This window comes from Larus michahellis, chromosome 1 (genome assembly GCF_964199755.1).
Source record: "Larus michahellis chromosome 1, bLarMic1.1, whole genome shotgun sequence".
NCBI lineage: Eukaryota > Metazoa > Chordata > Aves > Charadriiformes > Laridae > Larus > Larus michahellis.
In genome coordinates this window covers 41,710,526-41,834,137 of record NC_133896.1, presented here as the reverse complement: position 1 = coordinate 41,834,137, position 123,612 = coordinate 41,710,526, and the positions used below count along the sequence as shown (strand labels likewise).

The 123,612-nt window shown below is 40.3% G+C and overlaps 1 protein-coding gene across 10 annotated transcripts; it reads left to right on the top strand.

Moving 5' to 3' along the window:
* Window positions 1-13,265: 13,265 nt before the first annotated feature.
* On the top strand, window positions 13,266-121,060 carry KCNC2 (potassium voltage-gated channel subfamily C member 2). Of its 10 annotated transcripts, XM_074573382.1 has the most exons (6): window positions 16,912-17,002; window positions 17,276-18,024; window positions 110,478-111,408; window positions 113,819-113,986; window positions 118,777-118,871; window positions 119,917-121,060. In XM_074573382.1, exons 2-5 carry the CDS (start codon window positions 17,392-17,394, stop codon window positions 118,836-118,838), a joined length of 1,794 nt encoding a protein of 597 aa, XP_074429483.1. In that variant the 5' UTR covers window positions 16,912-17,002; window positions 17,276-17,391; the 3' UTR covers window positions 118,839-118,871; window positions 119,917-121,060. The 10 variants fall into 10 exon arrangements, with proteins under 10 accessions (XP_074429492.1, XP_074429490.1, XP_074429484.1 ...); XM_074573391.1 differs by lacking the exon at window positions 16,912-17,002 and adding an exon at window positions 13,266-16,535 and having other exon boundaries at window positions 117,937-121,060; XM_074573389.1 differs by lacking the exon at window positions 16,912-17,002 and adding an exon at window positions 13,267-16,535 and having other exon boundaries at window positions 17,272-18,024; window positions 117,937-121,060.
* Window positions 121,061-123,612: the final 2,552 nt, after the last annotated feature.

Sequence of the window (123,612 nt, the reverse complement as noted above, 5' to 3'; positions counted from 1 at the left end):
GCTTTGAAACTTTCTGGAGGTATCTACTGGGGTTTTGTGCCCTTTAAAACAAACAACGCTTTTCCTACATTTGCTACCTTTCTCAGAATTTCTCATGTTTTCTGAATTAGGATGTGTTCTTAGAAGGGTTGTTCTCAGAGAAGCTGGCTGGCTTCTTTCCTGAAACTCACTGCTTAATAAAACTAATTGTCTTCATGCCACCCTGATTTACACTTCTGCAAAAAAGTCCTAGCAGCCTGCCGTAATTGACACTATCAGGAGCGTGTTATGCTACAAACATATCTGTCCTATTAGATGCGCACGCTCCCAGAAGACAAGTGGAGATTAACGAAGTGATGTAACTCCTCCTTCCTGATGTCTCTGACCACTTCATCAAATGAGTATGCGCTGCCAATGTTAGCTGGGATGTTTAAAGGCATTTTTAAAAAGCAAAGCACAGGCACATGGGTGAACCTTCAGTAGCTTCGCTTTGTCAGATAATGGAAATACGGCATCCTCGCCTGGGAGAGCTTTGCTGCTGAGAGGAGGTGTTCTTACTGATTCATGCCGACAAACTCATTTCTCTTTCCTAAGTCACTGCCAGCTGATCAAATTTGGTGGGTCTTTGGGGCCAGAAAACCCCAAAAGATTAAAAATGTATCTACCACTGCGTGTTTGTATGGAGGTGCTGTTTGGTTTGGGGGAGTTTGTTTGGGGTTTTTTGGTCTTGTGTGTTTTTTTGGGGTTTGGTTATTTGGTTTGTTAGTTCATTTCTTTTTTTGAGCATTCTGTCTCTAGATAGTGAAAGTGTAGGACTGATTTCTTATGTGTTGGTCTGTTAAGTCCATAGAAAAACAAAGCAGGTAAATTTCTGTGTCAGAAGAAGGGAGACAATCATATGCTTTTTTCTGGATATTACTCTAATAATTGACCCTTCCTCTCCTTCGTACTTAGCAATTTAGAGACTGAGAGAATTCTGTACTTGCTTTTCATGTTGTTAACTATCTCATCTTTGGGAAGCGGAGTCAGAAGGACGCTGCTGTAATTGTGAGGCATCTCCAGTGATGAAAGAGGCAAACAGTATTTCCTTCCTGACCTATTCAGGCTATATTTTCCACAGAGAACGTTTCAAAATATTAACCGAACTGGAAGGTACTTGGGGAAGAAATGTGCTAAGACAGTATCTATATGATGACCCCATGAAATATTTTGTTTCGTGGCTCCCATACTTTTGTTGCACCCCTTTTGGATTGTGGGGAACTAGAGGCTTAAAGATGATAGAAAGTACCCTTCAGGAAAAAATAAAAAGTATTTATCATAGGTTTCTTAATTTTTATTAAAGCATCTGTTGTGTTTCCCTGGAATTTATAGTATCTGGGTACCTGTTTTCTGCCTTTTTTCTTTTTCTCCTCACTCATGTGTTATAGTTCGGATGGAATTAGTTGGATTTGTGCGTGGCAACTTCTGTGTTTGTTGCTACTGGCAGAATTTTGTGTCCAAGATCACCAGAGAAGCAACTTCAAAATAAGAAAAATAATTGCTATTTCTTTGTGGTTTGATTTTTTTTTTTAATTATTTTTTTTTTTTAGTACAGGCTGCATTCTCATGAAAGATGTTTAATATTTTAGGATCTTTTGCTGGCTTGTGTATTTTTTTAGCTCGTGTCTTCTAACCTTTTGCTGTCATTTCCCCTCCCAGTTTTAGGAGAAAAGAGGAACCTGAGAGACTCTGAAAAAGGTAGGAAAAATGGTATTTAGGTGTGCTGTCTAGGTATCTAATTAATGAGGATTCTCCCTGCAGAAACTTGACACTGCTTTAGAACTGCGCTTTTGAGTAGTCTCAAAGAACCTTCTTGGTGGACTCCTTCCAAGTTGACAAAGAACTGATGGGTTTCTCCTCTCAGCCAGCCAAGGTCAGCAGGCAGCCCCTCACAAGCACGGGTGAGAAGGGCTTGACCTCGTGGCTGGGAGCAGTGAAGGTGACTGCTTTGGTCCCAGAGATGACGTCTGCCTGCCTCGCTGCTGGGCTCCAACCATGGGCTCCTTTCATAAGCCTGGTTGGGAGAGGCTTGTGGGAAAGAGGGTTCTTGCAGGCGTTTAGCTACTTACTGATGTGCCAAGCTAGAACACAGAAAAGGGACAGTCCCTGTGTTCTAGCTTGGCAGGGACTTCTGAAAACATCAGCCCTTAGTACCGTCTAGCTGCAGCCAAGCGTCATGGAGAGGGAGGAGGCTGGGCAGAGATGAACTAGAGAGAAGATATGGAGAAAGGACAGGCAGAAGACATAAAATGGTAGCACTTAGGGACAGTGGGGGAGATGAAAAAGCATTGGATGGCAAAGAACTCCTTTGCAGCAGGGATGTGAGGAGCTTCTTCCCTATCTTTCCCCTGTATTTGTATTTCATGCCGCATCTCACATTTGGTTGTGAGTTGGGAATGAAACTCAGCAGGAACTGATTAATTCAGGTTCAAAAGGGCTCTGTTCCAAGGATACCTCCTTGTGTTCTGGTGTCCTGTTTTTATCCTGTGGCAATTTTGAGAATTTTGGCTAAGGCTTTCACAAAACTCGCTTTGGGAGGAGCATGCCAGGGGTGATACCTCCTGCTTTACGCTTCATGTGGGGAAACCCCAGGCTGTTAGAGGGAAGCACAGGTTAAAATCAGTGGAAGCTAAAATCGCAGCTTCGGGGATGGATCGTAAAGCGATATTCCCTTTTCTTACAACCTCTGTCAAGTAACTGAACACTTACTTGTGAGTGAACACAACTGAACACACTCCTGTGACTAATTCTGGGATCCTGTGATTTGGCATGAATTAAATCCTGCACTCACACTGGTAAAATTATTCCCCTGAAGTAATTTCTTTTGACAATAGTATTTGCCTTGCAGATGCTAGTGATTAACTACAGGTTTCAGTTGTGAACACTGGAGTTGTTTGCATCTATTAGGCATTCTTGAATTCTCCTTTCCCAGTGTTTCATGACCAAAGGGAACAGCAACAGAGGTCAAACCAATGCTACAATTTAACTTTTTTTTTTTTTTTCTTCTTTAAAAACAGTGTTTTGGAAGTGCCCAATATAGCAACACAGTTTAAACCAAGTTATAATACTCTGCTTTTTATGGGTTTAATATGCTTTTGAGAAATATCTGTTCTAGATATTATTGTTGCATAGATCCAAGTAACCATAGGGAAATAAGCAGTCAGAAGTTAGTTAGTTATTTAGTTTGTTTATTTATTAAAACCAAGACAGAAGGGAATTGGTTGTCAGTGCCAGATAATTGACTTTTCATATTCTTTGTGTTTCTTTTCTGACACTTTACCCCTTCTTTCAGACTATGTGATTTCTAAGTTCTCTTTCCAATTTTATGTTCCTGTACTTCCAAACCCTCTTCTTCTGGGAGCATCCTTCTTGGAAATTAGCTTCTTCAGTAACAGCCATAACGCTAAAGACTTCTCTGAAATAAATCAAAATGTGAAGTAACATCCAGCAACAAAAATCCCTGGGGGAGAGGATAGGAGACGGGGCAGCTAAAAGCAAGCAGTAGCTGTGATGACATCACTACTCATGAATATTTTTTGTTGATTCATAACTTTTGCCTCTTCCCTCTGGAACGCCAGCCGTGGAGAAAAGCCTGCCCAGTAGTACAGGTCAGTGTAAATGCTCTTCCTTTACACCCAGCCAGAAGAAATCAGTCTGAAAGAGATTTCATGAGGTTGCCTACTCCATTATCCTCTATTATCTGGAAAAAATAGCGCATGTGGCTTCTCGTCTGTGATGGACGCCCCACCATATTCCCAGGTAATCTGCTCTATTGCTTCACTGCGCTTCATGTCAGAAGAAGTTTCCTACTGATTAACCTGACTCTTTCTTGCTACAGTTTAAGCTGATCACTGTTTCCACTATCCCATCCTTTCCTTATGCGACGGCTTTGAAAACTGTTACTGCACCCCCTTTGATCTGAAGTCTGCTAAATATGACTGTGTAGGAAAATTACATTAACTGGACATGTTTAGTCCATTCTCATTATTCTCCCTTAAGTGCTACTTGGCGCCTTTATTGTGCTGAGTGTGATGCCATGTACTAGCCACAATGCTCTGGTTAAGGTTTTGCCAGCGAGGTACTTGTCTTACAGATTGCATTTGTCAGTGTGTTTCTCTCTTCCTCTTTTTTTTTTTTTTTTTTTTTTTTTCCCCAGTTTGGCAACAACCTGATGTTGTTAAGTATTGCTGAGATTATGATGAGATTTAACCCACAAATTTTCTTATTGAGAGCTGCTTTTTCTTGCATCGTTTAGCTTGTGGAGCGGTGAAGTTCTGCCATGCTGTGGGATACGGGGAGATGTTCCTGATGGAAAACCCGGCCTCGAGTGTCTCAGTTGCCTGGGAGCTTGTGCTTACGCTTCTTTTCAGATAGCTAACGTGCTCTCATCAGCTTTACCTGGGACTAGAAGTATTATTTCTCACTTGTAGTTTTGCTTTGTAGGATATATGTCAGTGAAATCCATTGCATCAACATGGAATCGTATAATGGAAAATAAAGAAGAACCAAACAATGATTATTATTTTTTATTATTTTTTTTTAAGAGCAGTCGGGAGGGTAAAGGGAAGCTGAACCAAAATGAAAGGTGTTTAACAGCAGCTCTTTTCAGACTCTGTATGTAAATGGTCTCTTATGCAATTAATGAATGTAATGTACTATATTAATGTGTGCAGGTATTTACTAGAATAGGTTTCATCAGTGTGTATTTTTGATGTCATATGGAAAATCTTTTGTTTCAGCTGAAACATATCTTTATTAGATTTTGATATGCGTACTAATCCCTGCTACCGTCTGATGCGTAGAAGTGCAGGTAGCCCACCTTCAGTCTGCATCTATTTTACTATAATTCCCAAACCAAACCCTGCTTCTCTTCAGCAGTGTTCAAGATGTAGGACTTCTATTATTTCCTGCTCCTCTGTTTTTTCTTCTTTTACTGAAATTAGGCTGTCTCTAACCTGGTGAACTGAAAGGTTTTGTTCAGTAAACATAGTGAAAGAGCACTGGTACCAGGTAAGATTTTTTTTCAGCCTCCTTTTTAACTTACTGCAGTGCCTTCCCCCTCCTCCCCTGTGAATTAACGACCATGAATAATACATAAAATTATGAACTGCCTCTCACCCTGAAGGAGCAGACCGCAAGGTTGCTTTAAACACTAGTCAGGATTACATCAAGAGTACTAATTTGTTAGTATTACCTTTCTGGCTTAACTGCAATTTTCTCTCACTAAAATAAAATAAGCAGTAAGAATAGTAGCTGTAGTAGTTCCAAATAATCACAGATTTCTAACTGTTCCTTCCCACTTTTACTTCAAAGACAGTCTTTTTGATAACTTGTTAGACTTGTGCGCTTGGGCTTTAGAGAATATTTGATGGCAGCAGTAAACGTTGACTGTGCATTCATCACTCATATCGATGGGCAGTTTAAAGGTGGAAAAAGATGGTTCTCACACTTAAAGCAAACCGGAATGATAACAACATAGCAATGCTCAGTCTAGACGGAGGTTTTTATTGCCGGTTGCTAATATCTATCCCCATAGAAAATGGTCCGAAGCATCGAACAAAAATTGCCATGGTAGATATCACTTTAGTAACACAACAAAATGTAAGTGGAGGCTGGTGACATGTCTGTGTGCTGCTGGAAGTGCATCATGTCAACTCTATACTGTGAAGCTGAATGTTCTGTTGCCAAAACAGGATGCGGCAAAACTCTTCCTTTGGGAGATGCGATTGACCAGAGGCCTTTTTGCCCATCTATATTCTCGAGTGCGCGTTGCCCCAGGGAAGGGCTGGGTGGCTGTAGGGTGTGAGCTGACACATGGAACCTCCTAAGCAATTTTCAGAATTAATATTGAAAGCCTCAGCCAAGGAGTTATTAAAAAATGTAAATTAACCTGATAAGTAGTGGCATTTTTTTTCCCCAAGATTAGCCTAATATTCACATTAATTATGATACGGCTTGATTTTAAACTAGAGTTTCCTTTTCTGGAGGAGGGGTAGCAATCTTTCAGTCACAGCAATGGGAGAAGCTTAAAGGTACATTTAAGATGGCAGCTCTGTCCTCAGACCATCTCTTTTTGCATTTTGATTTCTACCGTGCTTCTCCTTTTGATGCTGAAACTTTTTGAACTGGCACATACGTCAGTTACTGTTTCATTAATGTGTTTTCTCGCTTTGAAGCTGCTAAAAACTGAGCCGTGGGCTGAGCTGGGCACTGTGCAAATGATTACTTTGGGATACAGTCCGTGCCTCAGAAAATGTAAAATACGAGTTGAAAAAGGTACATGAGAAGAGATGAGGATAGGAGACAATATTATGTTAATGATACAAGCAGCTAATACTTAATGTAATACAAACACCTCGGGTTGCCTCTTGCTTAACAAATATCAATGATAACGATTTGTAGAATGAAAAGATGATTGAAAAGTCAGAGCAAATCTTCATCTCTGTGTTGGATAGCGGGAACGCTAAAGTAGAGCTCTAGATAGGTAGGGCTTTAAAATATTAGACGGATTTTCTTTGTTTAGGCAGCTCCCAAATAGAAGATCTTTCAAATCCATTCTTTTTTAGAAATGTCCTTTGAATCTCCCAAGTGATACTTCTTGACTACAGAAGGTTTTTTAAAAAAATAATTACTACATGATATGGGAGTGCCGCTTCCATTTTGACAGTCAACATTTACTAAAAAATAGAATAGGAAAGATTTTGTTGTTGTCGTTGTTTTTGTGTGTGTGGTGGTGGTGGTGTTGTTAACCTCCATCTTGGGAAAAAGCAGATGGGAACCTGAGTGGAACAAAGTGGCAGTAAGGGACATCCTCGTGCATGCCTCGCCACTAGCTGTCTTGCATACTGAAGCAGCTTTCCTCGCCACGGCACTGGCAGACTGACTTCTGTCTCTCTGCCAGTCCTGCTCTCTGCCGAATTGCAAGCTAAGTAGAAGGGTGAAGGTTACAAACCCAACACCTTGGATTCCCACCGGCAACTGGCAGTCAGCTTGTACTCGCCCTGCGGCACGCACGCCCTCGTCTTGAAGTGAAATTATCTTCCTAAGAGAGGTATAAAACTCTCAGCTCGTTTTATCCTGCCTGCTTTTAAGGTGTAGGGGGGTGAAGAAGGTGTTAAAGCAGCCCAGTCTCAAGAAACAGAGACACAGGTGGTTGTGGCAAGGTCTCGGTTAGTCGCTGGCAGGATTGTGCTACTTAAATTGAGGTATCTGCTTTAGGCACCTCTGTTCCTTAGGCTGGCTGCTTATTCTGCAAAAAACCCCAGGGTCTTCCAGACCTTTAAAGACATCTGTCTTTCTCTTGTTGAATATGTAAAAGCTGAGGGAAATTACCATAGCTAAACTGACCAGAGGAAGTTAGTTGGGTCTTCGCTCTTCCCAGGGGACATGTGTTAAATTTCCTCCGTGCTGTAGTTTCTGTGGCTTGGCAGATGGGATCAGTCCAGCACCTAACAACTGTCTCCATTCTGGGTTCCTACTGCAGGAGACACGCAAGGCCTTAGATAAGACTGCTGATGCCCCAATAGCCCTGGTTCCTCCAGGGCAGCTACACCTCTCCAGGGCAGCTACACCTCTCCACGGCTCCGTCTGTACCTCGCGTGCACAGGATGGGTACGTGGTGGCCGGGGGCTGATGTCTTGGCCGCTGTGTTGTACCTGCTTTCCCCAGCCCGGGGGGTGTGCTCAGCAAAGGTGTCCCTCTGCAGCATCCGCAGCAACTGCAGTCCCTCCGCCCACACTTTCCACCGGCCGCTCTAAACCATCCTTTTTTTTTTTTCTCCCCTCTAAGGAGGGCATAGAGCAACCAGAGCACTGCAGATCAAAACAAACTGGGAAAAGCTCTAAAGAGTATCAAACGCTGCTGAAATGTTTACACGATTAGCGTGGCCGTGGCGTCTTCTTTGACACCCAAGTACGACCAATGTGGCTTTACTCTGCGCTTAAGTGTGTGAGCTGACTTGTTCAAAGACACGTGGAGACACAAAAAATCAATTTGCAATTTTACAACCTTATTTTATTTCCCTTCTACTGAGATGGGCTGCTAACTGAGAGTTAGCTGGGCTGTTCCTGCCAAGGCTTCTCTACCTAAGCATGACCTTGCATGGCTCTTCAAGGCTCGCTGGCACCTCGCCTCTGAGGAGGAAATGCTGACGGTGCCACCCACGATGGAGCTGGTATTTCCCAGCTGGCTCTCCCCTGCCAGGTAGGGTAATGGGCCGGTTTACAGGTTGTAGCAGGAATCCATGCCAGCGCCTCTAACTTTTTTGCAAGCAAGACCTGAGCACAGGCAGAGGAGATGCAGTGTTTATCTCTTGAGAATACCGTTCTGTTTCCATGGCAGTAGACAGCTCAGTCCAGATTTGGGCAATCTTGTCTGCAAAGTAGCACGAAAAAAAAAAAATTAGGAGAGAAAAACTTGACTGCAGCTGAATGGAGGCAGTCAAAATTAATCAAGCTTGCATAGACTGAGATTGGGTCTGCTGTATGAGACTGCAGACGCTATGAAGAAACCTCTTTGCTTCCTGCATAGCTGAGGCATCTGATTTAAAAGCTGCCCACCCCAGTCAGTGGGACTCTGTGGGAGACTTCTGCTGCTTTGCTCTCTAGGAGTTTCCCTTCTGGCAGGTAGCCTATAACTACTCACAGCGGGAAGGCAAAACCATGGCAAAATGTAATTATTAAACTTTGAATCAATGGCAGAGAATGAATTATTGTTACAAAACCTCTTCTATGCACTGATAGATTGATCAATTAAACAGCTGTTATTTCAGGGATGCACTGAAGATCGTCAGTGCAAACATCTTCAGAAGATAACGTATTAAAGCAGATCCCTTGCCTTTTTGGGGTAGATACATTATGGTCTTTTACTAAAAATTACTGAAAATAATGGAGGTTGTTAGTCACGGAAGAGAGGAAAATGGTAGATGAGGCAGGTTTCCACGTAAACTTTGGTGGAGTGCAGAAACTAGGTAGAGCAATGCCAGTCATCTGAAAACGCTTGTAGTCATCTTAGTGTGTTTTCATTGGTTTTGATGGCATGTGAGGGAGAGTTTGCTGACTTCCTCAGGTAAATCACTGTCATATGTGGGTTATACATCAGATTTGAAGTGATTTTTAGAAGATCAGTAAAAGCTAGCATTAAGTGAAACATAAAACTACTCCCAGAAAACTTTAGTAAATGGACCTTTTATTTTGAAAATGTAGACTAGCTGTTCAATAACAATTTGAATATCAATTGAAGTAGTAGGTAGTTTGTGCTGGATGATAAATAATATAATTTACCAAAACAAAAATGCAAAGGTCTCTCTTTTTTTTTTTCCCCTAGGCATCAAATTATGTCCAGCTCATTTAATCACTTCAGAGACTGAGAAACTAAAGATTGCTTAAAGTTTCTTTGTAAGGTTGTTTAGTGGTACTTGTACAGTGCCCCTGTAAATGATCTCTTTCTTACACAGTCTTTATTGAAAATGACAGATTTTTCAGAGCAAACTATGTTATAGATCTGGGGGGTTTTGGTGTGGTGGGTTTTTTTTTCTTTTCTTTTCTGAAGAGACTGCTAAAATAGATAAGGTGGGCCTTCTGTTTAGACCGATTGAGTTCTTTCAGGGCATGTAATTTTGTAGCTGAAGAAAACTCTTTGTCCTGTACCTTGTGGGTGATTGTTGATTATTTATGTTATGGGAGCGCTTAAGACTTGCAACAAGATGAGGCCCTCATTACGCTGGCAGAAAGTTTTATTATTGATGTGTTGCCCAAAAACTTCAGGCAAAATGAATGAGATGGATAAGAAAACTGCAGAAATGTTGGGAATAGCATTTCTCAAAATTTTCACGAGGCTTGCGCTCCTGTGCCAGGAAGCAGAAGCAAGGTCAGCGGAGCCTAGCTCATCTCTGCTGGCTCAGATAGCCGTGCTGTAAGAGAAGATACGTGGCTTGGGCATGTCCCCATTTTTCCATCTCTCTGTGATTTCTGAGTACAAATGGAAAGATTTACCCCTTTTGAATGATAGATGCTTGTACCCAAGAGCTGAAACTAGTTTGGAGGTAATGCATTCATTTCCCTGTCCATAGGGACTCTGTAGGACTCTGTATGTTTGACTAGGTCATTCTGCTGTTCCAAGACTTTTTTTTTTTTCTTTTTTTTCAGTCTCTGTAAATATATGGAGCACCTGGAAGAGGCTCAGTCCATGTATTTACATTCTACTTGAACTAAAGAGTAAACACCTGTTGAGGAGCTCGGTACTGTTCTCACTGTTTAATTAGTCTTCTTTACAAAGGCACTCTCTTGCGGCAGGCGACAGTCCCTCAGAAGCGGCATCGTGTGCTGGCAAGTTATGGATGCGAAAGACACATCACTGACCTTTAACTGGAATTGAAACAAATTTTCAGGGTAGATAAAAAATTCATTCCCACTATTTCAGCATTGGGCACTGAAAAAGAAAAAAAGTAAGTATGGACGGAACCCGAGGCAATGCCTCCTTTCATAAGCAGAATGTAATATTCTGTATCTCTTGAGAAAACGTGCATCCCACAAATGTGAATCAGCACCGACAAAGCTACTTGAATTACAGCAGAAGCAGGTGAGTAATCTTTCTTTCCACCATCTTGCATTGCTAATACCTCTGGCATTAGTAATCAGGGGAGGCAAAGAGCACCCCAGGGTCATGAATGAAAAAGGCGGTTGGCTAGAAGACTGTGGGATGGATGATGTTTGGGCAAAGGGCGTGTGGGGTCCACTCCTGTTTTAAAGGAACAGTGCCCACTCTGGAATCGAAAGTGGACGGTGACGGTTTCTAAGGGATTGCCCCCTGTCAGAGCGGGTGCTTCTGGGATTTTATGAGGCTGGTTGGAGGAGCTGATTGATTGGAGCAGCTCTGCTCACATTATACATGTAGCGTCATGGGCAAAGCATTCTTGAGTTGGGGAATTTTCCCTTGATTTATTGTCAACACAAATTTCTAAGCACGGATTGGTGTCTTAAGAAAAAGAAAGCACAGACAATTTAAAAAAAACACTTACCGGAACACCTTTCCTCCCACTCCCTAGCCTTGGCTTCCCTTGTTTCTACCACCCTTTACACTCAGACCCTCCAAGCTTCTCTCCTGAGGCAATGGAGGAAGTTGGGGTCCGTTCATGAGGGCGTCTCTGCTGCTCTTCACTTCTGAGTGGGCTCTCCTCTCCTCCTTTGAGCTGCTCTGTGTTACTGCTCCAGCATTGTTCCTCCACAGGCTGCATTCCCTCTGGGATGTCCCTGCCCCACTGTGGGTCACCCATGGCCATGGTTCTTCAGGAATGTCCCTGCTCCAGCATGGGTTGCCCACAACCACAGTCCTTCAGAGGTACCTCCTCTGGCATGGAGCCCCTCCTCCCAAGAATGCGTCTCCAGCCGTGTCTCCTCCACTTTTCTAAACACGGCTTTTAACATGTCTTCTCGTTCCTCTGTTTCTCTTCCCATATCTCCTGTCCCTTGCAGCCACTGCCCCTTCCTTAACCACGCTGGAGGCATGCATCGGGGCTCCCGGCTGGCTGAGGCTTTGGAGGGCAAGAGGCTGCTCATGGCAGGTCGGAGCTGGCTGGAAATGGATGGGACTGGCATGAGGCAGCTCACGGATGCCTCCCCACAGGTCCTGTTGCCCAAACCCTGCTGTTTGCACCCAATACTCTTAGTGAATATGATTGCATTTGAAGGAATATGGTTTGCCACAGAGGCAATGCTAAGCAGGTTGCTGAACTTGCACATCCCAGCACTAAGGAGAGCTTTGGAGAACGGGGAAACGTGGAAAGAATTTGGGAGAGGAGGAGAAAAGACATGCGGAAAGATGTCTTCAGTGGAGCCTGGGATGTGGAACAGGACAGGCATGAGTTGCTCTCGGGGCAGGAATCTGAAGGGCTATCCTGTGGAAGGAGCACAGCTCCACCTCAGCCCCCAAAAAGAGTTGGCAGATTTTGCACTAGAACTGCCTGAATTTGGAAAAGACAAAGAAATGGTGTAGCTTGTGATACCGCATGCTTGTGAAGACGGACATTGCTTTGCAATCTTTTGAGCACCTGTGGGAGGACTGGAGAACCAAGAGGAGGACAAGAACATACAGGTTGGTGTGCTCCAAGAGTCTCAACCTACAGCAGAGGGAAACACAAGGATTTCTGAAGGAAAATGCAACCGCGTGACTCAGCTGAGACAGGAGCTGTGTGTGACACAGGGCTGCAGCTGGAGTTAACACACGGTAAAATGGTCCAGCCCCAGCTCTACAGTGATGTCGCTTCACATTCCCCTTCTCAATGCCCCTTTCTTTTGAAAAGAGAAACTTGAAGCCTAATTTAACGTAGATGAAACTGTACGCTTTACCCCCCTCTCCCCACCCTCATGGAAGGCCATAACTTAACCATGTAGCATGGGTTGTGCTGTGGATTACTAATTAGGCAATGCAATTAGCCCTCACCTGCTTTTTCTACTGTGTCATGTGTCTTCTCAGGAGATCCCAATCTTGGGTTCCCTAGTTTTTCTTTCCTTGGTAAATATACCGTACAAGGAACTTTTCCAGTTTTTCATTTTTTTTCGATGGGAGATACCACATTCCCCAGAATTTCACAAAGAACTGAAGATGTGGGGTGGGGGAAGGCAGATGAAGCACGCGTGGGGATGCAGCGCCTCATGCAGGACGCTCCTGCCTGCTACTTTGTGAGTGTAACAGTAGGCTGATTTCATGAGAACTTTCACATTTTGTCTATCTGTCTTGTCCAATCTTAGTTTTATTTATATTTTTCTACAGTAAGACCTTTCCTTAACAATTCTGTGTTATTGATCAAACGAAGCTTATATTTCAACTGCGCTAACGAAAACTGCAATCCTGCTTTGGAATTTAAAAATAATTACAACTTTCTGCTGGCTTTGTTTCCAGCCTTGTCCAATTTAACTACATCATGGCTCCTTACAGTCATATTTCACAGGCATTTACTTAATCTATTAATTTTTTTTTTTCAATTTCAGAGTAAGATTCTGACTTATCATCAGTGTACTTCAGTATAATGTGGCTGTCGTGTTCTGCAAGATCTATAGTGAATTAGTACATGTAACTGTAAATAGTAGAGATGATTATAAATAATAAGGGAGAACAGAAAAAATACGTGAAAGAAACAAGTAGAAGCTTAATAAAGTGTTAATGACAGTGGATTTTTAAAATAATTAGTTCATTTACTTAATCATCAACTAAGCTGATATAAATTGATGACATTTTGGCTGTGTTGCACTATCTTCAATTATAATTCTCCATTATAAAAATGATTTTTTAAATTTTTTTTTTGTTTTCCCAATAACAACATCATATGAAAAATATGAAATGGTGACCTGCACTAGAAAAACTTGGTGGCTTCTGAAGCCTCTCACGTCCTCCTCGGGAAGACAGATGGTGGCTGATCAGGTTAACCTTCCCAGGGACCCCTCAGTCAACAGGGACCGAGTTCCTCCAGAAGGTGATTAGAGCATGACTGTAACTGGGGGACACTACTTTTGTCCTCAGATTTGTTTTTCTTTTCCACAAGTCCTTCCTTTCATTTAGTCTTTTACTGTTAGGCAGCTGGTAACCCAATGACTTTGCATGGCAGTCCTCAAGCTTGCAAGAAGAATGATTGCTGCTGGTAAGTAAAATGTTCCTTTGGCTTGAGTTTCTGGTAGCGGTCTTCACGTCTAATTTTATTGCTTTGTTGGTTAAAACAATAACGTAGGACCTTTCCTTTTGTAATACCTATCCAGCAGGGAAAATTGGTCGTGCATTGCTCAGTGTCACTCAGTTCCACAAAGAAACTTCCAAATCCTGAGCTACAGAAATGTTTCCACTTAACTTTTACATGAATGTGTTTGAGAGTATGTGTAAATAATTTTGGGTGGTTTTTTTTTCCATTTGCAGATGTATTTCATGGTAAGACTCACTGAGGAAGGGCATTTCTCTCTCTTATATATGTCTCATGCTTCCACTTTTATTGGAGGCACTGAGGAGTGAAAAAATTCAGGTCAGTCTCTTGTAGGGGGGAAATTAATTCATAAATGTTGCTACAGTTGCCTACGTAGAATATTGTCATTCAAGAAAATGTTGTCTCTGGAAAGTCAATGTCTAATATAATTTCATCCTTTATTGAGACGTCTGCCACATGCTGAAAATACAAGGAAGAGCGACACACAGAGAAATTAATACCATTATATTTAGTAACAGACATGTTGTAGAGTATGGACATTTTGATGTGACTGAAGGACTGTTATATTCTGGAAGAGACCATTCCTTTTCTTACTAATTGGAAAAATTATTTCTGTGGCTTGTTTTTTCCATGCAATAAAAAACCCTGCGTGCTTAAGGAGTCTGAAGCGTAAACAGATTTCTCATGCCTTTTTCATGGTGCTGGCATTATGGGGTATGACTGTAAAGTTTTTTTGTTTATGAGATGCCATCCTTGTTACTCTTAGGCTTCTTAGGTTGGTGCGTGGGCTGCGTTTTTTTTTTTCTGGGGGGGGGTGGATTTTAGGGGGGGTTGTGTTTGTTTTTGTTGATGCTTTGGTTTGGGTTTTTTTGTTTATGATGGTTTGTTTTGTTTTGGTTTGGTTTGGTTTTTTTTCTGTGGAGGAGAGTGCTTGTCCTGTGACTTGGGCACAGATGTGTGACTTGAGCAGACGGTGACAGTTCAGAGGGAAGTCCTGGTATTCTGTGATGATACCGTTTGTCTAGTGTTTTGGCAGCTACTGCCACCCCATGGTTTTCCATAATGGATGAATGCTGCAGAGCTTTAATACGTTGCATTTCTCCAGCAACCTCTCATAGGTCAGACAGAAGACAATGAATATTAATTTTGTCTTACTCCCTCCTTCTCTATGTCCCCTTTTTCAGAAAAATACCCTCTGCAAAGAAAAGCAAGTATGGCATGAGCAGCGTTGCTTTGGTTTAGGGTGGGTGAGTGCTTTCCACTGGATTTACAACTATGTAACTGAATATTAATTTTGGCTCCAGGGAGTTTTCACTAACTAACTATATCTGCTTTAGCAGGATAAATTTTGCCTTTCTTTCTTTTCTCTCTCTCTCTCTTTTTTTTTTTTTTTTAAGGAACTTCAAAACGTACATCTGGAGAAAGCTTTTGAAACCCATTTCTTAAAGTTGCTGCTGCTTTGGGAGCCTGTGTTTACATCATGGATGCCACATACAGACAGATCTGGGTTAAAGCAATCTGGTCAAAGCACAGTGTCCTCTGAGCATCGCTTCCAGCAGAGCTTTGCCCTCCCGATGCCAGCAAGTGCCCAGTCGAAGGCTCTGAGGGGACACTTCAGATACCATTATTCTACTCATTACCCTACTTCATGCCAGGGACTACCCTTGGTGTGGAGGAAGACTTGTCCTTTGAGGAAGTGGCAAGAGGGATCACCTCTCATTTTGTGTATCTTCTCCTTAGGGCTGGAAGATTCTTTCCCTTTGACCAACCCAGCTGAAACCAGGCATCAGTAAAAGAGGCTCTAGAAAATAACTCAGCTGGCTTGGAGACAGAGACTCCGGCGCAAGCTTTGGGTTCCCTTATATATTACTGGGGTCTCTCAACTTCCATCCTCCCCTGCCGTCCCCAACCTCCAACGCATGAAGTGGACCAAGTATGACACCTACGGCACCATATCTATTTTTTCCAGCTGACACCAAAGTTGGACCCCCTCTCCTTGAACCCTCCAGCACCGCGCAAGCTGATGCTGCGGACCCTGTACGACCCAGGTGCTGCAGTCACCGACCTGCCCGGTGAAGGACCCTCTCCGGGAGGCGGGGGGGTGGCTGAGCAGCTCCTCTCCGCAGTCACCTGTAGCTCGGGGCTGATTTCCCTGCGTTCCTCCGCAGAAAAAATAGCTATTCTCAGCCCCGATCCCTTCCCGCGTCTTTTCCTTAAGTGAACCAAATTTACACGCAGCGGGAGCGGAGGTGGCGTTGCCTTTTTGAGATGGAGATGTGCTATTTGTTTTTGCTATCGCCTCCCTCCGCCCCACAGGGCTGGGAGCTGGGGGTCTGGGGGGGTGGGTGGGTGTCCGAAGGGAGGGCTCCCCTGCCCCCGCCCCGGGGAGGAGCTTCAGCCCCAAATGAGGTGCGTTTTCACCTTTGGGTTCGTCTTCCCGGCGAGGCGCTGGGATTCCGGCAGCACCGCTCCCCGAGGTGCCCCGACCCGCCGCCCATGGCTCTGCCCTCCGCCTGCCATGCTGGCTGGCAGCCCCCCTGTGGAAAAGCGGCGTCTCCCTCCTAAAATGAAGGGAGCGGGGTCTCCGAGCGGGCGGCGGGAGCCGCTTTTACGCCTTTCGGGGAGTTGAGCACGGCAGGAGGTAAAACCTGAAGGCGAAAAAAAACCCACCCAAAACCCAACCAAACCAACAACCAAAAATCCCCCCCAACAACAAGTAGTTCTCGCCCGGCAGAGAGGCACCGAGAGCGGCCGGGAACCGGCGCCCGCCGCCGCGCACAACCGGAGCCCGCCGGGGAAGAGCGGAGCCGCTTTCTCTCCTCCGGCAAAGGTAGCGGAGGGGCGGCGGGGAGGAAGCGGGGGCTGCCGGGGTTGGAGCGGGGGTTGCGGGGGGAGCGTGGAGGAACCCACGGCATCCCGGCGCTGGGACCGCCGGCTCTTCCCCGAGATGCTCGCTGGGCTTCGCGATCTGCCTGAGAAAGTAGCGAGGCGAGCTCCGCACAGGCAGCTTTTCCAAGGGTGTGCCTGGGCTGCCGGGGGGCTTGGTATTTCTTCCCCAAAAAGCAATCCCTCCCTCCCAAAATAGAGGCGGGGGGAGGCGAAGGGGGAGGCAAGCCTCTGATCCTTCTGTTTCTTCCCCTCTCGTTAAGACGTTAGGATAATAAAAGATAGATGCCCATTAAATAATTAACCGCACACTTTCTATGCTATCAGCTCGGTTCAGGCAGCCCCGCAAGGGAGGAGGGGGGTGGGGACGGCGGCGGATCCGTACGCGGGAGAAGCAGCAGTGCCATTTCGGTAGCCTGCTTTCGGGGGCAGCGGGGAGAGAGCCCGGGGCTTTGCCCGGAGGGGAGGGAGGGGCAGGCGGGAGACCCCTCCACGGAGGGGCGCGGAGCCGGGGCGGGGGGCGAGGCGGGCCGGGAGGGCTCTCCCGGTGGTGCGGGGTGTCGGGAGGTAGGGGGGGATGGAGGGGGCTGGGGTAGGCGGGGAATAGCCCCCCCCACCTCCCCCCGGTGATGCTTGTGGGGGGGCTTCTCCTCGAGGTCTTCTTTCTGTTTGCGTTTAAGGCAGAAGCTCGTCCCCCACGGACCTGCCCGCGACCGGCTGTCCCCCCACCCCTCCGCCCAACCATCCCCATCCCCGCTGCCGCCTCCCGCGCCCTCCCCAGTCATGTCCCACCCGGAGCGATGGGGAAGCTCGAGGACAACGAGAGGGTGATCCTCAACGTGGGGGGGACGCGGCACGAGACCTACCGCAGCACCCTGAAGACCCTGCCGGGGACCCGCCTGGCCCTGCTCGCCTGCGAGTCCCAGAGCGAGTCCCCGGGCGGCGAGGAGCCGCCGCCGCCGCCCCCCAACCCGCCGCCGCCGGCGGGCGGCTGCCCGGAGCCCGGCAGCGGCTGCAGCCCCCGGGGCAACGGCGGCGCCAGCGAATTTTTCTTCGACCGGCACCCGGGGGTCTTCGCCTATGTGCTCAACTACTACCGTACCGGCAAGCTGCACTGCCCCGCCGACGTCTGCGGGCCGCTCTTCGAGGAGGAGCTGGCCTTCTGGGGCATCGACGAGACCGACGTGGAGCCCTGCTGCTGGATGACCTACCGCCAGCACCGCGACGCCGAGGAGGCCCTCGACATCTTCGAGGCGCCCGACCTGCTGACGGGCGAGCCGCCCCTCGACGGCGACGACGACGAGCTGGCCGCCAAGAGGCTGGGCATCGAGGACGTGGGGGCGACCGCCGAGGGCAAGGGCGGGCGCTGGCGGCGGCTGCAGCCCCGCGTCTGGGCGCTCTTCGAGGACCCCTACTCCTCACGGGCCGCCAGGGTAAGCGCCGACGGACAGACGGCGCGCCCGCCCGGATGGCGGCTGGGGAGGCCGAGGGTCTGCTGGGGGGGCACACGCCATGGTCCCCCACCTGGGAGGCAGGAGTGCGGAGCATCATGGGAAGCTCGCCCTGCTCGGGGTGGGCATGCAGGGGCGATGCTGTGGTGGGCCGCTATGTGGGGTGACGTCGGCCCCCGTGGGGCGGTGGTGCTTGTCCCCTCTGCAGGCAACATCAGGTGGTGAGGGGGTCCCGCTGTGCTGGCATCCCCCCATGGGGACATGGGGTGAGGTGGCCCTGAGGAGCCTGTGAGGGAGCCACGCTCGCCCCCCTGGCCTGGGTGGGGGTGCGGAGGTGCGCTTGCCGGGAGACCCTTCGTGTGTATGGGCAGGGACAGCCCCAGGTGTCCTCGTCCTTTCTGAGCACCTGCATGGAGGTGTGTTTGGGAGGCCGTCATCCCTCCCCCATCTGTCAGAGGTTTCAGGTTTGGGGTGAGGGAGTGACAGCGATGCAGGAGAGAGACCTCAGCCCTTTGCCAGCTTCACTCTGTCTGCGCTGGGAGGTGATCCGGGTTCAACAAAGTAAGCGTGACAGGGGGTCACCCTAGCTCTTCCTCCATTGATTTCTCAGGGTGACCCTCGCTGGCTCTGTGACTAAGGGTATGGGCACAAGGCAGTAAACGATCATCCTAGGTTTCCCTTATTTAGATAGGGATTCTGGATTTTGATGCTGACTACTTTGTACGCTGATGATTTGGATTTTAGTTCTGTCTTTTAGTTGCTGTTGTCAGCGGCGATGCGGGTTGGCTTTCTAACCCAGGGCTTTGGAGCAAACAAACGTCTGTAATTCCTTTGAGAGAAATATACAGTGCTGCCTCAAATTTAACAATGAGAAAAGCAGCCACCAGCAAATCCTCCCTGCAATACAAGAAAAAAGAATTTAGACATTGGAAATGTTTGATTATAAAATGGTAATAGCTGTTTTCCAGCATATTTACCGGGGTTCCCATGAAGTGTTCAGAGCTAAGCCTCATCCTACAGAAAGTGCAGTTGTGGTGGGTGTCATCTCCTGGTCAGTTCCACTGATTTCACTGCCAATCTCATAGATGTGATCGTAAGTGTGTGGTTAAGTGACTTCCTGAATTGTACCCTGTGGCCTGATGCAGTTTCTGTGAAAGTTAGCAGCTCCTGTGAGCGTACTGAGGTAAGTTAAACAGAAAGTAAAAGTCCTCGTAGTTATTACTGTCACTTGCTGAGTGACAGCGTTGTTTCCATTTTTGAAGGTTGCCCACTAATAGGTTTTCCCATGACACCTGGCTCCAGCTGATACTTGAAATATGGTTTTAATAAAGGAACGGTTCTGAAGAAAAACTACCAGAAGCGTCTATCTCTGCTCATCAATGACATACCCATGTGGCTGGCATCTTAGCTGTCTGAATCCTAAAGAAAATTTGTCTGTCAGTTACCCGACAAAACAGTCGTGTGCGTTGTGATTGCCCTGCAGGTTGTCTTTCACCTCCTGTTTGGTGGAAAGTTGCTGATAGTGTCCAATCTGTGGCTTTTACGATAGGGAATCTTTCCACTCCACTTTGCTGGGGAACTGAGGAGTGCGGAGTAAACGCTAAATGGAAGACAGCAGGAGAAATAGGAAGGTGGGCATGCTGATTGCAAATTGCGCCCTGGAATTGTAGCTGTCACTTGGGTTTTCAGTCCACTTGGGTCCACTCTTCGACTGAGCCTGTAGGCACTTGCTTTCCAAATTTTCCATCTGTGCTAGACCATCCTGAACTGTCAGTGGCTCCGGTAAAGATATTTCGAGTTTGGAAAATGAATGCCGTAATTAACACTATAATAGAAAATTGCGACACGGCAATATTCATCTCTTCAAAGATAAGGTATTTACCTTTTTATACCTTAAAAACTGGTTTTGAACTCTATATCCTGATTTAAACCCCAGGCAGCCAGAGTAAGGCAGTGTCAGAGCAGTAACAACAGTGTCTAAATCAGTGTTTTTGTTTTCTTCAAGGCTGCTTCTTTCAGCTAGGGAGAGAATTTTGAGAATTGCTGGCAAGTTTTAAAGCATTAAGTAAATTTGTATTTAAGGACTAGCATGTACTTAGTAAGCACTCTTGAACACAGTAATTTAAGGTGATGGTAGCCTTGGTTTGGAACTGAAACATTACTGTCAATTCAATATTTTCCCACACCTGAAACAAAGACATTATTTTCTGAGTTTTCTGGCAAATACACTTTTGTTTTGTGTCAGCTGAAATGATGACTAACTCTAAAAACATTTGAGTGAAATCCTGGCCTTACTGAAATCAAGAGAAAACTCTGTGAACATCAATCTTTGCCTTATAGTGTTAGCTAATGACTCACACACCACTTAAATTACGGTGAGGCTGCTTAGTGGTAAACTTTCTTAATCGCTGTGGTAATTATTTTTTTAGCCTTGCCGCCTGATTTAACTTCAACAGTGTCTTTTCTGGGAAGTATGATGATGATAAAAATGGGATATTTTCTATTAATGAAATGGTACTTAATATTTGTGATTTTTCTTTATCCTAAACTGTGATCTCTAAAAATAGAAATTTATAGAAATTCAAATATAAGTTGCCATGGTAACCTATTGGGGGATAGTGCACGCACAAGATTATTCTAGCAAGACCATCCAGTGATGTTATATAAATAGTGGAACTAGTTTGATGACAAGAAGGTTTACTTTATTTGAGATTCTAAAAAAAATTTTCAACTTTTAGTATATGCAGTTTGATACTAGGATAGCGGCATCTACTAAACACGGTTTTTGTAAATATAAAATGTAATCCATGTACATACAATTGCTTTGAAACCTGCAATACTTTTCTCTGTTTCTCAAGTTCAAGAGTTACATCTGAATATTATTCCTGTTTTCATTTTATCGTTTTGGATTTCATAGACTGTAAAATGAAATTAAAGAGTACAGCGGTACCCCTTTCACTCCAGGCCTAATAGAGCAATCGTTCACAAACTGTTATTTGACAGAATGCTATTATGTAGACATGGAAAGCTACTGGCATGAGATACTGTCATAGGAGGAGAAGCACTGGGCAACTACATCTTTCTGTGCGTTGGTTTAAGCATCTCAGAAACAGACACCTGACTCTTATCTGAATCAAACATGTATTGTGAGTTTTGCTAGTTAATACCTGTAAATGATTTTGATATCCTTTGTCGGCTCGTAAGTGCAAAATACTCATTATGCTTTGGTAAAGTGCAAAGATATGTCTCAATAGTTTGTAAGAAAGTGCAAGAGGCGTAATAAGGCACTGAGTTTAAAAGAGTGTCTGCAGATGCCCAGCAGGACCTAGAATGTCAGCGCTAGTCTCATATACTATATTTCAAATTAATTAAGCTTTTAAGGCCTTTTACTTTTGAATAATAGTTGAAACATGATGCTGTTTAAAGAAGTAATTAATATTTGTCATTGATTTTTTTTTTCCCCCTAAGGATTATGGATGACTCATGTACTTAGTGCAGGAACTTAGAAATGGCCCTGGGACTCACAAAGTTCATAGCTACATATCCTTGACTTTCTGAGACGACACTAGATCAGTTGATGGTTCAGGGGACAGTGCCTGCGATGTTGGGTCACTCAGCAGCACGGGCATCAGAGTGGCCCAGGGCACCCTCGCCATTCTCAGCGGCTGAAGGCAAGTTACACAAACCCTTTGCTGTACGGTCTCTAGCTGTAGCAAAGATCGTAACTATGTGGTTTACAAGGGAAGGATAAAAACTAATTAGCAACTACTTGTAAAGTTTGCTGTAAGTATTCACTGAAATGCAAATAAAACCACAAAAGTCGTGCAGTCTAGGCATCAAGATACTTAGCCCCTTGCAAGTGTTCTTAAAAATACTGATCTTCATCATGACATGAGGAGCTGGATTTGAGCAGTGAGCGGTGTTGTTGGACGGAAAAACGAAGTTCCCATCTGCTGCTTTACGTGAAGTTCCACTGTCAGAGACTCCTTTTAGTGTCCCGTAACATCTGCACCAGCTTCGAACAGTCGTGGGGCTGGCTGTAGGACGAATCAGCTGAAATGAGTGAGATGGGAGAGGGAGAAAATATGATTTCATAGATCCCCTCGAAAGACTTAAAGCTACAGAAATCATATCGGAGAGCATTTGTGTCACAGATAAGCCACCAAATAAAGACACAAGTTATGTTTTCTCCAGGTACCCAGATATGTGTTGTGTACTGTGGTGAATGACTGGAGTGGGTTATATTTTTTGGTTATATTTTTCGGGCTTTGGCTGTTTGTGATGCAAGACAGCTTTTATTTTTGGTGGAAGCGATGCTGCTGGGATAGCCTGAGATAACTGTGAATGGAGCGGTGAAGCGGTTAATCTCAGAATATAGGTTTGTAGATGAATAGCGAATAGCAAAGTTTATTTGCTCTCTTAACAAATAGAAAGGCCCCTTAATTTATAAGGGGTGTCTTTACTCTCTCTGTCTTTTATTCAACAAGGAAAGCAAGTATACTTTAGACTTCATCATGTAATAATTTTTCAGTTATGCAGATGTATTCTATCTGAAAATGATACAAAGCAAATAATAAAGGTTGATAAAGAAACTGCAAAGAGGGTATTGCTTTTGCCATGTTAGTAATCGAAGCACTGAATTTAAGTGGGGAAAAAAAGTCCATTAGATTAAATTGGTGAAAACTAGTCATTCTGCTTGAAGCATTTAGCCTACAGGAGCTGTCGTTTTTAAAGAAACAGCAAGGTTTGTTCCTAATGACAAAAATCCTAATGCATGACTGTACAGATATTCATACGCTCTGTAGCTTCATGCGTACATGGGCTGACTAAATTGCATTGTAAGTAATTTCCTTCTGGCATGCTGGCTTTTAAAAGTCTTAATTGGAAACTGTAGTCTAATACATGACGTATTCAACATATAAACTAGCGTGATCTACCTTAAATGTAGATAGTCTCTGGTGGTACTGACATATCGATGAGGTAAAATAAGCAAGATTGCTGCCTCCCGAACTTCTGCCTTTTTCTCTACAGCTGTTCTGCCTGATGCTGCTAGCGTTTCCATGGAAACAAGCCAGCTCTTGGCTTCCTCTTCCCATTGAAAACAGCCTTCTCGCTGTCACTTATTCATCTGGGAAAAGCATTTTGTCATGGCTCTGACATAAATGCCACAGAGATGATCGGTCCTATCATTTCAGAAATAGATGCTGCTACGTATGTGCACGTGCACGCAGCCAAATTAGGCTTCCAATGACTCTAAAATAATTCGGTTAATTGACTTGGGCTGAATTGCTTTGGTGTAACTGGAAGTGGAAATCAGCTTAACGTACACAGCCCAAGATAGTAACGGTGTGAGAAGTATTTTTGGTTGAGAAATCTGGCAGACCACGTTCCCTCCCTTTATGTAGTTAATGCACAAGGTGCTATCTGTCACGTTTGTTTACGGTGGTAAAATTCTTAAATGGTTTACTTTGGGGGTGAGAACTTATCTTCAAACCGATTAAGATGGTGGTGAGAGGAATAGCTCTCAATTTCTGGTGAATATTGTATAGGTTTCAATGCTACCGTCAGGTGAGGTATCACGTTATCATGCCATTGCCACATGAAGCAGTCAGGACACGAAAAAAGCCATGGGAGAAAAATCTTATCTTTGATGTCCCTATATTCTTAAAGTGTCTGGTACTTAGTCCAAGGTAAATGTATCAATAAATACCCTGCAAAGAAGTCAGCATTTTTGCTTGTTTTGGTGAATTTGTGTGGAGTCATTATCAAAGAAGTTCAGAACTCAGACTAACCCCAGACCCTTGATTAGTTTCCTTTGCTGTAGGAACTTTAAGGTGTTTTAAGGGAAGTTTGTGTAAAACTTTTTCTCCCTCAGTGATCAGTGACAGAAAGTGACTGTTCTCTTCCTAAGAAGTTACCTTGCAATTGGGGAAGAAGGAGATCAGAGAAGAGGAAAGATATCCCTGTACAATTTTTTAGTATTTTAATAGTGTCTTATGAAGTGCTGCCCAGTGGTTTTAAGATGGGAGAGACAAGTTCATCTCACTATGAAGTGCTGTTCATTTATTTCTCCAGAGGCTCTTCCTGCTCGTCCTGCGCTTCCAACTCTTGGCTCATCTTGGGGAAACACGGTTTCCTTCAGCCTCAACTGGAAAGAAAGGGTTTATGCTCTCTGTATTTAGCATCTGATGGGGATAGTATGTTCCTTTTCAACTCTCTTTACTAAACTCTTCTTTAGACCTCACTTTTGGCAATGTGATTTACATAAGCTTATCAATTCAGTGTAGAAACTTGTGGGGATTTCTCCGGTGTTTTTTTTTTTAAATTGTTATTTTTTACTGCGACTAAAATAGGCAAATAAAATACCTATGTGGTAATATTTGGAATATCAAACTATCAATTAGCATTCTCCTTAGTATATTTCTTATAGTGATACAGTTTCTTTACATACACTCATTCTTTCACAAGCATATACCCTTTCAGTATAAATTAGTAATTGCATAGGACTAAAAATTCGTTTTTAAAGCAATGCTAAGCAAGGCTATTCAAGAATTTTATGTGGAGACCAAATAGGGGAGATGTGTCCACTCTTACTTACGTGTGCTGTTATTTCTCCTGGGGCAAGGGACGAAACATGAGGATACTTCACAGATCAAAAATAATTCAAAGTGGTGAACGCAATATGGGGTTGTGGAAATGTGTACAGACGTACTAATATAAACTCAGCATTGGTAATATTTATTAACATGATAAAAGGGATTTGAGTTGTAATGATGACCTGGTACATTTTCTTCCTTATCCTGCCATACACATGTATATGTTGTTACAAGTAAATGGTAACGTTGTCAGAGAGAGATGTAAAAATAGATGTAGAGAATGAACATGAAATCACACCTTTTTTTTTAATTCTACAAATGTGTTTAATTAACATCTTTGTTGGTACTTTATGATGACTAAAGCACTTTTGAAGGCAAAACTCCACTTCCATCTGTTAATCAGTAGTGTTAAAAATAGAATGCCATCTAATCACATGAAACACAATTTCTTGTGATTTGCTTTACAGAATTTTTGACTGAAGTGGTGACTTGAAGATTAAAGACCAAATTATCCAATTATATATTATAACCATGTGTTGTTTCCGCCCCCCCCCCTTGCCTTTAAGTTGAAGATTCTGAGATGGTGCTGTGGTTTTGGTCTTCTTACCAGTAGGTTAATTATGAGAGGGGTGTAATAATTCAGTCTTCTCTTATAACAGACAGCCTTTTGTAGTTTCTTAGTGTTTCTAGTTGAACCTTAGATATCGCGTCTTTGATGTGCTCCTGCAAAATGCTATAAACAGAGAACAATCTCTTACCCTAGTGCTAAATAATGTGGTAAAGTTCGTCTATATGCATTAAGTATACCACACTATATCGTCTAGTCTTATTTCTGAAATAAGTACAGTTTCTTAAGTGTTTACATTTTCATTAGTGTATAGCAGACAAATTTATTATTTTTTTTTTTTTACTGTGCCTAGTCTTTGAAAAAGGGGAAGTATCCCTTAAAAGTTGTGGGTTTGGTTCTGATGATTTGTAGAGTACTAGCTGTACGGCAGTAATCTTCCTTTTAACTGTTTAATGCTTATCCTAAGAGAAATAATTCTTCTTTAGGAATTACTTCCACCACACTAAAATGCTTGCCTTGATAAAAGCACAAGGCTACTCCAGTTCTAGGGGGTAGTACGTGGGATTTCAGAGCAACGGAAATCTAGCGCTGAAACTCAATTGATGGCTGAGAAAATTCTTTTTCAGTGAATTGCACCGGAGAAGATGAAGTTCCGTAGGGTGAGAGAGGGGGCTGCGGAACAGTGCTGGGAAATGCTGCGTACGCGTTGTTGCGAGAACGAGGCGTGCGGGCTGAGTTCCTCAGGATTTTGCAAGGGCACGGAGTGAGGGCTTAACCACCCCCAGCGGCATCCTGCTGGCGGGCGCTCTTAAGTAGAGGGAAGAATGATGTCTTCTAATCATATTTCTGTTGGCCTACTTCATTTCTCAGATCATAAACGTTCACAAAATATATTAGGTTTTTATCTGCTGTCTACTATAAGGTGGAGGGCAATCAAGTATGTAGTAATTAGTATTTTATATAAAGCCCGTGCAATAACAGAATTCCTATTTTTTTTTTTTTTAAAGCAGTGCTAAAAATTATTACAGGAAAATGTAAAGGATGTTTTTAAAGTACACAAATGTGTTGAGTTTAAACTTTCTTTAGTTCTTAGGTGATATCAAAGGAGATGTCCTCATGAGTCCTTATTTTTACACAGGTGTTCGAAAATTCTCTGTACTTTTCAAGCGAGCTGTCTGTTTTATCTTCTTCATTGGCACTTTGTAATCCTTTACTCATATGGATGGCAATTACTTCTAATAATTGGTTTCAGGAGTATCTTAATTTTCACAGGATAATGACTGTTAGGAGCTGAAAAAGTTGACATGCAGTGTTATGCAGCTTTTTTGTCTTTCTGACAGGAATTTTGCAAGTTTAATCCAGATACGGTTTGAAGAAGAACTTTATTTGTCTTCCTGGTTTCTGATCCCATTTGGGAAAGGAGTTCTCTTGCATCTTCAGTTCTAGGTCTGATATCCACCTTCAGTTTTCTATTTGAATTTTTGGGTATAATTGCTGTGCAAGCACACCTGGATTTCATCTTGAACATTCTCGCATTAATCTGGGAATTTATTTAAACAAATTATAAAAAACTCAGTGGGAACTGAGTTTTGTTTCTCTACAGCTTCCTGAGGAGGGGAAGTGAGGAGGGAGGTGCTGATCTCTGCTCCCTGGGATGCAGGGATAGGACATGTGGGAATGGTTCAAAGCTGCACCAGGGGACGTTTAGACTGGACATTAGGAAGCATTTGTTTACCAAGAGTGTGGTCAAACACCGGAACAGGCTTCCTAGAGAGGTGGTCGATGCCCCAAGCCTGTCAGTGTTTGAGGCATTTGGACAATGCCCTTAATGACATGGTTTAACTGTTGGTCAGCCCTGAGGTGGTCAGGCAGTTGGACTAGATGATCGCTATGATGATCCAAATGAAACAGTCTATTCTGTTCTAGATAAATAAGTTCTGGTCTTTCAACCTTCTTTTCCCTTACAATGGAAAATGAAGTCCTTTTACTTAATAATTATGTTGCTTCTTATTTTCATGGTTTAAAAAATAAAATGTATATAGTAAATGGCATATAATAAGTGACATCAACAGCTTTTGTTTGTGTAGGAATCAAGTGGAGTAGGATTTTGGCACAGGTATTGAATATCAGCTCTGCTGTATAACTCACTGTCTTTTCATTATCTAGTAATACTTTATGTTAAACAAATTGCTTTAAACACCTTAGGCATCTTCACCCTGTGGTAAGTAAGTTTTATTACTGGCTATATTCGAGGCTATTTGCATATAGTTTCGAATTTGAGGATTGAGACTTTTGACTGCAGGCCGGAGTTATTTTTCTGCTTGCCTAGGTGATACACCCATGCAGCTTGGAGAAAGAAACGGCCATGTTCGTCATTTGTCTCCAAAACAGGCATGTGAAGCTGGTGTTGCAGTGACCCGTGAATGATCAACAAAATTGGTTTGATGCATTGCAGCTACAGGGTCTCCTCGGTTAGTCATTGCGTGTTTAAAGTTGGTGCCTCGATAGCAGAACAAATGAGTCGGGGGAATTAAAAAGGAGAAAATATTTGACAAAAGAGAAAATTACATCTTGGTGAAAAATGAGCCGTTATGGACTGAAGCAAAGAATGTATTTTCAGTATTTTGGTTTATCACAACATAGCCAGCCAAACCTTAAAACTGGCAAAGGCATTTTGTGCTGCATGTTTGGGGTTTTTTTGAGTGATGTTCATTGCTTTAAGGCTGTAAGATGTTGGTTTTCTTTAAGCAGATAGACCTGCAGTTTATCCTTCTTGTTGCAGTTGCCACTTCCTTAATCTTAAGGCGAGAAGGGAGCTTTGATGTTTTCAAAATGCCTTCTCTAATGACTAGGTTTATCACGTTTCGGAAGTAGCTACTGTAGGTAGGTACAGTTTTGCAGCTGGTCTCCGCCTCAGTTCAGAAGTCGTGACAGCTGCAAGTGTCTCCCAAAACTATCTCCGGAGGCTCTCGGAATTGGTTCTTAGTTATCTGTTTCTTCACTCTTCAGCTCCACAGCATTGCATTCAGTACCTTGCACTGTCACAGAGCCAATGACTGGCTATTGTAATAATACTTCTGAATCAATGCCTTTTCAATGCTTTTGTAATAAAATTAACCATTCTGCTATGGTTTGAAGTACAATGATAGCTATAGATGCCTCTCTACCGTTAATACTACCTTTAGTAGCCGTGTTAGCAGCTTTTCTTTGAAAGCGTGATGGCATGCATCACTTACTGAAATGAAAACCCATCAAAATTTCAATGATTTTGTATCCTCAACAATTTAAAGACATTTAAATTCAGTAGCAGAAATGTACCCATCAGTCTCAAGGGAAGTGCAGATGTAGCTCACGTTGGGTTTGTATTTCATTAGAGCAACCTACGTTCTGCTGCAATCCTGACAGATTCATAAGATGAAGGCAATCCTCTTTGAAATAACGCCTACTTTTGTTCAAATATCAATAGCTAACTTTCTAAAATAGCGTGAGGAAAATTATTAAACTCCTGTCTTGTGCTGCTACCGTTTGTGTACTCCTTGAAGATAGAGATCAGGACGTGTGTATTAGTAATTATAATGAACAAACTTTGAAAATCCTACTTACTTTGTTTACTGGCATTGCAGTTTTAAAACAACAAGGTAATCATTACAGTTTCCTAATCGTACTGGGAATAAAATGCAGCCTCCAGAAACCCAAGCCTTGTCTCTGGGTGGGAAAGTCATGGCAATAGGGGAGGCTAAAGGAAAACGTGTGACCTAAATTTTTCATTGCATTTCTACTGTTCAGACAAGTACAGTGTGACAACTGTGTGCACTGCAGAAGCAGGGGTGAAACGTGACTCTGAGGCAAGGGAGGAGAACGTTTGTGGTCCTAGTGCTTTCAAACGTCATCTGGAGTTTTTGTCCATATATATATATATATATAAAAAATATGGATGCAAATATTCTTGTGTGTGTATTTATGTATGTATGTATATGCACACACATATACATACACACACACACACATTGTTTCTAAACAAATGTATATATTGGTGTTCCTAACCTGTAATTATTTCAGTGGATCTATGGTGGGAGTAAACTGGGACTGTGCAGTCATTTGGATTTATGCACTAATGAGTACGAGAGGAAATCCTCACAGTATATTGATAACTTTGTTGGCAGAGCAGAGTTGGAAGGGTGTATTCGGAGAAGGAGACGTATATCCCACACCTGAACAATACAGAAAAAACAAAACTTTGAATTCAGTAAGAAAACGTTCCTTTTGTGAATTGACTGAGGCAGCATCTCTGTGGGAGAAGACTCTTCAGTCACGTTACTAAAAATTGCTTTGCAGGACATGAACACAAGGAGACTGAATTAAGGTGGGGTCTGGCACAGATACAGTTTGTCGAAGTTTTTCCTCCAAAACTTACATTAGTATTTCTGAAATAAAAGGTTTCCAGAATTTAATACACCTGAAACAACGTAATTTTCCATCTTTCTCACAAATTGCTGAATGTTTGCAAAGACATTTGGCATTCCGCCTGTGCAGTTAAATTCTGGCACAACAGAGTAGAGAGTCTTAAAACGAGAAATATTGGTCAATCTTTACAGTTGGCTCTGCTACTGATTCGATCTGCAGTATATTGGAAAGATTGTTAAATATTTTCTGTGATGTCGCATTGATTCTTGGTTGTGTTCTGTAGCTGCTTTTGAAGTGCAGATTGATGGTGAGGCTTAGCCACCAGATATGGGGGGAATGGTTGAGTTTGTGGGCTGTACTACTTCTAGGGGATACATTTTATCAGACTTTAAAAAAAAAAAAAAAAGGGGGGGGGGGGAAGGTCAAGATCCCAAAGGAATACCCAGTGTGAGCAATAACTATGGTAGCACTTTTCTATTTTGTATTTCAGGAACTTTTGCATTGGTTAGTGAAAGCTAGTTGCTATTCTTTGCTGCTTTTTAATATGTTAATTAGTTGTACTCATCTATATAGGTGATCAGTATTGGCTAAGCACACAGCAGTCTTGTAACTGAGTTACTGCAAATTTTGATAAGAGGTTTTTCCAAAGGAATGGGTAATACCTGTTCCTTAAGTCTGAAATAACCGGACCCACCTTTGTGTCCTGCTTCTCACATACAAGAACTCTAGTTGTGAGTTCTCCCTATAGAGATGAGTGAATCCTTCCTATATAGGTGAATGCACTTTCATGAGTAAGATGTTGTTTAACAGTTTATTGTGAAACGAAGCCAAACATTTTCCTAACTTGATCAGATGCCTGACTTTTTCTGTAAGGCGGGAGCCACGGAGAGCAGGAGCATTGCCATCAAAATCACTGAAGTGTTTTGAAGATGTGCCTTTACAGATGCCTGAGGGGCACCAACGATGTTAGTTCGATTCTTCCCTCTTCCCCCACAGACAGTCCCTCCCGGTTCAGCATTACATTACTTTTATGTATTGGGGAAGCTATGCTGTATTATCACAAGAAATTCATTAATAATTTAACTGCTGTGTTTCTCTGCTGGAAAAAAAACAAACCATCTAGCTGTGTCTGGCCAAGATTTGAGGATGTGCTTGAAGCACGTGATGATGTTGGCTGAATTAATTCCAAAAGACGTCAGTTGACAAGTGTTAAGTCTGCTATGATTGTGGACAGGCAAGCAATTTCTTCATTCAGCTAATTGCTTTGGAACAAGGTGCAGGATAAACAAGTGAGCTCAGTTTCTTTTTCTACCTGAAGTGGGCATTGCCTAAAGCCTTGACAGGAGAAAGCTGCTTTTTTGGCATTTCTTCTGAGGCTTTTGAGGTTTGAAAAATTCTTTTCTGGTGTGTTAATAGCTGCATAAGGCAGGTCTGGGTTTCAGCGTGATTCCTCACACAGAGTCACGTCTGATCTTGAAACAACATATGAGATTTTATTTAGAATTGAATGCACATTCCCAAGCAATAAACCAACTGTAAAGTGTTTGGCAAGAGAAAATTTATAGAATTATAGCTTTGTAACTCTGCTGGATATGCTTTCTGTTCTGCATACCATGCTGGTGTTGTGCAAGGTGCTGAATGCGGCAAAGCTAGTTCTGACCCAGGAGTGTAGGACAGATCATGCTTCAAATTCACCATGTAACTTTGAAAAAACAAACCTTCCACTACAGGAGTTTAACATGAAAAGGTAGTTCTGTGCATTCCTAGTGGTAATTGCAAATTGTTGGCATGGGTGACTACTTGGGCCCTGAAAAAGCTGTGAGCTGGTAGCCATGATAATGAGCTGTGGTGCTTTTTAAACTGAATTAGGCACTAGATGTTAAGAAGGTGCTCCGTCGCCGTGGTGACATTTATTAGAGTGAAAACCCTAATATCTTTAAATATTTTCAGGACTTGCCAAGCTAAATACTCGCCCTGCTTTTTGTAAAGATTGGAGTTCATAGTGCAGTTCTTTCGAATTGAGGGTATTTGTGTTTAAAAGAAGGACACTGTGCTTCCTGCCATTAGTCTGGCAATCTCTGAATCGGGGAAGGATTTCCTAGAATATGCAGGGAATCCCGGACAAACTGAGCACTGTCAAATTGATAAGGTAAGTGTGCTAGAGGATTTGAGTGCTCCTATAAATAGGAGACCAATATGAAAAAAATACATTAAGACCTTGAGGAGAGAGGATCTCAAAGGAATAATCTAATCGGGAGATGCTGAAGAAAAATGATACATTTGAAATGGCAATTGAATAAAAAGAAAGGCCAGGGGAGAGAAAATAGAAGGCCTGTTGGGGAGGGTTTTTTTTGTTTGAAGACCACAAAGTAAGGCTTGGGAAATTAGGGGCTGGTGTTGCCCTGAAATGTAGGTTGTGTTGGTTATAGTTGCTTTTGGGTTTGCTTTTTTCTGCTGCTTAGGGAAGAAAAAATACATGTTAACAGTTTTGTATGGTGAAAATATTTGCATTTATCACAGTCCTTGGGAATTCTTCAGCTGATTAGAATAAAGTATTGGTGGGGGGAAGGGAAAGGAGAAGGACAGGGAGAAGCCTTGATGCCCGTTTGTACAGAGCTATCCAGTCTTTTTAGGCATAATTATAAACTTGGTTGTTTACTTTTGAAAAGCAACATATAAAATATTTCAGTTTACCATGAATCTCTCTGGAGCTGTGTCTGAATGGCAAAAATTCAGTGTATGTCCGTGAGCTTCAGAATGTGATCCTGTACATGCATTTGCTTTTTATTTTTCTGGAGTCTGTAGTTCACAATCTTGACACTGTGCTTGTGCGTAACCTCTCTATCAAAAGCGGTGCTTGTTCAGCAGTATTTGTAGCTTTTTAGATAGGAGATTTTGACATTAAGCGCCTGGAAATATGTAACATATATGGCATTGAGGTGTAACTGTGTTAGACAAAACAGAGTTAAGTATATACCCATATGTACCAATATTATGAATATAGGAATTATACATATATAAAAAAATATATTATTTCATAGGAAAGTGAAAAATAGGTCATGTTAAAGAGAAGAGACTATAAAGATAAGTGTTTAATATTTGAAATTCAGGAAAACCATGAAGTAGCATAGAGATTTTCTTTTTTCCTTTTATTTCTAGCTCATTAGTTTTTTTAAGAAATAGCCTTGAATAGAATTATCCTAAGGGAGGCTATACTATACATTCTGAAATGACATACTCAAATCGAGGCTTTTTCGCCACCTCAAAACCTTCTTTAGGGCTGTTGTTGGAAGAACACAGGTACTGCGACAGTAAGAAAGTATCCTAATAAGGCTTTGAGGAACCTCAAATACCAAGTGATTCTTCTACTTTTTTTTAAACAAAGAGAATATTTTAAAGTTATTGGAGGCTAAGAAAAGTAGGTGAGCCGTAGTCCGTTGTGGGGTACTCTTCTGCAAAGGTTACGTTTATGTGAGATCAGCTAGTAGTAGGTTCTGTTCTTTTGGGAGAGAACTACAGCATACAGTGCCAAGGATGGCTAACATCTCGCTCTGCAGAGAAAGGGTGAAGACAACTTTAAATGGTGGGGTGGAACTTTTAAAAGACAATGCCAATTTTTTTTCTCCATTTCCTGGTGCAGGGACTCCCTTTCTTTTAATAAAGGAAAATATGAATGAAATAAAAGCTTAATAAACATGTTTCCCAAGCCCTTATTCTTCCTTTGATCTTATCTCATGCTTTTCTTTGGTCAAAAGGTAAAGTCTAGCAGAAACTGTTCAACAAACCCCTTTTTTAAAAAAAATTTCTCTGTAGAATGGAAAGGACTAATTTCTCTCTCAGCCGTTGTCTAGAATACAGGAATGTGATGAGAGTCCGAGGCTTGAGCTAATTCCTGATTTTCAGTGTCTTAAAAGTTATCCAAAGCTTTGTAGTACAGTCCTTTTAATTAGATTTTTTTTGTGTGTGTGTGGTAAACCTATATTATGGCACTAAAAATGTTTTTGTGGTATGTAGTGTTTACGATTTGTAATGTGTTTTTATGCTCACATCAACGAAGAATAGGTGGTTTGCTTCATCATTTACTTAACGTGCCTCTCTGTAATTCTCATGCTGGTTAAAGATGTCATGTTTGTAAGTCATCTAGAACCGGAAATCCTTTGCGTGGCTGTAGGAGTCTTACGTTATTTTCAAGCGGAATTTCACAGGGAGCTGTTTCTGCTATGGATTAACACATGAAAAAGTGGAATCATTGTCCTTGACTGTGTCATCAATTTCCTGTCTTTAAAGATAGCACTGTTAATGCTATTAGCTAATGTTAGTTTGATATGACGAATAAGAGACAAAAATGAGCAGAAGAGCAAGTGACTTGAAAAAACATAAAATAGCGTGTTGCTTGACCTCTAGGATACATTTTTATTACTGAGTTTAGGAGACTTATTTTGTGTCCATTCAATTAAGATGAAGACTCAGAGAGGCAGAGGAAGAGCAATAAAAACTGAAAATGAAGCTTGGAGATTTGTGGTACCCCTTTTCCTGAATTATAAATGATGGAAATTAAAGTGTCAGACAGTCTTGATAAACTGCTTTGTCTGTGTTCGTAAACAGACCGCTTTATGAAAATTGGAATTATTTTGGAACAAACAGGAAGAAATGGAACAACCAAACATAGGGAAATTGCTATGTGTGAATGCTGATTTTACCAACACCTTTCATCAGAGGTCCACTTTGGAATGTCTTATTGATAATTGTGTAGAAAGGAAAACTGTGCCTAGATATACACAGTCAGAGACAGTTCTAGTTCAGCAATAAATTTAGATTTTTCTTAACTTTTTTATTCAAGTATATGAATCATTATCATATTTTATATATACATTAATTCATAAATTTGTTAATTTTTGGAGCAAACTAATTTTCTTTTGGCTATTTCCTGTTTTTATCATTCACTTGTCTTTCCTCTTTATTTTTTTTCCTATTTATTTTTTCTTAGCACTTGAGGACTTCCTAAATTTAAGTAACCCATTGCTCCTCTGTAGAAAGATTGATCAGCAAGGCACCATTCCGTAAGCGTGGGTGGGTCTTTACATCTGTATAGCTAGTGGTGTATCTCATGAGCTTACATATCTGATCCTGCAAAACAGAATACGTGGGCAGAGTCCATACCTTTCTTGTTTTTCCCTTTTAGTGGGTAATGTTAAAAAAAAAATATATATAATCTCTATCGACTCACAGCTCAGCACTGTTGAATATAATGCACAATATTATTCTCTTCTCAAACATGGTTAGACTTGCAAACTTAAAACTGCAGGGAGAGCTGCCTCTACTTTTTTGTCCTATTTGCAGATCCATTATATCCCTATTACAAAATCCTCTGCACAATTGCTGCTTGAAAAGTTCTCAGATGTTGTGGTATATAATTTTTCAGCTCGGCAGTCAGGAGGTGCAATTCAGAGCACCTAAAATTAGGAATTTAAGTTCCCCATCATCTTAATAGTTAGAGATATAGGCCTAGATGATAAAAATAGCTGAGAGATGCATACATTTGGACAGCGTAAATCCCCTTTTGAGTGTTTTAAACATAATTCTGCTATATGTGTGACTGAAATAGGCCTTTGTGCTCTCTTATTTCATTGTGATACATTTGTTTTCACATAAGCTGTACTACTGAGAAATAAGCAATGTGAAAAGTGGAAAAAGAGTGAATCGTATTTATGGCCTAAATACAGACTTGGCACTGATTTAACTGAGTTGTTTGCTAAAGCTGATTTACCTAAATCAGCATAGCAAGCTTGTATGGCCATGGCTCGATTAGGTTAAGAGTGCCTAGTACACATTTAGCTTAGTTTGGCTTCCAAAACAATTTTCCCACACTTAACAGAATGCAGTAGAGGCTAGGTCTGATGTAAATAAGTCAATTTGCAAACCAGTTTAGTTAAACTGGTGCAATTTCTATGTGATATCTGTACAGGCCACTTGTGGTATTAAGGTGTTCAGATTCTTATGAGGTATTCTAGGAAACCACTGTTGTATGCCTGGAGCTATCGGTTTTGCTCCTGAATGCTTGATACGTCTGAAATATGCTTGCTTTCAGTATGCAATGCTTTTATTGAAATTAAAGTATTTGAGTGAAATCAGATTGAACTGAGACTCAGCTACTCAGACACTTGCTTCCGAGCTACTCGCTGCCTGCATTTAGTACTTTTCTGCTCCTACTTCTTGGCTTGGCCTCTTTCAGCGGTAAATCCTGTACAAGAACAGACTGTTGTTTCTATCTGTACACACGTATTTGATTTGTGCACGTTTTTGATTGCACGGCAGGAGCCCTGGTATCAGTTAGGGCGTCCCTAGTTGTTACTGCAATAGAGATAGTAATGAGTTCTCAATGCAATTCGCTGTCAAGTTTGTGACCTCATCAAAGTCAAGCGTAGTTTTAGAGAGCATGAATGTTGTGGGGTGTTTTTTGGGTTTGTTTTTTGGTTTGTTTTTTTTTTTTTTTTTTAGAAAGTCAGTAAAATCATCTTAATTCCATTCTAGTGTGTCTTATTAATGTTAATGGAGAAGAACTGTGACAGCTGCCAGCATACCTTATTGCAATTTATAACATCACATAACGACCAAGTGATGGGTTTTTTTTCATTATTTACATTTGTCCTGAATTGCCTCCTTCTTTGACAGGCCACTCAAACACACGACAGAACTATTGCTTGCTCTTGGGACATGCTGTGGCTGCACGAGCCCTGGTGAGGCAGACCTCTCAGTCTGTTAGTTCAACATTAGTGATTTCTATTCCCCCCAGCACACCCCGGCTTCTGCCCTTCCAAGCTGGGGAGCAGAGGCTGGGATAGCACCGGAGGATCGACGTGAGGCTGGGACATCCTCAGAATCGGCGGAGAAATTCTTGTAGTACAAAGCGGGCTTGTGTTTTTTGCAGCGAGTTGCATGCAGAAGGATCCAAAGGGTGAAGTCTGTCTGTCCTCTGCCATGTGGGGCAGCAAGAGTAGAACTGAAGGAGCTGAGGTGGACAACTGCATGGATGGACCTGTGGAGGTCCATGCAGGTGCAGCCTTGTTTTTATCTTTCAGGCCTTTTTTGGTGATAGAATAAGAGGCACGCCAGAGCATCAGCAGCCTTAAAAGCTGTTTTTCTACATGAAACAATAGACGGCAATCACAATAAAAAGGGAGGCCAGCACGTTTTCACTTTAAAAGGTATGTAAATAGTCTCCTTTCAAAGGGAAAGTAAGAGGGGCTCAGCAGGAAGGCTCAGGCTGGGCTGCAGCAGGCACACACCTGCTCAGCAGCGCTGCAGTGATGTTCAAGTGGAGTCCTGCGTGTCTGTGCAGCGTCACGGGAGCTCTGTTTAGTTTCTTTTTACTTTATGAAGCTGGTCAGATTCCATAAGTTTAAATTCTAGTTTTGCTATTTTAATTTTTGATAGAAGAAACTATTTGGACTGAATTTTGCCTGTTTTCCTCCTCTTCATTAAACATCTTCCTTCTGCTGCTATACACCCCTATTCATTTTATGGAAATGAATGCCGCCCTCTGTGTTGAGTAGGGTAGGAGGTTATACGGTTGCAGCTTTTATATAATTTAATCAGTGTGTGTCTGCCCGCGGAACAGAAACCCCAAACCTAAAGATCTTTCTGTCATTCTATGTAATACACTCATACTTTCTTGGATCGGAAATATTTTCATACACGATATATAGCCTTTGAATGCAGAAATTATAGTGAAAGGCATCTGTTAGCACCCAGAATTATGGAATACTAAAATTCAGCATTTGGCAGTAACATCATCCTTATGTGTATATTTAAGATGCAAGATCGTAGTGCTGGGTGACACCGTTCACCTAGTCAGTGAGGGCTGTTGCTGCCTCCACAGTTTGTTCATCAGACTCCAACTCTAGACTTGCTGGTAGGTAGCTATTAGTTTGTCATGTCCTTATATTTCCTGGAAAACTTTGTAATTAATTCAGTAACTATAGATCAGGCAATCTGGTGTAATCAAAAGCAAGGATCCCAGTGTGGACTGTGAATTGCTTTCATTTGGGACTACTGTATTTTCTTTTGTGCTAAGAGTGTTTCCCTTTCTTTGGATTATATCTATTCTGCCTCTGTGGGAAGTGAAAATATTCTTGTAACTTTGAAAGTCGTTGAGGAGGATGTTATTTTTATAGGGTGTGTTTGAAAGAAGACAGATTCAGAAATTCAATGAAGGATAACATGGTGGTGCTGTAAAGACCGCCTTGCCTTCTTCATTGCATGCTAAGCTACCTTCTAACGCTGCTGTGGGCATCACTGTGATTTGTATCCATCCAAGCCGACTTTTTGTTCAGGATGACTGATGTATGCATGTCGTGGTCTGAATGGACAGTTTACTGCAATGTAGGGTTCAGCAGTGGCAAAGAGGCTAGAGAAAATATAGACTTTCAAAGCCCAAGAACTGCCCTCCAAATATTACCAGAATAAACAAAGTGGTATGGAAAAACTGCTTCTGAAGGACAGCTGCCTGTTGCTGTTTTGTTTTTCCAGAAGCTGGAAGCCAACTCCATTTGCTCAACTGCAGTTAACTGGCTTCACCCATTTCAGAGGAAACTGTCTTGTAGTGCACTGCAGAGAGATTGATTGTTTGACTAAATGTCATTGGAAATGTCATAAATAGAAAAAAAAACCCTTGCTTTAAATTTCAAAGCAATAGGTCCTGGTAGTGTGACTCTAACCCAGTCATGCAATGTGAGGCTGCTGGGTATCGCTTCAATGTGTTTTTTTCGTACTTGTATTCTAATTTCCAGCAAATGAGAGAAGTTGTGAGAACCAGAAGTTTTGACACTTTACTGGCTGGTGGATGCTTGTGTGGCGTGTTACCTCATACTGATGGATTTCTTTAATTAAGTTTGTTCCTAAATGTAGTAGGATTTATTACATTTTCAAATGTTTGTAGCTGCTGTAGGATCTTACTTAGCAGAGAAATTAATGTTTCATGATTTTTGACCTCTGAGGGCATACACAATTCCAAGGTTTGGCTGTTGCAGAGCTTAGGTTTAAATCTGGATCCAAAGTAATGTTTTGTTTCCTCTGGAGCTAGGCAAAGTAAACAATAATGTGAAGAAGCATGAACTTTCTCATTTACCTCAGTGACTGATGAAGCCAAGTTCTGACCACATGAGTGCCAACATCATTAACCCATTACGTGATGAACACATTAAAAAATTTTTTCTTATTTTTCTGGTTACTTATGTAATCTTGTAAAGAACAAACAAAAAAAAACAAACCAAAGAACTAAAACAACTCCGTTAACTTGAAAAGATTGTAGCTTAGGGACTAAGACTAAAACTAAATATTCAAATAGACTGATATCATAAAAGATAATTTTTTCATTAATTAGAAATGTGAAATTCTAACATTATGAAGACAATACTATAGAGCTTAGATGACTTTTGTGTTGTGGTGTGTAAGGTTTTGTGTTTTTTCTGTAAAACGTGGTCTCAGGGACAAAAGCTGTATGCTCAACTGCAGTTGAGCGGCTGTATAAATATTTCTAAATGACTGTCTTTCAACAATGCCTGACACAAGCACAGAAAAAAACGGAAAATAAAAAAAATACCTGTTTGTATTAGCCTGGGCCCTAAACACACCACAGTATTCCTCCCTCCTGGTCTTACCCGAACCTCTGCCTCTTGAGCTTTGCCAGTGCACTTCTGCTCTCCTCCTCCTGGTGCACCCCTTTCTGAGAGGCTCTCCAGTGGGGCCAGCAGCAGAGTCCCACCTCAGGGTGAGGCAGTGGATGTCATCCAGGGACAAGAACAGATGCTGCTGCTTTTCTTTCCAGGGTATTTGCATGAATGGGTGGGCCAGGCTCATTGCATCTTCCATGTGCTGCATCAATTCCTGTCGAGAATTATCTTCCCATTGGTCATCTTGATCAAGTTCTCAAGCGTTGCTAAACTGCTCTGAATTGATGACTGATAACAACATGTTTGGGGAAAGATGGAAAAATAAGGAAGAAGGTAATGACTTATTTTGATCAAGTCTTCTGGGTATGCGGGTGTAGCTGTTTCCTTATAAGGTCTGTTCTTGTAAGCGTGCATTTGTTTTTATTATGGAACAAAGACAGAAAGATGTGGACTAATGGAGACAGTCCAGATCACCAAAGTAGTCAGAAATTTAGAAATGATGGCCTATGGGAAAGAATAAAGGACCCAAGGTTGTTTGTGTTAGGGAATAGGATAATGTAGAAAAATATAGGGGATTTCAAATAGGCTGCTACAAAGAAAAGAATAAGCTTTTCCAGTGTCCATACCAAAGAGACCAAAACCTAATAAGATTAAATTGGAGGTGGGAAGATTTATCATAGATTTAGTTTAGTTCAGTGCTTTAGTTTGTCCAGAACAGATTCTGATGAGACTGAGCTACAGCCATAAGCATGAAACATCAAGCCTTACTTTGCTCCTGTTTCCTTGCATCTTTCCAAATTCTATGGAGTTGCAAGCAGTCTTTACGATTTAAAGTTCAAATTGTACTTCTGTAACTGGAGAGTTATAGATTAACAAGCAATTGCCTTGGATGAGATCATCCATACTTTATTCCCATCCACGCTTGTTTTATGTTTAATTGCAATACTACTTCGTAAGAGTTTTTAAAAGTGGTACAAATTTAGGAGATTCAGGAGGTTATATATTTCTAGCCACAGAAATTTGGGAAATGTGTATTTGCCAGTAGATTGTGAACATAAACTTGTAGAACAAGAGACCTGTCTCAGATTATAGGTTAAGGTTTTCTGTAGTCCTGCTTAATTCTTTTTTTGCAGGCATTCTTACTCTGTGTTGTCATTGTATGTAGCAGCTAAAAGCACCAAGTGGCGAAAGTAGTTCCCTATGACAGGAGCGTTGGGAGCTAAGAGAATTGTTAAGTCAGGCAATGTAGACTGAAGCTATTTTGCAATCGTGCTTAAATCGCTGTGTAACAATAGCCATGATAGAGACCAGTAGCCCACCAGAAAGAGTTGGCTGGGAAGTTGGAAGATTTTTGCTCTACAACCTCTATTTGCAGTCATGAATCTCTGCTCCACAGTTTCTGATCGTGAAGCAAGCGTTAGTTTTGGTTTTGTTTTGTTTTTTTTTTTTTTTTTTTCACAAATAGACTCTGAAAGGTGATTAAGGAGATGCCAGATCCTACTGTATGGCCACATCAAATCCAGAGTCATCAGTTATGCTTTCTGTCACAGAAATCAAGATTTACAAGCCTGTTCTGCATAAGAGAAGATGCCAGACAATTTGTACCTCTGTATCTACACTCCATGCGAAAGACTTCTACTAGTTTATAAATAGTCCAATGCGGTATCTAAATAAGCACAGGGAAAATAGAAACATACATACTGTGTCCAAACCCTACCATTCTATGTGCTTGTGCCAAAAATACTTAATCTTTATTGAGAGGCCTATCTTTTTCTCATGGAAAATGGCAGCAAGATTTTACCTGAAACAAGATCTGAAAATAGGTTTTGAAAAACTTGAAAATAATAATAAAAAACTTCTGGAATACTCTCCAAAACCTTGAACCCAACCAGTTTTTATCTTCCATATATTTTATACTCATTCAGCTGTTTCTCCTGAATTTGTCATGAATTCTGATGATGTGCCTTTTCATGTTTGTGCTTGTGCAGATAAGTGCCTGTTCAATGCGCTTACATGCTTTTCTGAGTCAGGGCTGTAATATTTTCCAGTAGTGTGTGTGTTTCATATGTGGAAGTCCGTTCAAACGCATGAGAAGCATCTGAAATGCTGGGCAGAATTTATTACTTGGCCAGTAATAATTTTGTCCAAACTGCAGCTTAGAGGTGGTATAGAAATTCTTCATAAATTTTGCTGTTGGATAATTCAGATGTGGGAAGGAGAAATAATGGGAAGGGGTAACATTTTTAAGGTGCTGAATTTTTTTTTTTATTAGCTATTAATTCTGAAAAATCATTTTCAGTACAAGTCTCATTAAAAATTAGAAAAAAGGATAAGATGGGTTTAAATATTTTGATATTGAGCAAAAAAAAAAAAAAAATCTTTCCCCTGAAAAAAAACAGGAAAATGTCCATTATGGACTGATCTATACTAACATTTAGTATTTCAGTGTGTTCCTCAAACTGAGAAGTCCATTATTTTTGTCGCTCAAGTGGCTGTCCCTGGTTAGACATTTAAGGCATTTTGGGGAAGTGATAAGAAAACAGGCAGAATTTGAAGCTCTCTGGAGGAGTCTTACAATAGCAGCATTAAAGGGCGAAACACCCTGGATGTCAAACACCCAAAGCAAAACTGACAGACTGCTCAGGTTGGAGAAGCTGGTGCCACATGCTCAGGCTGCCCGAGACGTGTCCCGGTCCGTCCGAGCCCTGTGCCCTCTGACAGCAGTTGTCTGGGGAAGGTTCATTAATTTCAGGATAATAGTTGTCCTGTGAGAGGAAAAATGGACGTCATGGCGCAGCATTTCAGCAGAAATAAAAGATGTGCAAAGAGTTAAAAAAGGAAACCAAAACCTGCTATGCTTGAAGGTCTTGATGAGTTCATTAAATCTCAGGCTCAAGTAGAGGCAAATTTAAAAAAAAATATAGGAGATGAGATTTGTAATACGAACATGAATATCTTCTATTAAAAACCTGTGTAGATAGAGGTAGTGAGTCTTTATGAACATTTGTTGGCTTTTTAACAGAGTTCATTGTGCAGAAATATGTCTCTTCTGCTCATTTTAAAGTTTGAACATTAGACTTAATTGATTCATAAGAAGGCGACATGGGTAATAGGCTGTTATTAATGTGCATAACTTACTAAGGTGAGCTTTGTTCTGCTGAATTAATAAGTGAATTGTAACAGAAATGGCCCAATTACCAGGAGAAACAGAACAGAATTTCTTTATAGACAAGGTATAAATAAATATTACCAATTTAGATTACTTTTAAATTTTATTGAAACAAAAAGAGCAAGTGGAGAAGAATGATAGAAGTTTCAATGTGTGAAATTGCAATGGTTAACTTCGTAGCAGCAACTGTTCTGAACTGTAATGGAGTGTGACTGCATGCAGGCAAGGGAAGGACTTTTTTCTTAAAGGAAGAAAGAAGTATCATCCTTAGAAGCACACTGGGAAAAAACCAAAAAACCACTTTAAAAGGCATCTCTGCCAAGGAAATCAGTTGCTTTTGCTCTGCTATTTGGAATGCCTACTCAAAATTTCTTCTTTTATGGTCCTGTGATTTGTGTTGTGATGCATCATTTTTACAATGTTAGTAAGATGGGCGTGTAAGTGTTGTTGTCCAGGTGATGTTGAGATGTTGTACGAGTGCGTAGGCTTGTCCCTGGCCCTGTGACTATCAGCTGTCCTGCAGGGGTCGAGTTACCTAGTGCCAGTGGTACCAGACTCCAGTGTCCAGTCCCACCTGGCTGGTGTGATGTCAACTTGCAGACCTGCGTGATTATTGCTCGTCTTCTAGAGAACATTGTAAACCTACTCACGTGAAGGAAGGGACTTTCCAATACATGGGAGAATTAGGAACTATGTCCTACATGCTCACTCTCTCTCTCTTTCTGCACGTAATAAGAAGGCTTTTGCACAGCACTCAGTTTTGACTTGGCTCCGTTGATGGACCTAATCAGTCCCAATCCCATTTGCAAGCTTTAAATGACTGTTTCGCTTTGAAAATTCAAAGTGAAATGAGAAATGCTGTTTCAATTAGATGTTAATTGCTGACCAAGATGAAAAAGTTATAAACTAGTCAGAAATTTAGACCAGGACTGTTTTTTGCAAAAGTAGTTACTGCAGGAAAATAAGTTTTTGAGGAGAAAAAGAATTTGTACTGCAGATATACAAGGAGCCCTTTGGCATACTCATGACACAAAGGGTGTGTTGTATGAAGAAATAGCCACCAAAAAAAGTTCCCTAATTATATGCATTATTTTTCTAGTATTAACAGAATTTTTTCTGCAGTCCTCATGTGCACTACGCTCAGTGCTGTTTCCCAATCACTGTAGCGTGAGTTGAAATATGCGTTAACTCAGTTCAGCGATCTGTTTGACGTGGTAATGAAGATGGACAGAGTCTGAGGTGAAGGCCCTTTGTGCAGGAACGTCAGCAGACACATATGCCCGCAGCGTAGGCTGGTTTTGTTAATAATATTTTTGCTCACAGGACTGTCAAGGTTAACTGTCTCCAGCAGATGTTTTACCAGGAGTGCTAAGTTCCTGATGCTGCTGGAAGGTTTTCATCTGAGAGACACAGCAGTGTGTTTCTCTGGCACTCATAAAGTTATAGAACAATTTCCTTTCAGATCAATGCTGCTAAAGGGAGAAAGAAATGCTAAAAATAATGAAAGCATGTATCTTGAATATTTGAGGTTAAAAAGTTCTTTGAATGATCAAAGCAGCAAATAATTTAATCAAAAAAAGGGGAAAAAAACCAACCTTGAAAATACCAAACCTGCCCTGGAGACTATGTGATTTGATATGCTGATTTCTCATATCAGCCCAGAGTTTGAGCAGTGCCGAGGTTATTTTGACAGCTGTGGAGAAATGGGCACCTTGGCTTCAGTGCAGTCATTCAGCTCGTGGTCTTCTGCCTGGGGCTTTGAAATGTGGGCTTTATGTCCTCTTTTCTTCACTGATTCCTCTGCCTTAGAAATTAATAATTGGCCAGGTAAATCTGGATACTGAATCCATTTGAATGTACAGTAGTGAGAGAGGTGAGGAGTGACCCACACAAGGACCTTTTGAACTGACTCTTCAAAATATGCATCATGAGGGGCTTTTTAGGGCAAGAAGAACCTCTTGATTGTGTTCCATGTTAAGGAGACTTATTTCTTCAGTGGAGGAAGGGCTGTAGTACCTGTGGTGAGGAAAGAGGCACAAAGGATAGTTAGAAAATGCATGTATGTAGTTGAAAGGGCAAAGTGGGGCACCTGTTTTCCCTTCTGTCCATCCCAGGAGTAACAAGCAATTCCGGACAGGTTTATTAGGAGTGATAGACTCAATCTGCTTCGTAGCATTTCTAGTACGATGATGAATTAGCTCTCTTTTTTGTTTGTTTGTTTGTTTTTTGTAGTAGAGATGATGTTTTGCTTTATACGTAATTTCAGCATGTGTCCAAGGTGGCCATTCTTTTGATTGTGACCTGTTGACATTAAAACTATTTAAAGAATACCAAGCAGTCTAATGGGCAAGTGGTAGAAGCGCTAGAGAAATCTTCCAATCCCAGGGAAACCAGGGCGGTCATCATGGGAATTGGTTATTTGAAGAAGCCTGCCAAGGTAAAGGCACTTCTAGCTTATCTATTTGTGATAGAAAACAACTTGAAACAGTATTTTTTTTTTATGTTCGTCTCTCCTACATAAAAACTACTTGTCATGAAACAATAGAAACTAGAATAAGCTTTTAATAATTTTTCTTAACATCTGTTATATTTCAGACAGATAGAATAAGATGAAGAAAACAAAGAGAGATGCAAAAATGCATTTTTTAAAATTCACTCTGTGTTTATATCTATTTGGCTTTCTGTCAATAAAATATGTTTGTGTGAATAACAGTTTTCTTACCCAGATTTTCAGTGACTTCAAAACAAATTGGCTGCTAATAACGGGAACGGAATTTGGCAAATGATTACCCCAGCTCGGCAATAGCATTTGTTAAATCTGTCTTCTTTTTCTTTTTGCTATAATATAATAGAGCTAGTAATCTGAATATATTTTCTCTTCAATGGAGAGTGATAACTACTATAATTATTAATGCAATGCCAGTCACTTAAACATGTGGTATTCAGTATGAATAATAGTCTTTCTTTTAGAACAATTTTCACTCCTACGGTAATAATTTCATTACTTACTTCATGTCATGTTATTATTAAATGGAGTATACCTAAATGCTCTTCAGAAAAGATATTGCTGACACTTTCAAATTAGTTTTAGGTCTAATTAAACTTCCACCATAACAGATCAGGCATTTGGGGATTTCCAAATTATTATTTTTTTAATAGTAGATGAAGTGCCACTGGAACAGAGAGAGATAGAAATGCAAGTTGCTGTGACATGATATATTTGATGAATCACACGGAGCCTTTTTTCCTTGTGGAAATGTTAAATGCAGGGTGCCAAGTGTCTCAGGACACAAGTGAAAATGAAAACTGTGGCGTTTGAATGTGTCACTGGTCAGATGTGATGCCACAGAGGTTGATGAGGCAAATTAAGAACATCTGATGTGTTGAAGCCCATGGAAGTACTGGAGTAAAAGAGTAGGAGAAACCCTTTTTGTACATTTGCGATATTAATCACTGTCTTCAAGCCTAGAGCCTGTTAAGTTTCCATTAGCAGGCAAGTAGTGTGATTAGGTCCAAACAGAGGAGTACTGAAGGCCTCCTGTTGACGTAGAGGTGAATGATCTTGATAGGCATTTTAAAATTAGTCTTAGGCTTGCGAAACATGACAAAAGAACACCACCCCCAGTGAAATTGCAGGACCGGTCACACTATGATTCGCATGTTTTATTTCTTTGTGTTCTGAATGCAGTATGCCTTCCTGATTTGTGGTAGTTGTATTTTTTAGCTCTTGATCAGACATATATACTGAGAACAAATTTGCTTTTTTCAACACCGAAATGTTTGAGAAGGAAACATTTAAGGAGTGAAATTGTGGATCTAGCTGCATCCACGGCACTGGAGTTGAGAGAAGTGTGGACTGATTGTCTTTATCCTACATGCAATGAATAAAATTGCTGTCACGTGAGACTTCCTTTATTCCAAAAGAAGAATTAAATGATACTCTGGCTTCTTGTTGCTGTAGTTCTCCATGGCTCAGAGCTGTGGTTTTCAAAGGAGAAAAACTATGTGCCAAATTGTATTGCGTGCCAATAATGTTTCAACTTGTTAAACTGCTTTGCGAATCGTGGCTGACAGATGTGAATAGTCAAATATATCACCCATCCTGTAAATTGCTGTACACTGGTTTTAACGAATACTGGTGTAGCTCAGTGGAGCAACTTCTCTTTATACCACGATAGAAGCTCACTTCTTTTCATTACTGGATGCATCAGAAACCTGTTATTACTATTTCTTGATTTATTTCAGGATTTTTTTTTTTCCCTCAGTAGTAGTATGCTTTATTAAGTACCCTCAGCGTTGTATGTGAGAATTCCATGGGTGTATTTTTAATAAATATTCACATCCTTAGTTTTCTGCTTGTGGATCAGACATTGACAAGTACATGCTTCTTTTGACTATTCAGTGGAAAATTGGCTTGGGAGAATATTTTATTTCTGGGAGGGAAAATGAAATTATTGTTTTATATTACACCAAAATAAAGTGCATGAGAGACAGTTGATTAAGAGTTTGGCATGAGGTTCTGCTGGGCATATCTGGAAAGCTTTAGAAATTAATTTAATGTGGGATGGAAGCCAAAATGTAGTCTTGTTTATGGGACTGTGAACAATTCTAGGTTTCGTATCAACTTCGTGTTAAATGTCACTGTCACAGCTGATGGAAGTATTTCCTAGACCTGATTAGGATTTTGATTTCATGGTCTTTCTTCTTATTGTGATAGTTCTTTATACAATTTGATGATACAATAAGTCTTTTCCCATCCTACTTATTTATTATTTTCTCCTAACTTATAGTTAGAAGTCTAAGCCACATTTCTCTTCATTTCTGTTGCATAACACAGCCCTATTTACGGTTCTGGCCCAGTCAAGAGCATGAAGGTGCTTCTAAGTCAGAGTTAAGCCAAAAGGCTTTGCTATTTAGGCTAGAAGAAGAGCTGAGGTGGTGGCATGCATAAAAAAGATAATAGGTCATCAGTGATACCAAGAAATTCCAGTAGAATGACAGAGGTAGGAATGGGCTTATGGAGACTGTGTAGCTCAAGCAAGACCATCTAGAGCTGGTTACTCAGCACTGCTTCCAGTTGGGTTTTGAATATCTCCAAGGATGGAGATTCCACAGCCTCTCTGGGCAACCTGTGCCAGTGCTTGACCGTTCTTGCAGTAAACCATGTTTTTCTTGCATTTAAACATCATTTCCTGTATTCCGATTTGTGCCAGTTCCTCATGTCCTGTTCCTGGGCACATCTGAGAAGAGTCTGGCTTCTGTCTTCTTTCTTTTTCACTCGTGCATGACTGAGCTGGGTCAGCCCCTAAACTTGGTTTGAATCATCATGATGTGCCTGCATCCAACTGTTTGTATGGAGAGGCTTAAAGCATTTAGGATACAGATCTTCCTAAGACTATATGGGAAAACAGTTTCTTACTATTCCACTTGTTGTCGTTTATTATTGTTACATTTTGATGAGTTTTCAGTATTTAAAATAAATTATCACTCATTTGGTTAAAAAAAGAAACAAACATTGACTGTACTGGAAGAAAGATGAATTTCTGGTTCAGAGGAAAGGCACCTTCTTACTGCAAATATTCTCTTCTGTTGTCTGCTAGAAGTCTTTAGCTCAGTAAATAAAATTAATATGCATTTATAAAACAATGTACTTCTACAGTGTCACTTTTGGCAGAAAAAACTGATAGCACAGAATGGCCCTTTAATAATGAGGGTCTAAATGACTGCATTTTCATTTAGAGGTAAATTTACTGTTAAAAACGTACAAGTCAAGCAGCTGGTTTTATTTTCAGCCAGTGGGAGAGTGGTGTATTTTACTTTTCAGCAAGGAAGAAATACAGCACAGAAAAGAAAAAGTCCAGATGTTTACTTCACAATATGGGGAAGAAACTTATTAACCTTGCCTGCTGTGCCAAAGGGTGAGACCATTTTTCTCCCTTAAAATTTGTGTAGCCTTCATGGGTTCATAATTGCCTGCTCTCCGAACATCGCATGTGAAATCTCCTGTTTCACAGCGGCAAACATTTCAATAAATCTCCGTGAGCTGTGAGCACAGCACACTAGCGATAGAAACCTGGCTTGGATTAATAAGAAGTGTTTGTGTTTATAGTTTCTTCAGTGCTGAGACATTTCCCTGTTATGTAGACAATTTTAACAACAATCTGAAGCAGGCTGAACTCAGAGACTGCAAGTGGCTGTTGCCAAAGCTCATGTCTCTTGATGTCTTGTGTTTGGTGTCCTCTGTGACCTTCGGAAAATCGTATCATCCAGACAGCTTTTTTTTTTTTGTGTGTGTGTGACATGATTAGCTCTACCACTACTTTTTTTAGGAACTTACTTTTAGGAACTTTATTGTTCCTAAACTGCTAAAACAGTGCTTGGAAGCTCATTTAGCTACCGCAGTGCTACTTGTGGCCTCAAACAATTCAGGATGTCTCAGCGCTTCCATTGTAAGTCGTGGTTTTCAGGATGTAACTATGCTAAATACGTTCTTTCTGCTCTGAAGTATGATCGACAAGGTATGTTAGCAACAAGATTTGATTTTAATTACTTTTTTTTTTAATGGAAAGCTCTTGAGAATGAGAGAGATTGGCTTTGGCCTGGGTTCAAAGTCTGTGTGCTTCTCATGGATCACTGTGTTGCCTCGCCTCAGCCTTCCCAGCGTCGTCTCTCCTCTGGAAGGCTTTGCATTACGGTGAAAGGATAAAAGGCTGCTATGAGGGCTTTTCTCCTCTGAGTGCTTAGGTTAAGAGCAACAGCCTTAATTTGATTGGTACTAAATGCCAAATTTGAATCCAGTTTTGTGGAAAATAAACAGGTCTGTCATTATGAGATTTAAACAGAAGGTTTGCTGACTTGGCCAGTTCATGTTCTCTGCTAAAAGAAAAATATTTATTCATGAAATTGCTCTTCTCTACTCCAACAGCATCATGAATAAAATTCCTGTACTTTTTTTTTTTTCCCAGATAAATAGAAATCATGGCTTGATTATTACTTAAAGAGGAAAAAGGAAGTTAGGTAGAAGATCAGTTGCCAGTATCGTGGTCTGCTCATTTTAAGCCTGCAGTTTTGTGCAGAGGTATGGCGCTCTGTATAAATAATGTTTTGCTCCTCTAGTAGGACACACATGCCTTGAGGTGATTACTCCTTGAGAAGAACACATACACTTGGACTGTCCAAGAGTTAAGGCAATAGGACATTAGCTACTGCAGTGGTTATCCTGCGAGAAATCTGCAGGCTTTGCCTGTGGAGGATAAGTACAGTTCTTTTGGGAAGTAAAGATCCCCTCTCTTTAGCAGCTGTAGAATATATGACTAGATATCGTGGAGCGCTGCCTTGGATTATAAACAATCTGATTGCTGAGCCTGAAAATCTCCTCCTTTATACTGCCCGGCGTTTGATTGTGCCTCTCTGTCAGGACTTTGGACTACAGCAAATCGCTCCTAAGGACAGAGGTACCAGAAGCAGATTGAAAGTTGTCCTTAGACTTCAAGATATGCACCCTTATGGCCAGTCAGGACTGGATGTGCCTGTGTGTATGTGCTCAGGGGAGAATGAAAGTTTTCTGCTTACAAAGAAATGTAAACAAAACTAGGCACTCCTTGAGTATCTGCTCATCTGGAAGATCTTTCATGAAGAGGACAGGCGAGAGTGGGAGTGCTCAAGGGCGTAATGCTCAGGAAGTGTGGGTGCAAGGAGAAAATTTATATCCTTGTCTTCCTTTGCTCGACCACTGTTTTTATGCATTTCAGCTCTTTTTTGGGCTCTGATGGCAAATCAGTGTCGATATAGGCAGGCTTTGCTGGAGCTAGGAGGACTCATGCTATCCAGCAACAAAGATGAAAAACTCATTTAAGGTAGAGCTTGGTAAATTTATGGATGAAACTGCGTGACAAAGTTGTTAGAAATTGAACCAACTAGTATGAGTCCATGGGTGTCCAGCTTGGTGGTATCCCCAAAGGAGATGTGGTTGGCATTGACAGCATCCATTTGTGCCATTTTTTGTATGAATCACAACCCATAGCTTACTGTGTTTGTCCCTTGACCTCCTGTTGTATCTCCTGTTTTCTCAGGAGATTTTAATTTTTTTTTTTTCTTGTTTTTGAAACATAAAAGAGTGGCTGCAAGGAGGTAGATAGGAGACACTGGTGTGATCTGATGATGCTATGAGATGTACCAGTGTGTCACTGATGGCGGATTGGTTGGTTATCATTTTAATTCCATTGCAGAATGGGGGCTGGGCCACTTCCTTGGAGCTTCAGGTCTCTTCTGTGACAAAAATGTAAGTTTTTTGCTTTGTGGGTGGGCATGTTTTGTTTTGTTTTAAATAGGGTGTGAGGCTTGTTAGCTGCAATTTGGGGGTCACTTCTTTAAAAAATAAAATAAAAATCTATTGGCTACTTGGCCTATGAGGGATTAGGCTTGATGACATTGGTAACGTGTTCTGTTCCTGTGAATGGGGGCTCAGCAAGTGACCCTGACATTTTCAGCTTCTGAATTTTGATTTTTATGACCTAATTAACATTTTTAATGTACTTCCTTATGAGTAGAGTATGTAATACAGAATATTGCTTTATGCAAATTGTTTTTTGAAAAATACCAAATAGAAAAATATATTATTCTTTTTAGTTATAAAAAAAGCAGCTTTCACTTGTAGGAAATATCTACAAAGATGATACGACAGGTACTTTTTCCATCAGTGTGGATTATTTGTATTTTTCCTGTTGCACTTTTACCTTTTTATTTCAATGTATTTATCAGGCAGTAATAATTTTTGAAAGATGAAATATCTACCTTCGGTCTTGCATTTAAACAAAACAAAATATAAAAGCAACAGGCATCTGCTTCAACAGCTTTTTCATCAGCTACATTCTAGTCACTCATGAAACATATCCCTCAAAAAATGTTTTTAGTCCTGAGGTGGATCTCTCTCAAGAAGGTAAATCTCTATAAAATAAACTGATTTAATATTCAGTCCTTTTTAAACATTTGCAAATTTACTTTGTGCCAAGGTAGTGCACAAATATTGCACTTTCTCACTCAATAGCTCTTTTATTCAAACACATTAACAGATTTCTGTGTTTAAGGAGAAATGGACTGGATGAGCATACGATCTGCTGGATCAAGCACTGGCTGGATGGACGGTCCCAAATAGTGGTGGTCAATGGAGTTAAATCCAGCTGGTGGCGGGTCACAAGTGGTGTCCCTCAGGGCTCAGTGTTGGGACCATTTCTGTTTAACATCTTTATTGATGACCTTGATAAGGACATAGAGTGTATCATCAGCAAGTTTGCAGATGACACCAAGTTAAGCGGGAGTGTTGATCTACATGAGGATAGGGAGGCTCTACAGAGAGACTTGGATAGAATGGACCGATGGGCCAACGTTAATGGTATGAGCTTCAACAGGGCCAAGTGCCAGGTCCTGCACTTGGGACACAACAGCCCCATGCATCGCTACAGGCTTGGGGAAGCGTGGCTGGAGAGCTGCCTGGCAGAAAAGGACCTGGAGGTTCTAATTGACAAGCGGCTGAACATGAGCCAGCAGTGTGCCCAGGTGGCCAAGAAAGCCAATGCCATCCTGGCTTGTATTAGAAACAGTGTGACCAGCAGAAGGAGGGAGGTGATTGTCCCCCTGTACTCAGCACTGGTGAGGCCGCACCTTGAGTATTGTGTCCAGTTCTGGGCACCTCAATACGAGAGAGATATCGAGGTGCTGGAGCGAGTGCAGAGGAGGGCAACGAAGCTGGTGAAGGGCCTCCAGAATAAACCTTATGAGGAGTGATTGAAGGAGCTGGGACTGTTTAGTTTGAGGAAGAGGAGGCTGAGGGGAGACCTCATCACTTTCTACCACTACTTGAAAGGACATTGTAGAGAGGTTGGTGCTGGTCTCTTCTCCCAGGTAATTAGCGATAGAACAAGAGGGAATGGGTTCAAGCTGCAGCAGGGTAGGTTTAGGCTGGACATTAGGTAAAAATTCTTCACAGAAAGAGCGGTCAGACACTGGAATAGGCTGCCCAGGGAGGTGGTGGAGTCACCATCCCTGAATGTGTTTAAGAGCCATTTAGATGTGGTGTTGGGGGATATGGTGTAGGGGAGAACTTTGTAGAGTGGGGTTGATGGTTGGATTCAATGATCCCAAGGGTCTTTTCCAACATAAATGATTCTGTGATTCTCTTGCCACTACATAGGCTGCAGCTGTTATGAAGAGTTGACTTATGATTGCTTTTTCATGTACATCAGCGAAGGAATCATTTACCCAAATGGTATTTATCAATTTTCTGTGAGCTGTAAGAGTGTTTATCATATAAACACATTTTCTCTTTTCAAAAGACGTGAAAAAACTGCTTCAAAATTTTCTGAATGGAGCACTGGTCCAGGCTGTGTTTGCCATAGGAAGTAAATTCTGCTGTCTTCAGAAAGTTTGGAATATTACCTCATTACCTAGCATACTGTCTAACTTCCAACTGTAAAACTCCTGGAAACCGACATCTTTCACACTGTCAGAGATACAGGAGGCAGCGGGAAAGATGTCGGGCTCTTGGGCTGAACAAAAAGCATGCTGAGATCTGACCTGAATTCGCATGGGTTGTACATGCAAATGTCTTGAGAAGGGTCTTGAGGCTGGTCCTTCCTTGGGACAGAGACCAGGCTGGACATTGATAGGATGACCAGTTTATTGAAAGTACTTACCATATCTTGATATATTATATATGGATAGATATAGATGGTAAAGTGAGACTGTATTCCTTATACAATTGAAATTTTCATCAGAAGTAAGATGAAGAAATTTAATTCTGTAAGTTTTGCAGTCTAAAGGGTTGATAAACTTTTCTTCTCAGCTTGAATTTCCTCCCATTTTTTTTTTACATTACAATATTTATTCTCATTTAAAGAGATCCTTTCTTTAGTTTCATTTCGCTCTGCTGTCTGACACAAATTTTGCCTTTTTTTAGCACTGTTTCTGCCTGAATTGGAAAAAAGAGAAAATTCTCCAACCTTTTTGGCCTGTTTTCCATGTGATATAATGCCTTTTGTGAGAAGCATTGGAAAGGAACTTGGGTGCATAAAACTGTGAAATACATGAAAATCCTAAAAGCATCATATAAAAAATTGAATGTCTAAATGTATAAAGCTCACACAGCATATCATCCTACTACATATTTAACAGTTTTTCCTGAGCGGTAGGCAGCTAGGGTTGGAAAGTTCATGAATATTTTATTCTGTGAGATAAAAAGTAACCATGTAGCAAACATACAAGACCTACATTTTTTATATTGTTTATTTCTTCTTTGTTGTTGTTTTGGTTTTCATATGGGTGAGTCAGCGTATCCTATCCTCTCCCACAAACCTTCTAGAATTATTCCCATCAATTTAGTAGTACTCATTGCTGAGGGCTGACCTCATCAGCTGGAGGTTCCCTGAGTGAAGAACTGAGCTAAGCAGCAGATCATGACTGTTTCTTTAGTCTTGGGTCAGTTTATGGGGGGGAAAAAAGGCAGGGGGGTTAGTTCTGAAATGGTAATGCGGAATGTCCAGTACTGTGTCCAGTTTTGCACCACTCACCACAAAAAAGACATTGAGGTGCTGGAGCATGTCCAGAGAAGAGCAACAAAGCTGGTGAGGGGTCTGGAGCACAAGTCTTATGAGGAGTGGCTGAGGGAGCTGGGGTTGTTTAGCCTGGAGAAAAGGAGGCTGAGGGGAGACCTTATCACCCTCTACAACTACCTGAAAGGAGGTTGTAGAGAGGTGGGGGTTGGTCTCTTCTCCCAAGTAACAGGTGATAGGACAAGAGGAAACGGCCTCAAGTTGTGGCAGGGGTGGTTTAGATTGGATATTAGAAGAATTTTTTACACTGAAAGGGTTATTAAGCATTGGAACAGGCTGCCCAGGGAAGTGGTTGAGGCACCATCCCTGGAGGTATTTAAAAGATGGGTGGACATAGTGCTTAGAGATAGGGTTTAGTGATGTTTTTTGTCAGAAGTAGGTTGATGGTTGGACTAGGTGCTCTGAAAGGTCACTTCCAACCCAGGCAATTCTATGATTCTAATGTAAAAATTAGAATACAGTTTGAACCCTTTCTGCTGCTAGGAACTGTAATGTTCTGTAACCTTCTAAACTGAAGAGAAAAACAGAAACCTGGGATGTTGGCAAATGGGCTTTCTGACAGAGCAAGTAACTGAAGAGGAATCAGCCATCCTCTGTGACGTGTTTGTCCTAGTTCTGGTAGTGAGGCTGTTGTAGTTCTGCTGGAGTAAAGATGTAAGAGAAATATGATTTATAGGTAGAAATAATACCTTTTCTTAGATCAGGAGGCATAGATGGGAGAAATGGGCTAGGCTTTGGCTGTATAAGCCCTTGTTCAGCTCAGAAAAAACGGAGATAGTACAGGTTGAAGGCAGTTGCTGTGAATGTAATTATGTAGATCATCTAGACAACTTGGAGAAAAGGATTCTTTTTACCTGTGGTGCAAAGCATGCTGTTGTGATGGATTATATTGTTTGATCTGGAGGAGGCAAGCCTTAGGCTGGTAAAACTTGCTAACATACAGATTTTCCTTCAAGTCTACTGGTGTGTTATGGGGAATGCATGATAATTTTTGTCTGGGCAATTATTTTGTCACCATGCTGGAATTTCTTTTACTGCTTGTTGACAGGCATCTGTTCGAATTATTATAATGCAGTTTTAAAGTACTGTTTTATGGCTTCCCCCCTGCCCCAAGGACTCTCGAGAACTGCTTTTGCCCTCTGCCCTTCATTGTTTTTTTTTTTATTTATTATTTTAAGGTTTTTTTAATTTTTTTTTTCATTCCCTCTCTCCCTCTTTCCCTCCCACCCTCCCTCCTTCCTTAAATCTGCTTCGCTTACATCTCAATCTCATTTTTCTGTGTTAATCAGAGAGTTCTCTTTTCTGTGGCAAAACGTCAGGAAAGTTAACCGAACATGCCAGTACAAGCTCCCCAGATGTCATCACATGCATGGTATCTAGAACAGAAGTGGAGAAATGATCTTTATGCATTGTAGTTGGAGGCAGCGGAAAGGAAAGCCTTCAGCAGCTGCCAACATTTATTTAGTACAGATGCTGAAACCAGGCAATCATTCTGCAGCTGTACTTCTGAGGTGGCCAGGACATCTTCTGTGAAGGGCCAGCAACTGAATAACTGTCTCTTTTTTTTAAAAAATGGGAATGCTAGTGACTGGTAATCAAGTTCCAAAACGGTCCCTTGGAGCAGGAGACAGATGCAGTAGGACAGCCAAGAGCACCTGAGCAATTCATGGCTGGTGGGAAGGGACAGAAACCAATGGAAAAGAGTCAGTTTACACCAGCTGAAGATTTTTCATAAATCTGTGTTTTATTTCTGTAAATCCTGAAATGTGCAGTAGTATTCTAAGTGCGTTACCCCTGTAAATCAGAAGAAGGGATAAGGCAAAACACATAGAAAACATGTACAATATCCATATCTCCTCATTTGAAACTGAGGATTGGAATGCTATTTACTGTATGCTTAAGAAAAATTCAGGAGAGTTTGTGAATTGTGTGTAATAAAATGTGTCTAAAAAGAAGGCTGTACAAATGGGTCTGGGCTTGCCTCCCTTTGAAGGGACTTTTGCTTTGCAGATCTATCAATAAAGATGAGCATTGCACTTATGAAGATGTAAAGTTACTACATATTCTCATTTGCGCTTTTCCTTTACAGTTTTTTGTGCGCGTACCTTTTTTTTTGAAAGGGTGGTCGTGAGGATTAAACGCTGTGGCATAGCATCACAAGACGTGCTGGAACTCCCCAAGTCCTCCTGCAGTTTTTCAAGTCCTGATGGCTTTTCTTTGTGCCCGTAAGCTTGAAACTATTGCGAATCTTCGAAGCCTTTAGGCTTTTCTCTCAGCATATGTTTATACCAGTGGAGTACCACTGAGTATTCGCTCCTTCATTACATTCGTGCCCCCTCATCAACACTGGCTCTGAAGGTAAAGCAGATGGAATTTGTTTGCTTATGAATTATGCAAAATTATAGTTTATTAAGTTCCTGCATTTTAATGGACAAATGAGTTAATGGCTACGTGGGTGGGCTGGGTACTACGCAGTGTGTAGCTCCGTAGATGGACTACAATTGCTTCAATTCGCTAACTATGCTTTCAAGTACACCTGTTCTCCATTGTGGTTTTCAGCTGGAAAATCTGCCATCTGGTTTGAACAAAAAAATGAATGGCTATAAATTTAGGTCAGAACACTTCCCGCCCCCCCCCCCTCAGCTAAAAGAATGTACCTTTTTATGGAAGTCAATAAAAGAAACAACTATTTGTTGAGAAATATAAGGATAATTAGAAAGTAAAGAGTTTCATATTACGTGCTAATGGATGATGAAAGCTGAAAATGAGGGAAATGTGTGACGTGTATTGGCACCACTTTAAATTTTGCAGATTACATTTAATTAGGACCTGATTTGGCTTGAAATGGCTGTTTGTTTGTTGAAATTCCATTTCCAGGGACAGGCTATAAAGCTCCGATGATTCTTTTTTGATTTCAAGGGAATGAACCGGAAAATATTGGAAGCAGCAGATGACAGGTGTGTTATTTGGACACTGCCGAACTTTATTTACACTTTTCACAGAGTGGAGATGGGCTTCTTATCTTACTTACTTTTATAGCTGGACAAAGTTTGATGGAAGATTCTTTAAAACAATCAAATTCCATTTTGGTTTTGAAAGACACTGCGCCAACCCAGTTTCATAATACTAGCCCAAAAGCACAAGCAGCTATATTGCAGGATATCTGGTAGTGTAGAAAAAGGCAATAATTAAGGTGGGAAAATTAATCATTTAAATTACTTAAAGTTTTCTTGTAAGTATGAAGAGTTAGTGGCCATGTAGGTGACTTACTAAAAAGAACCAATATGTAAAGAGAAATAGGAATAGTACGTATTAGCAAATTAATGTTCAACGGTTAATTAATTTTACAGCTCCTCTTCTTGGTGTGGGAGGGTCAAAAACTAAAAAAATGAGCCAAAGTATGCCTTCTATACACTACTGCCAGCGCACTGACCTCAGCGTGATTGCAGAGCTGTAACAAATGCTGAAATGTGGCTGTGAGGAGGGAGCCTGAATGACAAACAGTTTCCTTCTCCGCTAAGGGCAAAGGCAGGTCCCCGTTCCTGCAGACATCAAAGACGACGTTACAGCTACCTGTGTGCTATCACCGGCATGGAGGTTATTATGACCAAAGGATACGAGCCGCAAAGAAGAATTATTTATCCATTTGTTGTTCAGGTGTTACAAAATGCTTTAGGAAGTTATTTAGGGCTAAGATGAAGAGCTTTGCTTTGAAATGAAATAAGGACTCTTACATGTTTGCTTTTTTTTTCCTGTGGGACTGGTAAGCTGTAGGGGGGGACAAGTAACAAGCAGCTTGTTGGGGAAGAGTGATAACGCTGAGCCACTCTGGTGGCTTCCAAAATAGTCAAGGATATTTCTTCCCTAACTCTTAGGTCACTACTTTCTGGTGATTACTGTTTCCTCTTGTTAGAGTGATTTTTTTTTTTTTAGGTGTTGGTTTTGATTTTTGGTGGTTTGAAAACATTTTTTAATCCCCACCCCCCCCCTTCAAAAGGGGAGTGTTTGGCTGCCAATACTGCGTGGTGCATAAATGATGGGCACTGGTGACAGCTGCTCACTCACGTTTGTCACCGTTATGTAAACCGCTGTCTGTCAGAAATGGGCACCGTCCGAATAAAAAAAGCAGAAGAGCTCTGCTGAATATCGACTGCTGGGCTGGGCTGAGCTATGGTGGGGCTTGGAAGGATTGTCTCGTCGTAGACTCAATATCTTCCTTTTGCATTTGTTGCAGCCGTTGGCTTTCAGCCGAAATCGGTGTTCCGTGGCTGGGCGACGTGCGTGCCCCGCTTCTGGTACTGTGCTCCCCGGTAAACATTCAGCAGCGAAGAGCTAAACTAAATGATGTGAATTGTTTCAAATGTTGCCACTGACCGGGATGGCTTCTATATTGTGTTCGCTGTGAACGGCAGCGTGATATTTGGGAGAAAAGTTGAACTACCTGGTTGGTTATCCGCTTGTCCAGCATTACAGCTCTAAAATTCTGCAGCCAACAGGCTTGGAAATCAGTAACGAAAGACTACTGTGGCCAGAATTGAAGGAAAAGAGTAATGGCTAATCTGAAATGGGACAAGAGAACTGTTGTCTGCTTTGCAATATAGTATTGTTTGGAAACGTTTCTCTGAAGATAGAGTATTTTTATCGAGTTAGTAAGAGATTATGTTTGAGAAAATTCCAGTTAGGTATATTAAAGAAACCTAATGACGGTTACAAATTGCTGTACAACCTCTTTGCTGTTCAGGTGTGTTTTTGCAAGTTTATCTCCTTATTTTTGTGTTACAGCTAAGTTAGCAGTAGTTTAAACCCAGCAGGGTAATATGCCACGTTGGCCAGTATACACTGATACTGTAGTGATCTCCAGCTGAGGCAGCTCCTACACCAGAAGGGATTTGTGTTGTTCACAGGCTTTATGTTGCTGTAACGTTCAAAATTTTCAGTCAGAATTATTGATAGAACTTGAGTCTTGATTTAAAAAAAAAAAGTTATTGAAAATTCCGGTTTTTTTTAAAATGCATTTCCTCATGTCCTGTAAATCAGAGTCATCACGGTGATGATGCCTGCCGCAACGCTGCTGCAGTGAGTGAAGAGGGCAGGAGAGCAGCGAGGACTAAAGGTTGCGGACTCTGGAGGTTTACCTCTCCATGTTGGCAGTGACGCAATATGATAGATCCTGTTCTTGATCACAGGCCACTTAAAACGTGATTAGTGCATTTAGCCAAAACTTAAATATAAATAGAAAACAACCATCCACATAAAAATATTTGTTGTGTGAGATTTTTTCCCCTGGAGTAATAAATTAGCCACTAAGAGGTTTCATGCAGTTCTGTGATGTTTATTAGCTACTGTGCCACGCTGTACTTTAGAAAAAAAATTTACACTTTTCAATTTTATGAAACAGTAGAAGAACATTTATTTGAACAGTTTGTGGCCAGACGTGACAGGTGCAGGAAACAGTTAAGTTTAATTTTTAGTGTGTTTTTAGCCTTACTTCATCAAATACCAGAATGAAAAATGTTATTCATTGCAGTTTACTCTTGGTCTCAGTTACCTGAGATGGCAGATTTTGCGTTAAGGAGTTTGGAAGCGCGAGGGCAGCAGTGCGAGGTCTGTAGAGTTGCTGCTCTGGAGTAGAACGGAACGAAAGTTTCATTATGGTGCACGCAATCAGGTAATTCCCAGTATCAATGCACAGCCCTTCCAACCTGCGTGCCGTGGTCAGTTCTGTACATGCGCCAGCAAACAGCTACAGGTTTTTCCCCAAGCCTGGACTCCTCCTTAGCCTTCTCTCTGTTTTTAACAGTGACACGAAGTCTTCTCTGTTCGCTCCTGCATTGTTTCTGTTTTGTTGCCAAGTCTTTCTTCTGCTTCTTCTTAACCCACCTAGAAGATATAATTTTTCCATATTTTGCCTTCACTAGGAGGCAGAAGGCTAGAAGTCAGCTATGTTTTCTTTCACTACATTTTCTGTGGACCTCTTTTACTCTTTTCCAAACTCAAGAAATCAGCTTCAGGCATAAAGGCCGCCTGTATTTTTGTCTCTTGGTGACTTGACTCTGACACTAACTGATCTACGCCATCATATTGGGTGTGATGCATTTTTAAGTAATCTTGGCTGTTGTGTGTCTGTACTGTAATGCCTATGCTTTGCAGTCTCTTTAGTTGTACCTGGGGGGGGCTTAAGTTCATGCTCAGCCTCAAATGCTGTATTACCTTTGCTTACTTGGTTTGTTTCAAGGGATGTAGTCCTCTTATCTCGACATGAGAAAAGAGCCAAACTCCGAGTGGTTTTTCCCTGGTTGGCACTGTGTTTGTCCGCTTCATGGTGAACCTTCAACCAAAACATGAGCACGGCATTCAGACTTTGTAAGATCTCCATAAAGCGTCCAAAGTATTTCTAGCCTGTTCAAAGCCCTTTTCACTTGCTCTTCACAGGGGATTTAAGATAAAAGGGTGGAAGAAACAGCTGAAATAGATGTGTGAACCATTTGTGGTCTGCTAATGTAGTTGTCTGTCCTTGGGTGCCAAATATGCAAGTACCTTCACTCCAAGTGATTTTTGTCGCATTTATAGTTAGGAAAAAAATTGTATTTCCACTACTTTTCCAGTATTTAAAATGAATCCATAGTGTTTATTCTGTTCCAACACTTAACAGTGAAGCAGCACCTTCTTTTGTGTTGAGTTTATTTCTTTTCATCTTACTCTTTTGCCTCTTAATTTTCACCTGTGAACTGATTTATAGGATTTGTTAAATCTTTCTGTAACATGGCACATTTGGTCTGATTCTAAGAATTTTTTTTAATTGTGCATTTGCTGCTGAGATAAAATAAGCAAGGGGAAAAATGGAAGACTGCTTTGCGGAAATGAACCTTATTACAGCTTTGAGGAAATGACACTGTAATTAAAGCTGAGACAGACATTTTATTCAAATCCCTTCTCTTCAGCTGTGCATAGCATATTGAAAATAATGTTGCAATAATTTATCATATTTAAACTCCTTAATGGACAGTTTCTGGAGAGAATTTGTACTTAATTCTGAGAGAGAAAATAGCATATTTCTGCTTCATATATTCAGACCTCTGTGAACTTTTGAACAAAGTAACTTGGAAAACTGTCTTTAAACTTCTATTTTGTGTCAAACTCCATGTATACTAGTTCCATGGATGTTCCTATGTGGTGGAATTCTGTCTTTTCCTCTTGAGAGTCAGAAAGTTGGAGTTTGGATTTTGACATTAATGCATTTGATGTTCTGTAATGATAAAGGATTTCTTTCTGTAAGAGGAGACATGGAAAGGGAACAAACAGGAAAAAAATTATAATATTGACACAATAGACTAGGTTTCAAGTTCTTACATTGCACCTGTGACTCTACTATCTGGAGACCTTCCGGATTTGGGCATTTGGAGGGGAAAAAAAGAAAAGAAAGAAAGATAAAAAGAGAATATAAGTAAATATGAGCATACTTGCTCTCATTTTTTCCCGTCTCAGCCATGGTATGTATTATTGAGCTGGCAAAGTCATGAGATCAGACATTTTTGTTTAGTTTGCCAGCATGGGAATATTTGGAAAGAAGAGTTGTTGTCTTCTTTCTTTCCTTTGCAAGTCAGTTCTAGTAAGTCAGTTACGTGTCAATTCTCATAGCTTCTCCGTCCCTCTTTTAGAAATACCAATATATATTTTTCAATTAGAAAATAATAGACAGACAAAATATAAAATAGAAGGCTTGGAGATTCACCCAGACATGTTCCAGAATTAGCTCTTCCCCTTGTTCTGGCCAACAACACCTCAAATTATTTTAGTCTTTTCTCATGGCAGCCTTCTTTTCATTTAACAAAGATGATAGTTTCTCTAAACACAGTGAGAATAAAAGAAACCCATAGCTGTAACCTGCAGTTATATCACCTGTTGTTTTTCATTACAAATCCCTTTCTCCAGTTGCTTATATCTTTGTCGAAATCACTTCATACCAGCATGTACTCATTTAATTTACAGTGCACAGAAGGGGAAGTTTATCAAGCAGATCTCTTTCCCTAGGAAAGGGGAACTGTATTTTTGAAAGTTTTATGCTTAAATGAGAAGAAAGTTATATGCATGAAAAATAGCAAATGTCATCTATACGCAATAGTTGCAAAGATGCAAATATAAATCTTTGAATAATCTAGCTTTTTTTTTTTTTAAGAAATGTAAATTTTGTGACGGTAAGAGGTTGTTATTTTTAGATAGGAAAAGGAACAAATAGTATTTTCAATGTCCTTTGTTAGTGTCGGGTCAGGGTTCCCAACTATGGAATGCATGTAAGTACAGGTTATGAAACCCTCTTCAAAGTGGCTTGTAAGAGCTGCCTGAGCAGATAAGTGATATCTCATATTAAGTTTGAAAACCTTTGATACAAGCCACGTAGGCTGAACTAAAATCCTTTCAGGTGAGGAGAAGGGTGACTTTCAGCCCTCTCTTCTGAATCCATATAGAGGGTTTAATTCTGAGCTTTTGACTGTGAAAATTTGTGGAATATTGTCAAGCAGTGTAGGTAAAATAGGGGAATGACCTTTTTTTCCTGTGCTAAACTTTTTTTTTTTTTTTTCTAAATGTATTTTTTGTTAGCAGAAGGAAAAAGGGCAAAAGAACCACTGCAAAATACTACACAGCTAAAGATATCAACTATGAGGAACACTTTCCAAACAAATCTCCTCTCTACTTCAGATTTACACCCCTCTTGCAAGAAGGGTCCTTTTCAAGGAGAGTTTCCACAGTGCACGTGTTGAGCTGGAGGGGAAGGCTGACCACATACCCGACTGGCAACTCTTAACAAGCTCAGATTGCGAAAGGGTAGCCTCTTGTCGTCATCGTGATCTGTATGAGGAAATTTGTTGGAGCTCAACAGGTTGTTCTAAAAAAGCCTATGCGTAGCAGCACATAACTTGTTTTCAGTTCTCAGCATTGGAGATGCACTGAGGTTTCTAAGATCATTCTGAGATAACTATAAATAGCACTTTGCGCAAAGAAGGTCTATAATGCTTCAAAGGGATGCACAAAGCCTAGGGGGATGCTCAGACTGCTGTGTGTGATTGCAGAAGAAAGTCGTGAGGCTTGCACACTTCAGAAGTCAGGGCATGCAAAAGTTCAAGCAGCCCACGCAAATTCACCTCCCCCCTTTTGCTTGTTCATTACAGTGCATATAATTGCTCAATCAGTTTTATTTCTTCAGGACGTTTCCTTTAGCAGTTAAGAGATTTGATGATGTAAGTATGAATTAAGTTCTTAAATAATCGTTATTGGTATTGAGCTTTTTAGCCAAATAGAAATGCGAGCTTTTTAGCCAAATAGGAATGCAAGCATTTTGTTTTATGGCTGCTGCTTTGCCTTTAAAATCCATGTCTCTTTTTACCATGACCTTGCCTATTAAAGATCTCTCTTGTCTATCAAAACAAGCCTCTGTTCTCAAATGCCTGTATGTCACATAATTCACTGGTGTTTTGGTCTATGGGTAACACTTTTACATGCTGTCATAGCTGAAAGAAAAATTACATATGAGCAGTAGCTTGTCTGCCAATATTTAAATAGAATCTATAAAAAAGATTTGATTTCCTACAGAGAATAAAGATATTTTTTTAAAAACATAGGGCTAAGTGATGGGGATGGAGTCTGAACTCCGCGTGTCAAGGGGTCCTCCACTCCAACAAAATGACTCTGCTGTGGTGCGGATGCATACGGACTTAAACCCAGTGTAGTTTAAGCCCTCTCTGGAGCGTAGGAGGTGAGGTGGCAATATAGAAATCGGGACTGTTATAGGTTTAAGTTCATGAGTATCAGCTTTTTCTTTGTGTTACGGAGGCTGAGGTACACATAGCAGTTATGTCCAGCAATGGCTAATGCAATGTGTCATTTACCTTGTCTCACTTAGGCTCTAGCAAGGCTGCAATTAAGTCTTTGTATCATTGTTATTGTTGTTATTATTAAATAATAATAATCTGGTTTCCGTGTTTTCAGTGAGAACACCCAGCCTCATTTAATACACCAACCTTTTTCTTTGGTTTCAGTGCCATCAATCCACATGCAGAAGTGTTCTGGATTTGAAGACTGAGGTCGCTTTTCTCTAACAAAATAAAATTAGCCCGTTATTAAATGTGACCTCAAAAAGAGGGAATGTACCACGCTGTCTTTATCCATATAGAGTCAGGTAGTTTCAATGTAACTGCTTCAAGTAGGTGCTTTTGGTTTTTGGACATTTCCATTTCTTGCAGAGTACTTCATGTAAAGTGATAGGCAATAAACTGGTTAAAAATATTACTGTAAAGAATTTCAAAAGGGTGAAATAGTCTAAACAAATTCATAATGACTGAATAGATTTTAGGCATAAGTGGCAGGTGAAATTCGATAGATTTGACATGTACTAATTGCCTCCAGCACTAGCTATTGCTGACTAACCAGTTAGTAAAGACATACAGTAATGTCAAATCTGCAAATACAAGCTATATTAAAATCCTTGAATTTATTTATGTTCACGAACTCTTCTTTTCCCCTGCACACTGAGCCAATTTACTTCCAATGCCTTTATCATGGAATTGTCAGGTTTTGATGAGACTACTGCTCTTTCAGGCTCATATTTTTTTTTTTCATCAGATAATTCAGTGTTGTTTTTTTCCTGTCTCCCAAAACAGAGAAATGATAAAGTTAGTGATGAACTATAATGTTAACAGTGAATGAGAGATAAGGCAGAACATTTTGAAAATGCTGGAAATGATATTTTTGAAAAAGTATTTTAGAGGAAATGGCAAGCAAAGAAATTAGTCAGGCGTGGTCTTTATTTCCAGCTCTGTCAGAAGCTTTAGTAAATTTTTTAACCTTTTTGCCCGTCTTTGTTTCCACATCGGTAAAATGGCATGACAACGGTGTACAGGAAAGCTAAGCTAAGTCAAGGCTTCAAAGTGTTTAGAGACCTGTGGAGTTCTCAGATGGAAACAATTGCAACTTACTTCAGCATGAAAATTTACTTTATTTAAATTACTTGATTACCATGCTAATTAATTTTTTTTATCTAGAGCATAAGGCACAGTATTGGATTCCTCACATGTATCAGAATGATATCTTATTGAAAAATGGTGGAAAAGAGAGAAATTGATCTCATTCTCATGTCATATGAGAGAGACCAATTTGATAATCAGTTTTGTTTATTCCAGCTCTGAAATAGTTTTGAATTTCTGCTAGGAATGTGCAAGGACAATAATTCTCAGGCATTATCTAAAGAAAAGAAATGATCATAGATTTTTCAAATAAGGCAAAATCTGAAAATAGTGATTACTTGAACTCAAAAATTGTATTGGGAAACCCCTGAGCTCAACTAGATTGCACAGGTTTTTTGATGGATAGTCTGTCCCTTCCTGGCCATCCTACCTATTTGATTTTGGAAATGCTTTTAGAGTTCCCCAGAAGTCCTGTTTTTTGGCGGAGTAGAGAACTGAAATTCTTTGGAGGTACTGTTGTTGAGATGGTTGAAATTAGGTGTTTGGCTTTGAAATTTGAAACTGTTTTAATTTCATATTAGAGTGTGAGGTGGAAAGTGAATATCCTTCAATAGAACTGTCTTCAAGTAACTGTTTTATTGAAAAGGAACTTTATGTTTTAAAATATCCATCCTATTAAAACTGAGCATACTATTGTTTTTATTTACTCTGGATTAGAACATTAATTGTCCCATGGTGAAATAAGAGCCAGTCTGTGCAAATGAAACAAACAGCTAAAAATAAGTGAATAATGAATTAATGAGATGCATGTTACTTGCTAAACAGTCTCTAAGGGTTTATTGCCTTAGTAAAAAGAAAATGAAATGCTGTGTGTATATTCCTGGTGATGATGTGGAAAATCAGCCAGTAGGAAGATACTGTCTTTGCCATGAGTAACCTCCCAGGAAACAAATACAAAGGAGAAAACCTGGAGCCAAATCGGTTTTTCATCTAGGAAAAAATACTAAAAGTATCAGGATTAACTTTCTTATAATTAACTGATAAGCTTTTATTGCGTTAGGCAAATACTGTATATTTGAAAATTTTATCCCTAACATATGGTTTCTTATAGCTTCTAATTTTGCTATGCTAAGAAATACAGATCTGTAAAGCAGGCAAAAGGATGAAGTTATTTGAGATACAGATGGAAACTCTTTCAAAGTTTCTTTTCAAGTCTGCAAGAACCTGAGGCACCCAATTGCAAGGTGTAATATATGAGAGAGGAGTGAGCAACCTTTCAGAGCACGGGCCTTCTGAACACAAAATCTTCATGTAGATTTCAAGAAGACGTAATAACCAAATTGGTTACACCTTTTGATAATCTGCCTTTATACAAAAGAGGAAGGCTCCTCCATCCCTGGCAGTAACTTTGAATGAGTTTTAGGCTATATGATCCAAACCCCTTACAAAGTATAGAATAGGAATGAATCAGTGCAGTGAATTGGCCCGGCCTCATGGTGATAAGCAGATTGTGCCAATCTTTTTATTTTTAAATGAGAAAAAAAGATGTAACTTTGAATGTCAGATGTAGGGGTTTCAGCCAGTAATCTCAGTCCTTCACAAAGCATTCTTACATGAGTATAGTTTACTATATCTCAACATTGTCAACTCTTAAAGGGAAAAAAATGATCAAGTGTGTCTGAGGCTTTTCCCTAGCCATTTATTTTATTAACATCTTACATGCTTTGCGTGTTGATTCTTACAGTTTTTGCATTGCAATTTCAAAAGCTATTTCAGTATACTGGCCAGATAAAGCAAGTGATTAATGGATGCAAAAAGCTGTCTTATCAGAGCTAAGTTGCTCACTGCAACTAAGACATAATCAAATAATGATTCGCAGTGTAAGTTATAGGCTAAAGATGGTGTTTGTGTAGCTCTCTGGCTTAATAAATGTGCAATATTTCATTGTCTGTGTTCCTTCAACTCTTAGAACTGTGGACATTTGTTTAATTTATGTAGAAAATAGTTGGACTAAATGATTTACTTTCCTCTTGCATCTTTAAAGCTAACTGTGCAAAAGAGGGAAATGTCTTAAAAGTTTATACTGGAAGAATTTGATTACCGTAAACCCTTGCACTAAAAATGTTTATTTCTGTCCTGTTTAGTAGAGACTTGAAAATCATGGACATTTAATTTGGAGAAGAATCAAAACAAGTTAACTTCAAGTTGGCTTTTCAAAATGGGAATTTGAAAAGCTGTAGTTCCTGGAAAAAAAAAAAGAGTATTATTTGCACATAAAGATCTTTGTCTGACCAGAACGGTTTCTATTAGCTAGTAATATATGGTTTCTTATACTGGATTTCTTTTGAAAACAATTACTTCAGGGGAAAATCATGCAAGTTAAAATGCTTTGTAGAGACCTTTAGAATTATAGTTCTGAAGTGTACATGAAACCACACTGATTTTATATTGTGCTGCACTGAACTGTAGAAGACTATCCAGGCAGAAAGATTTGAAACACTATATGCACCAGCTAGTATGAATATGCACGGAAAGTTAGCTGAGTGATAATGTAAACTCATAGGCAGTTGCCTATAGCCACATTTTTTGATGTATCTCTAGAGAAATTCGGAAGTAATCCATCAGGGGAAGATTTTGAGCCTTCTCATTTTTTATTTTTTTTTTTCTTTTTTTCCCCCACTGTTTAAACACCAAAATTTGAGAGGCAGGTATCTGGGTGACAGCTGTTGAAAATAGAATGCAAAAATTTATTATGAAAGGGAGTGGGATTATTCTTAGCAATTTATGTCAGGTTTGTAAAACATCTTTCTCCCACTCATCCAGAACTATAATAACAGATTCACACTGAGCTTGAAAGACAAGTGCACTTTCAATTATCTATCTTTGTTTTTGTTCCTAATGGATTGAACAACACCGTGACCCTAACTCAATAAACAGGGGAATTGCCTGTGCTGGAGAACCAGTGATTTCACTGTGTTTCTATTAACTATTAAACCTGTAAAACCTTTCAGAAAGGACTTCCCCGAGAAAGTCCTCTGCTTACATTGAGTAGGGTCCCAATGGAGACCCATACAGGACCTGATTTAGTTGTGCTTAAACAGTAGGCCAAGCATGAACAGGCTTAGTATTAGAGTCTGTACTTAAGTGGAAAACAGCATTTAATCAGGTAGCCGGAAGTCTGAAGAACCTTACTGATTTTAGTCATGCTTCCTAGAAAGCAAAATAAGCTGACTTTTGTCTGTAAGACCTTTTGATAGTTCATGTTTTACCCTCATTTCAACTTCCAGGAACTATCCCTGAAGCTCTACACTTGTTTATTTGGCAGAAGCAGGTATGTTCGTTGGAATATCACTTATCTAAACCTCTTGTAAATCTCTTCGTGATAGCGGTAGTGTGTTTTAATGATGATGATGCACATACACGCAGGTAGAAACATAATTTAAAAAAGCTGAAATTTCTCTTGTAGATTTTTAACTCCTCATTTCTCGTTTTACATGGCTTGTGGCTGGGGACTATGCAAAACTGCTTCCTGGAGTGATATAAATTGTCTAACATTCTGCGTGCGGGTCACTGGTATGTGTTAGTCTCTGTACATTGGCGGTTGCAATGCCAATCCCAGCCAGAAATATGAGAGTGACAGGGTAGTACAGATTTAGCATAAAGGTGGTGGAAATGGCCAATGAGTATACCATTCTTTTTGTCTAGCCTAATCCATCTGAACATTATTTGTCTGCATTTAGCTAGTGTCTGCACTCTTGTTGTAATTAGTGGAAGGAGTTACTGTAGGATAAGACAGATCAGTCTCCTGAGATGCTCATCTCTCTCCATAGACTATAGAAGAGTAATTCTACTTTTGGTTTCTCACCCAGCATATTCCTTTCCTGAAGTTAAGAATGGTGTTCAGCAAAAGTATTTGTGTTTGTCCTAACTTCCTGAACCAGATCTATATTCAAACAGCCAAGGGGATATATTAGCCCTACCTGGATTTATACTGTGAAAAATGTAAACATAGTGTATCTGCTTCCCTATTTTTGTTCTGATTTGAGCTCGGTTATTCTGGTACTTCAGGCTCTTTGACCCAGATCCATCCTGTCCCCCAGTGTACCCCTACCCGCAGGCCTATCCAGGCTAGAAGGTCAGTCACTCTGGTGTGTGAACGACTCCTGGAAGAACTTGACATGTTTTCCAGCTGAGGTGTAGAGTCTGTTCTTTCAAAATGAAGCCTATCCGCAGCAAGAAGGCTTTTTCCAGTTGCTTCTCAGCTGCCTGTTCTCCACACTAGTTGTCTGCAGGTCGTTCCAGCCTCTGCTAACCCCCTTCGTCTTTGTTTAGCACTATTTATTTGCTCTCTTCTCCTCTTGTAACTACATTGTTTACATAATGTACATTACAAATATTTTACAGATAATGGATGCTCCTAAGGTAACTGTAGTGCTACTGCACTTCCTGGTACTGCAAAAAAACTACCAAAATCCTTGATTTTATTTGCTTTTATTGCCTTTTCTTGGATCGAGAGCCTTTCAGCAGGTTTACTTTTTTTTTTCTTTTTTTTTCCTCTTGGTGAGAACAAGAAACTCTTTTAAAATATATGAACATTAGGATCCTGGAGAAGCTGAAGTTACTGCAGCAGAGGAAAAAAGGGGTTTTGCATGCTGGGAGTATGATAATTACACTGTGGGGAAGATTTAAATAATTCTTCCTGGTGAGCTGGGTGGATGCCTCAGGCTATGTCAAGGCTGAACAATTTCTGCCTGAAGAAATCCTGGATCTGCCACATCCTCCCAGGACTCCCAGCTTTGCATGCCTGGCTTTCTTTCCTGGGGAAACCTTCTGGAGGAGGGAAGAGAGGGAAGTGTTGTGTATCCGAGTCATGACCACAGCACAGTTTCAGGACAAGTCAAAACAAATTCCTGGACCCATGAGCTCAGAAAAACTCCCATCTCCAAGTTCAGCCACAGCTTTAATATGCAGGAGCCTTTTAATCAGGTGGAGAGGAATTCTTCTCTAATACACTATTAATCCTATAAACCAAACTAGATTATTTTTTTCTTCTGAAAAAAGTTTTAATTAGGATTTACTTTTATGAAACTTTTCTGAGGACTGATATTTAGCTGAACTGCAGTCTACTGAGAAAGGGGACAATTGAGTGCTCTCTTGACGTCCCTTAAGCAAAAGTTAATTGTCTACACTTGATAAGGACAATAGGTGCTGGAGGGGAGATGCTGCCTGCAACCCTTATGGTAACAAACCTAAGATTGACTAGAACACAAGGAAGGTAACCCTTGGCTAAAGTTAGACTCAAAGTGAGATGCTGCCTGTGAGAATTGGAGCTTACAGCAAAAACACACGATGGTTGGGGATTTCTGCTAGCTAGAAAATCTTCCTAATAAGAAAACAAGGACTGGCAGGATAGCGCTACTTTTAGCAGGAATTCTGCTCCAAGGCTTGGACTCGGGCTATACGTGGAAGCTGTGACTTTCACTCTCTTTCTGTAGATTTTATTTTACTGAGCTGTAAATGTTACGTATGAATAACTATTTTAATGTTTCTGAGGCTGCCTACCATGCCAAATATTTAGTTCACCCTCAGATAAGGCTATAGACTATGTAAATTCCACAACACGGATTTATCACATCTAAATATCTAAACATTGATACTGAATTGAGAAGACCTGTTAAAAATGTATGAATGCAGGCTTTATTATTTGCATTTCAGCTGCTTTTTTTCCTAAAACAACACTTAAAAGACAAATTTCTAGGAATTATTTCATTGAGGATTTATTAGCATCTATGTCCTTCTCTCTGCAGGCTCATCCAGTCTTGTGCCTTTTGAAAAATAATCAGCATTTTGGAGTAGAGTGTGAGTGCAAAAACAAGTACCAGTCAGAGGGCCTAAAAAGATGCAGGAATTGATGCAGCAGAAATATATATATAATTAATTTGGGAAGATACTTCAATGACAGTTTTACTCACAGCCTGTGAAAATGTCTGCTTTGGCTGTGTCGATGTTCCTGGTAGGAGGCATTAACAACATGAGGTTTCCATGGCCAACTGTTCTTTGGCCAGGGAGTTGAAAAATCACTAAGAAAATAAACAGGGTCTGAGTAACCTTATCTGAGTTTAGCTGCAATGTTTCTACTCCCTAGGCAAAATCCTGCAGGAATTAGCAAATAATTTCCTCCCCTCACCTCAGTCTAACACATGTGCTGTGGAAAAAGACAGGGCCATGAGCATTTCCATGTGTTAACAAGTATTTTCTGTTTCTTTTTGACAGAGCCATGCAGTTTATCCAACAAGAAACTAAGTTGGGTCTCTGACCTCCCACGTATATTTCCCCTCTTCAGTATGGCATAAGAGAGCAATAACTGACCTTCAGTCAATTATTTGCAGACTAATAAATGAATGTGGAAACCATTCCATGCTTACCTATTGATTTTGAGCGTTTCACCGTGAATTGTAATGCATAATGCCTGCATGTGTTCCTGTCTGCATTGGTCACGCGAAATGAATAAAGTTAAAAGTTTCAGTAAATTAATTCTTCAAACTGGTACTTTATTAAAATGTCTGTTGAATATTTTTTTTTTCTTTAAAGTCACATGAAGGAGAGACGCTTCCAGACAAAAGCTGGTTACTTCATGGGCTTTGGAGAAGTTCAGGATCAGCACTGAAGTTTATGGCACAGGACCCATGGCAAGTGAGGACTCGCAGAAAATTCACAAAAAAGCAAAAAAAAAAAAAGTTGTAACCTTAGAGTAAAAATTGCACATGAGCGTCTCTTAGCAACACAGTCCATAAAAGTAAGGAAGCTAATGTTAATATCAGCACCCCAAGTGCCTATCACTCAGACGTCATGGCTGTATAGAGTAGTCCCGAGGGCAAATTAAAAGGCAAAATCGTTCCTGTCTTTATTACTTGGTGGCAGGAGAGTTGTGGAATTGCCCTCATTGTTGCGTTGGTTTGGTCCTGTCTGGAACACAGCAAGCCCCAGAAGGTCCATCTACTTGAAAATGAAAGGAAATGCTAATGCATCTGGTTTCTTTATCATCCATAGAATCCTCAGTTCCTTCTAGTAGGTACATTGCCTGGTGGCTACTGGTATTTGTATTGCATTTTCCTTTGAGGAGACAGAGAAGAACCTCTGCAGCTGATGAAGTTAAACCACCCTGGACCTAGATCACGCTTTGCCCTTTCCAGTGTTTCTATGGGTGTGAGTTTTTCCCCTGAAGCCACTTCCAATTTATTCCTTCACGTCTCCTTCTTTTTGCACTTGTCTTTATGTACCTTTCACAAACACAAGACAACATCTCCGGCAAAGCTTCCCACTTTTCCCAGCTTTTCTCTGTAGAACTGAGCACATCAAACAGTTTACGTGTTCCAGGACCATTATCTCATGCCCATCTGGGCTGCAATAGCTGAAGAAAATCTTCACTTTGGGCTGAGATGCCGTGCCTCTAAGAATGCTTATTTGTCTCTGCTGTCTATGAAGGGAACCTAGATTTAGATGCCTACGGTACAGGCATCTACGTTTTATCGTTAATGCCTGCATAATGCTGCATATGCTAGTTGTCTTCTTTTGGGCTTCCATATAAATTAGCCCAATGATCCAAAGAAACTGGGGTATCAGCCATAAGAATAAAGGGTTAGAGTAGTTTTTCTGGATTTACTGTTCTAGTATCATTTGATTGGTGAGGTCTGAGGGTGAAAAGGAAGTAACTGCTTGGCAGGACCTGTTGGTTAAATGCTCGTGTAAATGAGTTCTAGGAATTGGTTTCAGAATGAGCACAGAGAACCCAAATTATCATTTTTGTGTGTGTTAGCTGATTGAAACTGCAGGGAACATTGTCCTTATCAATGAGTGAATGCTTGTGCGTGTGTATGTATATGCAAAAATCTATATAATACATATATTTAGAACACATAACTCATAATGTGTATATACTTTCATATATATTTTTCATGTACGTATCTTTTAGAGGGAGAATCAACTACTGTGTAACTGTTTTATTTTCACATAATCCATGCAATCTACTGCCATTCTGCATGACTAATAAATATTATGTACCTTTTAAGCATACAGCTACAGGGCTTAACAGATTAATTGCTGTAATGTAAAATGACTCCGCTGTCCCTGAAGATCATGCTCTGTCAAAATTGCAACTAATTAAGGCTCGTTGGCTATCCAAGTTGATGCAAGTAGGAATAACTATACACAAAGCTATATTTTTATAATGGATAAATTAAATAGCCTTTTCACTAAGCTTATTCAGAAATTTCTTACATGCTTTCATCAAATAGATAGTTGTATTCTTCATCTAAAATTTTGAAGCAATTAAGCCGTTACTGATTTCTTGGATTCAAATTATGTTAGAAACTCTCTGGGGCAGGGACTTGTCGCTTCAATGTTTGCGAAATTCTGCTCTCATTGCAATTGAAGGCTTTGTTACTACTACAATTGAGTTAATAGCAGAAGATCGGAAACCTTTAATTGCATATATTTAGGATGTGCATTAAATAATGTATGGAGGGTTCAACTGTGTTTCTTCTGAATATGACAAATACTATCAGCGCTTTCTCAAAAATTGTCAGTTTCCTCTTTTTACTTCCACAGGTACTTCACTGACATGACATGTTAATTTGCATCTTCCTGTGTGATAGAAGGGGTTTAAAAACTGTAAGATTCATACATTTGCTTGTTTCTGAAGAAACGTCACTTTCATGCAGGCTTATTTTTCTTCCTTGTGTGAAACATTTCATAGTTATTAGGGAAATAGAAAACCCTTTTAAATGCAAGGAGAGTATATAATAAAAAAACCCAACCAACGAAAATGACTTAAAGTCTAGAAATCATTTAGGTAATGATCTACGTTTACATGTCTTTGTATTTGAATGAGTCCTCGTAGTTATGAAAAGAATTTGATGTTTAGATAGTTGAATAGTAGGTTCTGAAGTCTTCCGTACTGAGTTGGTGGCAATTCATAACTGTATTTAGAGGAACTGATAACTGCAGTATTTATGTGTGTTTACAAGTCCTTATTGTCTGCTTAGCAGCAGTCAAATAGCAAAATGAACAGATGTCTATCCCAAGCTTCTTAAAAAGAGCTCAAGAAGAGGGGGAAATGACTTATTAAGCCCAACTAATGCTGTGTAAACTACCTCTCTCTTCAGCATAGATTCACATTTGCATGGTGAGGTGACGTGGTTCTTGTTAGGAATAAATATGCAAACCCGTTCCTGATTGCATCCTGGCTGTGGTACATTTATAGTGCTGGCCCTTGGCATAATCTCGGCGGTGTATGCCTGGTTTGGAGAGCTGCATGCATCTCTCTTATTTTCAGGCTTCCAGGTAACCTTTTCAGGTTATTTGGGGATATGGAAGGGGGAGGCAAAACTGGCTCCAGACTGATTGCTGTGGGGCTGCAGAGCGTCAGGAACCTTGCAGAAATGAATTGCTGCTGGCCTCAGCAACTCACACGTTTTTTAAGGGACTCGGGGAAGGTTTTCCCACCCTCTTCAGCTCGGCCTCTACGGTCCAGGAGGCAAGGTGACTTTTGGGGACTGAGTCTCCTGACACATACCCCAGTCATTCTCTCCGGCTGGGTGACTTTTCCCAGCTGCTGATGCAGGCCTGTGATTAAAAGGCATTAGCTCAGAACGTATAGTTTGTTCTAGAGGTTTGTCTAATGCAATTTGTATAATGCATAATCATCCCTGTCTCGCTTATCTAATACGGGTGGAAAATAACTCAGGTTATGAAATTTGCAAGAGAGGCTTGTGACCGCAACATTTTGAAAATAAAAATGCTTGATGATTGTTTATGCTTTTGTTCTCCTTTATGCAAATTGGCTGATGATAAATGAATGCAGTATTTTTTTCTGTAGGCAAACTGAAAACATACAAGACATGAAATCCTCTACCCTGCATAACTCTAGCTCCTCAGTAAACTGGATGAATGTTTATAACTTTGGTTTCTTTTCTGCAGTTTTAGCGTGGAGAATGGCAGTAATTGTTACTGCTGAAATAAATCTGTCACTACCTAGTCATACCGCGTCAAATATACTGTTAAAGTTATGCTAGAACTACTGTGGATGTGGGTGCTTAGGTAGAAATTCCCCCCACTACCTTTCAGTACATTTCACATCCAAGGAGCTCTGTCTCTGCACTGCCTCTCTGAATAATGCCACAACAGTGTCTTCCTCGGTTTGCTGGGTTTCTTCTGCCTTTATATTTTCTGGTACATCCCACCTCCTCCCTTGCTGAACAAGCCTTTAAATTCTGGGAAGTGCTGGGAATCAGGAAGCTCTCCAGCTCCCATGTGGCTAAGCTATGCTACGTGCTGTGGTGCGTGCCTCCTGCACTCGCTGTGTGGCACTTGGACTGTAACTTCTGTGCCTGTCTGTCTCACTTCACAGAGCGGTGTTCTTGCTTCTGTCCTTTGATGTGGACACACGCTTACCACCTGCAGGGTCTTTCACCAGATTTGCTGTTGCCTGTTGATCAAGGACTCCCTTGGTGACAATTTTTGATGCTGTCAAGCAAACAACAGCAACGGTGTGCTTGTATCTCTGGGACAATATAGGCAGATCATCAACAGGAATGCCAAACGCATCCTGTTTAAAAAACTGTGTTGTATCAAGTATTGACCATTTCTATCCATCTAGAGTAACAACTGGGTTGAAATGTGGTCAATGTTATGTCATTTTATAAAGAGTCTGTGTATAATTTCTGTCCTCACTTCCCTTGACAGTAACAAGAAAATCAGTGAAAATAAAGCTGTTTAATGTGTTTGTCATGTATGCTATTCGGTGCTACTGATCGATGTGTATCATACAGATGCACTTTAACTGGCTGCGCTGAGATCAACTTCATCTTCTTGCAAACTGTTCTGTTCCACCCATGATGGTCTCCCATCTCATTTTTATGTAATAGGTGGTCTTGCTTCCTAATGTTTACGTTAATTTGTCCAAAACCTCACCAGGCCATAGTTGAAGCTCCCTGATCTTCAAAATCTTTTAAGAACTTGCACTTGTTCAAATTTTCAGTAAGTCTAGCATGAGAAATAAGATTGTGTCATTAAGGGCTTTTGTGACGGGCAGAACACAAGAAGATGAAAGGGAGGGTGGACTGACTGTTGAAGTCCCACAGTAACGGGAACAGTTAGGATCCTTTTCAGGAGCACTGCCTTTGCCTTTGGAAGGTTTCTGATTTCTTAAGCTTTAACAGTACTGGAGATAAACACAATAGCCATTCAACTGTCAGGCCACTGGATGAGGCAGCGTTGTTTCATACTCCACTTGCTCCTGTGCACTGGATAAAACTCATACTGCAGATGGTGTTGCTGAATCTTTGGCAAGGTTCTGACTAACCATCCTCTTCCAGAAGTAATTCTTACAGGGAAAGGCCCATGATGCCACTAGTCGCTTATGTTGTCTGTTTTTCAGTTCCTTATCTGGTAGATACTGATTCCTCTGAACTTTCCAGGGAAGTTGTGGTAGAAGATGTGGGAAAAGAAGAGGTAAAAGGAGATAGATAGTAAGAAGAGAGTAGTCTTGTGAGGAGAAGAAAATAGTAGCTTTGTGACTATCATCTCTGGATGCATTATCTATACATTTGACTGTTTTGAAATAATATAAAGGGTATAGAGAAGCAAACCAATCACATTGCAAAAGCTGGACAATACAGAGACAAAAGGTTATACGAGATAACATCTACAGGAAGAAACAAGAAAAGCCATCAATCAGTTTCTGAATTAGCAATGTATTTTTCAGATCAAAATACTGATACTTTCATTAGAATCTAAGCATTTTTTCTGCTTACTTGTGTGTGAATGTAAGTTAGAAGCAAAGTATTTTTAAACACCTTCCTCCAATTTTTCAACTACTGAGAAAGATCCTGTATTTCTTTTAAAGGACTATTTAAGTTATTTTCAAACGACAAGAGATAGAGTAGGGGAAAGAAGCTATAGCTATTTTTCCACTGAGGTTTTGGTAATTCTATTGAAGAAATCAGGCGGTGACACATGGAAAGGGAGCCCTGTATACAAATAAATCATTCTTGACATATCCCTTGGGCAGTTGGATTTCTTATGCTATGCAGTGCACTGGGACGTACTATTATTATTTCCCATGTGATTATATGTGTGCATATGCTGTCACTTTCCATTGCTGGAATAAGCTGTTTGAGCTGGATTGTTTCTGTGTTTAAATCTTCCCTCTTTATTCATCAAGGAAAAGTTGTTTTGATGCAAATTAAGGCCTTACTGAATTTGATTAGCAAGGAAAAATATAGTCTTTCTTTCTTCTGTCCCATCTCCAGTTGTACAGCTAAGGGAAGTCAACAACCTCTAAAGTGATACTGTAGATGCTGGGAAGTGGTATGAAGTAAAGTGGAAAAGGTGCCGCTTTAGCTGACCATTTCCAATTTGAAGGCTTCCAATTTGAATGTGTTGAGTGCTGGCAGCTAGCACTGAAACCCAAAGGAGCTGTGTGAGTGCTCGTTCTCTCCCCACATCTAGACCTAAGGAAAGATGCCTTGCATGATGCACTGGGAAGATAACTGTCTTTTGTAAATCACCACGTGATGCCCTGTGTGATTTTCAGAGAGGTTTAGTTTGTGGCTTTCTGTCCTTCCATCTATGCCACTTAGAGCCTGGCAGTATGATGGTGGTGGTGCTTTCACTGTACTAAATCAGGACTAAGACCTCTGTGACTCTTGATCAAAATCATATGTGGTTCATCCTGGAGAGAAGAGTCTGATTACATTTGTTTGTTCATGCACCCTCCTCTCTCGTATCACTTTTGACAGTCATTATTTCTCACTGGCTGTAGGTGCTTGTTGTAGGGGCAAACAGTGTTTAGCATCTCTTGTCAGTACAGAGAACGTAACGTGCTCAATATTTTGCACAGGGAGTACTAATAATTCTAGGGCAGATTGATTATTCCAGTAAACATTACCGAAATATGACTGTTTGTTTTTCTGTTGTTCACTGGGTGTTTCAGGATGTGCGTTGCTGTGGAAAGCCGTAGGGATTGTGCAGGTTGGCTGCAGTGAGAAAGGGGCAGGCTCCCCATGCAGCGACTCCTGGTGGCCCCGAGGCTTGCTGTGTTATTTGCCACCCCTGACCGCTAAGGTGTGGCGTGGTGTCGTGGTTTTGAGAGGAGATTTCGTCACCCAAATTCAGACATTTCATTAACCAACCACAGCCAAGATTTTATCAGACAAAGCCATAGGTGTGATACCGGCCTGCTTTGTCACGAACCAGTCATTTCCCCTCTTGCGTTTCTGCCTTTGCTGTTTTGCCACAAAGCCTTGTGCAACCGTGCTGTGAATTGGATTTGGAAATGGATGACTTCAAAAGCATGTGAGCTAGGAAAATTTAAGCCAGAACGGCAGTGCTTCTTATGAAAGCACAGCCAAATTCAGAGAATAGTCTCCTGAGGAACCTTATGTAGTAAGTGAAGAGAGTGGTTCCTTGATAGTGCTCCTTTCGCAACGGAGGGAACTGGCTGGAAGTTGACTGGTGTTAACGTACCTTGTAGAATGACATTTTTGGAGGAGGCCTAACTCTGAATTGCCCTTCTTTGTAGATTTAAATATGGATTTTGTTTTAACAAGTCTTCCTATGCTCACAGAGTATGTAGGGTCATGTATTTTGTGCAAACCAAGTTATTATCAATGGCACAAATGCAAATTGGATTTTTTTTCTTGCAGTTACCCATTTTACATTCACTGGTGCCTGCTCTCTTTGTGCTTTATGAGAGGCTTATGAGAGGAAGTACTGCGGCTTAGAGCTATTTTGTGTTTCTCCTTTAGCAGCTCCCCATGCCTGAGACTTCTGAGATTTTCCTCTTCCCTTGGCACTTGTAATGGCTTTTTCTATCCACAATTAATAGTCACTGTGCTTTGGCTGCAGCTGCTTCGGAATTTCCTCACTGAGCCGGAGCTTTGGGCAGAGGAGCAGTGAGAAGCCGCAGCCTGAGGGGTTGCCTTCAAAACGCACCTAGCGCTTGACTGGTGTACTTCAATCGAGTTTACTTCAAAGTATCTCTGGCTGTTTCTAGCTGTGCGGGCAGTGTTAGTTATCCTGCTGTCAGATGTGCAGGCTGGATCCGACCCGTTCAAACCTCAGAAGGTTATTTCAGCCTTCTATTATTAAAGTGTTTAAAAATAAACCGTGGCTCTGAGCCGCTGTCCAAGGTGAGGGGATGGTGACGACGCCTTTCCCTGATGGAAGCACAGCGGAGAGCCCACGGATTCAGCTCTTCCCACGTTGTCAGAAGTGGGTGAAGAAAACTGAGTGGTTTCCTGTCTCTTTTCTTCCCCATAATCAATTATCAGACTTTTTGACATATTATGACATCAGTTGCTAGGAGGGAAGACTGCTTTTGACTGTATGCATTGCAGAGGGTACGTAGGATCTCCCTAGTAGGTGAAATTATGGGTCCATCCTGGTCAACGTTCATCAGTAACTTCAAATCAGACAGTAACATTTCTTCTGTCTTTCCTTTCTCTTAACCTTGGGATCTGTCCTAATATAGTAGAGGCAGAGAGAGAAAACTGTTTCACATAGAAAAGGTAACTGATTTAGGATTACAAGTATACCAGAACATATATGACAATTTTTCTTGGAAGTGCAGAATATGCATATACACATGTCTATGTACATATTGGTGATTTGAAATGATTTAGGATATGATGGTGTACATGCGGTCACTTCAAATGCATGTTATAGAATGTTCTACAGAGAGGATATGAGGAAAGAATAGAGGCATACCAGCACTTCTGAATGCTCACAATGGTATGCTGTGTTCCTATTTTAACCCCTGTGGTTTTGTGTGTATCGATGCATTAACAAACAATTTAGAAGAAATTATTCAACTTTAAATATAATTCTACCAAATCCTTCTAAACAAAAAGGTGATTTTATTTTATGTCTAGCCTCAAACATGAGTCTTAAGGTGCATTATAGAAATGTATGTTTTGTATAACTCATTATTTCATTATTTCATAGTTTTATTATTTCATAATGAGTATCTCAGTGAGTCAACTGAAGTATGAAATTATGAAAAGCAACCAATGCAATACCAAAAAGAAAATGCACAAGCAAAGCAAGTATTTAAACTTCTTCCTTTATTCTTTGTTTATATGGCAAATGGAGCAATAGATAAGTGATATATCCATAAAAGAGTCAAGTAGGATTGAAATCGTGTAAACACCATCTGTTGTCATTTGAAGCTCTCTCTAAATGGTATCTTGTATGTAACCTTCATAGTCAATGGCAGAAACATTTCCTTGCCTCCTTTTGATTTTTTTTTTTTTTCATTTATGTTGTTCATCTAACTTCTTCAGTTTCAGTCCCTTACTGAAATGTATGTTCCCAGAACGGTGACTTCTCTGTCTCCGTGGTCTGTGTAAGGGATTCTGGTTACTGTCATGGTATCGTGCCCATGTCATGTCTATGCTGTAAAGCATCCAATGTGGAGTATAAACCTTACTGCTGAATTATAGTACTCAACTCAACCAATCTGAGGGCCAGACGGTAGCACTTCGTGGGCATTCGTGTAGGCATTTTATGGGCTGAAGTGTGCCCCACATCCTGTGTACTTTTTTCATGGGACATGCTTTTCACTCCCCGTGCCTCCAGACTGCTCATTGCTTGAACTTTCTAAGTGACAGTCACTCATGGATGGCTTGTCCTGTTAGTTAGATGTTACTGTTCCATGAGAGTGCCCCTTTTGCTGCAATTTTCCTTGTTCCTGGTTTCTCTGACCTTCTTTTACTCTTTGCAGCTCCCCGACCTACCAACCATCCCTGTTTCATTGAGAAGACCTGCAAGGAGAGCATGGTTCTGGAGAGGACTGTGTAAAAACCAGGGATTTGCTGAATGTCAGGGGAACAGTTACTTTTCCCTCCCCTCCCTCCCCGCCCCGTGTTTTAAGAAGGAGGTGCCTGAAGGTCAGGAGAAATAGCCTGTCTGACAACAAATAAATTTGCCCTTTTGCTCTGCAGAGGTGAAAAGGACTGAGGAGGTTCAGGGGGCTCTTTCTCTTGATCATCTTCTTAGCTTTGAACAGTGAAGTACAGAGACTCCTCAGCCCTCTTATTGAGTGGTGGCAGATGAAACAAGGGAAGGAATGCTGGTTTAGCATTATGTGATGAGTATAAGAGGTTTAATGGATTTCTTCCTTTCCATTGTCTCCCTGCTGGTTTCGATGGTCAGTCAGTCAGCCACCTTCAACCCCACAAACCCCGAGAAAGGTGGGAATAGGATAGTAAAGGGTCTTAAAATGTAGTAGCTCTTCATGGGAAATGTTAGAGCTGAAAGTTTTTGATCTTAGTTCATTTAGCATGCTCAAAAAGCCTTCTTGGTGTATAGTGTCTCAAAGGACAAGAACATGTTTGGCATATTTTCTGTTCTGCCGAGAGGAAGGCACCTAGCCTTCTAATGTCTATTGATTACTGTTAAATATTTGTTAGCAGGTAGAGACAATCTGTACAAGGGAGGTAAAGAAAAGCCTCCCTAGAAAGAGAAAGAAATGTCATGGAATTATGGTAAATCTATGGGAATTTTATTTTAAAGTTAACATGAAAATTAATGCCACTGAACTTATGAACTTTTCAACATCTGAAAGCAAAATTAAAAGTCATACCAACCAATGGTGCACCACTGCACTACAAAAATATGCTCCCAAAATGAATTTGCTTCGAGTTCTCTACAGCCAGGCAGCATTATTGCGTTGCAAAATAAAAAGCACTGAACAGAAGCACTCTTGCTGTTATCTTCTGCCTGCTTTTTTTCCAATATTATTTCTAAGCACATTTTAGCACCATTAAAGATATAGATAATTAATCCCCATTTGTCACGTGAGGAGCAAGAAATGAAAGCCATAGCAGTTTAACTCACAAGTAAACCTGTCTGTCAAGACTCAGGCTGTTTTTTAACCTTATTATGTGAAGATCAGGGATGAAGGACAAGAAGAGTAAAGGAACTAAATACTTAAAGAATTCTGAGAACTCCCGAGGCATTAGTTCGTAAGTCAGCCATCCTTTCCCCTTGGGAGGCTTACCGACTGAATTAAATGAGAAAACAGAGTGCTTTCTTCCATGGTGTACTCATACTTTTGAAACAATAAGAAAAGGACTTCATCAGGTACTGAATTTTGCTTCGATTTTCCTCTTTCAAGGCAAGCAGTATTTATTGTGGTTTTGTTTTGCGTTGCTTTGCTTTTTCTTGGATTGATAACTCCACAGAAAGATGCAGTTTGTGTATGTGTACAGTAAGGCGGAAAGTATCACAAATCCTTTTTAATTGTATGAAAAACATCTAAATATTAGAGCAGTTAACTAATGCCTTTAAAGGCTGGCAAAAATATATTATTTTTACTCGAATTTTATTATTTGAATTCTCCTAATTCCTAATCGCTAATAATTTCTTAGCTTTGAAGATTTAAATAGCTATCTACCATACAACGTTGGTTTCTTTTGAACTTTCATTATCGTCATTTTCTTTAATTTGTTCCAGAATAAAAAAGAGACTGTGGAGTCAAAAGGTGCACGTGCCAGGTAACAAGTCAAAATTCTCTTTCGTATGCTGTAAACATAGAGGTATAAATAGATGTAGTTATCAGCAATTCTGAAGGTCAGTATTTTGAAAAATAATTTTTTCAGTCCGTAGGGACAATATTTCACCTAATGCCTATACCTGATGGTTATAAATCTGCTCATGTTAGTTTATATTGGTCTGCTATTTCTTACATAGGAAGAGTTCACCAAGCAATACAATAATAATCCATCTATTGTGGGTATATTAAAAAAGTTTTCCATTTGTGTGGGATTTTTTTGCCATTGTTAGTTCCATATAAAGTCCTACTTAACTGAAATAAGAAATGCAAAATACATCACAGTTAAATATATCTAGCTTAGGAAAATGTAGCAATGACAGCACATCAAGGAAATCGGAGGTTGATTGTGCCTATTATTATTGACTCATTTATCAAATATTGTGAAGGGAAATATTAACATGCTACCTTAGTTGGTCTCAGTGTATCACAAGTATGTATACATTTTGAGAACCCTGTTCATAAAAACATTCAAAAGTGTGTTTTTTATGGGACTAGGGTATTGAGCTTTATGTTTTTCTCTGAATGAGTTTTTCTATGAAAACCTGAATAGCTTGGTTTCAGATACAGTAATTGTAATAGCAGCTATGTAGCGCTGTGTATTTTCAAAGAGTTGATATAATGGAGAAAACACGAAGAAGCTCTTTGAAAAGGGGAATATTTTTAGCTTTTTTCTTTTTCCTCATAAAAGTAATTTAATGGTCTATAGGTCCTTTTCTTATGTTTGAATTCAGTGGCATTTTACCTGGGGAACACAGGGGAGGATTAAGCTCTCTTAGTAGCCCAGTAGTCAAAGTGAGGAGTAACCAGATTAAACTGAGTTTGAGTAAACCAGAAAATGTGGTGGCAGTATTAGTAAGTTAGTTAGAGACGTTCTTCTGAAAAGTGACATAAATGACTAGCGAGGAAACTACACCTAGCTGTGGAGCCAGAGCGTGGGAAGGGAGGGAAACTACCACACTGACCTCCTCCAAGTAAACTCATTTGACCACATAAGGTATCTGTTTCTTAGTTTTTAAAACATGCAAAGATGAAGAGGTGTGCTGTGATGATTTGCTAATGTTTGCAAAAATTGCAGTGTGGCCCAAGAAGAAAGTTTGTTATGTTGCAGTCACCCTTGCTGGGTGTCTGCGGCGGGTTGTCCCCTCTGAAGCTCCCACTCTCAGCCCTGAGGTCTTCTGAAAGGCTTTACACATGAGTGTGCACATTAAGACACCTTCCACGTTTCTAATGAAGGAATCGTTGCCTGAAAAGCCAGTCTTTCTGTTGGTGAGTCTCTGGGGAGACCTTCAAAACTCATGTTCTCTGAATCATGATGTCTGGTTTTGAACAGTAGCAAGCAAATCCAGGTTTGCCTCCGTTAAATAAAACTGTGCTAGTGTAACGGGAAATATCACCTGTCCCTGGGGTTATAAGCACTCTTTAAAACATACTACATAAAAGATGGTTTTCTCTTAAACTTTTCTTTGCACTGTTTCTCTAGAGGAAAATATTTCTTAATTTGTATTTAAAATATGAGGTTTTGTTCATTACAGTACTTTGTCACTCTAGTACAGAAGTTTGTTTGTAGGTTTTCTATTAACTGATTGTTTTTCTACCCCAGGTTGTATATCTGTGTTTTAAATAGAAAGAAATAAGCAGCTAGTCATTCAACCAAATAGAGTGTATCTGAAGGTCAAATTAAGATGGCACATTTGTTTCATGACCTGATAAAATTGCAGTGTTATTCTTTTGATAAAAATTTCTTCTGATCCGGCTTAAACAATAAATGGGAAAAAAATTATTTTAAAACCTACCCTTATATTACCATTCCCTTTAATGCCTGACTTGGCAAAATCCTTTCTTTTGACATAATTTTACAGCTACAAATGGCCTGAGATGCAACAAACAGAAACTATTCTGTTGTACTTTGGGTTCTGAGACAAACATTTTGATTTGAAAGTAAAAAAAATGTAATGGACATTCAAGGACATCTAAAGAATGTGATACAGTCTAGTCATAATGAAATATTTCAGGGGGGAAATAATCTCACTTGGGATTTTCTTTTTTTTTTCAGTGATATTTTAGAATGCTGTAAATGTTCAAAAATTCTGAATTTTCTCTTAAATGTAAAATGTCATATTCAACATTTCAGACTTTCCTCACATGATGTGAATTTTATATCTGTACTTCTCCTCCTCCTCTCCTCAAAATTAGGGTAAATTAAGCCTAATAGATCTAACCAGCATTGCTGTCACTATCAAATCTACTGCCTTATGAAGTCAACTCTCTGTGTGTGAAGTATCTGCAAGTTGTTTCGATGGTATTAGTATTCTGAGTGCATTAGGTATGAAGATGGGAGGCATCTGCTCAAATGTTGGTGTCCACACAGGAGTTCAGTCACGCTGGTCTCCTTTCATAATCAGCGCAGGCAAATGCCTGCTTTCATGTCCTGTGGTTCAGTTCTAAAGGAGACATCTTTATGGGTCAGATGAGTGCAACCTTAAAATTGCCTGACTCTCTCCAATGACTATAAAAAGAAGCTAGAAGGTAGGAATTCTGTGAGGACATGCTATAAATGTAAGAATGTGACTATTTTCTGGAGCCCCAGTCAGCTTGAACAGAACCGAGCCCTTAAAATTCCCCAAATGGGGCTGTTCTGGGTAAGGAGAATATGCTCATCTCCTGATGCCCAGAAAATTATAAAGACTAGGGTGTCAGCTGGTAATTTTGGGCACCCCCAAGCTCTGGTGACATATGAGGCGGCTTTTTTTGACCATGTTTTTGGTGGGTTTGGGGACTGTCACATGTGGTGTCTAAGACCTCTGAATTTGGCCTCGTGAACCTGGGAACCAAAAAAAAGTGGAGTCTACTAGCTAAGAAGAAATAGAAAATGCAAAGGTACCAGTTCAGAAAAATGAGCAATTTTCACCACAAGCTTATTTCCCACTAACTTTGATGAGATTTTTTTAGTCCTACAATAACAAGATGTAAGAAAACATCTTTTAATAAGACCTCTTTGAGATAACGTCCAGCTTGGTCAAGGATTTCGTAACACTTCCCATTCAAAGATGATGTGTGCATGACATTTACATTAAACAGCACATTTTCATAGTATTATATGTGGTTTCAACTGCCCTATCTCAGCACTTAAGAAATATACATCAAAGAGTTTTAAATCCTACCAATCCTACCAGCTCTGTTTCCTTCTTTCTACATAATTAAGTTAATCTTTCAAGGCAGGTTGACATATGTAGTCAATTGGTCACAGGGATTTTTAAGATCATATTTCATATTCTTCTAACAGGATAGTAACTGTGGTGAAATCTAGCTTGGGAAATTTTCTACCTGCACTGACAGTTTCTTCTTATTAAATTCAAAGTGCATATATACTGATTGATTTCTGATTAAGTCCTTGTCTTCTGGAATGCTCCAGATAATTTATATAGACAGTTTCTTTTGCAGTCAAATATTAAGAGAGAATAATTCACTGTTACGTGCAATTATTAGCAGTAGTAGTGATTTGATCAGTAATATTGCCAGGATTTCAGACACTGGCAACATAAACTGCAATAAAAAGCTATTATAGTTCAGTTTGTTGTAATTTTCCTCACATTTAGCTGCTCTCAGGCATTATTAGTTGAGCTGTGAAATTTATAGTCAGCTAGAGTCACAAACAGCTACCTAGTATGGAGCGTGAAACCTACTTTTAGTGGCTGCTGGCGTCTTGACTGGTGTGCTATTATGCTAAAAAAGTGGTATATAAACAGTTTACTGATGAAGAAAGAATCTTTAATTGGGAGTTTGACCAAGCCAACTAGATATTAAGGATAAGGTCATGTGCAGAAAATTGGTTCACTGACAAATGGCATGATCATCTGCAGAATGAAATCAGGGGCTTTGCATGACTGATTGCCAAAAGCGAGAACGCAGTAGGGGCTACAAGATAAAAGATTTAATGTCATCACAGTAAGATGGTGGTGGGTCAAATGCCACTCCTGACACACCATTTTGAATCTGGGCTAACTTCTGAAATTGCTGAACCAGCTTGGGTTTCTGTTCCCCATGTTTTTCACTGCCGCGGAGCAGTTTCTGCTCAGCGCTTTCTGGAGGGCACATAGCTATCTGTGTGTTTATCACCACTTGTTCCTGCATCCCTGTAGGAGAAGCATCCAAGGGAGATGAGCCAGGGGAGGTGGGAGGGATTGTGACTAGGACTGTTTCCTGACCCTTGGCTTGCAGAACCACCATAAGCAAGCCTTCCAGCTGGCACCAGGGGAACAGCTAAGATGAAGGACAGATGTAGGACTGTTATGTTCGGTGGAATTAGTCCAGGCTTGCAGTTACTCTAGTGGCCTGTTGTTGACAATGGCATGGCTGTTGTTGCTATGAGAAACCGACCACACATTGGCAAGAGGGAAAGATCGCAGATTAAATATTTATGTCATGTTTATTTACCTTTTCATTAAGAATGCAAACAAATTAATTGCCTATGGCATGGTCAGGTTAAAGATAAGATGATGTGGTTTTTTATGGTTCCTAGTGAAAATATGGTCTCTCTCTAGATGTATTCTTAAAACGTCCTAAATAGAGGAACTATCAGGCTTTGGAAGTTGCAAAGGAGCCAGTAGCAATGTCATATTTTCAGCTATGTATACTTGCCAGGGAGGGATCCTGTCTTCTAAACAGCAGCTCTCTCTCTCTCTCCTTTGTTGCCGAGTGTACAAGAACAATTCCCAAAGCTGTTGCCCTGACAGAAGGAAACACTTGTTTCATTTCATGTTTTCCAGCTATGGTAATTGTGATAAGCTCCTTCCTCACAAATTTTCCGTATTAACTCACCACCTGTGGACATGCCTATGCAATGGAACAAGCCTCTGATCTGATGTATGGGCAGTTAGTGGCCTGAGTCTAAACTACACATCGCATCCTAGTCTTTCTGTGGGAGGTGGGGTAGATGTTATGGAAATCTGTGTTTTGACTGTGGCATGAGTGACTGACAAAACATGTGAGTGGTATTATGTTAAACTGGTGCTGATGATCCCAGTAAATGTTCTGCCCGTGCCCCATTTTTCCCAAACCAGGCTGTCTACCTGAGGAATCAGGATGCTCCTCCTAGGGGAAGCACCATAAAAAATCACCTGACTGAAGGTCAGCTCTAAGAAAATGAATTACAGTTATTTGTGGTGTTTCTATGCTGCTGTGCTAAGAACAGCTCAGTTTGACTTGAGGGCCAGAGCTCATGGACTGCTGGTGACACCCAGGCTAGTCCATTTAAAGGTGCACTGCAGCTCCCACTTGTAGACATGTTCCCTCAGGTAGACTGAATCCTATTTTTCTGTTTCATTCCAATATCTAGCCTTGTCCAAATTACATGTCTCAGAGAAATAGGAAATCTGAAGTGCTCTTTCAGTACTGCATCGTGGCAGCAAGCCTCTGAACTAAATCAAACTGCCCTATTTGTAGGTAGCTTATTTGAAAAAAAAAAATTAACAGGATGGTGAATTGAAAAAAATGATTAGTTTTTCTGTATCAAGTATGTGAGCCTTCCTTTCCCTCCCTTCTAACCTGGGAATTCCTCCTGTCTCCTCTGTGAGCTAGTTAGCGCACGTACGATAAGCAGCTCTCAAATCTAGCCTGAGGTTTAAAGTAAATTCATGCTGAAGATCAAAATGAAGCTTCTAATCAGATGAATGCCATTAATTCAAAAAATTTCTGCTGGCATTTCATCGACTTGGGTTGCATCTAGGATAAGAATATTATCAGAGGTTGAATAAGGCTGTGTTTACTTTTTCTCTTGTACTCAGCTACATTATTTGGTGTAATTATTAGTACTATTCTTAGAAATTAGGAGTCCCTTTATGAAACTCAAGGTTGGAAATAGCAACAACTGTTTTCAGTCTCCTATAGGTCATTCCAGCTGGTAATCTTATAAATGACAGTGCCATAGCCTTAGAGTGCTTTGAGGAGAGCCGGGTAAATTTTATTTTACCAGCCTTCTCCGTTACACCAACCTGTCCACATGTGCCATTTAGCAGGGCACACATCAAATAAATGTACACTCTCATGTACACTGTCGATGTTTTGAACTTCTTTTCAAGCTTACTTCTGAGGTGACCATGTAAGAGAATATTAATTAATGATTCCAGACCAGCGTCTTGCTGCACGTCTGCGTGTCTTACAAGCCTGCACTGGATACATTTGTTGGGCACCTATAAATTACACGAACCTTTCCAGATTTACTGTGAATAAAAGGAAGATCTTAAGGTCCCTGTCACGAGCCAAATCTTGGATCATGTAATAATGGATTTCAGAGTTTGTTTTATTCTTTCTCCATAAATTTACTACACCGAGTAGCTGCAGAACAATACAGCAGCAGTCTGTGCACATTGAGTGAGCTTACACACACGCGGAGTCAGCATTAGATTACCAAAATCGATGTGTTTGTTCCTGGGTCAGCAAGATTCTGAAACACGTGCCCCATTGAAACCTCTGTGTCGTCACATTGACTTCAAAAGAATCGCACAGTCACTGTCTCTTGACGGTCTGACATTGCCAGGCTTTGTCTAGGTTACTTTTTTTGGCTTACTCTTCCATTTCGCCAGTTCTATGACATTGGGTTTGTTTATGGTCTCAAGTCTAATAGCATGAAACTCCATGGAGTCGTACGAAGTTATTCTGTTATTATACCAGCGCAGCTGAATTCATAATCAAGTCTTGTTTGGCAATGATCAGCCGCTGAAGGAGTACAAGCCGCTTATATTTTTGGAACAGTGTTGCTAAAACCAGCTAGCACTGCAGGCAGCCTGGATCTGAATGAAGTGAGGGAAAGAGGTCTTCGCCTGCGCAGGCTGTTACTGCTCTGTCACATAGGTGGGTCCATGAGTGCCACACTAAGTCTTATCTAATGGCCTCCCTAGTGCCTCTTGTAAATGCGCATTCGACTGATAAATATTCTTCTCTGCTTTTGCATGTTGCTTGCCTTATTGCCTTCTATTATATTTAATGGGCCTAAATTTTCAGGTGGTCTGCTTCTGATCTCCTTGTGCATCTGTTGATATATGTAAGTCTTATATGACCATATTTTGCATGACCCAATTTTATGCATTGTCATTTCTGCAGCCAAAAAAACCCCAAATGATTTAATATTTGGCTCTATTTACACATAATTTTGGCTTATTTTGCTTTCATAAGGGAATTTTTTTACCTACCCTGTAATCTCTTCTTGGAAAGTACAAGAACCTCATGTGCCAAACCAGTTATGGCAATGTCACATTGTGGCCTTTTTTAGCCTCTTGCAATGTGTGTATTTCAATAGCACAGAACTGCGGAAAGCAAATATAGTCATGTTTTCACATAGTACTTCTATCAGATAAGTAAAATAAAATATGAAAAATACTTTAACTCAACCAGTACAGGTAGTGACTTTCTGTTTTCCTGTTCTGGTTCTAGGTTCTGGTTCTAGGGTGGGCACAGGCCTATCTACAAATGTACAAAAATCTTTCCAGGCCAGCTTTTTTCATCTTCAGTTTCTAACATCTGAGGATTTGGATCATTAGTCAATGGTAGATAAAAAGGGATTTAATAATAGTCATTCGATTACTTTTTCTGGTCATATCCAACATAATTTTTCATACATTTGAAATAAACTGTTAATGAATATGAAGCTGTGAAACTTAGATTTTCATAGTGTTGCTCATCACTTCATATCTCAAGCATTATTTCACTTGCTAGCCTGCTAGTAGTCAAAGTGTTTAATGAAATCCCTACAGGAGACATGAGGAATAAAACTTTTTTGTCTTTTAAACATAGGCCTCTACCCAGTGAGCAAAACTGCATCTCCGCTGGCCTGACACATACTTCAGTTGGGGACATAAGTGTCCTGTTGTGGTTTAACCCCAGCTGGCAACCAAGCACCACGCAGCCGCTCGCTCAGAACCTAGAGAAAAGGAGGCTGAGGGGAGACCTTATTGCTCTCTACAACTACGTGAAAGAAGGTTGTAGAGAGGTGGGGATTGGTCTCTTCTCCCAAGTAACAGGTGATAGGACAAGAGGAAACGGCCTCAAGTTGTGGCAGGGGTGGTTTAGATTGGATATTAGGAGAATTTTTTACACTGAAAGGGTTATTAAGCATTGGAACAGGCTGCCCAGGGAAGTGGTTGAGGCACCATCCCTGGAGGTATTTAAAAGACAGGTAGACATAGTGCTTAGAGATATAGTTTAGTGATGTTTTTTGTCAGAAGTAGGTTGATGGTTGGACTAGGTGCTCTGAAAGGTCCCTTCCAACCTCGGCAATTCTGTGATTCTACATGTTCCCAGGCTATAGTGTGTATCTGTACCCCAGAATGCCTGTTGAGATTCTACTGAAATTTTATGACTGAAATCTGAAAAAAGTGAATAGATAAATTACTATTTTTATTTCAGAGACCCTCCCATCTTAGCACTCCAACTATCTGTACCTGAAGGATTACCTGTTTCCTACTCGTTTACCTTATGAATAACCTACAGTGAACTTATGAACAAGAAAGGCCCCAGGATAAGGAGACTAACATAATAGCAGCTGTTCAAAAAGCCCTCTTAATATTGGTATTGATTTAACCCCATGTAACACAGAGAATTTTCTGAACCCCAGAAAATTTTTAACGGTTGGGCCAAAAAAGGAAGATATAACTGGCAGTGCGGGTAACTGTAAGAACTGCACCAGGACATTATATAATAATAAAAAAAACCCAGTAATTAAATGTTAATCAAGTGAAAAAATTTCCAGAAAGCTATGACAGCAAGGCATGAGTTGTGGAAGCACTAGCATAAAGTTTGCTATATATCCCATACAGAAACGGAGATAAATGCCCAGGAGTGTCAGATGAAACAGTGTGTACAAACTGAGATTTCTACTGGTTTTATTTTCCATAAAGCTAAAGAGCTTTGTCAGATTCCCACATTCATATTTCCTACAGGGAGCCTAGGCAAACAGCCCTTGCCGGACTAGCCCTATGTTCTGCTTATCTCTCCTTCTATCAAGTATTCTCAGTTCCCACTGCAGGAGGCGCTTAGTATTTCACAGGATTGAGCCTGAAAAACTCCATATATTTGGCTCTGGTTGAGCTCCAGCCACTCTTTTTATTACTTTTTTTTTTTTTTTGATAGAAATAGTATTGGTGCCGGCTGTGCAAAATGAAAAAAAAACAACCCACCCTTGCTTTGTCTCGTTGTGTGTCTGATTTCTTCTGTAGAGAAGCTCTTGTATTCACTGAGTGCGTGGCCAGGCCATTTGTCTGAAGGCCAGTTTTTGTTCTGGGTTGGCAGTGTAGTATTTTTGTAAGCTTCCCCCCCTGCTATCACTGCAGCTGCACCTGGCAAGAGGAAGCAACCCACAATCTAAAAAGCTCATCAGAACAATAACGTCTGCTTCTCTCTTGACAGGTTAATTAATTGCATGCCATTATATTTTGTGTGTGGTTTTGGATGGTTTTGATACTTTTCCTTAAAGTGCATTTCCCAGTAGGGTCTGTAAAGACTGGTGCATTGTCTGCCCGTCCGTCACTTCAGATGGCGCTTGATGCAGAAAGAAGAGATGGAGAGGAAAAGAAAGAGAGAGTATGTTGGGGTGTTACAGTTAGAAAATGTTATCCACTAGGAACTGGGATAAAATCGTGGGTATGGCTGACTGGAAAACAAAAAATTTGTTTTCTTGAAAATTTGGGGGTTGTAAGTCTGTTGCATAGCCCTTTGGAAGGCAAAGAAAGGTGGACTCCACATCAGTCCAAGGCTGTATTTTAGGGCACACACTGACTCCTTAGAGACTTTAACATGGTCTATTCACCTCCTCTGTCAGCATCCTAACCCCCAGCTACCGGCTGTTTTGGTGGGAAGCCTCTTTAATGGGAGGGAGACAGGGGAGAGCAGAAATTAAATTATCTCCTGGAGAGACTGGGATTTCTAATGAAAATTTCGTGAACAGTTTTTCTGTGAATAACTGCAGCTTTTCACCTCTTGGATTGCATTCTTTTAGAAATTAAAGTAGCAGCATGCAAATGATGTGCTAGAACTAAGGGAGTTGACCAGACATTATGATTTTTCAAACTGGAACATTTCCAGAGGTTGTATAACACCTCTTTATGTCCTCCCACCCAGAAATATATTGAGACTTACGGGATGAAGAAGTTTGACAGTTTTCAGTGTTCTTGGAAGAGCCACTGCCACAGAAAGTTTTAAAAGACATAAGTGCCATATTCATGTATCAAGACTATCTTGGATAAACAGAGTAACATATCAATGTCCTCATTCTGCATATAGGAAGATATTATTAGAAATGTGTTATTCATATGCAAGTGTGTAGGTTTGGAGGGCATCTGTCATATGGCCTGAGACATGAGCTTTGTCTCCATGCAGGAATTTGCCAATGAAAGTGCCATGGACTATGTGGTCCTTCCAAATGCTCTCAGTAATGTGCAAATGTTCCGGAATTGCTAATGACTGTTATCGGTCACTGCTTTGGTGTACTGCTGTATGTGGTAGCAGCGCAGAAAGTGTGCCCTGGCATCGAGGGCTCGGCTTCACATGAATGCAGCAAGTGAATGTGGGCATATTTGGACCAAGGGAAAAAAACCAAATAAAACCAAAGCACAATGGACTTACCCAAACACCCTAACTTATAACTGGATGTCAATTACTGTATAGGAGTTTTTCATTCCATCTAGCAATGACAAAGAAATGAGGTCTGAAGGTCTGGGCAGCAACCAGACTCCCTGCAACATGTAGGAGACAGGTTATTTCTATCTGAACTTCCATGACTTTCATCTCTGTTGTATATGACAAGCTAGAAACAGTCCTTTTTTTTGGCACTGGGACATCTAGGGCAGTGTTGTGGCCTGGAAGCTGCCCACCCTTGCCATGGTGAGATGGAATTGAGCTCAGTATCAGGAAGCACTACAGGCACCTGGGATCCAAAATCCCAGAGCACACAATATAGATGGTATCATGGATCATCCTGGAGTACTTGAGCTGGCTGGATGAAAAATACACTGTTCAGGTGAGTTTATTATTAATTTTAATTTAGCAAGTAATATCTCTTTTCATTGTTTTCCTCTAGAGAAAAGGTGAACTGGATTTGTAGACAGTAGTCTCTATCGCAGTTGTGAAATAAGATGACTGAAGTTTCTTGCAATGCTAAAAATCCCCTGTGTAGCAATATTCTTCCACTTGTTGAGTGGACACGCTGCTCCCAACCTTGCTACCTTGAGTCCTGCAGCACACCCATCCCACATTCCCTGTCTTTCCCTAGGGACCAAACTCATAAGTGCACTGTGAGATATGCACCAAAGGTCTGGGAAGCCTGCCATAGGCAGGCTTGACAGAACTGGGTTTTCAGAGAATTGGGTTTGTTCAGCCTTCAGAAAAGAAGGCTTAGGGGACACCTTATCACTATGTTCCAGTACTTAAAGATTGGCTACAGAAAAGAAAGAGACTCCCTTTTTACAAGGAGTCACATGGAAATGACGAGAGGTAATGGGTACAAGTTATTCCTGGGGAGATTCCGATTGGACACAATAGGAAAAATTTTCACAGTGCGAACAATCAGCCATTGGAATAAACTCCCCAGGGAAGTGGTAGATTCCCCAATATTGGACACTTTTAAGATTCAGCTGGACAGGGTGCTGGGCCATCTTGTCTAGACCGTGTTTTTGCCAAGAAAAGTTGGACCAGATCCTTGAGGTCCCTTCCAACCTGGTATTCTATGACTCTATGAAGTATAACCAATCTGTATTTGAACTGAAAATAGCACATATTATAAACATAGCATTGTAGTGGTGCATATCCTTTACTAAAGGAAGAAGCAGCCTTTTATTCCTGAAATGGGACAGAAAGAAGACCTCTCTCTGCCATGTCCTGCAAACCAGAAAGAATTCTCTGGTGCATTTAAGTTAGCTTCTGTTTCCCCCAGCCTTTCAGGTTTGTCAGTCTCTTAATGTGTCTCTGCTCTTGCTTGGCAAAGCAATCCTACACACTGCAAGGGATAACTTTATATTAGACTGTTTTAGTGATCAGCATCTCTCCTAGAAACTTCAGTCCAACAACACCCCCCCTCAAAAAAACCCCAAACCACTGACCCCTGTTTGAATAAAGGTTGATGTTTTAATGCAGTTGTTATAATTCTGAACATCTTAAGGGACAGAGAGTCTCAATGGTTAAGAATCATTTGTGAGTAACAGTGATTTTGTTAGGAATTAGGAGGCTGTAGAGAACACAGTCACCACTAGCATCCTGGTAATTTTTTGGTTTTGTTTTCAGTTTCCCCAAGAGTTACCAGGGCAGATTTCATTAGACACCAAGGAAATGGGCTTTCATTCAAATCCTGAAGAAGCAAACCATCTGTAAAATTCGTGATGAAATGGCTTATCTTCATATTCTACATCTTGAACTGCAGAATGGTAAGAGAAGGGTGAGTAGGTGAACTGATGAAAAAGAGCTGAAGAAAAAAGGTGAAAATGAAGGCTGAGCCTGACACTAGACTTCTCTGCTTGTATGCTGTTAAATAAAGTTGTTTTTCTTGGCATGCATCATTTTGTCGATGTTGTATGACTGTCAGTGATATGTAAACAAAGAGAATTTATTACCCTTCAAATCAGGACTGCAAAGCCCTAAATACAAAAACACAGAGTTCCCCAAAGCCCAGTTTGCTACTTCATAAATGCCACCAGTAACCAATGTCTGTTGGTGTGTCACATGCATATTTCAGCAGCGACAACACTTGTAAATCCGTGTACAAGGTCCTTGTTTAAGAGAAGTATGCAGACAGACATAACCAGTCTTGAAAGGAATGCACCAGCAGTAAATATCCCATGTGGACCTTAAACTGGAAATGGAAACTGCAAAATGTGCCCCCGTGCAGCATTGCGTGTGCCCTGGTTTGGGGTTGAGCGGAGCCACCTTCCTTTTCGGTGAGAGAGGAACCTTCTCTTACTTGTTGCTGTGGCAACCAGGGACAGCTGACCCTGTTGTTTACCCCATGGAGGGATCACCCCAGTGGGGAGGAGGGGACAGGTCAGGTGACCCAAAATGACCAGCAGGGTGTTCCATCCCATCTGCCACGCTGGGATGGAACTGTATAAAAGTTGTATAGGAGTATATAAAAGGAGTACAAAAGCTGAGGGATTAAAGGAGTCAGGATGGCTCCTCTTCTTCAGCTCTACTCCGATGGTTGCTTCTTCAATGTCTCTTTCTTCAGTGACTGACATCTGAGAAGGACCCTGTCAGTTTGTCTACCTTGGATCCCGGTCAGCGTGTTCCAGTTCCCATTTGTCACTGAGTCCAGTCTGGAACTTTTCCAGTGCCTGCTGGTGACATCTTCCTAGGAACTTGATCCGGATTTGTACATATTTTTATATATTGTATCTATTTCATTATTTCCTTTTCATTTTATTATTAGTATGTCATTAAACTAGTTTAGTTTTTTTTCTAAACTCACAAATCTCTTTATCTCTCTTCTTCCTCTCCTTGGACCGACGGGTGGAGGAGAGCATCTGTCGTCTCGTCATTGGCCAACCCAGTCCAAATCAGGACAGCGTGCCACTCCTTTTGCAGATTCCATTCACAAACAGTCTCTAATAAGCATAGTCCTCCTGGTAGCTGCAGCAGTGGCAATTCATTCCCCTGGAGTTCCCACTCTGTGTGTAATCACCAGCAAGATCTCAAGTCATGTCGAAGAACCCCTTTACTGCGTGATTTCCTGACTCTGGTCTTCACCACAGAAACTCCCTCTAGAGAATCGTGTTCCCTTGATGCAAAGTTTCCTCTGCATGCTACAAACGTTGCCTTTCATTGCTTTGAGGATCATTATAAAGATACCAGCCCAAATTGTAACCAGTCTAGAATTACTTTCCTTCAGGTAGCCTGAAATCCTAGTTGCAGGGGCAAGAACAGCCTCTGTAAACTCAATGGCACTTTGACTCTGACATATAAGTGATAATATAAATGTTGATATTGCTGGCTGCTTTACTGCAGATGAATTTTAGCCATCCAAGACATCCAAATGTTTATGCTAAGATTATGTTCCTTCCCACACCCCTTTGTGCGGAGAATTTAATCAAAAAGATCCTGGAATGGGTCCACTGTGTATATTCTACTATTGATTTTTCGTAAGTAAGCTATTAGTGTAAGTTAAAAAATAAATAAATGGGGTTTAGAATCACAAGGGAAAGGATATTTATTTTCTGACTAACTGTTATACCTCTGAAAGAGAGGTAGTTGTTCTACAAAGCAAAAGTGCAGCAGACAGACGGTAGCTTTCCCTGGCAAGTCGGGAAGGCTGCTTCTGAAGCCTGCTGGGTTGGGATGAACAGTCTTGTCCATCTCAGCACCTGGTTCTGAAGATACATTGGCTATGGTGAACCAACAGGTTTGACACAGGAATTCATTCCTCAGTTCTCCTGAGGTCACAAGGCGAGTCCCACATGATTCCCCTCTGCTGCTCGCAACCTCCCGCTTGTTGGTAACAAGCTCTTGGATAAAGAAATCTTCAGCAGGATGATGGTCTGTGCACAACATCCCTGGTATTTGTCATTGTGCTAATTAGTCCTACCCTGAGTATAATGATTAGTGTCAGTCCCTAGGGCAAACTGGTGATAAATCTCTAAGGAATGTTTAAGCTAAATAATGTTGGCAATGCAGATGCTTTTAAATAATAGGAATGCATTTGAAATGGTGCTGTATGCGGCTTCAATGCTAATGCTTGAAATGGCAATAGCTTAGAACATAATCTGTGTATTAAATAAATGTGTAAATTGGATTTGGAAATATTCATGGGGACAGAGGGCTGGAGGAGGCTCTTGGGTCTTTCAGTCCAATTCTCTGTTATCACAGGCCCTATATCATATAATCCCTCTCAGAAACTTACGTAATCTTTTTCATATGCTTAAACATGCGTCTCTCAGGATCTAGAGGAGGGACTTGAATTATCTTTCATCTCAGTTCAAGTGTCTGCTTTGAACAGGGCAGGGATGAAATCTGAATGTCACAGTTGTCTGAGTATCCTAATAACTGTCGTACTGGTGGCTTTTCTCTTTCTTATGTTCCCTTTCTCAGTTCTATTGAACTGTCATTTCTGCATCCCTGGAGACAGGGAATATTGATCTATCAAAAACTGCAAGTAAGCTACATATAGTTTTTTACCTATCTTTAGGAAAACCTTCAACAAGATTCTGGGCAACTTGTTGACCAATGCAATTTTTTTTTGCACCATGGAGTCAAAAGATGTATCTGAAAAAACAATGTGTATGTATGAACTAGTGTTGTCTGGGGTGACGTGCTCAGTTCCTGAGAGTCCGGATAAGCCTAGCTGACTACTGTTGCAATGAATAATTCACTGTCTCTAAATTTAGCTTTGATCTATGTGATTGTGTTGTGAGCTTGAAACATATTCACATACATCATGCACAGGATCTTTAACCGCCTTCCCCTTCCTCCTTTCATAAAAACGCCCTTCTGACCTCAAACTGTTCTCTTAAGTGCATCACTCTTTCAGCTGTACCAGTGTTAGGGTGCAGAGTTCATAAATTTAGGTATCTCAAAGACTTTTTTAAGACCTTTACAGACTTTTCAGAGGCTTCTGTGAGATCATGGAGGAATTCCAAGGACACCGCCTTGTCTGACCTAGGAAGAGGTTAAAGCTGAGATAGTGATTTTATTGTATAGACTATCCAGTGATTTGCCTATGGAGAAGCATAAGCTTTTCTCTAAAGAGGAACTGTTTTAATTTTATTAGATGGTAGATTTGTTTAATTAAGGTCAGCATTTATCCTATGCTCTCTACCACTTTGCTGGCATCTAGCTGATGTGGGGGAGGAAGCCTTCAGCCTCAAAATGAGGCCAGGTTTGGAGGAAGAAATAATATCTTTCATTAGACCATTAATTTGGTTCGAAAAAGCAGATGAGTTTGCAGGCATGTGTGTCCTTCATATTCAAATATAAAAGTCATAGAAACCACACAGGGAGAGCATACTGGCATAAAAATCCTGATAAGGTGATGAGTGGAAGTGGAAAAGATACTTCACAGTGGCTGGACCAAGTAACCATGGTTCCTGGTATCAGCATTGGAGCAGAAGGAAGGCAAAGGTGCTTTTGGAGAGGGGAAACAGGGAAGTGGTTGTGGTTTATGTCAGAGAAGAAGGGCTTGAAGATCCTCCAGAAATGTGGAGGGAGGTAGAAAGATACAGAGATTGAGACTAGGAGGAAAACAGGGTTGGCTGAGCAAATGGGCTGGGACAAAGAGCCAGGGACAGCCTGTAAAGTGAAGGCTGAGTCTGGAGGAGGACCCTGAAAGAGGGGAGGCACATCAGCTCTGGAGAGAGAGCTGCGTATGAAAATAAGGAGTGATTGGAGATACAGGACACGGATATAAAAATCAAGTTAAGAACAGGTTGCTCGGAAGAAGAGAGGAGGAAAGTCTGGGATCCAAGTGTAAACCTGAGGAGTAGTGATGGGGTTCAGAAAAGGAGTGAAGGACAGGGAAGAGACAATACCATGGCAGGGGCACACTGGAGTCTGAAAAGGAGAATGGAGCAAGCTATGGGCACATGGGTGAAAAAAAGATCTGTGCTCCCTAGAAGCTTTTCATGTCAGAACCAGGGAGCTTGAGATCGCCAAATCTCGTCACTGTGTGCTCTACATGAGTCATAAACTACTCCCGTTGTTGGCTACCCTGCAAGTGCAAATGGCAGAGGAGTTTTGTCCACTGGATTGCAGTTGTGACAGTGCCTGTAAGAAGCCATACGATGAAGTTTCTGGGTTCATAATTTGCTTTTATTAAATCTAGATTACTCCACAGAATCTGCTGCATTGGAAGCTCATCATTAAGACCACCATACCAAGCAACTGAGATTTAGACAATACCATAGTTTGGGTAGCCTATTCATTGTGGTTTTGCTTTCCTGTAACTGATTTGCAATCATGAAACAAGGGTACCAGTTAATAGCAACCGTGTTGTATTACTGTGGTGTAGGTATGAAAAATTAAACCAGTGCTGCTTAATTAGTATAAGGAAGAAAGAGCTTCCAGTTAAAAGAGACCTGGTAATCAGCTGTTTGAAGGCTCTGCCTACACTTTTGAATATCTTGGAGATGGCTCTGTCCCTTCAATTTTTAAGAAGTAGTTTGGCAATTTCTATTCTAGCTCTTGCAGTAGAAGTCTTATTATGTTGTACAGGAAAGACACAGGCCTGGAAAAGTTATAAGTAATTCCAGTATGTTTTGGTTAGGTTTGGGATGGCAAAACAATGTTAGATGGTTTGGTTATAAGGCTTCTCTGGTGAAAGCTAAGATGGGCTCTATTACATATCTTAATGGATGTCAAGCCTCAAAGTATTAAAGTTTTCTAAATTCACCCAAGTGTAATTCTGAATTAGACCATCAGATTTGTTTTGAGTGAGAGAAAAAGTAGACAAGTGAGCCTGAGTGCTTAAGTGAGACAGAGATGATAGGGATGAAAATGTTTCTGTAATTTTAATGGATTTGAGATTTATGTACTAGGCAAACTACAGTATAATAGAATTTTCATGAATTTGTCTTCTTAAGAATTTGTCTCTTTTCTCCATTTGTCTGTATGGGTATGAAAGTCTATTAATAATAAATAATATTATACTGAAGATTTTTTTTCCAGTTTTGACCCATTGAGCCAAGTGAAATCTTTTCATGATAAATCAAGTGCAGAAAGATACTGCTGGTGTTGTACTTGCCAGGTCCCAGAGCCTAATCTCTGCTGTAATGGTGTGAATGGCAGGTAGCCTAGGGAAGGGAAACAAAGCGTGCAGAGAGGCTAATTCAACTCAGCATGGAGATTTGGGATTGGCTAAAATGGGTGCTTCAAAAATCTGCCTTCTTCAACCCTCCAAAGATTTTAGTTTCTTTTTGGAAGATGTTCGTAGCAATAGGAAGCCTCTAAATGTCTGATACAAGACCCAGAATATGTACTGAGAATTCTCACTGTTTTCCTCACCTTTGCCTTGACTCCAGGAAGAACATCCTTTGCATTCTTGCAGCCTCCAGAAATATTTTGCCTGTTTCAGTGCATAGATTTATACCGATGTTTAATGAATGAGCAGCTGTGGTTTGCTTATCAGGCTGTGTAACCATGCAGACCTTTACAGTAAAGCCAGGTCAAAGTGAACCTTGCTGATGCTTTTTTAAAAACTGATAGCTAGAATATAAATGTGAAGTCTAGTGAAAAAAAAAAAAATCAGCACAGCTGGCTGTAAAACCTAAAACATTGCTGGGATAGTCACAGCTCAGAAAGATCACAAGTAAAACAAGCTTGATAAATTCAAGTGGATGGGAAAAGGAAGCTTTTGGAGGCAGCTTAATTGCTTTTCAGGCAGTTCTGCTGAGTCTTCAGGAGTGAAAAACAGGTGGTGGGATGTATGTTGTGTGCCAGTGTGACATGTGTGACAGCCACTCAATGGGACAACAAAGTCAGATGATTTTGATTTCCCTAGTGGGAAACCATGCTGGTCATTTAGGAAATAAATCTTTCTTGGACATAAGGCAACCAGGGACGAGTACAAGGGAATGGCAGCAGATCAGTTCTGTCCTGGGAACCCCCACTGCATGAAGTGTAGCACTGCCACAGAAACACAATGTCACATCTGGCCTGTATCAGGAATAGCGTGGCCAGCAGGACTAGGGAAGTGGTCGTCCCCCTGTACTCGGCACTGGTGAGGCCCCACCTCGAGTACTGTGTCCAGTTTTGGGCCCCTTCCTTACTACAAGAAAGACATTGAGGTGCTGGAGTGGGTCCAGAGAAGGGCAACGAAGCTGGTGAAGGGTATCGAGCACAAGTCTTATGAGGAGTAGCTGAGGGAGCTGGGGTTGTTTAGCCTGGAGAAAAGGAGGCTGAGGGGAGACCTTATCACCCTCTACAACTACCTGAAAGGAGGGTGTAGCGAGGTGGGGGTTGGTCTCTTCTCCCAGGTAACAAGTGATAGGATGAGAGGAAATGGCCTCAAGTTCTGCCAGGGGAGGTTTAGGATGGATATTAGGAATAATTTCTTCACAGAAGGGGTTATCAAACAGTGGAACAGGCTGCCCAGGGACGCGGTTGAGTAACCATCCCTGAAGGTATTTAAAAAACATGTAGATGTAGTGCTGAGGGACATGGTTTAGTGGAGGACTTGCCAGTGCTAGGTTAATAGTTGGACATGGTGGTCTGAAAGGTCTTTTCCAACCTAAATGATTCTATGATCTTTCCAGTTGCTCAGCAGAGGCAAAATTTTCCATGCTGAGCAGCAGAACATGTGTCTATGTCAGAGTAGGTTTGTAAATCAGTTTTGAATCCTTTGGGAAGATATACGTCACTTAAATGCAATTAAAATGCAGCAAAATTTGTAACTCTGGTTTTCTTTATGGTCTGCTTTAAAATGTAGATGTGCCTAAGATTTGTTGAGTCAGATATGTTAAACTGGTTAAGCTGGTGTCAGACTGCTGATTTACCTGACAGCTGAGTTAGAGCGACTTAATTGTGGACCTGGATTTCTGAATATGAAAAGAGGCATTCATAACCTTTTTATTTGTGCTCCAGCTGGTACAGAAAGACAACTGCTTTGTAAAACTATAACAAATGGGAAAAGAATGAGCAAGCAAGAGAACATTTGTGTTCCCACTACTACGTACAGATGGTAGCCAGTCTGAACTGTGAATACTCCAGCACTATAAATCTATGCATAGCATATTACTTATAGGCTGTTCTTAAACAGTATATCAATGAAAGTATATTGATATATAGATTTTTTCATTCGAATATGACTATGCACAGAATCATAGCAGCAGAATGTTAACCATTAAACTGAATGTGAAACAACGTTAGCAGGAGAGAGTACAAATGAGGAGGAACTGTGCTGGGTATTTGAAAACAGGAGACTTATTTTTCACAGGATGAAAACTAAAATACTGGCCAGAACTCTACCTACTGTGGCTTGATGTTTGAGAAGTTATAATGGCTATAGCTTCTCAGTTAGGATGCCATGGTTGGGCTATTAAATCTTTCTGTAGACATTTAGAAAAGAGTTTAATGCTGACATTCCACCTTATCTCCCAAAAGGAGGATGAGTTACAGACTCTTAGAGACAATATATTGGTCTTCTTTTAGTGCCTGATACTTCATATATCATACTTTTGGTTTTCCCTTGAAGATTTATTTAAAATTATGTGTGTGTATCCATTCCTTAATCTTTGGAGAATGATAATGAGAGATTATGATTTATGAGTGTTGAAGCAAACTGATAGCGTATTTGCCTTGAGTTTATATTTCAAATGCCAATAGTTTGGTTAGTAGCTTCTGATGGTATTTGGTTTCTCATTCAGTATACCCAGATGCAATGCACCGAAAATGTATAAAAACAGCACAAAAACATATGTGACTTTTCCTTTTTTTTTTTCTTTTTTTTTTTTTTTTTTCCTGTGAAATGATTATTTTCCAAGGGAGTTATAGCTAAGGAAGAATAGCAACTTTGAGGAACAAACTCATAAAGAGACTCGTGATCTGTTTGGTGAGATATTTGGGTTTGTGTAAAATGACCGTTAATGTTTAAATTTCACCCCAGAGAACATTAAACCATACAGAGAGGTAAGGTCATCACAAGAGCTCATTCTGAAATCACATTATGATTTTAGCAGTCTCCTGATTGATAGCATGACAAAATTAAACAGAGGAAAAAAGATATCTATCATGTTAAAACAAGAAATGAGGACAATCTGTCAAATCTAAATCCTGAGACAACTCTCTTTAAAGCTGGAAGTGGTATCTAATTCTGTGATTTCATTCCAACGTTAGTTGCTACTCATTAGAGTGAAGCATGCCATGTACTTTACAAATACAGTTTCTTTTTCTCCTTAAGTCGAGTCATAGTTTCATTGAATGCCCAAATCCCTCAAATGTATTGCAATTTTTATGGGATTTTTTTTTCAGACTTTGGTTTTATATGACTAAGCAGTTACAAAACTAGATTAAAAAATCAGCATTGCAAGTTAATTGTGACTGACTGGAAACACTACGTGACATTGGCTTTATTCCCTGTTTGATTGAGTCTCAGTCTTGCAGAACCAGAGGGATTCCATAAAGTAACTAGGTGTTTGAATTCCTGGAAGAATAAAAAAGTCTTGTGGAGAATATTACGGGGCAAATTTATGGAAGATTTACAGGAACAAAACCTCTACTTTCCTGAACCTTGACAGAAAAAAAAGTCAGTATCAGATTATAATGTTTATGATGGGAATATTTAATTTTGCTATAATCACTTATAACTGTATTATTCTAAGAAATAGTGTTGATCAATGAGTCTTAGAGTGCATATGAAGAAAAACTGTAAAATACAATTTTGTAATGAATATATCTGACTAAATTTTTGCAGTCAATGATATTGTATACATTTAATGCATAGATTAGCTCATTTATGTGGTCAGAGGGTTAGTAGAAGAAGGAAACTGAATCAGTTATTTTTTCAAATTCTTTGTATCATATTCTGAACTATGAAAAGATGAAGCTTAAACTAAGAAATGTGAACAATGGAAATAATTTGTAAATCTCCAAGTATGGAAGTTTATTTTTGATTTTTCAAAATGAGTATGATATTAGGAAAAAAAAATATACTGCTTCCCTTTCAAGTATTTTGTTATCCAACAGAAAAGTGACACTGTTTTGAGGGTTCTGTTTAGCACAAATGCTCTGGTGGGAAAGCAAAGAACTGATGACTCTGGAAACTCCCCCACTCATGTTTTGGTCAGGAAAAGTTAAGAGTCATTCAGTAAACTCTTCTCTTTTGTAATGAAAGTAGGATTTTAGTTTGAATAGCAGACAAGCTGTCAAAGCTGGTTTAAGAAATAAAACGCAATCTCATTTCTGTGCCCATCTCCCTGTAGTTGTATTTTTATTCTAAGTGTGATGGGAAGGATTATTGGGTTTTTTAAAAATTGTTTTAAATTCCAGCAACATGCAGGTATCAAGTTTCATAATGTGCCTGTGAAGATATTTGTTTAAAGTAACATTGTCGACTTTTTTCTTTAAAGGCAATTCTGTACCTGCATCAGAGAATATTAAATGTTGTATTTCCAAGGGCTTATCAAATATTCATTAGTTTTCTTTTTCTGTAGTCAAGTGTGTCAAGGGCAAGCCTTCTAAGTCCTGGAATGAAACGCTAATGAACTAACGGAACCTTAAAAGCTGCTATTGAATACTCATGTTAGAAAATATACATTACACAGTGGGGGGAGTTGAAGGAGGAGGTGTTGAGATTCAGCCCCAGAACAAGTTGTATCTAGATAGGATACAGACTCTTCCTGGGAAAATACTGAAATGTTGTGAGAGATTTTATTCAAAACAACTTTGAAACAATAAGTAAGGGTGACTGTGACTACCCACAATTAACCGTGCATTAACTTCTTCACTGACTATGATCTGTCCCTCTTGGAATACTAAATAATATGTAGAAATAGCCAGTTACAAGGGTGCGGGATGGACAGACAAAGCATATCTTGAATATGGAGTAGTACGAGTCTGATTTTATGAATATGAATAGCACACCTGAGTGTGAGGATCAGTTTCTGTTGCTGTTTTATTTGGGCTGTGTCTAAGCTGATAAACCTGAGAATGACTGAAGTCAGGCCCTGGCTCCATCACAGGACAACATCAAGTTGTGCAACCAGTCCCACGCCTGGGTTTGTGTTGGAGAGGAAGCTTGGGCAGGCTTGAGCCAAAGCATCCTCTTAGCAAGTGCCTTTTCCTACTGTGAAATCCAGACATGGCCTAGGAGACTGTTGTCAGGTCATTTGCAGGTTTTTAAAGTGACCTTAATTTCTTCAAGGTGCTTTAGGAGCTATATGCGAGGTAAAACATGGCATTGGATGCACATAAGTTCTGATAATTCACAGACTGCTCAATTTGCAGTTCTAGAATTGGTTGTACTTTTTGAAATTGCTTTAAACTCTGAGCAACTCAGTTCCCCATGGGACACTGAATTCAAAATAGGAATCATTAAATTTTCTATTTCCAACAAGTTATCTGCAGGCATCTGATATTCACTTTAGATTTATGTGCTTCATCAAAAATCAAGTTGTAGATGATTAATCCACTTACTGTGAACATTAGTAGGACTCAGCAACAGTGCTTGGCTGGTGATCCCATCAACTGCAGAAGCTGGGAGCTGGAATCTGTACCAACATTGCCTGAAATGTGATGCCGACGCACATGAACAAAATTGGGTGCACACTGCCTTCAAAATGTGAGCAGAGGGAATCAGCAGCCTACTGAGAGCTTTAACTACTTAATGAGGAATGTTCTGCATGCTGTGTGTTACATACTGAACATTTTCGTAACTTTTAACTGCTCTCTTCTGGCAAAAATGGACTTAACTTTTTATTCATTCAACTTGTATTAATTTCAATTCTGAAGAAGGCTGGTTTGGTGGCCCTGGAGTGTCTATACAACCATTCTGTCATGTAGAACTAAGTGTTGTCCCTCAGGGGGAAAAGAGAAAACCTAAATGAAGAAAGATAGCTTTATCTGGTCCATTGAAACAAACAAGAAACAACTATTTTTTTTTTAAGCTTTTGAGAAATGAGAAAAGGATCCTGATAATTTTGGTCTTATTTGAAGATTTTTCTTCAATGTTTTCCCAAAGAATTTCAAGCCATGTGCTTGGGCCACAATCTTTGGTTTAAAAAAAGGGGTCAGTGAAGCTGTTCAGCTGTGTAACAAGGCTGAATTTGTCTTGCAGCTAGTCAAAACCTAAGTTTTCATAACTTCTTACAGTGAAAGGTTGCTAATGTTTCAAACAAAAAATTGTCCCTTCATGTGACCTTCCTAAAATGATCATAAGGCTAACTCCTTTTAGATTTATGTGTTTCATAAAAAAACCCCAACCAAACCCCAAAAAGCTTGGCCCAATTAATGCCCAATTATTGTGGACAGTAGCAGGACTAAGGAAGAGAACTTTGTTGATCCCATCCACTGGAGAATCTGGGAGTTTGGATCTGTACCGACTTTGTCTGAAACGTGGTGCTTGCCCACATGAACAAAAATGGATGTGTTTTTAGGTGGTCATTGCCTTCAAAATGAGACAAGATGGAATTGTGATGAAGCAGAAGGATAGCATAAAGTGAGGGTAGCACATGACTTAATTTCATCTCTATCATGACAACCATTTGTGAAAAACGTGCTAGAGTCTGGTCAATCCATTGCCTAGTATTATGTAATATAATATTAAGGAAGTATCTTTCTTAATGTAAAGTAAATCCCTAAGCATTTTTCTTTGACTGATAAAATGTTCCTTCTTGCATGGGCCATTGTATTTTCTTCTTGCATGTTCTCTGAACCCTCTGACTATTACAGTAACGTTGTAGGTCTTCTTATGTATGAGGTTTCATCATGCTAGGTGATGTGCAAGCTCTGTCCAGAATGTCCTGATCCAATGAGTTTACAGTTTAAAACAAAACTCAACAAGAGATAAAAGGAATGAGTGTCTTTGCTCAAAATCAGTGATGTATATGCTATTGTGTGCACGGCAAAATGTGTATATCTCATTGTTTTACATTGCTATGAATGGAAATTGCAGGATTATCAAGAAATTTGTCACCAGATTAATGTTTTTTTCTTGCCTTTGTTTGCTCTAACCCCCGAAAGATGATTTCTTTAGGATAACAGAGTAGGATACTCAGGGAATTTTGGAAATGACTGAATGTTTTTTTTCCTTTAAGGGTAATAAAGCGCTGTTGAATGTAGGTGCACAGTTAAAAATTTAGATCTGCTTTGCCGAGTGCCAAATGCACTGTGGCCTTTCACAGTGTCGGAGTGGAACAAAACAGTAATAAATAGCTTGTCAGGCCATTCTACCTCTAGTTAATCCCTTGGTATTTGCCATTTTTTTAGAAAGGATCTGAACCAGAATGGATTCCCTTTCTCAAATACAGCCCAGAAACAGGTGCTAATTATTTACGTACTATTAGATTCAGTGCACTGCGGAATGCACATTTAATCCTTATTACATCTAAGTTGTTGGTGAATTTTAGTTTGGCTAGGTTGAATGTAATTTTCTGTTCTTTTCAGGCAGAAAATATTCACAGTTGCCTGAAATCACCAAAGTGTTGCTATTAAAGAGGTTGCCCAATATTTTATCTATTAAAAGTTCTCATCCAGATTGCAAAATGCAGTGCTGATTTAGCTCCAGTGATCCTCGGCCTCCACAGGTTTGTTTGTTTTTTTCCCTCCTTCACTGTGTAGAAAGATGCTGGAGGATGCTCTAGGACATTCTAGGAGCATCCCAAGGGTCATTCTTAGCCCACTGGTGGCTTAGAGTCTGATAAATTCTCTGTCCATGTTACAGAGAGGTTTTCCAAAGATTTGCTGAGATTAATTCACTTAGGTAATATAAATCTGGTCGGATTTGCTGACTTCAGGTGTCTCACACAAGGCCGAGGCTTTTTGGTGTATGTTGGTGTCAGGTGCCAGGAAGAAATGAGCTATGAACGTCTAGCAGCAATTTTGTAGTTAAGGCAAAAGCAGAAAAGCCTGTTCGGTAAAAATCAGCCAGCCAGTGTAAGATTGTTTGCTTAGCTCATGACCAGAAGTTCAGACCGGATGATAAGTGTTCAGTGCAGTCCCTGAGTCAGTCCTTTCTGAAAGATAACAGATTTAGAACATTTGTAATTGTGGGGCTTGGTGTAATAACTTTGTTTCATTGATTGAAGAAAGGAAGCCATAAACAAGATGCACATATCAGATATAGGTAGATATATGGGGTTTTTTTGATAGACAGATATATCTTGTGAGTCTGAATATAATAAATTTGCCAGGCCTGCATTGCAAATTTATACTTGTTTCTCAGAAAAAAAAGCAATTCTCTCTACTGGTTGTAGAGACAACGTTTTGTTGTCTAACTAATGTTCTTGGTTAGAAAAATGCAACCATTCAGTATTGTACCAGCCCAAATGATCTCCAGTGGCACACAATACTCAGTCGGTGTGATAATACTAAACTCGATCATACCCAAAGTACACAAAATCAGTTTTGCTGCAATGTTGCAGCTTGGATTAAAGTGTCAGAAGGGAGGAATTCTTGCTTATGGCTGCTGTTCTGTCTCCCTTGTAACTAGATTTTTTCAGTGAGATTCAAGGTTTTGGTGTTGCAACGTATCAGCATCCTGCTGCCACGTTTTCTCTTGCCTGTTCCACTGGGACCCGGACTGTAAGCTGCCTTTTCCAGTAGGCTGGTTGTAGAGGATATGATATTTTTTTCTTCTTGCTGGGCTGCTTCAAGGTATTCAGTTTCAGGTTGGGGATTAACATAAAAAGAGCCATTCCCTGAGTGACTTGTAAGTAGTATTTAGGGAAACATAAAATATATTAGGTTTATTTACTGAAATAAATAATATTAAAAAGGATGAAGAGCATTCCTCTTGCTATTTGGTTTACTAGCAAGTGACAGTTTAAAATTATAAAAATCGAAAGGCAAAAAAAGTTAGTAATTTGCTGCCATTTTGAAAGAAATATGTTTCTTTCTTGATATTATGCAATGGTACAATTTCAAGCTGTTAGTTATGTAAGGAACTACATAGGCACTAGATATTTTCAAAAACCTCCTTAGACATCTTTTTGCCTCTTTGGGCCTCTAGCACCTTAGAAAATTTTCAAGTCTTCAGAGAGTTTTTTTCAGGATAATACTGGCTATAAAATGTCTATTAAGCTGAAAATCCAGAATAACAAACACATTGATAACATGTTACAAACCCTAGCTCAGGGAGGCATTTAAACACATCATCTATTCATGTACTATGCCGTTGCCGTTGGAGTGCTATCATGGTGGTAATGTATGGTCGCTTAAAAGTAGCTAACCGTTGTAGCAAAGGAGCAACTACCCTCAAAACACCTTTTCACTTGGCATGTTTTACTGAGCGTAAGAAAGTTTATTACCCCTTCCAGCTCTTTGGCTTGGTGTTAATTTTTATGAGATCGTGTCCTGGACGTTCTGTTTTATTCAATGCTTGACAGTGATGAATGAGTTGCAGATCAGGCAGTAAATGTTTTTTATGTCTTTAACAATCCTCCGTGAGGGCTGTCTCCACGTTATTTAGCTGTATTTTATCTGTTCATGTGCCCCTACCAGAACTGGATTTGTGTTTCCTTATTTGTTCATATTGTCCTGGATTTGTAAGTTTGATAGCAGGATTGTGGATCCTAACACACTGGCCAAGCTCTGCCACTGCAGTGAGAGAGGTTCAGCTAGGTTTACTCTGAGTCCTCCCTGAGAGTACGAGTGATTGATGACTGCAAACTAAAGAGGTGGTTCAACCAACTCCACCTGTAACACGGAAGGCATTTTCTGCCAGTGAATATCCTGTGTTTGTCAGCCATTGAAAATCCAAAGGAAACCTGATGTTTGGATCTGTTCCTAGGACCATCTGAGGTGCCCTTCAGGCCAGATGTGAACCATAATCTCAAGACCATTAGGGTCAGCCTTGTTTTCCACTATGTGAGAGGTGGACAGCCTTAAATTTTGCTGTGGTTGGGTATGGGGGCTGTTTTTAGGGTCCCTTCACAACCAAATGGAATTCAGATGATTTAGCGAGGATTTAAGAATTCATTGCCACTTTCTGGATGAGTTGTACCCTGTCATGGTGTCCATCACCAAGGCTTTTCCTGCTCCCAGACTCCTGGCCTACATGTGAGAGCTGTCTGCTGCTCTCCTGTGGCCTAGATGCAAAGTTTTATCCATACAAATTTGTGAATCATTTGGGGATGATCAGTAAAAGATGTATAATGATCACTGACGCTGTTAGTATTAGCATGAGGAGCTGTGTGGTTCTGATGTCTCTTTTCCCTCTTTTTGTTTCAGTTCATCGCCTTTGCCTCTTTATTCTTCATCCTAGTTTCAATCACAACCTTTTGCCTGGAAACGCATGAGGCTTTCAATACTATTATAAACAAAACTGAGCAGGTTGTCAATGGGACAGAAACTGTGCTACAGTATGAAATTGAGACAGATCCTGCCCTGACATATGTGGAAGGAGTCTGTGTGGTGTGGTTTACATTTGAATTTTTAGTACGTGTTGTTTTTTCCCCCAACAAACTCGAATTCATCAAAAACCTCTTGAATATCATTGACTTTGTGGCCATTCTGCCGTTTTACCTGGAAGTGGGCCTGAGCGGGCTCTCCTCCAAAGCTGCTAAGGACGTGCTTGGTTTCCTCAGGGTGGTAAGGTTCGTGAGGATCCTGCGAATCTTCAAGCTCACCCGGCACTTTGTGGGACTCCGCGTGCTGGGCCACACTCTGCGAGCCAGCACCAACGAATTTTTGCTGCTGATAATATTCCTGGCACTCGGTGTTTTGATATTTGCCACCATGATCTACTACGCAGAGAGGGTGGGAGCCCAGCCTAATGACCCATCAGCGAGTGAGCACACGCAGTTCAAAAATATCCCTATCGGCTTCTGGTGGGCTGTAGTCACCATGACCACCCTGGGATATGGGGATATGTATCCACGAACTTGGTCAGGCATGCTGGTGGGAGCCCTGTGTGCCCTGGCGGGGGTGCTCACCATAGCCATGCCCGTGCCTGTGATTGTTAACAATTTTGGGATGTACTATTCCCTGGCCATGGCAAAGCAGAAACTGCCGAGGAAACGGAAGAAGCACATCCCTCCTGCTCCTCAAGCCAGCTCACCCACCTTCTGCAAGACAGACTTGAACATGGCCTGCAATAGCACACAGGGGGACATCTGCCTGGGCAAGGACAACCAGCTGATGGAGCACAATAGATCATCAGGTAGGACCCCAATAGAAATGCATGTCCTCTGAAAACACTTTATAGACCAGTATGTTTGGTAGGGGTCAGAAAGCAGCCAGTCTTTCTGCCAGGAGAAGACATAGCTCCCACCCTTCTCCCCTCCAGTGTTTGCGTGTGTCAGTCTCATAGAGGACAAAATAGTTATAGCGATGTTCCCAAACCTCTATGTAGCTGGTCTATACAGTTTTGCTTGCTCTGTTGAGAATGCTTTCCTGCTGATGATATCAACCTTTTCTTTTGCCTGTTGTTTGTTGCGTCGTATGGATGTTTCTTGTTTTTCTGCATGACTGTGACTATTTGAGCAGCCACCGTGTCCCACCCTGTTGGACTCCATGGTGTTTTGCCTCAGTGTCTGTCTCTTGTGTCAGCTTTGCCTGTGCCACATCGTGGCCTGTTAAGCAAGATCCTACAAAGAAGTAGTCATTTAAAAGGAGCAGGTGCTTTACATCAAAAGCCCAGCACTCAAAGGAAATAAGAAGAAACTCTCTTTCTAGCTTTCTTTCCATTTGGCATTCTGCTTCCCTGGCTAGAAGAACCTCCTTTGTCTGTGTTAGATGAGACATTGCATGATATTTACTATTAATTGAATGCTAGTAGTATAGCTGATGTAAAGTTTGTCAAGAAAAATGAAAATGACAGCCCTTAGCTACATCGTCATTATAGTGTTGATTTTTATGATTTATATTACCTCACTTGTTAGAGTTCCAAATGATGGATAAAGAGTATTTTGTGCTAATCGCTGTGAAAATGCATATCAAATGACAGCCTCTGCCCCTCCAAACCACTGCCCCATATTCCGTATCTCTTCAAATTAAAGAGTAAATATATATCTCTCAGTATAATTAACACAACTTTTTTAGCAGCAAGGATTTTTTTGATTGTTTTTTGAATGTTTTTATTCTTAAACCAAGCACAATCCGATTACGAAGCTCACATACCAGTCATTAGAGGCCTGTTTGACAGCTGCTAAAGAATAGTAAGAGCAAAACCACTCATGACTGGTGTCACTTAGTAGTTGAAATTTAGTATTTAAAAAGAAGAGTCTGGAAAATCGGTCTCTGAACAATATCCATCTTTGGTCTGTTGCTCTGTTACTGAATGGCATTTATGTTCAAAGAAACTCGGTTTCAGTCTCCGAGTAAGTGTTCACAGACAAAGTTAACACAGCTTTTTGAACATCCGAAATATATTTAAGAGGATGGAAACCCTTGAAAGGACTCACACTGAGGGTGGAATATAGTTAGTTTTACAGTGCTTTGACTGATACCCGCTTTCAGACAACATCTTTAAAGTGTTAATGATAACAGCTTTTTCATGCCATCAGGGCCTACTAAAGGTATTCTGGAATGGAGGACGCTCAGTGTGATCAGAGCAAAGAGACACTTCTCTGTGTCTGCAGCTTTATTTACAAGGTGCTATAGTCCTTGAAGTTAGAGAGAAAGCAGATATGCAAAAAGGACACATTTTAAAGTATTAACTTTCTCTTCAGTAGTGCCACCGCTCACATTGTGCACTGTAGCTTTATTTCTGGTAGAGAATGCTATTAGAGTCACTAGGAATTCTGTGCGAAACTTCAAGGCTGGAATATAGCCCTTTGCACTACCCATTCAGAAAAACCCATGCTCAGGTTTAAATGCAAGTCAGTAACATGCCATTACCTGTTATGTACTGTATTGAGCAGAGATTTTTTTTTCTTGAAGTGTGGCGTGAATCTGAAATAGTAGGTAATTTTAAAAGAGAGTCCTTTGGGAGTGCCAAATCAGGAGAGGTGAGTTTTTCTGTTTGACAAAATAAACTACACAGACCAAAGACAGCATTTAATGTTGGGTACTTATGATGACCGGCAGTGCAAGTGTGATGAGTATAGAAATGAAAGCTAAGTGTGTTACTAAACAGATTTGAGTGCCAAATATTGGAAATTTAACCCTTCTGGGGGAGGGGTTGCACTAAAAATATGCTAAACAACATATTCTAAGCAAAAATGACTAACACAACTTCTTCTTTACCAAAAAGAATAGCCACAGTAGTAAATGCTTGTTTGAAATATCCAAGGCTGACTGTACTCTGAAAAGTTAAAATCTATAATAGGCTGAGCCTTGATTTGATTATTTCTTATTTCGTGTTAGTTTAGTAGAACTTTATATGGGATTTTAAAGAAGAACAGGAAAAGTCAAAAGATCATTTGTTCTCGAATAAAATAAAAAAAAAACCAATCGCTTTTGGCCATTTTGTACTCATTAATGGTGAATTGCATTCTTGTTTTCTTCTAATGATTTACCTTATAACTATTTTTGAGTGATGGGAATATCCGGCATTCAGCATAAGCTCTTTGTGATGTCTCATTTCCTCATTCATTATTGTCTGTAAATGGGCATGGTGCTTTAACCAGTGTTATCAGGTGAAGACAGTGCAGGAAGTGAGCAGCCACTCTCACCTGGTGAAAGGCTCCCTCCCATCAGACGCTCTAGTACCAGAGACAAAAACAGAAGAGGGGGAACATGTTTCCTACTGACAACAGGTGATTACACGTGTGCTACTGATGGAGGGATCAGGAAAGGTATGGACTTCTTTCATTAGATCATAAAAGATTACTCAGCAATGTGCTTGTGAAAAGCAAGCTTAGAGTAAAATGTTGTGCACAATGCTCTAAGAGGAAAGACTGTACTCACAATGTATCTTTTTTCTTTATTCCTAGTCATTCTTTTCTTGTTTTCCTTTTAGAAACACTCATCTCCTTTAATCTTCACAAAATGTGCTTGATGTTGGACCCTCATTTCACTTTTGTCTTCATTTGTCTGTTACCTTTAATGGAAAAGCCTGCAAGTCAGACCTCGCTCATCCAACCACTCATCACTCAATACCATTTGTCATTCTAAAAGACAAATTAATTATTTAATAACTTTCATCTGCACTTAATAACTTAGCAAAAATTACAGCTAAATAAATTACACTTAAAAGGTTGAAATGTCAGAAGTAAGCAGCATCTTTGTTCTGAACACAACAAAGCACATCATATGAGATGCTATTTAGATTTTATTTCAAGGAAAATTTGAGTTCATAATGCCACAAAATGCTTCCTCTTTGAAGCACACCGCTTATACTAAAAGGTGACTGTCTACCCCAACCAGAATTCAACTAAATAACACAATAAACAATGTTTGATCTTGCAAGGTGCTAAAAATGCCTTTCTAGTTATTCAGCCTCTTCAAATCTGATTACTCACTGTTCGGTAGGATGGGGTTCCCCAGGCAGAGTTTGCAAAACCTTCTGTCATTTTCTGTATCACCCAGGTGACTAAAGGTGGGGCTGTCCCATCAGGCCACAGCTGGCTGTGGCTGGAAGCCTAGCCTCAGGGTATAGACCCCAAATCAGCAATGCCAGCGGTAGTCTTGCTGTTTCCTTAGATTAGAATTGCTTTGGTTTCTTGGCAAATTGTTATCATTCCAACAGGTTTCATGTTCCTGAGTGCTGATGTGCAGTTGTTCACCTCAGAGTTCATCTGCAGTAGCCATATGGCACTGGACAAACATTTTTGGCTGAGATTTTTCTGGTTCTTGTGTTTGTTTTTTTTTTAAACTTGCTTTGTGCACAGCAAACGTGGCTATTCCAGCAAGCCATAGACGCTAAAGAACTTCTCTTGGATTATTCTGCAAATGCTTGTTTTACATTTCAAAAGGATGAGATCAGTAGGTTGAACCTGTGAAGGCAGATATGCAACCAGAGTTTGATGTGTATGGTATTTGTAAAGAGTACGATTGTCTCTGTGTTTTACATATTCCTATATATAATGTTTAGACTAAATGGGACTTCATTGCAAACGTGTTTTTGCACGGATTTAGGGCATTTTCCACTGTGTGTATATTTCTCACTGTCTTCTCAACAACTGGGATTATTTACAATATCTCTCATGGTAAGGGTCCAGTCTTTAGAGGAGGTCAGGAACACCTGAATAAGGCAGATTGCCATGGCATCTTGCAAGATAAGGTTCTTGACTTTTAGAAATGTTAGTATAAACATTTGAGTGCTGTTCATTTGTCAGCAACTGTAATTGGAACAGATCAGAAATAATAAAAGAAGTTACCCATTAGCTACTAAAGATGTACTCATATAACAGTAAAACATATTTTGTAGTGAGACCGCATGAATATTTTCATTTCAAAATCCAGATTCAAGAGAAAATTTTTCCATAGTTTTTGCTAGAAAATGGGGCTTGAGTTCAGAACTGACAGTTCTGCTCTTTGATTGGTTCTGATGATAACCTTAGTCTAGGCTGAAATGTTTTGGCCACTGGCTTTGAAGTTTATTTTGTATAGAGCAGGGAAGTTAGCTCATAAGCAGAAAACATCCTCAAGTAGCATCCAAATGGTTTTGAATACTTGGATTTAATTCACACATCAAGTCTATTGCTTTTTCATTTTATTTTTTCCCTTTCTTTCTTTTGGTACATCCTTCTTGTTTGGCTCGTTCCTGCGTTGGTTCTTGGTTGCGTTCAATGATTGTTTATTCTGAGCTTTTTTCCATTAGCATCTTATCTCCATCTCTAAGGTGATACCGATTCAGAGCTGATCCAAACCCCACTGAAATACGCAGAAAGCACTGATTGTGGATCATGCTTCTATCTCTATTCATCTTGTGTGGTTTTCATTTTTGAGGAGTTCCTGTTTTCTTTATCATCTTTACTATCTTCCTCTACCAGTTCTTTGCTTTTATCATTAGGAAAGTATCAGGAAAAATATTTTTAAGAAATAGTTTCCTAGTTTCTGTGTAAAAAAAAAAAAAAAAAAAAAAAAAAAAAAAAAAAAGCTACCTGATTCTGATTCTTTTGATTTTTTTGGTAAGCTTTATGTTTACAGGGGAGGTTAAATATTCACACTAGCAGTGTGCTTCCCTTCTATTCCCCTCTCAAACATGATTCTTTCTAATCTTTGTAAATACTGATAGAAACTCAGAAACTGGAGGCTGTTTTTGAAATGTATCAGAAGTCTGTGACGCATCACAGTCTACCCTGCCCTTGCAATCTGGAGATAACATTGTACAAACTTTTAGCAGACGTGAGGTTATACATTTGCTGTAAGTACAGTTTTACAGTATGCAATTCTCAGTAGGTAAGAAATATGTTAATTGTTGTTAGGGGACAACCTAAGATACGATTTTTCCTGAAGATGTTAACAACCGTCTGTTAGCTGTCTGTTATCTGGAGATCTGGAATTTGAGCCACTAACTGTTTCAATAAGAAACAAAAATGTCTGGTGACATCCTGTGTAATGTTTAGCTGTATTGTCGTTGACATTTTATAGTTTCTATGGGAAAAGTCTCAGTATTTCCCTGTAAGCAATTTATACCTGAGTGTCTTAACCTGCCAAATGCTTAGACACATACTTGTCTTCAAGAAGATAGGTAGTGCCATTGAAATGAATGGGGCTTCTCGTGCTTGCGGTGAAGCACGTATCTATGTACTTGAGGAGCGAGGTCCAGTCTGGCTTCATCTTTGTTGTATTTCCTTTCCGATACCTCTCTCCAGACCGATGGGCTGATCCTTTTCTTCATAAGTGGGATTATTCAGGTGGTATGGAAAATACTTGAGCATGAAGATAGTGAGGCAGTGAATGGCAAGGCTTTCCCGACATTTTACAGCGTAGCCTCTACACGGTGAGAACAATCTAGATGTAGCAAAAAGTCGGTAGCTAGAGCCCACAGTGTATGTGAACAAAAATGTCTGCAAGTGCAATGTTCCCTCCAAATTGTGAAGCATTATGTGGTTGCCTTGTTTAATGATTAATTATTTACTATTTGCTTATGTGGGTTAATACCGTTTATTTCATTTGAGTCAGCTGGAGAATGAGCACAAATATGCTGTTTTAAATCTGCCAATCGGAAGGCATTTGCAAATACATCAAACTCTGCTCTCTTATTATACTTTAATATTAGACACAAAGTCTTAGGGTTAATATTTCTGAAGATGGAACTTCTTTCCCACAGTATCATTCAGTCCTCTGCAGAAGTGATTTACAGATACTGTGTACAGTTTTATTTGTGTTTTGTATTATTTATTTATTTTTAAAGAAAAATCATCCTTTATTATTAATTGGGTTTAGCAGAGATTATATAATTCTACCAGGTTTTATAGTCTGTCTTAATGGGGTTTTAATTATGGTTAGCCAGGTAGCTCAACCAGTAACCCTGTTGGGGTCCTTTATCTTGCACACTGTGCAACCCTGCTGAAGCCAGAAGAGCGGCACTGAGCACAAGATGGGACGTGGAAGAGCAGATCAGACCTCTTGTGTGACGGTCTGTTTAATTTTCTGGGGAAGAATAGCTGCATTAATTTGTAACTAATTTTATTTATTAATATATTTTGTTAGTAATGTGTCTCAGCATTGAGTTCTTTTGCAGGCAGATTCCCTCTGAGTCCCAGATAGCTCCTTGGATTACATTACATTGTACTGTTTGTCTTTGTCTATTTTCTTGGCTGAATTCAACTGATGTCTGTGCATTTTCTCATACAAGGCTACGAAAAATCTCGAAGCTTAAACAACATAGCTGGCTTGACAGGCAATGCTCTGCGACTGTCTCCAGTAACATCACCCTACAGCTCACCTTGTCCTCTAAGGCGCTCTCGGTCTCCCATCCCTTCCATCTTGTAAACCAGATGGCATCAATCGGCTACATAGTATTAATTCAAATACTGTTTACCACATATGGGAAATAAATGTAGCATTAACCATAGGCTCCACAAATATGGTATAACTCCTGCATGATATAACTGTCAGTAGTAAGAAATGCCCCTTGGGTAGCTGAAGATTTCTGTCTTGGTTACCTAAGGTAGCGCTTCTCCTTTTATCTACGATATTGTCCTACTTTCCTGTGGCAATAAAAGGACAGGTAGTGGATGCCGTTGGCCAGTATATTCAATAAATAAGTGTATTTTCAGGGAGATCTACTTAAAATAATGTGCTTCCAACTAATTATCAGTCACTCCATTGAACCTCCATTTCTTGTGACTCTAATCCATTCTGAAGATGTCTGGAATCGTGTCTTGGTTGCGCACAATGTGACTTGGGTCTGCTCATTTGCATGGACCATCCTGTCTCCATCACCTGACAAGCAGTGTTGCCGATTGTGGAGACCACAGAAGGCTCTGGATGTGTGTTCTCGCATTGTACCATCCTGCTGAAATGAAAGCACTGATAAACCGGTCTGCATGTGGGATTGTTTTTCTTTGTTTAACATTTTCCTTTATTTTTTAATGATCTACTTGTTTATAAATGGCTTTACTTTGTGATTAACTTACTTTGGTACTGGATTGCTGTATCAGAGTTCTGAATGTCTCCGGTTGTTTGCACACAGATAACTGCAAAGAGGTTGTCATTACTGGTTACACGCAAGCAGAAGCCAGATCTCTTTCTTAATGGCTTGGGGAAGGCACAAAACATGCAAGAAAGGTAAACGCCATCCAGACTTGCAATTTTAAGCTAGCAAGTGCTGCTTGGTACTGTAGTCATTTCTCTACTCCAGGGTTCTTCAACATTTTCAGAGGCTGAGTACCAAGTAAAATTGAGACCATTATGGGGGGCTTTTTTGTACCACTGTAAGAGGGTAGTAGTTTTCAAGTTGGGTTTTTGACCAGCCTTATACCTCTGGCTCATGAGCTTCAAAAATTTCCTCAGTCAATGTTTTCTGAGGTGCTTTGTCCTATATGTTGTTTGTCTGTCTGTTTTGCAACCTGTCTACTGTATTCTCCATCTGTCTCCATAAAGCACAGAGATACTGTTAAAATGCCCCCCTCTTTTAAGGTTAACTAAGGACGTTTTTCTCCTTTTCTCTTTTTTTCATATGGACTATACTGATGTGTATAGATACAAATATATATATTTTTCAAGTGCAAGTTAGTATCATCTAGACTAACTCACATGAGCACTCTGAAGATTTTTTGAGTGGGGTTTAGTAGTGGCTTTACAGTACTGACCGGTTGCCTATTGCATCAATCTTCCTCCTAGCAACCAGCGTTCATTACAGTTTTGAAACTGTATCTCCTCTAGTGGCTTTTTCATTCAATATTAACCTCTGTTTATGCAACAGGACAAATGCAATGGCAGATTTTATGTTCTGGGCTGGTGAGGAAAAATTACCCTAAACCGCAGAGTTTTAGGACTACACGGGGAAGACCGTAACAACCCAAATCTTAAGGGATCCTTGAGATTGTTGAATAATCCCTGATTGTCATGTTTTATTTTTTGTTAGGAAAAGAAATATAACTTATTGTTGATCATGTGACATGTTCTTCTGTATATAGCCTAGCCCAATAGCATGACCTGCATGTCAGAATTCTTGTACAATAATGTATTTATCAAAGTATACATTTCTGATATTTAGAGATGTACATTGATTTAGTTTTGGTAAAATATTGTCAATAGAGAGATTAACTGCAAACAGCTTTTAGCAAAGGAATTAATATTATATCTGGTGCTGCTGTTATATTAACTACAGTGTTGTACAGAATTTATCATGGATTTTTGACTGCTGAAAAAGGGACAATGGAATTTAGCCATACCAAGGACTGTACTGGAAAGAGACTGCTGCTGCTGAATGGGCCCTGATAAACAACTCACGCCTTGAGGAGGTCACTGAGACTTTACACGGGAAGTAGAGCTTGTTAAAGAAGATTAAAGACTGCTCGTAATTACTGCTGCCAGAGGAAGGGGTGACTAGTCACTGTTGATGAGTCAGCTGTAAATAAAACATGTGTGCATGGAATATCAGTTTTTATCTATATCAAGGAAAGCTGAATTCAAGTCATCATTGCTAAGGCTCCATGCAAAGACCCACACCCCTGTGTGTATTATTCCTGGTTCCTGCAGTAAATTGTGCTGTGGATCATACAAAGACACACACTTAATAATGATAGTGATGTAAACTGCATCTGTCTTGACTTCTGTCATAATAATGGTATATTTTGCAAAGGTCACCAATACGAACAGAGTAGGTTTGCATAAGTCCTTGCTTTCTCAGTTTGCCATGACCTGTATTTGTATGAATTCTAGTGTACATGCCAAGTCTTAAATTTACTTTTCACTTTGATAATAGAAATATGACTGCAGACAAACATCACTGACTTTGTTCACAGCACACAGTCTTCTTTCATTGTTACCTCAAAGTATAAGTATTATGAAAAATAAAATTCTGGCAGCAAGACTATTTTGGGTTTGTTTTGTGTTTTTTGTTTTTTTTTTTTAATTCAGTGTTGCAAACCCAACATCAATAAGTATAAAAGTTGTATTAAAATTATATCCTACAAATGTATATTTTACATAAAAGAGATATTCTTTGATCAGTTACTTTCTGTGATTTTTGTGGTAAATGGATCTAGTCTATTCTATGTTTATGAGGCATTGTAGTGCTACGATGTGGTAATTATGTTCTCTCCATCCTATTCAGTGGGAAATTCTCCAGAATCTGTTTTGTCACCCTGGTGTCCCGATTGTAGGGACCTGTCCCAGTTGTGAAACTCTGTATCGTGGAACTTCTGTGAACATGTCAAGGTGCATGCACAATCCTGGTGAAAACCAGTGGAAATGTAATACCTGAATTGGAGAATAAAAGGCAAAAGACCTGGGGAGGAACTTGGAACATATCTTCTGAAGTGGCTCATGCGCTTTCTTTAGCTGTATCGGTCCCCTGCCTGCCACTGGCCATCCCAATTCTCAAACCAGTTTTCTGGGGTTCTTGAGGAGCTAATTCAAAGAGTAGCATGAGCTGGGTTCCAAAGAAATTTAAAATCTTCCTTCTTGTTAATGACCCCACGCCTTGTGTGGAAGTTGTGATTGGGCTAGATATTATCAGAGTCAAGGCAGTTTTATTGCATCCTCATGTGAAGTCACCCTAAAAAGGAGGTGATAAATGGTTACTTAAAACTTCTAATCCAATACTGTATTTGAGGCAACCAGTGAAATCCCTGAATACGAACAGAGTGTCTGAGAGGGGTGAGGGAGCTAGTACAGCTGTACACATGATCTGAGAGACTATTACCGCAGTATTTTGGAAAAGGTGCTGGAATGTAAGAAAGATTCCAGAAAACAGGATCAAGAGGTGTTCAAGTTTTGGAAAATGTGTTATAGAGACATACCACGAAAGCTCAATGTGCTGAGTTTGCCCAAAGGTTAAGAATTGACTGGACTGTGACCTGTGAGCAGTACCCACGTGAGGAAGAGGTGTGGTGGTTAGCCAGGACAAGGCTCACAGCCAGCTCCAGTCAGGCAGCTCTGATGTCTGCCCCCAGGCACCAGTGAGGAGCCCCAGGTGGGATGCAGACAAGGTGGTGAATTGTGTTGGGCAAGACCGTAGAAAACACTGACAGCCAGATGGTGCCTGACATCTTCTACTGTCTCTGGATGATAAGGAGCTTAAACCTGGATGGACCTCCACTGACACAGGACCTTGAGTCCAGAATATCCTGACTGCAGCTACTTGGTTTTCCCCTAGAGAAGCAAGCCCATGTTTAAATGTTTTCTTTTAAAACACACCTGGAAGACAAGCTGATGGTGAGTCCGCTGACTATTCGTGTGTCTTGGGACTACAACCCAAATCTGACTGTTCTAAGAGGAAGTGTTGGCTCAACCAGCAGCCCTCAAAGACTGCCCCCCTGTTCATCCCCTGCTTCTGGGCTCAAGGAGGAGTGAGTGGGACGTAGGCCACCAACGTTTGTCTTTCTCACACTGAGGAAGGCTTTGAACCTAGACTTTGCTCTTCAGTGTAATGCAGTTCTTATGTCTCAGATACTATGTAAAGGATGGACAGCACATTTGCATTCACTTCTTTTGGCCTTCCTTCAAAAATAAGTAGGTACAATGATCTTTTGTAAAGGGAGTCCTCAATGTGATGTGCTGATGCAGAGCAGATCTATCCAGGCCTCCAGAGGCCTTCAGCCCTGCAGGAGGAAGACTTTTGCTGGAGAAAGGAGTTCTAGGTCAAGCAGGAGGATGTTGTGTGTGTATGGGTATCCAGTGGATCAAATACTCACCAAGGGGCAGCTGAGGGAATTTCTGGGCCTGCTTTAGGAGTCCAAAAACTCATTTAATCCTTGTATAAGTAAGACTTGAGGGTTAGAAGTCAAAACTAGGTAGAGTTAAACAAGCAATGGGTTTAGAAGTAATGCACCCATTAAGATAATTTACAAGCTGTTGCTTGTTTGACTTTTAAAGTTGTAAAATCAAAATGTCCAAAATTAGCATCTTTTTGAAAGATAAGCCAGTGCAACAGCAGGGTTGGTGCAGAGGTCAAAAGCTGTGACGTATTTTGCAGATGAGCAGATTATGGGACCTTCAGATTTTGAACACAGTTATTGTTCTTATGGGGCCTCATTCAGCACGGAGAAAACATTGCATTCCAGCAAACATTGAGACACTGTATTACGAGTGTTATAGGTGCGTACTGTAAACTGGTTCCAGAATTGCTGAGAAGCATGCAGCTAATGATAATTAATATTATGCTGTGTGTTGGGGGCTTTTTCATGTGTGAAACAATTACCGTTCCTAAAATTTCTCTTACAAAAGATCCAGATTAAATTAAAACTGTTAAAAACTGTGGAAGCCTCTGTTCAGATGGGTTACAGAAAACTAGAGGGGGAAGGGACCAATCTGACATGAGCAAACTTGCCAACATATTTAATGTGAAGAGATGAATTTTAAGAGTCATGAATGAATTAAACTATATGAAAGAGGAGGGCATTTTATCATCAGAATAAATCACGCCGAAGTCAGATAAAGGAAATTGGAATGGAAAACTGCTACTAGATAGAGAAAATGAATATATTAATATGCTGTATTACAAGCAGTGGCTTGAACAATTCCATAATAGAGCCTTTGAATACTAACCGAGTGAGAAGAAATTACCAAAAAAACTGCAAAGGTTTCTATCAAGTTAAAGTTATAGGAAATATTAATATTTTCATAATACATTATTTTCCCCTAGGAAATACTTGTCATTTATTTAATTTCTAAAGAGACAAGTTATTTTAAATAATGTTGGTTTTTAAAGTCAAAACTTGGCTCATGAGTAGATACTGAGATCTTAGTGTTGGGTGTTGGGTACCTAGCTGGTGTGCCATAATCAGCATTTCCCTCTGAACTGAATCATAGAATTGTAGGGGTTGGAAGGGACCTTCGGAGATCATCTAGTCCAACACCC

Coding starts and splice junctions, on each gene's coding strand:
- KCNC2 (XM_074573383.1), top strand. CDS start 16,909: ATGCTATCAGCTCGGTTCAGGCAGCCCCGCAAGGGAGGAGGGGGGTGG. Junction 17,003..17,275: donor GAAGCAGCAGTGCCATTTCG/GTAGCCTGCTTT, acceptor CGTTTAAGGCAG/AAGCTCGTCCCCCACGGACC. Junction 111,409..111,734: donor GGAGCACAATAGATCATCAG/GTAGGACCCCAA, acceptor CTATTTGAGCAG/CCACCGTGTCCCACCCTGTT.